Raw genomic sequence first — 144,179 nt, 5'->3', positions numbered from 1 at the left:
CTTTTTACTTACAAGATCTCCCAAGTGAAGATGGTTGTTCTTAAGTCCTTCTGCCTTCTCTTTCAATCAAAGTTCTTGGACTTAAAACTGATTTTTCCCCCAAGGGAAATGTATGTATGTATGGAGGATGTAAATGATTTTGGAGAAAAAGGTACAAGATAAAAGGCTACACAGGCTAAGAAGGTAATAATTAGGCATGCTATTGCCTGTAAAGGTCCTTAAGGAATCTTCTTTTGCAAGAGAGACTTATACTTACTAAATTTATCATGACAACTTAGTCCTTATTCATTTAGGCTTTGCCTCTATTGGATTTACTTTTTAATCTGGTTGGAATATTTCCTGATATTCTAAATATCAGTTATTATGGTGTATTTTGACAACTATTTCTAGATATTATGACAGCAAATATTTATAGAGCATAGTAAAAGGCAAAAAAATAAAAGCCCTTGATTCTGATTTTAGGCTCTTTACACATCTCAATTTTAAGTGTATACAGTGATAAGCCCAAGGACAAATGTAGAATTCATGTAATGCACAATCTAACCTTCAAGGGCCCAGGATTCAAAGCTCTTATTCATAGCTGAGAAAAAGAGGTCCTTGATTTTAAAGGAAGGTTAGTTGGGACAGTTGAGTGTTGGAAAAATCATCCAAGTGACAGTATTTGGAAAATATAGTTTCATGGGCGATCCGTTAAACACTGATTTGTCATTCAGAACTATAGCTGTAAGTATAAAAACAAGAAGTGTCTACCAGGATAAGGAAGGATGTTATAATTAAATTTTTAAATTTTATCCTATATGGATAACATATAGGATAGTTTTCTCACCTAGTGGGTTATCTGCACTATGGTGTTCTTTACAGGGACATTTCATAAGACCTAAATATGATGGTCAATTCGTTAGTTCTCTGACTGCTAAGAAGCTTCGAGGTGGAGTGTAGCAGCAGGAGCAGGGGTGGTAAATGAGTAGTTATAAACTGCACAGTGAAGGAACATCAGTCCTAAGTTACACTTTGAGACATAAACTCAGTGTAGTGTAGAGTTGCCACAGTGCTTCAGCTTACAGTTATGGAATCTTGAGGAAGGCATTTTAAACCATACATGTGACTTGAGTTTGCACTATTTTTTGTTGGTATCACAATGAGCTTAGTAAACATCCATCACTGCAAAGAAATAGAAAAACATGTTTTTCTTTGTGATGAGAACTCTTAGGATTTACTCAACAACTTGCGTATACTTCATGCAGCAGCGCCATATTTATCATGTTGTACATTACATCCCTAGTACTTACTTATAACCGGAAGTTTGTCTGTTTTGAATACCTTGAACCAATTCCCTGTCACCCCGCAAAATGCTCCCTCCACCCTCTGGTAACCCCAGATCTGACCTCTTTTTAAAATAATTTTGTTTGTTTTTGAAGTACAACTGGCCTATAATACAATGTTAGTTCGTTTTACATAACATAGTAATGAGGTATGACTGTGCATTTCAAAATGAATACCATAATAAGTCTGGTATGATCTGTTACCATTCAAAGACATTATATAATTATTGTCTATTTCTCCACACTGTACCTTTCATACCCATGACTCATTTATTTTTGCAGCTGGACATCTGTACCTCTTAATCTCCCTCACCTGTTTATTAAGTCATATGGGCTCATGGTTTCCTGTTTTATTCATTGTAATCTACTGCTATCACTTATGGTAATACTCAAATTGTCCCAGATTTCACCAGCGGAGGCCCATTCAAGTCAACTTTTGTGTCCATTTGATTTTATATGATTACTTGAATAGTCTATTCCGCTCTCACACAAGATCTTCCAGGCTCATCCTGTCCTTATTCCCCGCCCGAACCCTAGAGTCAGACACTTCTCCAAAGAGCTTTGGTTCTTTTCAGTGGAGAACCGTTATTTAGAAACCAATATCTGGATAATGGGTGTGCTCACTGCTTATGAAGAGTTGCTGTTTTCAGGTCCTCTTAGTGGACATTTCCATAGCTACACAGGTAAATAGAGAGAGAGACTGACAGATATACGTAATTCCATTCCAGTCCAACACCAGAGAACTGAATTTTCACTATTCATGTGCATCCACCATGAATGAATTGCTTTATGTATATGTATCAGCCAGCCTGGATTTTATGGTCAAACTTGGGCAGTCACTAAAGAATTGCTTGGGACTTCCCTGGTGACACAGTAGATAAGAATCTGCCTGGCAATGCAGGGGGCATGGCTTCAATCCCTGTCCGGGAAGATTTCACATGCTGCAGAGCAGCTAAGCAGGTGTGCTACAACTACCAAGCCCATGGGCTGCAAATACTGAAGCCCATTTACTGAGAATCTATGCTTCACAAGAGAAGTCACCACAATGAGAACCCCATATACCATAACAAAGAGTAAGCCCCAGTCACCACGACGACAGGCAGCAATGAAGACCCAGCACAAAGAAAAAGAAAATAAATAAACAGATAGTTGTTTTTTTTTTTTTTTAAGAATTGCTTGACATTGGAGAGAATTCTGAGATCCAAGGGGAAAGAGTTTAGTTTGATCTTAAAACTAAACTTTAAGATTGCTTAATTGGGAAATAGGAAATTCTTATATATGAAGGAGACTCCTTGTTCATGATTCTGATAGAACAGAGGAACAGGATACAATCAAACTATTGATTTATAATTGTTTATTCCCTTAAAGTATTGATGAATCTCTGCATTCAAAAATATTATTGTGCACCCACTATGTTCTATATGTCAAGAGGCAACTTGTTGGAAAATACTCTGTTGCTAGGAGAAAGTGAAGGCAGGAGGAGAAGGGGATGACAGAGGATGAGATGGTTAGATGGTATTACTGACTCAATGGACATGAGCTTGAGCAAACTCCAGGAGATGGTGAAGGACATGGAAGCCTGGCATGCTGCAGTCCATGGGGTTGCAAAGAGTCGGACACAACTGAGCAACTAAAAAACAACAAATGTTATAGAACAGTGATCAGTATAAGGCCACGATCACATTGTTCCAGAGGCTTATAATTTAGTGAAAAATTATAATTAATAACACAAAACAGCATTTATTAATTTTCAAATGAGTGTCAGTTGACAGGAAATTCTCTGAGTTCATCAGAATAAATAATCTCTGAATAGAGAGACTCATAAATTCTCTCTGCTTCCTGGTGGTATTTTGTCCAGCTTCATGGGAAAATCAATGTTCAACTTAATGTAATTCTTCCCCAAGCAGAAGCAGCAGCTGTTTATATAGAATTTCTTTTGGCTTTACTATTACCATTAGCAACTGGTTATTTTTGATCTGTAACACGGCTGGGAGCAGCAACAAACAAATGAAGACATTAGTAATATTCTCTGAGCATATTTCATTTACATCTTTAAAAAACATAGCTTTTAAGCCACAATGCAAAATTACTAGAAGTTTCTATTGTTGCTGCTCAGTCACAAAGTCATGTCCCACTCTTTGTGACCCCATGGACTGTGGCATGCCAGGCTCTTCTGTCCTTTCCTATCCCCCTGAGTTTGCTCAAATTCATGTCCGTTGAGTCAAAGATGCTATTTAACTATCTCATTCTCTGCTGCCCCCTTCTCCTTTTGCTTTCAATCTTTCCCAGCATCAGGGTCTTTAGCAATGAATCAGCTCTTTGCATCAGATGGCCAAAGTATTGCAGCTTGAGCATCAGTCCTTCAATGAACATTCAGAGTTGATTTCCTTTAGGGTTGACTGGATTGATCTCTTTGAAGTCCAAGGGACTCTCAAGAGTCTTCTCCAGCACCACAATATGAAAGCATTGGCTTTCAGCCTTCTTTGGCTGCTTATTTTATGGTCCAACTCTCACATCCACACATGACTACTGGAAAAAACATAGCTTTGACTATATGGACCTTTGTCAGCAAAGTGATGTCACTGCTTTTTAATACACTGTCTAGTTTTGTCATAGCTTTCCTTCCAAGGAGCAAGTATCTTTTAATTTTATGGCTGAAGTCACCATCTATAAATGTTTTTGGAGACCAAGAAAATAAAATCTGTCACTACTTGAAATTTTTCTCCAGTTTCCCTGAAGTGATGGGACTGGATGCTGTGATCCTAGTTTTTTGAATGTTGAGTTTTAAGCCAGCCTAAAACGCTCCTCTTTCACCCTCATCAAGAGGCTTTTCAGTTCCTCTTCACTTTCTGTCATTAGAGTGGTATCATCTGCATAACTGAGGTTGTTGATATTTCTCCTAGGAGTCTTGATTTGAGCTTGTGATTCATCTAGCCGGGCATTTTGCATGATGTACTCTGCACAGAAGTTAAATAAGCAAGGTGACAATATATAGCCTTGTTGTACTCCTTTCCCAATTTTTAATCAGTCTGGTTCCATGTCTGGCTCTAAGTGTTGCTTCTTGACCCACATACAGGTTTTTCAGGAGGCAGGTAAGGTGGTCTGGTATTCCCCTATCTAAGATTTTTCCACAGTTTGTTGTGATCCACACAATTAAAGGCTTTAGTGTAGTCAAAGAAACAGAAATAGATGTTTTTCTTGAACTCCTTACTTTCAGCATGATCCAACAAATGTCAATTTGATCTCTGATTCCTCTGCCTTTTTTCTAAATCCAGCTTGTACATCTGGAAGTTCCCGGTTCATGTACTGCTGAAACCATACTTGAAGAATTTTAAGCATAACCTTGGTAGAATGTGAAATGAGCACATTTTTTCATACCAAATGTACAAAGTCTGAGCATTCTTTGGCATTGCTCTTCTCTGGGACTGGAATGAAAACTGACCTTTTCCAGTGCTGTGGCCACTGCTGAGTTTTCCAAGTTTGTAGCATGTGCAGTGCAGCAATGTAACAGCTTCATCTTTTAGGATTTTAAATAGCTCAGCTGGAATTCTGTCACTTCCACTAGCTCTGTTTGTAGTAATGGTTCTAAGTCCCACTTGACTTCATGTTCCAGGATGTCTAGCTCTAGGTAAGTGATGACACCATCATGGTTATCTAGGTCATGAAGACCTTTATTATACCGTTCTTCTGTGTATTTTTTGCCATCTCTTCTTAATCTCTTCTGCTTCTGTTAGGTCCTTACTGTTTCTGTTCTTTATCATTCCTATCCATGCATGATGTGTCTCTTTGATATCTCCAAGTTACTTGAAGAGATCTCTAGTCTTACCCATTCTACTGTTTTCCTCTATTTCTTTGCATTGTTCATTTAAGAAGTTCTTTTTATCTCCTTGCTCTACTCTGGATCTCTACATTCAGTTGGGTGTATCTTTCCCTTTCTCCTTTGCCTTTCACTTCTCTTCTTTCCTCAGCTCTTTGTCTGAGAGCCTCCTCAGATAAATACTTTACCTTCTTGCATTTCTTTTTCTTTGGGATGGTTTTGGTTACTGACTCCTGCACAGTGTTACAAACCTCCATCCATAGTTCTTCAGGCACTCTGTCTATCAGATCTGATCCCTTGAATCTGTTTGTCACTTCTACTACATAATCATAAAGGATTTGATTTAGGTCATACTTTAATGGCCTAGAGGTTTTCCTTTCTTTATTCAATTTAAGTCTGATTTTTGTAATAAAGAGGTCATGATCTGAGCCAGAGTCAGCTCCAGGTCTTGTTTTTACTGACTATGTAGAACTTCTCTCTTTAGCTACAAAGAACTTAGTCAGTCTGATTTCAGTATTGAGCATTTGGTGCTGTCCATGTATAGAACTGTCTCTTGGGTTGTGGGAAGAGGATGTTTGCTATGACCAGCATGTTCTTTTCACAAAACTGTTAGCCTCTGCCCTGCTTCATTTGTACTCCAAGGCCAAACTTGCCTGTTACTCCAGGTATCTCTGGACTTCCTACTACTTCATTTTAATCCCCAGTGATGAAAAGGACAACTTTTTTGGTGTTAGTTCTAGAAGGTGTTGTAGGTCTTCATAGAACCAGTTTACTTCAGTTTCTTTGGCATCAGTCGTTTGGGCGTAGACTTGGATTACTGTGATGTTGAATGGTTTGCCTTGGAAACAAACTTAGATCATTCAGTCATTTTTGAGGTTGCACTCAAGCACTGCATTTCGGACTCTTGTTGACTGTGAGAGGTATTCCAATTCTTCTAAGTGATTTTTTGCCTCCACAGTAGCGACATAATGGTCATCTGAATTAAATTCACCTATTCTCATTCACTTTAGTTCTTTGATTTCCTAAGATGTTGATATACACTCTTGCCATCTCCAGCTTAATCATGTCCACTTTATCTTGATTCATGGACTTTATATTTCAGGTTCCTTGGCAATATTGTTCTTATAGTATCAGACTTACCTTTCACTACCAGCCATATCCACAACGGAGTGGGGATTACACTGTGGCCCAGCCACTTCATTCTTTACTGGAGCTACTAGTAATTGCCCTCTGTTCTTCCACAGTAGTATACTGGACACCTTCTAACCTGGGGTACTCATCTTGCAGCCTCATATTTCTCTGCCTTTTCATACTGTCTATGAGCTTCTCCAGGCGATACAGGAATGGGTTGCCATTCCCTCCTCCAGTGGGCCACATTTTGTCAGAACTCTTCACTATGACCTGTCTGTCTTGGGTGGGCCTGCGCAGCATGGCTCATAGCTTCACTGACTTAGACAAGCCCCTTCAGCACAACAAGGCTGCAATCCATGAAGGTGGAAGTTTCTATTACTCCTCTGTGTAAATGTGAAAATTTTTCTTAAAAAGGAAACTCTGACATCTCCTAAGAGATATAGAACAACATCAATCCTATTGATAAACTAAAACAAGTGAAGGTTTATCTAGGACGTAGGTTTTTGGTGATAGAAAAAAGTAATTGCTTTGATAATATATCTTGATCATTCTCTTACATTGCAGTTGTATAAACACCTTTAAAAGTTTTATTAAGCCAGCAAAACATTCCACCTAACTGTCCTTCCTAAGGGAAACTATAATAGAAAAGCACATGTGTCGTGCTGTTTGTAAAGCAGCTATGAAAGAACTGCAAAAGAAAGTTTGTGAATTCATAGAATGATCAATGGGAAGTTAGATGATCATGACAATTTTCATTACCCCATGAAATTATTCAAAGGCATACACTGAGCTACCTCACATAATGTAGAGTTGTAAATATCTTTTCTAATTTTTATGTACCCTATCTAAATAATGCTGCTTAGCAATTCTAAAGAATATCTAAGTATTGTTTAGTAATTCAAGAAAAATGACACTAGTGTTGAGACTTTCCTCAGGATATTTTCAAGCTCCTTGCAGATTAGGCTTCTGAACAAGTTACTTATTTTCTCTAGCTTTTTCCTATGAATTTAGGAATGAAATACTCAGCATGGTAAAAGGAGGAAGGGGATCTGGAAATCTGATTTAGTTGTACGGTCTAGAAAGATTTTCAAAGATGGGGAAGGGAAACAACTGAGTGACTGAACTGAACTGAACTGAAAAGAAGATGGAGAGTCACTGGTTACATACACTTTTTGTTCTTAAGGTTTGTTTGGTGCTCGTTGGTGTTTGGGAGGATTTCTAATGCCATCTGGTAAGCTCAGCTAGTTCACTCACAGAGCCATGGCTCAAAAATGTTATTGGGTGACTTGACCTCGGAGTATGCCCAGCCCTCCCTTTAATGGCTCTTGTCACCTTGATAGCACACTAATCTCTCAATGGCCTATTTTGGTACCCAGGAACATGTTTTCTTACATGGCTCATTGAATTAATTTGTCCAGTAAATTTTCATAGAAAGCTTTCAAGAGTGAACGTCTCTGTGCTAAATGAGGGTAAACTCATTAATGCTGGCAGAAAAACTGAGCCAAACCTCCTTCCCTATAAATAGGGAATTTATATTAGATTGTGACAAACCTCTATTTGATATCAAGGTTATATTATCTCTTTGATCCTGCAGATTTATTAACACTGTAACTACTATACTGTCATGAAATAAGTCTGATCAATTTCTTCTGACTCGTAGACTGGCGTGAATACAAAACCAACATACAGTTCATAACTGTTTTTTCCTGATGACTCCAGACCTGATCTTTGTGACTTTAATCTAATCTCTGACCTAGCTTCCAGTTCCCAATATTTACGTATCTGTTTATTTTGTATGTTTCCTCCTCGTTTCCCTTTCTTTTCATGAAGGCCTTTTGGACTGAAGATCTAAAAGTCATTGCTGTTCAAGTAGCAAAATCTGATAAACACTGAAGCTGGGGGATGGTCATACAGGGTCATTATACCTTTATTTCCACCTCTGAAAAGTTCAAGAGAAGGTCAAAAGACAAAGCCACTTTCCTATATTGTGCATGGGAATCAGATGGGTATGAGATTGTTTAATTTTACAGGAAGAGAGAAGTTTAGAGAAAGACTTACAGGCCTAACTGTCCATCAGAAGGAAAAAAACAAAACAAGGGTTCTCTGCTTTAAGAAGTTTGTGTGCAATTAAGTTTTTATATGGAAGACTATCCATCTCTAGTGATTTCTAAGTTTCCTTGAGGGGGTGATATCATGGAAGTCTTGATCAACAGTCCTTGAAATCTTACTGCTAAATTCACCAATTCCTAGGCTGTGATCATTACTGTTAACTTAAATTTAAAATCCCACAGGTCTGGGTATCTTTTTTTAACATATCTCTAACATTAGGTGCCAGGTGTTTCCTCTAGATCTGGGTAGGGCTTATCTGCTTCCCTTGTTTCTGTTATTTGGTATTAGTTATTTTTGTTGGTGATGGACAGGGATGCCTGGCATGCTGCAGTCCATGGGGTCACAAAGAGTCCGACATGACTGAGTGACTGAACTGAACTGTTTCTGTTATAATATACATCTTCCATGAGGTTGTTTTAGAGACATTGCAGTATAGAGTCCTTGAGCTGGAAGCTCGAAATAGTGTCTCAGGGACAAGGAAGGAAGCTCTAAGAGAAAAGTGTAGTAGGAAAGGAAAGGAAAAGAAAAAAAGAAACAAGCAGAGTGTATGGCTATAACGGATGAGGCTAAGAAAAAAATAGACAATAGTCTTACAACTTGTTTAATTGTAATCTTAATGTAGAAGGAAAAAAAAATAGGGAAATATTCCAGTTTGTATTTTTAGGTGAATACAACTTTTAATAACTTTTGATACTTTTTTTTAGGATGACTATCTCCACAGCTTAATATTTAATGAATATATTAAATATATCCTTTATATTTAAATGATATATACTAAATATATCATTTATGGGAAAAAAACTATGGACAGTGTCATTCACTATCCTTCTTTGCTGTAAATTTTGATAGATGTGATCAAATATATGCACCATCAAAATGCAGTCAGGATTATATTAGCTGCTATAAAAGCCAAATTCCTAAGGTCCTATAAGTTACCATCTTTCTGCTGTTTTACAATTGATGAAATTAACGATTAGAGAGGGTAAGTGGCCTATGCTCAGACATCTTCAAGTGGGACAGTCACATTCCCATTATAAACATGCTCAAACCTCCTGATTCGGAACTGTTTCATTGTCAAGGGCTCCCATTACATGGAAAGCACTTTTGGTTCTTTTGACAATCAAATAACATTTAAGAGTATATATTCTATTCCCACCTGCAGCCTCTCCCGCAGCTTTGAAAAGTCTCCTGCAGAAGATGTCAATAAATCTCAATAGAGTTGGCATTTAATTTTCAAATGTGTTGAATGCTTGAGTCTTATATTTTATCTAAATCTCATTGCAAGTGGTTACACAATGTTTTTGTCTAAAAAACTACATTATTTCTTAAGAACTCTCTAGACTTAGAACCAGGACATTTCCAAAAGAAAAAAAGATTTTTTATTTTTTTTTAAGTAAATGCTGTATTTTAGGGATGAAGGCTAACTTCTTTGAAGTCTAACTGAAACTATGTTAAGGAATCATGTCACTAGGAAACAGTCATTAAATGTTGTTTGTTACGCATAAATGCCATTCACAACTCAGAGGAAACTGATTTATTTGCCATCAAGTAACTTTATAGACATACGCACAAGTTGTATGTCTATGCCTAAACCAGTAATGCTGCAGAACCTGAAGTTGAATGGTTCTGTGAAGACCTACAAGACCTTTTAGAACTAACACCCAAAAAAGATGTCCTTTTCATTAAAGGGGACTGGAATGCAGAAGTAGGAAGTCAAGAAACACCTGGAGTATCAGGCAAATTTGGCCTTGGAATGCGGAATGAAGCAGGGCAAAGACTAATAGAGTTTTGCCAAGAAAATGCACTGGTCATAGCAAACACCCTCTTCCAACAACACAAGAGAAGACTCTACACATGGACATCACCAGATGGTCAACACCAAAATCAGATTGATTATATTCTTTGCAGCCAAAGATGGAGAAGGTCTATATAGTCAACAAAAACAAGACCAGGAGCTGACTGTGGCTCAGATCATGAACTCCTTATTACCAAATTCAGACTCAAATTGAAGAATGTAGGGAAAACCGCTAGACCGTTCAGGTACGACCTAAATCAAATCCCTGATGATTATACAGTGGAAGTGAGAAATAGATTTAAGGGACTAGATCTGATAGTTAGAGTGCCCGATGAACTATGGAATGAGGCTCGTGACATTATATAGGAGACAGGGATCAAGACCATCCCCATGGAAAAGAAATGCAAAAAAGCAAAATGGCTGTCTGGGAAGGCCTTACAAATAGCTGTGAAAAGAAGAGAGGCAAAAAGCAAAGAAGGAAAAGAAAGATATAAGCATCTGAATGCAGAGTTCCAGAGAATAGCAAGAGGAGATAAGAAAGCCTTCCTCAGCAATCAATGCAAAGAAATAGAGGAAAAGAACAGAATGGGAAAGACTAGAGATCTCTTCAAGAAAATTAGAGATACCAAGGGAACATTTCATGCAAAGATGGGCTCAATAAAGGACAGAACTTGTCTGGACCTAACAGAAGCAGAAGGTATTAAGAAGAGGTGGCAAGAATACATAGAAGAACTGTACAAAAAAGATCTTCACGACCCAGATAATCATGATGGTGTGATCACTAATCTAGAGCCAGACATCCTGGAATGTGAAGTCAAGTGGGCCTTAGAAAGCCTCACTATGAACAAAGCTAGTGGAGGTGATGGAATTTCAGTTGAGCTGTTTCAAATCCTAAAAGATGATGCTGTGAAAGTGCTGCACTCAATACACCAGCAAATGTGGAAAACTCAGCAAGTGGCCACAGGACTGGAAAAGGTCAGTTTTCATTCCAATCCCAAAGAAAGGCAATGCCAAAGAATGCTCAAACTACCACACAATTGCACTCATCTCACAGGCTAGTAAAGTAATGCTCAAAATTCTCCAAGCCAGGCTTCAGCAATACGTGAACTGTGAACTCCCTGATGTTGAAGCTGGTTTTAGAAAAGGCAGAGGAACCAGAGATCAAATTGCCAACATCCACTGGATCATGGAAAAAGCCAGAGAGTTCCAGAAAAACATCTATTTCTGCTTTATTGACTACGCCAAAGCCTTTGACTGTATGGATCACAATAAACTGTGGAAAGTTCTGAAAGAGAAGGGAATAGCAGACCACCTGACCTGCCTCTTGAGAAACCTGAATGCAGGTCAGGAAGCAGCAGTTAGAACTGGACATGGAACAACAGACTGGTTCCAAATAGGAAAAGGAGTATGTCAAGGCGCTATATTGTCACCCTGCTTATTTAACTTCTATGCAGAGTACATCATAAGAAATGCTGGACTGGAAGAAGCACAAGCTGGAATCAAGATTGCCGGGAGAAATATCAATCACCTCAGATATGCAGATGACACCACCCTTATGGCAGAAAGTGAAGAGGAATTCAAAAGCCTCTTGATGAAAGTGAAAGAGGAGAGTGAAAAGTTGGCTTAAAGCTTAACATTCGGAAAATGAAGATCATGGCATCTGGTCCCATCACTTCATGGGAAATAAATGGGGAAACAGTGGAAACAGTGTCAGACTTTATTTTTTGGGCTCCAAAATCACTGCAGATGGTGACTGCAGCCATGAAATTAAAAGACGCTTACTCCTTGGAAGAAAAGTTATGACCAGCCTAGATAGCATATTCAAAAGCAGAGACATTACTCTGCTGACTAAGGTCTGTCTAGTCAAGGCTATAGTTTTTCCTGTGGTCATGTATGGATGTCAGAGTTGGACTGTGAAGAAAGCTGAGCACCAAAGAACTGATGCTTTTGAAATGTGATGTTGGAGAAGACTCTTGAGAGTCCCTTGGACTGCAAGGAGATCCAAGCAGTCCATTCTGAAGGAGATCAGCCCTGGGATTTCTTTGGAAGGAATGATGCTAAAGCTGAAACTCCAGTACTGTGGCCACCTCATGCAAAGAGTTGACTCATTGGAAAAGACTCTGATGCTGGGAAGGATTGGGGGCAGGAGGAGAAGGGGATGACCGAGGATGAGATGGCTGGATGGCATCACTGACTCAATGGATGTGAGTCTGAGTGAACTCCGGGAGTTGGTGATGGACAGGGAGGCCTGGCATGCTGTGATTCATGGGGTTGCAGAGTCAGACACGACTGAGCAACTGAACTGAACACAAGTTGTAAACAAATTCTTAAAATATTTTTAAATACTTACATCTCTTTTGAAATGCATTTTAATAGGTGATAAATGAATTCAGGGATCTATCTAGACTTTATTTTTAAAACCAAACTGTGCACAGGCTGATCATTTGAAGCAGCATCTGACTGTTAAGGGAGAAGACCGAGAGAAGGGAAAGGCTCCCCACTCTAGAATTCTGGCATAGAGAATTCCTTGGGCTGTATAGTCCATGGGGTCATAAAGAATTGTACACGACTGAGCGACTTTCACTTAAAGAGCTCACTGAAAATTTCCCACTCAAAAATCTAGAAAGCCCTATTTGCTGATGGCATGAGCCTAAGCCAAAATCCTACGAAAAAGATGAGCTCAATATTCCAGGCAAAACACCTAAATGTATACTGCATCAGGTGATGAAGCTTAAGGCTAAAATCAAAGAAGTTTTCAGAGTGGGATGAGACAATGTCATGAACACAGATTGGAAATGAGCAAATAGGACTGAGTTTCACAGACTGTCTTAGCTGAGCAGCAGAGTTCAGGTGCCAGCAAAGTAGACTAATTTCTCACATATTCTAAATTTAAATCTATGCTAGTAATTAGATACAGTGACTTAGCAAAATTCTTTTTGCTTTCTACTGGACTTTTTTTTTTAATTCCATTGGGAATAATAACCTATGTCTTCAGTGAAGGCCTCAGACCCTCTAGCAACCCTCAACCTCCACCCAAACACAAATCAGATTACTTTAAACTGTCAGTTCAGGAGATGCAAAAGACATGGATTTGATCCCTGGGTCGGGAAGATCCCCTGCAGTAGGAAATGACAACCCACTCCAGTATTCTCGCCTGGGAAATCCCGTGGACAGAGGAGCCTGGCCGACTACAGTCCACAGGTCATAAAGAGTCAGACATGACTGAGCAAGGTACTTAAAAGGAAAGAAACTACATTATTGCATGTTCAGCATTTTCTCAGCAGCTGCTTGCTGGCAGGTTTGTGACACTTACACCTGGCAGACCACATGAAGTTTTTAATTTCTGGTGTCTTCAGTCACTGAGAAATTCAAGATAGGTCCCCACTGGGTGTGTTGCCACTCTGCGCTAGCTGTTGAACTACTGAGGAGAACATTAAAGAAAAACTATTCTCAAGTTCCAGAGTCATGATGAGTCTCAGAACAAAGAGCCACCCAAGGATAGGTTGCAGGGGATCTGGGGTTAAAAAACGTACTATTGGTTTACATCAGATGCACAGCTGAATGAGCTATTCTGGAAAGGATACATTAACAAAACGGGTAGGATCACAAAACAAAAGCTTCCCCAGTCCCATGGCACCTGTGGGTGGCTCCTTTTAGTTTCCATTACTCAAACAACAACCCAGTTAGTCTTCTATGCTTTGGCTTTTATATTTTATCTCTTTGAACTAACAGCCATGTAGTAAATCTACAGCTGTTCCTTAAAATTTCCCATTTGATTCTGTGTACTTTCAAATATAATTTGACCTGGCCTCCATTCAGGCAGAATGATTAGTGATAAGTGTGGAGAGCGGTCTGCTTTGAGTACTGTGTGTAATTTAGTCAATCTACCCATTGTGCTTGAAAAAGCAATAATAAAGCACATAACTCCTAGGTAAAAAGTAAAATAAAAACATCATCAGAAATACATGAAATAAAGAACAGAAAGCTGTTACTGGTGTCATCTAGGTAACACATACAAATGAAAAGGCAAAAGTTAAAACTGAAGTTAGCTCACATCTTTCAGGAATTTATTACTAAAGCACCAAAATTTGATATTAATTATGATCAGAAAACATACTTTTATAATATATGAGATGATAAATGAAAGCAAACAGGTTTTCATTATTGTTTTAATGAAAGAGACTATTGTGATATGTTATGCAATTACTAAACAGTTAATTTGAAAAAGAGTCAAACACGACTGAGCGACTGAACTGAATTGAACTGATTTTGAACCTTACCTCACACAAAAATATAAAAACATCCTTTTATATAATATTGTTATTAAATCTTTAGGCTTTATGACAAAACTGTTTCTCCTTCTTATACACTTACAATTATGACTGATTTCTGGCTACATGCTGAGTCACCAGCTGAATCATGGACAGAATCAGTGATATAATCTGAACTCAGTAATAAGATGCATGGACTTGATATGGCTATCTCTTATCTTCCTCTAGTAGTAAACTGTTATAAGCTATTTACTAAAATAAAAACGCTGTTTACATGTACCTAGGTGATACCAGGAAATGAGGTGGCAAAGAATAATCAGGTGATATGCTTAGAGTTTGTTGGCTAAAAATATACACATCATGAAAGTTGCAAGTTAAGTTTTATTTGGGGCAAAATGAGGACTGCAGCCCAGAAGACAGCACCTCAGATAGCTCTGATACACTCCTGCAAAGAAGAAGTGGGGAAAGGTCAATATATAAGATTTTGGTGAAGGGGGAGTTCAATGCAATCAAGCACTCATCTTACAAAAGGTCTTCTGCTAGTTACAAGCTCATGTCACCAGGAAGGGATTTAGTTCTTTTCTAGATAAAAGGAGATGCAAGGATTAGGATCATGAAATCAGTTCCTGAAAAGATAAAACTATCTAGAGATCTTTTTTTCCACCAGTTTCCCTGGAGCACAGAGTGTCTCACTCCTTCTGGGAGTGTCAAAGCAGCTGCAGCAGCACACGGAGATAGCAAATGTCTTGTTGTTCAGCTGCTGGCAAATGCTATTGGCAAGTGTCCATTTGTAGTTGATGGGCAAGTGCCAGTTTGTAGTTGACAAGTTCTAAGGTAAAAAAAAAATACAAACAAACAGAAAATTGGCAATTGAAAGCCAATATATGAATAAGAAAATAAAAGATCATGGAGAGTTCGTTCAGTTCAGTCGCTCAGTCGTCTCCGACTCTTTGCAACCCCATGAATCGCAGCACACCAGGCCTCCCTGTCCATCACCATCTCCCGGAGTTCACTCAGACTCATGTCCATCGAGTCAGTGATGCCATCCAGCCATCTCATCCTCGGTCATCCCCTTCTCCTCCTGCCCCCAATCCCTCCCAGCATCAGAGTCTTTTCCAATGAGTCAACACTTCCCATGAGGTGTCCAAAATACTGGAGTTTCAGCTTTAGCATCATTCCTTCCAAAGAAATCCCAGGGCTGATCTCCTTCAGAATGGACTGCTTGGATCTCCTTGCAGTCCAAGGGACTCTCAAGAGTCTTCTCCAAAACCACAGTTCAAAAGCATCAATTCTTTGGCACTCAGCTTTCTTCACAGTCCAACTCTGACATCCATACATGACCACAGGAAAAACCATAGCCTTGACTAGACAGACCTTAGTCAGCAAAATAATGTCTCTGCTTTTGAATATGCTATCTAGGTTGGTCATAACTTTTCTTCCAAGGAGTAAGCGTCTTTTAATTTCATGGCTGCAGTCACCATCTGCAGTGATTTTGGAGCCCCCCAAAAATAAAGTCTGACACTGTTTTCACTGTTTCTTCATCTATTTCCCATGAAGTGATGGGACCAGATGCCATGATCTTTGTTTTCTGAATGTTGAGCTTTAAGCCAACTTTTTCACTCTCCTCTTTCACTTTCATCAAGAGGCTTTTGAGTTCCTCTTCACTTTCTGCCATAAGCGTGGTGTCATCTGCATGTCTGAGGTTATTGATATTTCTCCCGGCAATCTTGATTCCAGCTTGTGCTTCTTCCAGTCCAGCTTTTCTCATGATGTACTCTGCATAGAAGTTAAATAAGCAGGGTGACAATATACAGCCTTGATGTACTCCTTTTCCTATTTGGAACCAGTCTGTTGTTCCATGTCCAGTTCTAACTGCTGCTTCCAGACCTGCATTCAGGTTTCTCAAGAGGCAGGTCAGGTGGTCTGGTATTCTCTTCTCTTTCAGAATTTTCCACAGTTTATTGTGATCCATACAGTCAAAGGCTTTTGCATAGTCAATAAAGCAGAAATAGATGTTTTTCTGGAACTCTCTGGCTTTTTCCATGATCCAGTGGATGTTGGCAATTTGATCTCTGGTTCCTCTGCCTTTTCTAAAACCAGCTTCAACATCAGGGAGTTCACGGTTCACGTATTGCTGAAGTCTGGCTTGGAGAATTTTGAGCATTACTTTACTAGCCTGTGAGATGAGTGCAATTGTGTGGTAGTTTGAGCATTCTTTGGCATTGCCTTTCTTTGGCATTGGAATGAAAACTGACCTTTTCCAGTCCTGTGGCCACTGCTGAGTTTTCCACATTTGCTGGCATATTGAGTGCAGCACTTTCACAGCATCATCTTTCAGGATTTGAAACAGCTCAACTGAAATTCCATCACCTCCACTAGCTTTGTTCATAGTGAGGCTTTCTAAGGCCCACTTGACTTCACATTCCAGGATGTCTGGCTCTAGATTAGTGATCACACCATCATGATTATCTGGGTCGTGAAGATCTTTTTTGTACAGTTCTTCTGTGTATTCTTGCCACCTCTTCTTAATACCTTCTGCTTCTGTTAGGTCCAGACAAGTTCTGTCCTTTATTGAGCCCATCTTTGCGTGAAATGTTCCCTTGGTATCTCTAATTTTCTTGAAGAGATCTCTAGTCTTTCCCATTCTGTTCTTTCCCTCTATTTCTTTGCATTGATTGCTGAGGAAGGCTTTCTTATCTCCTCTTGCTATTCTCTGGAACTCTGCATTCAGATGCTTATATCTTTCTTTTCCTTCTTTGCTTTTTGCCTCTCTTCTTTTCACAGCTATTTGTAAGGCCTTCCCAGACAGCCATTTTGCTTTTTTTGCATTTCTTTTCCATGGGGATGGTCTTGATCCCTGTCTCCTATATAATGTCACGAGCCTCATTCCATAGTTCATCGGGCACTCTAACTATCAGATCTAGTCCCTTAAATCTATTTCTCACTTCCACTGTATAATCATCAGGGATTTGATTTAGGTCATACCTGAACGGTCTAGCGGTTTTCTCTACTTTCTTCAATTTGAGTCTGAATTTGGTAATAAGGAGTTCATGATCTGAGCCACAGTCAGCTCCTGGTCTTGTTTTTGTTGACTGTATAGAGCTTCTCCATCGTTGGCTGCAAAGAATATAATCAATCTGATTTTGGTGTTGACCATCTGGTGATGTCCATGTGTAGAGTCTTCTCTTGTGTTGTTGGAAGAGGGTGTTTGCTATGACCAGTGTGTTTTCTTGGCAAAACTCTATTAGTTGTTGCCCTGCTTCATTCTGCATTCCAAGGCCAATTGCCTGTTACTCCAGGTGTTTCTTGACTTCCTACTTTTGCATTCCAGTCCCCTTTAATGAAAAGGACATCTTTTTTGGGTGTTAGTTCTAAAAGGTCTTGTAGGTCTTCATAGAACCGTTCAACTTCAGCTTCTTCAGCGTCACTGTTTGGGGCATAGACTTGGATAACTGTGATATTGAATGGTTTGCCTTGGAGATGAACAGAGATCATTTTGTCATTTTTGAGATTGCATCCAAGTACTGCATTTTGGACTCTTTTGTTGACCATGATGGCTACTCCATTTCTTCTGAGGGATTCCTGTCTGCAGTAGTAGATATAATGGTCATCTGAGTTAAATTCACCCATTCCCGTCCATTTTAGTTTGCTGATTCCTAGAATGTCAACGTTCACTCTTGCCATCTCTTGTTTGACCACTTCCAATTTGCCATGATTCATGGACCTGACATTGCAGGTTCCTATGCAATATTGCTCTTTACAGCATCGGACCTTGCTTCTATCACCAGTCACATCCACAGCTGAGTATTGTTTTTGCTTTGGCTCCATCCCTTCATTCTTTCTGGAGTTATTTCTCCACTGATCTCCAGTAGCATATTGGGCACCTACTGACCTGGGGAGTTCCTCTTTCAGTACCCTATCATTTTGCCTTTTCATACTGTTCATGGGGTTCTCAAGGCAAGAATACTGAAGTGGTTTGCCATTTCCTTCTCCAGTGGACCACATTCTGTCATGGAGAGTAATGGAATGCAAAATTTAGGATAATAATAATAGTAATATCAGGGCATGTAGTACAGATGTCTTGAATATCATTCTTGGTTATTACTATCCTGAGATACTTAAAATTTTCAAAGCAAGTAAGGGGTGTTAAAAATAGCAAAGCAAAACAAACAAACAAAAAATGGCAAAGCAAAGGGAAATTATGAGACAAGATAAGGCAGAGATTAAATTCTGCTGGCCTATTTCATAAATCTTCCATATCAGCACAGTCCCTACTGAATGTATATTTTAATCAAGCATTCAACTATTGATATTTCTGTGATCAGCAAATATACAGGCTTTCTTTTCTTTCTTCCCCATTTAAAAATTATTTCCTATTCTCTGAGTTGGCAGAACTTCAGACACATTGATTGCCTTTCTATTTCTGTACATATTCCACACCTTTAAGGGCCTCAGAATTTTTATTAACATTGTGTGCTCTACCTAGAAGCCCTTTGTTCTCTTTTTCCACTTTTTCAAATCCTACTCATTTTTCAAAGCTTAATACCTGCTACTTCTGCATTTCCTCATCTCTCTCTGAGATCTCAAAGCAAATTGTTTATGAATATTTTATTATTTTATAACTAGCCATTATTTCTATAAAGCAGTTTTTCCAACCACTGATTTAAAATATTCAAGGATTAACAACAATAAAAATAGTAAATATGTGTTTCAATTTCAACTTTAAAAATCAGTTTGAAATAAAACTGCTTAAAAGAGGAAAAAAAAATTGAAGTTTTAAAGGCTGTCAAATGATATGCATTCAATTTATCAAAGATGAACACTGCCAGTTATAGGAAAAGCTTTACTCTATTCAATTGTATACTACCATTATTCTTATTTTTAAAGCTATTTTATAAAGCATTGACTAAAGATATTGAGAAAATTAACGGTATTAAAAACCATAGGTGAAAGTAGAAGTAAAGATACTTGTATATGTATAAATTTGTACCAACACCATCTTTATCAGATTTGAAAACTGCATTTAGGTATTTCACATTTCAATAAAGAAGAGTTGTGTCTAGAAATTCAAGGTCAGTATCCAAAAAGAATATATAGTGTCACATACATTAAATTTAATCTTTTGTTTGTTAGGTACAAAAGGAAGTCACATGCAAATAGTGTTATCAGTGGAGAAGTGTTTTTAAAAAGTGGCCTCTAACCTTCTTTCTTCTCTCATCATTAAGAAAGTAAACATTATAAATATTTTAAAAATGCATAGTTTAAAACTGTGAAATGCAAAATTCAAGTAACAGTGCAGGAAAGGATTTTTTGTCCATGTTTGCTGATAGAAAAATAGTTAAATTTCAAAACACTATTCACCATGTATTTGGTAATGAAACACAACACATTAAAATTTTAATTTATTCATTAACAAATTAAGCTTCTTATTAATTATCTGGAAGTAAAATTTCCTTGTTAGTAGAAAAAAATCAAATCTATTTTTCTATATGGCTATATTAAAGAATACACAATCCTTAATAATTTCCTAATATAGTAAGAAATCTGACTCTACCTCATATTATTAAAAATGAATACAATTTTAACATGACAGGCTGTAGGTATATAGTTATTAAAATGGGTCACAGGTTTCAAAAGGTTTGGAAATGTTAGTTGATGAAAAACAATTTTACACTGAATATAATAAATTAATATTTACATTCACTCAGAAATTTGTTGTATACATAAATCAGTAGATGAATAAATACATGAATTGAAAGAAGGAGGAGAGAGCAAAATTTGTTAGAAAAAAACTTATTGTAAAACCAGACAGACCTGGTTTGAATTTTTAAAACTGCCACTTATTAGGTATAGGCCCTGAGGAAAGACATTCCACCAAAAGTCTTTGAGCACACGTTAATTATAAAAATAATAGGTATGAGAGTGTCACTAACATACCTACCTACGCAGTAGTCCTTATGCAAAGTTTTCATACCATTGTCTCTGTGAATTAAGTTACTTAATTTTACTAAACAATTCACATTGTTTCCTATATCAAAGCAAATAACCAGAAAGCTATTTCTTAAAGACTTTTCATTCTCCACAGAAATCCTTTCATGGAACTAAGGGTTGAATGCTAAATCTTAAAACATTTTGTTGTTTCAGTTGCTAAGTCGTGTCCAACTCTTGCAACTCCCATCTATGGACTGTAGCCATACGGACTCCTCTGTTCATAGCATTTCCCAGGCAAGAATACTGGAACAGGTTGCCATTTCTTTCTCCAGGGGCTCTTCCTCACCATGGATCAAACCTGCGTCTCCTGCTTGGCAGGTGGATTCTCTACCACTGAGCCACCAGGGAAGCTCCCTTAAACATTTTAGTTGCGGGTTAATGCCATAAATAAATATATAAAAATAGTGTATTCAGCTAGCCTACAAATATTTCCGGCATGCTTTCTGCGTGTTGGGTACTCTTCTAAGCAATGTAGAATACAGAAGTCAACAGGACAGTGAAAATTCCCTGGCCCCAAGGATTTTACGTCTTCATATGGTGTATGTTAAAGATTTTAAAAATACCAAACAAATATATGATAAAATAAGGTAGCATAATAAATGCAGTAGTGTGGAATTACAAGATAGAATACGAAGAGAGATTGTTTCTTAAATACATTGGGCCCTAGAGAGAATATTTGAGCAGAGAAGCTGAATAAAAAGGGGAGCAGAGCCTGCACAAAAATACCTGGGAGAAGAGGGTTTTAGGTCAAGGAAAGGTCCAGAGGTAGGATGTAGTTTGGTGTGTTCTAGGAGGGCCAGTATGGTATGAACAGAGTGAATGAACTACAACATAGTGAGAGTTAAAGATAGAGGAGAGATTAACTGCTAGCAAGATGAGGTTTTTTAGATTCCCAATATTTGAAGACTATTTTCTACTTCTGAACCAGTTGTTAGAACTCTTTGAAGACACTGTCCATTTTAATGTCTCTCTTAAAGATCCAGTAATAAAGTTATCTTAAGATTTGATTCATGAAGAAATCTGATGCCTGCTGAAGGACTGCTAAGTTTTCATTTATGAGAGTATTTTAAAACACATCACAGTTCCCTTGTGGCTGCCAGGAGACACCAAGCTTGGGCTTGGCTTGAGTGAACCAATGTTCCTCAGCTAAGGTTTTAGGCCAAATTCATCTCCCCTCCTTTATTTTTTCTCTTTGTTTGTTTCACATCTTCACTCATTTTCTGTTGTGTATTGTTGCTTCTAGAAATAGATATAATGAAATAAATCAATAAAACTACCAAATCTGTACATCAGAGATCTTTCTAAAACTTTGATTCATATGAAATCCATTTATTAAATGATTGGTTAGTATATAGAAACAGTGGACTAGATTAAATGAATAAGCCCTGAATTCAGAGATTAAATACATATACTAAGTTTGATAAAACAATATTTAAGTTTACAGGGAAGTAAATCATATATAATAATATGGGAGGTCAGTTCAGGAAGAGGTTTTGTTGGCTAAAGGAGAATTGAATAAACCACAGAGAGAAGAGAGAAGATTTGTTCATTGAATCTTAAAGGAAGACCACTGCTGAATATGGTAATACTTGTCCACTAAACAATATGGTAATACTTGTACAATAAACAATGACAATAAATGCTATCATTCACATTGTATATGTGATAATATTATATATAATGTAACATAAAATATATGTAGATATATAATGACAATTTTCTGATAATGTACATCAAAGTATTTTGAACAAGTGGTTCCTTTCATTTGTACAAATTAACCACATAGACCAATACTAGCACTAACAGTAATTTTTAAACATGAAAGTATTCATTAATTTCAATTAAATAGTCTAGGATGAAGCACGAATATGTTATATTTTTTAGAGTTTTTAATGTACACACTATGCTAAGGATCATTTGGAGGGTGGCATTTATATAGACAATTGAAAATTCTAGATAGAGGAAATATTTCAAGCAGTGTAAAATGCAAGATAAAAATGCAGAGACCATTTCATTGAAGAATAGACTTCATGCAGGAACAGAAATAATAGTTAAAAATCTTCAGTGCTGGTCTAAGAAGTTTAAAGTCCATTCTGTACTGTTAATCGGAGAAGGCGATGGCACCCCACTCCAGTACTCTTGCCTGGAAAATCCTATGGACAGAGGAGCCTGGTAGGCTGTGGTCCATGGGGTCACGAAGAGTCAGACACGACTGAGCGACTTCCCTTTCACTTTTCACTTTCATGCATGGGAGAAGGAAATGGCAACCCACTCCAGTGTTCTTGCCTGGAGAATCCCAGGGACGGGGGAGCCTGGTGGGCTGCCGTCTCTGGGGTCACACAGAGTTGGACACGACTGAAGTGACTTAGCAGCAGCAGTACTGTTAATGGAAATGGGTACTATTAATGTTTTATTTTAAATAAATAAACCATAAAATCAAATTTGTGTTTTAGAAAGATTACCCTAAAATTAGTGGGAAGCATAAATGAGAGGGGAGTAATTCTGCATGCAGGAAAACCAATTAGGGGACCATAGCAATGGTTAAAGGTAGGTGGTATTGGAAATCTGACTTAAGTAGAGGCAGTGAAAAGAAAACATGGGAAACAAATGGAAAATCCATGACGAAGTTAGAGCTGTTAGGAATTGGAAGATGATTCAGTGTAAGGGGACCAGTTTCAGGCGGGTGGCAGGAGGTAGAGATGTAGAGATAGGGAAGGGGGGCTGTGTTAAGGCAGCAGGGTAGAGATGTCCACAGAAGGTTGATGAACAGTTATATCACAGTGAGTCAGTCACAGAACAGTGTTTAAGGGCTTAAGGCCTGGAGTCATCTGAGCCCAAATCTGGCTACTTAGAGCATTGTTTCTGTGAATTAAGTTACTTAATTTTACTAACCATTCATTTAAACTTGTAAAATGGTAAATGTTAGTTTTATATCCAGAGTTTTTTAAAAAATAAATGAGTTAATATATGTTACTAGTATATAGAGAATTCTCAAAAATGCCAAGTAAATTTATCATTAGGGTAGAATTTAGGGTAAAAAATAGATTTGGGGATTAACTGTGCAGAAGTGATAAATTGAGCCCAGACAGTAGCATATATTGCCAAGAAAGAGAAGACATAGGAAGAAAAAAGAATGGATAGGACAGGAATATAGAAGACTCCTATATTTAGAATGCAGATAGAGCAAGGGAAACACAAACATGGACAGGGAAAAGATAATCAAGAACATGGATATTTGATCTTTACATGAAAAATGTATACACAGAGGAATCCTATTTGAAGTATGATCTAAAGTCTGGACATTCTGGTTCTAGAGCTTTGTTAGAACATTTTGATTAGCCTCAGTATTATCCTGCTTAATCTTCCCCTATCCTAAAGAAAACAGAGCTACAAGACACTAAATACTGTTTTGTACAATCGCTCATCAAGAAAGTACATACAAATTGTCTGATTATTAGCTAATTATCATGTGATAACATCAAAACAAAATTTCATAAACAGATAATGCTACAACATGTTAGGTAATAATTATAACAAAGCTGTGTCTGATTTAAAAACCAGTGAGACATCTGCTTGGCTGCTACCATAATTGGCTACTAGCCTGTTGTTTTGTTGTGCTAGAAGGACTTTATGTCCTGTGGATATTATTTGCTCTTGGTCCAGGGGGACTCAAGTTTCCATTAGATTACAAGCTTCTATACACAGAGCCAGATGTGTGCAAGATACTTGAACAATTTCTAAGCCACTGAAAAATTTTTCCTTTTAATACTTTCCTTTTAAGGTTCATTCATTTTCCTTTGGACCTGTCTCCATGAGAATTTGTCATTTCCCTGAACTTCTAGTCTCTTAAGGTATCATCACTTGGTGTGTTGTGACTCTCCTTGCCACCGCCTTGTGGAAACTTTGTATGATGACCTAAACAAAAGAAGATACATTGCAATAAGCATTCACTGCTATTAACATTCTACCCAATTGCACAGTCACTTATCCATTTATATAATCTTTTATTCAAGAAAATTTCCAGAACCAGCTGAAATATGTCAATCATTGAGCTAGATGTTTTCTCATATGTTATCTGAAGAATAAATGTTCATGTTAGGGGGTAGAATAATTCCTAGATAGCTTCAGTTTAAATAGTTTCTCAATTATTCTTCTTCCCTTTTCCTCATATACCACCACCACCAAAATCTGTTGATTTTACCTACGCATTTTACAAATCCATGTTTTTTCCTCCATTTATCATCCATTTTAGGATCTTATCATTAAAGTCAGTAATAATTGCTTTGCTGGTTTCCCCACATCTATCCTTACCTCTCTTTAATCCATTAATAATGAAACTATCAGAGAGCTTGTTCTTAAAGGTAATTCAGATTCACCCATGTGTCTCTCTTGATTAAAATTTTTCAAAGGCTTCCCATTGTTCTTAGAATACATCACTACAAATCCTTGTAACAGTCCACTCTCCCCCAACCCTACTGTCTTGTTTCATATGACTCTTCCTTAACCTCTCTCAGCCAGTCACAGTGGCCTTCCACTGTGCTCCTTCCTGTCTGTGCCACTTCCTTACAGTGGTGGATCCTTACCTTTGAATGCTTTCCTAATTTTTTGCCACTTAAAAGCAATTCATTTTTAGATATTTGTGTGTGTGCTCTATATTATATGTATATATATATACACATATATGTACATATATATCATATATTTAGGTGTAGTAGAACTAAATGGTAAATAAAGCACTTTCAGGAATCTTATTGTTTAGTGAAGGCAGACAGGTATTATTTAACACATCTTGATAATATACATATTATATAGGGAAGAGTACATACAAAAATTTTAGGGAAAACTCTCTGACCTCTCTCTCACCTTCAGTTCAGTTCAGTTGCTCAGTTGTGTCTGACTCTTTGCGGCCCCATGAACTGCAGCATGCCAGGCCTCCCTGTCCATCACCAACTCCTGGAGTCCACCCAAACCCATGTCCATTGAGTCCGTGATGCCATCTAGCCATCTCATCCTCTGTCATCTGCTTCTCCTTTTGCCCCCAATCCCTCCCAGCATCAGAGTCTTTTCCAATGAGTCAACTCTTTGCATGAGGTGGCCAAAATACTGGAGTTTCAGCCTCAGCATCAGTCCTTCCAAAGAACACCCAGGACTGATCTCGTTTAGAATGGACCGGTTGGATCTCCTTGCAGTCCAAGGGACTCTCAAGAGTCTTCTCCAATACCACAGTTCTTCAGCACTCAGCTCTCTTCCCAGTCCAACTCTCACATCCATACATGACCACTGGAAAAACCATAGCCTTGACTAGACAGACCTTTGTTGGCAAAGTAATGTCTCTGCTTTTGAATATACTATCTAGGTTGGTCATAACTTTCCTTCCAAGGAGTAAGCGTCTTCTAATTTCATGGCTGCAATCACCATCTGCAGTGATTTTGGAGCCCAGAAAGATAAAAGTCTGACACTGTTTCCACAGTTTCCCCATCTATTTCCCATGAAGTGATGGGACCTCTTACCTTATCACAGTGTAAATTCCTTCAAAATTTATCCTCATTGATCACAGTTTATGACAGTACATAAATGGGGCTTTCGTGTTGCCTCAGATGGTAAAGAATCTGCCTGCAGTGCAGGAGACCCAGGTTCAGTCCCTGGGTTGGGAAGATCCCTAGGAAAAGGCAATGGCTACCCACCCCAGTATTCTTGCCTGGAGAATTTAAAGGACAGACAGGCCTTGCATGGACTGAATTCCATGGACAGAGGGCTCAGTCTTTGGGGTTGCTAAGAGTCAGATATGACTGAGCGACCAACACTTACATACATAAACAACATCTGCATATATCCATTTATACCTAGATACACATATAAAGAAATGCATACAATATATAGATGTATACCTATATGCATTTATATATATACATAAATATGTTAATATAAATAAATACATACAATGTATGTATGTGTGTGTACATATATATATGCACACTGTCTATACATTTAAATGTATATGTATATTAGGGAAACGTCTCTGACCTTTCAGCCTAGCTTATCACAATAAAACTTTCCTTCATTATTTATCCTACTTCATTATAATATGATTTATTAAATAGTGCTTATCTCCCTTCACAAAATAAGACATTAAGAGCACAGCTTTGGCCTTTTATTCACCATTTTTCCCACAGGAGTAGGAGAATACCATACACAATACCAAAACACATTTCAGTGTGTTTTGCTATTGGATGGGTAAGTGATTAAACAAAAACCCATCAACCTTAAAAGGAAAGAATATTGCTTTGGAGCTATAATATTTGGTTGCAAGTTATCGATAAGGCTTTTACAACTAATGAGGATGACTCTGGAAGGCAGAAAGCAAAATAAATACACCGTCGAGCAATAATTTTAGGCTTCCAAGACTTAAGAGCACTGCTCCATTAGATCATTTTTAGTAGTAGAGATTTCCATCAATCCTCATTACTTTTGAATAACAAACACATAGCCAGCACTCACTTCTGAAGTCAACTTTGTGAGGAAATGGTGGTAAAATCTTTACCTCAAGCTGATGTTTGGAATAAAGACATTTCACACATGTATAGATTTGAGGAGAGCAAGTTAAGCAGAGAAGATTAATATTAACTTGTCCCCAGCTTTCCTGTAGGAAAATGCTCCTTATGAAGAATGTCTGAGTGAAATTATTTATTCCACGTTAACATGGGAAAACAGACAAAAAGTCCAGGAAAGAAGGGTGTGTTACTGGAATCAATGACAACTTAGTCCCCAAAATGTCTTTCAAATACTAAATATACACGTTAAGCAAGCTGATAATAATTCAAGGATGTTTTTCAAATGTGCTTTCCCTAAAAATTTAGTAAGGTTCACATGTTTAAGTATCTTGGTGAATATTCTCATTGTTTTTAAGTGTGTACAGGGGTTTAAGCCAACATTTCCTGATAAGGCCACAAACTATTCCTTCCCTGTTATGTTACAGAGTCAAGGATTCAAGAACAGATTACTGTTAACACTTATACAGTGAATAGGAATATAAACAAAGGGGCGAATCTTTGATTTAAAATTAGAATTTTTCTGAAGGGGATTTTTGAAAATGCATGATATTATTAATTGAAAAGGCCTAAACCTATTCAGCAGGACACAGTACTTAAGGGTGAAGTACTAAGAAGGGTGATTTCTTAGTCAGTGCTGCTAATAATACTCGATGAAGCACCTTGGATGGTGCTGGTCAGATAGAGAAGAGGGATCTGAAAAGATGACCCTCTGAGGGCATCAGGAAACCAGAATTAGAGGGGTGGATAGAAATTGGGAAGGACAGAAATATGAGTGTGACTACCGCTGCCACTGTATCCATGACGCTAATGCATATGGACAGATTAATTTGACTGCTGTTCTGAGAAAAACATTTTCACCTAGAAATTGGACATTTCACAATAATGTCTTGTGAAGAACATGCTATTAACAGCTGGCAACAGCTGCTGTTAGTGGCTGGGTTGTTGGTTCAACTTTAATTCCTTACAGTTTATGGCACTTGTGTGACAAAATCCAGGAGAGGTTTTGATTTTGCCTAGTTTAATACTCAAAAGGAAACAGTTTGGGGTGAAAAAGACCTAGGTTTAAGTAATATCCTGCGATGAAATATTTAATTCTAAAGATAACTGCTTAAGAATGAAAATTCTCTGGTTGAAGAGGGTCAGAGGTCTTATCTGAGTTACCCCAGAGCCTAATCATTTTGTACCCCAGTCCATCACTAGTTTCCCTCTCCCTCAACATTCACCCTTGAAGTCAGTGTCACCAGGGAGTGAAAAATTCAATGATAATGAATATATAATTCATAGAAAGGATATTCCACGTTCTCTGTTCTTATTTATAAGGCCTAATCCATATTCAAAGATAATGGGTGCTTAGGGTGTGGGCATTCTCTGATACTTATTGTGATTCATAGAAGACATATGTGATCCTGAGTTCACTGAATTTGTAGTTTGTCTTCTGACTTCTTTGATAAAACATTTTGTTTAACAGATTCCTAGTTCAAGTAAAAGAAGAACGTTTTATACACATAGAACCTTTTTTTCTATAAAGAAATGTGTCACCTTCTATGACAGATGAGAGTCTGACCTCCTCATGCCAGAATCTCTCTGGTATGGACCGCCTGACCTTGCCAGATGACTCTGCGTCACCTGGATGTCACGTCTTTGTGGTAGGTATCCATCTCAGACTGCCAAACATGATATTAATGGTTGAGAGGTGGCCATCGGACTGGCCCTCCAGGCTCTGGTAGGTCAAATTTTGCTTACACAAACTGACAAGGACAATTCAAAGAGAAGTTAATGCAAGAGATGAGAGATATCTCTGGCTAGGGTGGTGCTGTACTTACAGACCGTCTATCTTTTCCTTGTGTTAAGGACAATGCTTCTGGGGAGACTTTCTGGTGTCATAGCAATACTCCACAGGGACCACTTCTGTACTTTCCCTAACTTTGTTTGCAATAAATTAAAACAGTTTTGGAATTACTTATAGGTTGATTACTTTGACACAGATAATGTGTGGATGAAACATTTTTAACCTGTAACTATATTTTAGGGTGGGAAAGAAACATGCTTTCAGTCAAAATTGGGTGTTAGACTCTCATATGAACCACTTATTAGCCACATGTCCATTGTCAGTATTTATCCTTTTGAGTCTGCTTTCTTTCCTGTAAATATTTGGACCTAAAAATATTAACTTGATTTGAAAGGATGTTTCAGGGTTAACAAAAGAGAATGATATTATACAATATGTACTTAGCAAAGTGCCAAGCGTGTAGACAGTGCTCAGTGCACAGCATCTATTAAATAAAATACTAGATATTAAAATACTAGTTTTTACCATTTGAAAAAAGTCTTTCTCCTACCTGGAATGACAGGTAATACTGGTTATAGTTCAGCTTCATTTAGAAAGTGGTAACTCCAAAAGCCATCATTTTTCTCTAGTGCCATTCTGTAAAGACTGTATTAACTGAAAACAATTAATACCTCAAAATCTCAGGAAAGCAGCATGACTTTTCTGGTTTCTTTATCCACTTTGTTTTGATATAGTATTATAGATTCTTAATAAATAATATGAATCCCAGGAAGGGACTTATTGTTAGAAATCTTGCAATTATAGCTTCAGAGTCATATCTTTAATCAGATTGAGGGTAGATCCTTATTCTTATGCTTGACAACAGTACTAAGTACAATTCGATTTAAATCTATCACGTGATACAACTATACCAAAAGATTAACTTAAGCCAAAGTACCTTGGCAGTATGACACTTTCCACATCACTAAATGAGGCAAACCAAAAAGGACCAAATTACTACTTAAACCATGTAGGAGAAAAACATACGAGAAAGTTTACCAAATACATATTTACATTTCAATGACTCACTTGGAAAACTTCCTGACAAAAGTTTGTAAATAAATATTTAATATTCATTACTGTTTTCTTTCAACTTAAGCAAGAGAAATTCAAACCTGTATCTATACTATGACAACAAATGCTAAACATAGACAGAAGCAAATTGATTGTGTATGATTGATCTGAATTCCTGTGCTTCATAAGCAAAGGAATTATCTGTTAAGGCGTAACAGGTTTTAACAGGAAAAGGATTAAGGGTTTCATTTTCCTCAATGGAGGGGCGAAATGAGCAAGATTTTTCAAGTTAACGTTCACTTCATCTGGCTCAGGTGTCAGGGATCTATATTTATCTCGGTTTAGGCATCTGAAGTGCTGGAAGTCTCAGGATGTCAGTGGCTTCACATGTCAGGATAACCTTAACGACAGACGAATGGTCAAGACCCTGAGCCTCATTTCTGAGTTCTCAGCTGTGGAAATCATGTGTTTATTTTCTGCATCTCCTCCTACAACAGTCACTCTGAAGCCAGTTTTAAGATCCTACATCTGGGCAAGCAAGCTTCTCTAAAAGTTGGTGAGCACAGTTATTTTTGTTTAGGGGTGTGGCTATAAATGTCTTTGTAGTTGGTGGACTATCATCAAGTACACACTAATACTTGTTATTTCAAACTCCTTAAGAGGCTAAATACTAACTGGTGTAATAATTTAGTTTATGATATTGTTTAAACAGAGTTATAAGCTTTTAACTAAATGGGCAGACTTTTAAGACAAAGTTTTCATTTCCACTAGTCTCTCAAGTGATCCTATGAAATTTCCATTTATACATTCTCATATCTTTTATTTTCAAAGTATCAGAAAACTTAAACTAAGTATTTTTTAAAGTACAATTTTGGTGGAACTTTTTCTTCCTTAAGTTTCTTAAGTTGATCTGTCATGTCCTGTTCTTAAACTGATTTCTTATTTTATTAACTTTCGTATGCTTTGTTTAAAAAATGTTACTCTTTTGAAAAGGATGCTTTCAAATTCCGACCAGTTCAATTTTCTGCTTACAAGTTGAAAAAACATGTTTTTAATGAGATTAGAAGTTGAATGACCTTTGTTCATGGGACCTAAAAATGTTTTTTGGTGTTTTGTCAAGACTGACAAGTATATTTAAGAAATAATCTAAAAGACTCAATCCTCTTAACAAACCCTTAGAAGAAAAAAATATTTCCATAAATAAAATTACTGATCACTAGTGATCATAGAAATTATACTAACTGTTGGCACCAGATATTTGATGGAAGGAAATTTTGTTTCATGGCAGAATTTTTGTTATATGCTGTGTTTCATACTATGGCTATATAAGACCAGGAAACAACAAAGAATGATAGAGTATGACTTATTCAGACAGGAAACTTAAGGGTATGCTTAGAGACAAATAAGTATATAATGATATACTTCTTTAGAGACAACTGCTGATACCAAAAAAGCAGTTCCATCTGACTCTATGCTATGTTACAAAGTCTGAGAATGAAATGAACAGGCTTCTTTACCTTTAAAAAAAGTCACCTTCCATAATTCTTTGGAGAATGGTCTCTTGGAGCCATGCTGAATTCAAAGGAAAGCACTCTGGACTAATACTTTTAAAAGTATTCTGTTCACTTCCTATGCAAGAACTCAGGTAGGATCTGGATCAGATGAAGAGAAACAAGCAATCTGTCCTGTTCTCAGGTATACCTGACTAAAATAAAAGAAGGAGGGTTTGTGGGACAATATATGAGACTCCTGCAATCCTGGCAAGGGGAAAGGAGAAATATTTTCAGAGGATGTACAATACAAACTGTAATTATTTGGAATTTGATCCTTTTGTAAAGGACAATGACGACTTTGCAATGAATTATTCTGTTACAGAAAGAAAGCAAACACCTGAGAATAATAAAAAGATTTTCACCTGGGGAAAAATGGTAAGCTCCCAAACTCAGAAGAATCATTGTTAGGCAAAAGAGGAAAAACAAACAAGGAAAAAAGGCTTTAAAATGCTAACAAATCGGTGGCAAAGACCATATAAGACGGCAGAGTGGACCAATCAGATGAAAGAATATGTTTTTCTTGGAATGAAGAAATACATAATAATGTACTGCCCTTGAAGTGATTAGGACTAATTTTGCTTTTAGCATAGATTGTTGGTTGAGATCACTAGCTAAGGAATTTAATATTCTTAGTATTTACAAACTAAACTTCACAGTAGAATTTTTTAAGGAAAAATTCACAAAATTTTAAAATGAAAAAGAAATGCTTTTAGATGAGAAGTGTTTTTAATTGGTCAGTTGTTTATACATTGTTGATTGCTCTTTGGATGAAAATTGAAAAGCGTGCCATCACTCTAGTACAACCTAAAAGCAGAGATCTGGAGTGGTGAGCAGGGAGGTGCTGGTGGAGGAGTGATGCTGTTTCCACACCAGGTTCCCGGAATCTGAAATCATGCCTAATCCAAAATGATTCTCTCAATCACAAACAATGAATTGTTTGTCAGGAAAAGGAAACAGTCTAAACTAGGGTAAGTGTGCCGGGGATATAAAAAGAAATACAGTTTAGTAAATAGTTTTACTGTTTTGTGTGTTGCATGTTGAAGTATACATATTGACTAAGCCACTGGAAACTTTCTCTCCATTACATCTGGCAGGTAATAAGTATGCCATTGGTTCCACGATGCACTTTCTAGTCATTTCTTTGTGGATCAGGGCAAGGTGAATTGAGCTTTGTGTCTTCTGACAAATTTAGTCTTCTGGAGAATGAATAACACTATTAAATTGGGGCTTGATATTACATTGTTAAATAGTTTAAGATGTTTTGAAATATATCCAGAGACCTTTGTCACACACTGTCATCTCAAGGAGGAAATGAGAGAAAATTGGCAGACGTTCTGGAGGTGACATAGCAGACAGCTTGGCTGCCTTCATCAACGACTCCACAGTGAACACAAATAGAAGAGCATTGTGCATCCGTCAGTGCTTGTGAACGTTAACAGTGGAGTGAGGATGGTTTTAAAAGTGATGAGTTTGATCTCAGTGTTGTTTTCTCTTATTAAATCTTCCAAACTTCAATCTTACATTCCTCCCATCTTAATTTTCCCAAATTTCTCCCATTTCATTTCACCTAAATCAAAAGGGAGGGATATTAGTACTCATGAGAACACAGTCTAATTGAAATTCATTTGGAGGTTCACTTCGTTCTATGTAGAACTTCATTATTACTCTATTTGAAATGTAACAGGTGCTGTTATAAGGGTTCTTTCTTATATCTCACTCTAGGAAGCTTTGGAAATAAAGAAATAATAGGTTATTCAGTACAGTGGTCCCATCTCATGGACCCTAAATACAGTATCTTCTCAGAGTAGGCATACACTTTAGTAAGTGGCATCTTTCCTACAAGTATTCTTACTTTGCTGCTAAGTCATTTCAATCGTGTCCAACTCTGTGTGACCCCCATAGACGGCAGCCCACCAGGCTCCCCCGTCCCTGAGATTCTCCAGGCAAGAACACTGGAGTGGGTTGCCATTTCCTTCTCCAATGCATGATAGTGAAAAGTGAAAGTGAAGTCACTCAGTCATGTCTGATTCTTCGTGACACCATGGACTGCACCCTACCAGGCTCCTCCATCCATGTGATTTTCCAGGCAAGAGTACTGGAGTAGGGTGCCATTGCCTTCTCTGATTTTTACTTTGATGGGACCCTAAAACAACAAACCTATTTTGGTTGAATACATAATAGAGTCATCCTCTTTCAGATAAACTTATTTCTCGATGCATTTGTTGAAAAATATTTGAGTACTTACTCTATGTCAGACATTGTTGTAAGCTACAGAAAACATTATTAGATACCTTATTGTGCTGAACACTGACAAGGATCCAGGATCTTTTTATTTTCAGGTGGTGGTTCTAAATTTTGTTTCTATGGAATGAAACCTTTTGATGAAATTGAAAAAAGAAAACCTTAAGTTAGTAAATGATGAAGACACAAGTTGAATTCTGTGGATACTTTGCCACCACTGCACACAAACAGACCCCGTAAGGGCCTATCAATCTCCTGAAGAAAACAGGCCAAACAAGTGACTTAAAAATAATACGATATTTACAGGAGGAATAGAAGGAAGATACCAGAGTGAGCATCTTGCTGTTGCCGTTATAAATGTATAATTGACTCTTAAAATTCTAGTAACTAACATATATAACACATGGAAATACCTCCAAAACATAATAACTGTACTGTGTGCTCTAAGGCTTGTTGTTGTTATTGCTCAGTTGTTCAGTTGTGTCTGACTCTTTGCGACCCCACGAACTGCAGCATGCCAGGCTTCCCTGTCCTTCACTATCTCCTGAATTTGCTCAAACTCATATCCATGAGTTTGAGACGATGATACCATTCAACCATGTCATCCTTTGTCGCCTCCTTATCCTCCTGTCCTCAATCTTTCCAAGCATCAGGGTTTTTTGCAATGAGTTGGCTCTTTGTATCAGGTGGCCCAAGTATTGGAGCTTCAGCATCAGCATCAGTCCTTCCAGTGAGTATTCTGGGTTGATAACCTTTAGGATTGACTGGTTTGATCTCCTTGCTATCCAAGAAACTCTCAAGAATCTTCTTCAGCACCGCAGTTGAAAAGCATCAATTCTTTGGTGCTCAGCCTTCTTTATGGTCCAACTCTCACATCCATACATGACTACTGGAAAAACCATAGTTTTGACTAGATGGACCTTTGTCAGAAAAGTGATGTCTCTGCTTCTTAGTACACTGGCTAGATTTGTCATAGCTTTTCTTCCAAGAAGCAAGCACCTTTTAATTTCATGGTTGCAGTCCACAGTGTTTTTGGAGCCCAAGAAAATAAAGTCTGTCAATGTTTCCATTTTTCCCCATCTATTTGCCATGAAGTGATGGGACTGGATGCTATGATCTTAGCTTTTTGAATGTTGAGTTTTAAGCCAGTTTTTTCTCTCTCCTATTTTGCCTTCATCAAGAGGCACTTTAATTTCTCCTCAGTTCCTGCCATTAGGGTGGTGTCCTCTGCATATCTGAGGTTATTGATATTTCTCCTGACAATCTTGATTCCAGCTTGTGCTTCATCCAGCCCAACATTTCTCATGATGTACTCTGAATATAAGTTAAATAAGTAGGGTGATGATATACAGTCTTGATGTACTCATTTCCCAATTTGGGACCAGTCCATTGTTCCATGTCTGGTTCTAACTGTTGCTTCTTGACTGACCTACAGGTTTCTCAGGAGGCAAGTAAGATGGTCTAGTATTCCCATCTCTTTCAGAATTTTCCAGTTTGTTGTGACCCACATAGTTAGGGATTTAAGGTAATCAGTGAAGCAAAAGTAAATGATTTTCTGGAATTGCTTTGCTTTTTCTATGATTCAACAGATGTTGGCAATTTGATCTCTGGTTCCTCTGCATTGTCTGAATACAACTTGCACATTTGGAAGTTCTCGGTTCACATACTGTTGAAGTCTAGCTTGAAGGATTTTGAGCATTACCTCACTAGCATGTGAAATGAGTACAACTGTGTGGTAGTTTGAACATTCTTTGGCATTGCCTTTCTTTGGGGTTGGAATGAAAACTGACCTTTTCCAGTTCTGTGGCCACTGCTGAATTTTCCAAATTTGCTGGCATATTGAGTGCAGCACTTTAACAGTATCATCTTTTAGGATTTTAAATAGTTCAACTAGAATTGCATCACCTCCACTAGTTTTGTTCATAGTGATGCTTCCTAAGGCCCACTTGACTTCACACTGCAGGATGTCTGGCTCTAGGTGAGTGACCACACCATCATGGTTTTCTGGGTCATTAAGACCTTTTTTGTATAGTTCTTCTGTGTATTCTTACAACTTCTTCTTAATCTCTTTTGCTTCTGTTAGGCCTTTCTTGTTTCTTTCCTTTATTATGCCCATCTTTGCATGAAATGTTCCCTTGACATCTCTAATTTTCTGGAAGAGATCCCTAGTCTTTCCTAGTCTATTGTTTTTCTCTATTTATTTTCATTGTTCACTGAAGAAGGCTTTCTTATATCTCCTTTGGAGAGATAATCTTTGAAACATTTGGAGTTCCAAAGCTATTCTTTGGAATTCTCCATCAACTGTGTATATTTTTCCCTTTCTCCTTTACCTCTCACTCCTCTTCTCGTCTCAGATATTTATCTCAGCTATCTTATTTCAGACAACCTTTTGCCTTCTTGCATTTCTTTTTCTGGGGGGATAGTTTTGGTCACTGCCTCTGTATGGTGTTATGAATCTCTGTCCATAGTTCTTTAGGCACTCCATCTATCAGATCTAATTCCTTGAATCTATTCATCATCTCCACTGTAAAATCATAAGGGATTTGATTTAGGTCATACCCAAATGGCCTAGTGTTTTTTGTTACTTTATTCTATTTAAGCCTCGATTTTGTGATGAGAAACTGATGTTCTGAGTCACAGTCAGCTCCAGGTCTTGTTTTCACTAACTATATAGAACTTTTCCATCTTCAGCTACAAATGATATAATCAATCTGATTTTGGTATTGACCATCTGGTGATGTCCGCATGTAGATTGATCTCTTGTGTTGCTGGAAGAGGTGTTTGCTATGATCAGTGCATTGTCTTGGCAAAACTCTGTTAGCCTTTGTCCTGCTTCTTTTTTGTACTCCAAGGCCAGACTTGCCTGTTACTCCAGGTATCTCTTGACTTTCTACTTTTGCATTCTAGTCCCCCGTGATGAAAAGGACATCTTTTGTTCGTGTTAGTTCTAGAAGGCCTTGTAGGTCTTTGTATAAATTTTCAACTTCAGCTTCTCTGGCATCAGTGGTTGGGGCATAGACTTGGATTACTGTGATGTTGAATGGTTTGCCTTGGAAACAAACTAAGATCATTCTGTCACTTTTGAGTCTGCATCTAATTACTGCATTTCAGACTCTTTTGTTGACTCTGATGTCTACTCCATTTCTTCTAAGGAATTCTTGCCCACAGTAGTAGATATAATGGTCACCTGAATTAATTTTTCCCATTCCCATCCATTTTAGCTTAGCTTCCTAAATTTACTTCTGATTGAAGTGTTTTTGTCTGCAGTGGGGGACAAATGTAATCTAAATTGTAGTTGAGTCTCTTGGCAGAAAGACTCTAGTTTGCATGGAAACATATAGTTTTTATGAGCCCAGTCTTTAAGAGCTGCTTGGTCAAAAGTTACATCCAAGCAGACACGTAGACAGGGAATTCCAGTGCATTACCTTGAGCTGTGATAAGCCCAGTGCTCAGAGATACCAGCTCTGTTCTTTGATAAAAGGCGTCTGTTTACAGACCTTTGCTGTTATGTGGAGTCTGCGCTTCTTGCTGGGCTGTAAACTCCATGAAGGCTGGGTTTCATTTGCAACTTAGTATCAGCAATATCCAGTGCTGGATACACAGTAAGCACTTAATAAGCAGATAGTACCTATTTATTCAAAAATAGGTGTAAATATTTTATAACCCAAAAGGTTCACCTTCCAATGAGGTCTAAATTAGGATCTTAAGAATTTTTAGTCATGTAAAACAATTTAAAATCTTTTATCTCCATTTCTTATGCTGAGCACTTTAAAAAAAAAATCCATCTTGACATAAATCTCTACCATAAAGTAATACATAGATGTGTGCAGTTTTGTGAGTGAGAAATCCTCAGGAAAGCAGTTTCATGGAATATTACCATCACCAGTACCACCCTCACCTTTCTCAGCATGTCTGTCTTATTTTATTTTATTTTTTTTAAACTCTCTTTCACTCTCTCTGTGTAGGGTGGATCATCTATTAAAATTATAAAATTTAACAGAAATATTCTGTTTCATGCTACGCTACGTATGCAAATTCACAGACACTGATAATTTCTCAATGAACCAAATCCGTGAAGCTCATTCATCTCACCTAATGCCATGAAAACCTTATCGTTTTTCCCGTTCTACGTGCAGAGCTTAGATACGTTTGCTTCTGTGTCCCGTCTCCTAGGTGTCTACAGTACATCTACCAAGTGTTTAGATAGAGCCAGAGAAAAATTCAGTCCTTCCACTCTGGGTCCAATGGGCATTTTTAAGATTTGCTAACAGGGAAAGTACAGGTTTTGATTTCTCCACTTCTCACTTCATGGGAAACCACAGCATAGTAGATGTTCTTTGTTAGCCTAATCACACATACCTCCAAAACCCTCCCTTGAGGTGGATGTAATGGCCACAGCAAGTGGAGAGATACAGACATCATTCTCTATCTTCTTTCTCAATTCATTGGTCAGAGTTGCGTCCTGACCTCATTGAGAGTTTGTCTCCTGTTATCCAAACTTCTTTGTTTCGCATACTACAGTTCAGTTATAGCAGTTGCGCAAAACTCTATGTTTTACCGGATGAAGTCAGGAAAACCAGGATTAGGCAAGGAAAAAAAGCAAATTCTAATATTAGGGGGCAAACAGAAAGGAAGCTTACCATAATGATCCCTTCCCTCTTCTCTACCTCATTAAAATTCCCCCTGTGTATGAAAGGTGCCATTTTGTTTTCTTCCTCACATCTCCCATGCAGAACTCTGTACATAGTAACAGCAGGAGCATTTGTGAAGCTGAAATCCTGTAGAATAAATAAAAGCAATTGAAACCATTTGAATGGGCTTTTGTGAGAAGAAAACTTGTTTAATAATAATTTACCATGGCAGAGCAGCAGCTATGAAGTTGAGCTTTTTCCCTCCGGTTTAAGGCTAAAAGTCACCTTTCAGCAGGTCTTCCAATGTTCACATTTGTTCACAACAAAAGCTGCAAACATTGGAAGTTAGAATAGTTCTTGGCACATTCTTAAACCATGATTCACTAATTTTTTTTTTTTTTTTTTTTTTAACAAGTGAGGACTCTGAGGCCCAAAGAAGTGAAGTGAGCTTTCACGTCTGGGCCAAGCCTTTGGATTGCCCTTTCTGCAGTTTTTCTAGGCTCCCCCTTCCATTCAACACCAACATCTATTTTCTTATGGTTTCAAACTATAACCTAGCTGTTGAAGAGACCCAAATCTTTTCACCACCCCCATCTCTTCCCTGATTATTAGACTCATCCATTTATGTGCCTACTGCTCAAGTTCTAGACATGGATGCATTACTCGTGAGTTGAAAGTGTCTAACCTCTTTCAACACATTATCTTGTCACTGTGCTTTGATTCATGAGGTGCAGTTTATGCTCAAAATTGTAAACAAATCCGATTGAGTTTTGTTTCCTACTCTGCTTGAGTATCTTCTAAAGTTCAGTAAAACATGCATATATATGTACTCTGCAAACACTTTTAAACTAACAGGCTGGATTAAATTATAATAGCTAATTGTAACCTACTGGTATGTTCAGGGCACTCACACTAATTATGAAAAATGCCTAGTATTTAATGAAAGGTACTGGGAATCACTGGTTGAGATACTCTCCATAGCTGGATTGAAAAGATTTGAAACCTGGAATCTGCCACTTTCCAGATCTGTGACCTTGGGGAATATATTAAACCTCTTTGTATCTCTGCTTTGTCTGTTAAATAAGATTAATATAAGTACTGCCTTTATGGACCAGTTGCTCAAAATAAGCAAGTGACTATGTAAAATATGCAAGTGCCTTGCACATAAGTTCTGAAGAAGGGTTAATTACCATTATTTAATTCTCACAATAGTTTTAAATAGGCAGTGTTTCCCTCGTATAGGTATGAGTAAACATGCTCATAGAGATTAAGATATTTCCCTGGGTCCTGCAGTTAGTGAGAATGCTAGATAGAGCTATCCAGCCCCACCCCAGTCAGTTCAGTCACTCAGTCGTGTCCGACTCATTGAGACACCATGAATTGCAGCATGCCAGGCCTCCCTGTCCATCACCAACTCCCGGAGTTCACTCAAACTCACGTCCATCGAGTCCGTCATGCCATCCAGCCATCTCATCCTCTGTCGTCCCCTTCTCCTCCTGCCCCTAATCCCTCCCTGCATCAGAGTCTTTTCCAATGAGTCAACTCTTTGCATGAGGTGGCCACAATACTGGAGTTTCAGCTTTAGCATCAGTCCTTCCAAAGAAATCCCAGGACTGATCTTCTTTAAAATGGACTGGTTGGATCTCCTTATAGTCCAAGGGACTCGCAAGAGTCTTCTCCAACACCACAGTTCAAAAGCATCAATTCTTTGACATTCAGCTTTCTTCACAGTCCAATTCTCACATCCATACATGACTACTGGAAAAACCATAGCCTTGACTAGATGGACCTTTGTTGGCAAAGTAATGTCTCTGCTTTTGAATACGCTATCTAGGCTGGTCATAACTTTCCTTCCAAGGAGTAAGCGTCTTTTAATTTCATGGCTGCAATCACCATCTGCAGTGAGTTTGGAGCCCCAAAAATAAAGTCTGACACTGTTTCCCCATCTATTTCCCATGAAGTGATGGGACCAGATGCCATGATCTTTGTTTTCTGAATGTTGAGCTTTAAGCCAACATTTTCACTCTCCTCTTTCACTTTCATCAAGAGACTCTTTAGTTCCTCTTCACTTTCTGCCATAAGGGTGGTGTCATCTGCATATCTGAGGTTATTGATATTTCTACCAGCAATCTTGATTCCAGCTTGTGCTTCTTCCAGCCCAGCGTTTCTCATGAAGTACTCTGCATAGGAGTTAAATAAGCAGGGTGACAATATACAACCTTGATGTACTCCTTTTCCTATTTGGAACCAGTCTGTTGTTCCATGTCCAGTTCTAACTGTTGCTTCCTGACCTGCATATAGGTTTCTCAAGAGGCAGGTCAGGTGGTCTGGTATACCCATCTCTTTCAGAATTTTCTACAGTTTATTGTGATCCACACAGTCAAAGGCTTTGGCATAGTCAATAAAGCAGAAAGAGATGTTTTTCTGGAACTCTCTTGCTTTTTCCATGATCCAGTGGATGTTGGCAATTTGATCTCTGGTTCCTCTGCCTTTTCTAAAACCAGCTTGAACATCGGGAAGTTCACGGTTCATGTACTGCTGAAACCTGGCTTGGAGAATTTTAAGCATTACTTTACTGGTGTGTGAGGTGAGTGCAATTGTGTGGTAGTTTAAGCATTTTTTGGCATTGCCTTTCTTTGGAATTGGAATGAAAACTGACTTTTCCAGTCCTGTGGCCACTGCCGAGTTTTCCAAATTTGCTGGCATATTGAGTGCAGCACTTTCATAGCATCATCTTTCAGGATTTGAAATAGATCAACTGGAATTCCATCACCTCCACTAGCTTTGTTTGTAGTGAGGCTTTCTAAGGCCCACTTGACTTCACATACCAGGATGTCTGGCTCTAGGTGAGTGATCACACCATTGTGATTATCTGGGTCATGAAGATTTTTTTTGTACAGTTCTTTTGTGTATTCTTGCCACCTCTTCTTAATATCTTCTGCTTCTGTTAGGTCCATACCATTTCTGTCCTTTATCGAGCCCGTCTTTGCATGAAATGTTCCCTTGGTATGTCTAATTTTCTTGAAGAGATCTCTAGTCTTTCCCATTCTATTGTTTTCCACTGTTTCTTTGCATTGATCGCTGAGGAAGGCTTTCTTATCTCTCCTTGCTATTCTTTGGAACTCTGCATTCAGATATTTATATCTTTCCTTTTCTCCTTTACTTTTTGCTTCTCCATTCTTTCTTTTTATATTGTTGCTCTGAGCCTAAAACCTAGAATTCATTTTGTTTTTTAACCCCTCTACCTAGCTCATTACTAACCAAGTCTTGGCTGTTTACACTACCTTCTAAAATCCCCGAATGACTCTGTATTGCATTCAAGAGAAGTTTCTGAGAGAATGAATTCCTAGGTATTCAGGCAAAACCCTCAGCCTGGTATATTATGCATTACATTAGGGCTTCATGATGTCATTTGTGCCCACCTCTCCAGTGTCCTTTCTTTTCCAAAACTCGTACATTGTACCAAAGCCTTACCAAACTGTATTTCTCCTGTGGTACAATTTCTTAGGCATCTGTAGTTTAGGGGCATGCCTCCAATCCCTTTGCTGTCTCCCCCTTCCTTTCCTGGACCCTGTGTACTACATGCAGTAAGCTATCGCTTCTTCCACCAGCAGTCCTTTCAATTTCTTACATGACCCACCATTTTTCTTCCCACCTGGGTGTAGGAGTCACAGTAAATCAATATTATAATAGTCTGTTTACAAAGCTGTCTTCCTAGGGATGCTGTGGGCTACTTGCATGAAAATACCAGGTTTTTGTTCTGTTGATTCCCTCATTTCATCCCAATTATTAGTCCAGGCTAAGAATGCTTAAGGAATTTATTTTATTTTCCTGTTTCAGTGGCTACAGGTTAATGAAACATTTACCAGTGTAAATGGAAGAATAAAAGCATAAACAAATGAGAAGCAAAGTGAATGATTCAAACTATTATAGAAAAGTAGCTTCAACAGTAATCTAATATTTTTTAAAAATGCAAAAAGCTTGATAGGGGAAATGATCCAATATGAGAACGAGTAAAAATCATTGCAAAAAGCATGGAGCCAGAATTTGTGTATCTTCTGGGTTGCGATCCAGTGGTGAAGGAGCCAGATCAGAAGAAGTTGGTTCAGGTTGCAGGCGTAACTGCTTGGCAAGTGCTTGCCATGTAGGCAAGAGGTTGAGGACAAGATAAGATTAGAGGACATATACTATCATGGGTAAGCCCAGTTGAGAGTCTTACGTAGTTTTAAATTCTTCCTTCTTTTGGAAAATAAGGACTACTAAGTGAGTGCTGGAAACTACAGAGTATGAAGTATTCTCACAGCACTAGGCTCAATTTTAGTAGTTGTTTAAATCAAACAAGATTTAACACACTAGATCTCAAAATATTGGCATGCATGAGAGTAACTAAGAATGCTTGATGCTTAGGCCATGCTTAGGCTATCCCCTTGCTCTCTGAACATCCCTTGCTCAACCACTCCCTGCCCACCTACACCCTACTCACATCCTACCTACCTTCCTTGTTAATCACTGAATCTAATCAATAAATGCCTACAAACTTGTCCCTGGCCCCAACTAGTGATTCTTCCAATCTTTCTCTTCCTTTCCTTTGCTTCTTTTTTTATTTTTTTTGGCTTTACCACATTGTGTTAGTTTCTGCTGTACAAGGAACTGAATCAGTTATATGTATACATATATCCCCTCCCTTTTGGACTGTCCTCTGCCCCACCCCATCCCACCCATCTAAGTCATCACAGTCCAGGAGCTGAATAAAATAGAAAGCTAGTGGGCACTGCGGTCCTAATCTTCTGATCAGAACATCTCCACCAAGATAGCTCATCAAAGGGGAATCAGGGATGCATTCCTCTATTGGTTTCTCTGATAACTGATGACTCAACCTGATGTCAACTGCTGACTTCCCTCTCCACATCCTCTGGCCCCCTGCCAGCAGACTGCTGCCATGTCTTGCCCATTGTCTGTCCCACATGGTGGAGTGTCAATTCAAGAACTTGCTTCTGACATGTAAGATCCCCCATTCATTACACCACTGATGTGTCTGCCCCTGACTTTGAGCTCTTTAATCAGGCTTATGGCTGAGCAAGCACAGAGCATGCAGCCCAAGTGTAGCTGTAATGCCTGCTTCTAAGCAATTCGTTGTTATATGTCATATTGTTATAATTTTATAACTGTCTTCATTATCATTGTCATTGTTACTCTTATTTTTTACATTTGTACCCTGATCTTCCCATCTTGCTGATTATCTGACATTTTAATCCCTTCTAAATACACACTTTGTCTTAATCTCTTCTAAATTATGAAAATTCACCTACAACTATCTTGGTAACCCTTTACTGGGAGGGTTATTAGTTTCCTAGTGATATTTAGCTTTTCTTTTGTGCTCCTCTTTCCATGGGATTTCCCAGGCAAGAATATTGGAGTAGGGTCACCATTTCCTTCTCCAGGGGGTCTTCCCAGCCCAGGGATCAAACTCATATCTCCTGCTTGGCAGGCAGATTCTTTACAGCTGAGCTACCAGGGAAGCCATGCTTTTTATAGATATAATGTAATACATATATAAGAAGAGTATAATATTTTCAACATAGTGGCTAAGACTTGGTATTCAGACTTAAAATTTTCTATTATAACCCTTTCTTCTTTCTAGTTGTAAAACAGGGTTATAAGACAACTCTTCAGTGTTTCATGGTTCTTCAGCTCATGATCTGCCTCTCCTTGTGCCCTGATTCGTGTTCTTCATCTCAGTGGGATATTTCACTCCATACTTGAAACAGTAGCTTTAGCCTCAGAATCTTTGTCTAGTGTCATTTTGCATACCCCATAATAATCTCTCCTGTTCCTCATCACTGTGTCATCTACTAATGTTCCTTCTGTGAAGTTCTATTTGTTGTTGTTGTTTTAGTTGCTAAGTTGTGTCCAGCTCTTTGCGACCCCATGGACTGTATGCCTGCCAGGATCCTCTGTCCATTGTATTTCCCAGGCAAGCGTATTGGAGTGGGTTGCCATTTCCTTTTCCACGGGATCTTCCCTGCTCAGGGACTGAAGCCACATCTTCTGCATTGGCAGGTGGATTCTTTACTGTTGAGCCACCAGGGAAGCCTGATGTTCTATTTACTCTTCTTCTAAATTCCGGGAAATTATATAACCAAATGCATCAGAACCACCTGATAACACAGGCGTGAGCAGTCAGACTTTTTAGCTGCCTTATTACTGTCCTTGCCCTTAAGCCAGAGGCTACCAAGAAGACACCTGTAGTTGAAAAAGTTGAGTTCATTACCTATTACAAAGAGGAAAAAGTGTGCTATGGGGTCAGAAGGCATTAAAAAGAACCTCTTATAAAAGCTGAACTTCAGTTGAGTGATCTGGGGAGAGAGTTTAAGGAAGTAGAGCATTACTCTGAATTGAATGTTGTCAGGAAGCAGGGTAATTTTACGATCTGGTGCCTTAATAAGTCTTATTTAGGAAGAGGGAAGATAAGCCTGTCTTGGTAGTGCAGCAGCAGTGACTCAGATTAGCTGGGAAAGGGGGACATGCAATGCCTGTGGCTTAGACAGTGTTCGTAAGAGGTCTGTATTCGGACAGAATTACAGAGTATTTTGTTTTTGTCTTGATTCTTCATGATCATAGAGTGTCCTTGCCTAAAGCTGATGCTCTGTGAAATTGCTTCTGTTCAACATGAGGATACCACAGCCAGGTGTGAGAGCCAGGGCAGTGTCCAGAAAGAACAAGGCCTAAGGGACAGCACCGGGGCCAGGTCCTGGATGTCAGGGGTTGTTTTCTCTCTCATGAAAAAATTCTTTGCTGCTTCAGTAATTAAACTTACTTCCATGAAATCCACTTTCCTATACTTTAGTGATAAGATTCCAACAGTTCTTTGTAATTTCCTCCCTAAGCCCTATGGTATGCTCAACCCATTGTGTATTTTAATACAAAATTTCATTCCTCTTAAGCTAGCAATATGATGATGATCAATAAGGACCACAAAAGTAGCTTGATCTATGTATAATAATACAAAGGGCACAATTGTTTAGGGAACTGATTATTTTTTGTACTTATACCATAAACACTAATTTTTTGTGTAAATATAAACCACTGGCATATAGGAAATAAATGGAATAAAATTTTAATTTTATTTAGTGGAAGTCACTTGTGAGGACTTTAAAGGGTCTTTCCACTTACTATATAGAAAAGAGTTTAATAATCAGAGACTGGAATTTTGGAGTTGGGAATTATGATGAATCAAAATATCTCTGGAAATATATACTAGGCTAAACATATAAATGTGGTTAAAAACCTTACTACTTAGACATTCTAGATGCCTACTAAAAAAAGTGAGAAAATCTTTTTCTTTTACATAATGGACTGTCATTATCATAAGTTTTACTTAAAGAAAAGAACACCTAATTAAGAGATTTAAGTTCATGATTGAATAATCTTTAAGTAATGTATGGATTTTAAATGAGTAGAAACTGACAAATGTCCCATGCTAATAATTTGCTTTGTAACTTGTTACAGATATGTAAAGAAAGTGTTGTGGGTGGAAGGCTCTGAAGAAAGGAGGAGATAAGGTTATATAAATCAGGCCTATTCTATTCTAAGTCACACATGAAAAAATATCTTCCACAATGTAATATTTAATGTATTTGTAATATTGCTAAATATAATAATTTTTTTGACTTATATGATCTTTAAACATGAGTTATTTGATAGGCTTCAGATTACCAATTTCATATGTAAGATTAAGTTTCTTCATCTTTGAGTTTTTTGATTGGTTTTAGAATAGAATAAAAGCAATAAAGAAGAAATAGTTACTTATTTTCCAACTCTGCTTTATTTATCATACGGTCTTATTAGTAACAATAAGATGTTTTGATTGAACTTCATGAAATTTGGCCTTTATTTACCCTTGAAGATATGATCTAAACCAAGAAAGATGCTCATTTTTCATTGTCTCTTACGGTTTACTCTTTTGTATGATTCTATTTCATCTTTCCTGTTTTCAAGGAAAATGTGTAGTTATGTTTTATGTGAACCAGAAATAATAATTTATAACAGGAAATGGAAATTAAAAAGTTAAAATTCAAGTTAAATATTTAACTTTTAATTAGACAATAAGGCTTAAATCATTTTAAAGACTATAGATACTTGTCATGGGCATAGAGGTGGGTCTATTCTCTCTTAGTACAATCGAAGGCAGCACTTTGGATCCTTAAATCTGAATGGTTCAATAATTAAATTACAGAAGATTCCTGATAACTGATTTAATTCTTTGTTAACAGTAATAAATGAGAATACAATAAATATCCTTGGCTACTTGGGAACTTAGTCTATTCTTGGAGTCTATTTCATGCGGGGCCAAATTAGTATAATGTGCTTTTGGATGTGTGTGTTCTTTAATATTACTTCCAGAAGTTTACTACAGATGAACTTATATAACTGCTTTTTGTCAAAAGAAGTATTTTGAGTACCCATTTAAGCAGTAGGTACCTATCAGAAGTGAAAAGGATTCAAGCCAATCAACTTTCTTACCTGAAATATTCCTGCACAAGGTGTGCTTCTGCAAACTCTTTAACACACCACAGATGGTCTCAAAACTGTTGTTGTGACTGATGCCAGAATAAAAAGGTAGCTTTCTTATTCTTTTTTACATATATTCCTTTCTTCTTGGAGCATATCAGGCTTGGAGGCAAACAGTGGCAATGGTTTTCAACTGCAAAAACTATCCAGATGATTTCTTCCAGAGTCTCCTTTTTCCCCATTGTCATTAGGCTTAGATTCTCCTCTCTTCCATCCTATCCTTTTTGAACTGTCATAATGCATTTACATTTTATACATCTACTGGCCAAACAAGAAAGATTACATGTTCAACAAAAAGCAGGCTCATATAATCATTTTTTTCCATTGTTTCTTCCAACAAGGTCCAGTTATTGACTCTAGACTAAGTAAACCAAAGGATCAATGTTTCCTGCTTACTCTTCCATGGCTGTTTGCAGTGGACCTCTCCATCTCTTGATCTTTGTTCCTCACCCTCATCCCCACATCTCTTCCCCAACTCCCATGAGGCTGAGCATGGCCCTAAGTCCAGCAACCTCAGCCTGGAATGTGAAGTGGGGAAAGTGAGAAATTAGGAGATTAAATACTTCCTAATAAAGCTCAACATTCAGAAAACGAAGATCATGGCATCTGGTCCCATCACTGCATGGGAAATAGATGGGGAAACAGTGTCAGACTTTATTTTGGGGGCTCCAAAATCACTGCAGATGGTAACTGCAGCCATGAAATTAAAAGACATTTACTCCTTGGAAGGAAAAATTATGACCAACCTAGATAGCATATTCAGAAGCAGAGACATTACTTTGCCGACTAAGGTCCGTCTAGTCAAGGTTATGGCTTTTCCTGTGGTCATGTATGGATGTAGAGTTGGACTGTGAAGAAGGCTGAGCGCCGAAGAATTGATGGTTTTGAACTGTGGTGTTGGAGAAGACTCTTGAGAGTCCCTTGGACTGCAGGAAGATCCAACCAGTCTATTCTGAAGGAGATCAACCCTGGGATTTCTTTGGAAGGACTAATGCTAAAGCTGAAGCTCCAGTACTTTGGCCACCTCATGCGAAGAGTTGACTCATTGGAAAAGACTCTGATGCTGGGAGGGATTGGGGGCAGGAGGAGAAGGGGACGACAAAGGATGAGATGGCTGGATGGCATCACTGACTCGATGGATGTGAGTCTGAGTGAACTCCGGGAGTTGGTGATGGACAGGGAGGCCTGGCGTGCTGCGATTCATGGGGTTACAAAGAGTTGGACACGACTGAGCAACTGAACAGAGCTGAATATTAATATCAACTGAAGTCTGTGCAGGCTCTAGTTATCTGCTCTGCTATTTGTAGAGCAAATCCTATGTCACTTCAGCCTGAGCCAATATAAAAGTGTCAAGTCCCTCAGTTCCTCTGACCTTTAGTGTATTGTCTCTGCTTTTACCAGGACTGTTACTTCAGTTCTTACCCAGTCTTCATTACTTCTCTTTCTACCTTTGCTGTTATGCTCCAGGGCACCATCAGAAAAACAAAAAGCTTAACTAGAATCTCTCACCCACTCATGATGATGGCTGTAAGGACATGCTTTCGTTTTATGACCCTCTTTGCCACAGCTGCTGCCATGAACTGCACCATTTTCCCACTAATCCAAACTCTGTCGGGAAAAAGTCCACCTTCTCTTCATTAGACTGAACACAAGTCTTAGTGCAGAGCTATCTATCTTCCCAGTACTTGCTTAGTTTTCTATGTAGATGCTCATCCCAACTTACTGCTTTTAACTTGGCCCTTTAAAAGTGAAAACACTTATCCCTGCCCCTATTTACAATTACTTAACAGTTCTATTTTGCTTCCAGAATAACATTCAATCTCCTTGAAATATTATACAAGGAGCTACAACATCTGGCCTTCACCCCTTCTTCTCACTTTTTCTCTTCCCTTAAAAATCAATTTTTGTTATTTTACAAATATATCACTCACTCCTATCTTGAATTTGTGCTATACAGCTTCCCACCAGTCATCCACTTTACACATGGTCGTATTACATGTCAATACTACTCTCTCAATTCTTCCCACTCTCCTCTTTCTCTCCTGTGTCCACATGCCCATTCTCTATGTCTATTCTTGCCCTGAAGAGAGGTTTATCTGTATCATTTTTCTAGATTCCACATCAGTTCAGTTCAGTTCAGTTGCTCAGTCATGTCCGCCTCTTGTGACCCCATGAGTCACAGCACGCCAGGCCTCGTTGTCCATCACCATCTCCCGGAGTTCACTCATGTTCATGTCCATCGAGTCGGTGATGCCATCCAGCCATCTCATCCTCTGTCATCCCCTTCTCCTCCTGCCCCCAATCCCTCCCTGCATCAGGGTCTTTTCCAATGAGTCAGCTCTTCGCATAAGGTGGCCAAGGTATTGGAGTTTTAGCTTCAGCATCAGTCCTTCTAATGAACACCCAGGACTGATCTCCTTTAGAATGGACTGGTTGGATCTCCTTGCAGTCCAACTGACTCTCAAGAGTCTTCTCCAAGTTCAAAAGCATCAATTCTTTGGCACTCAGCTTTCTTCACAGTCCAGCTCTCACAACCACACACACATGACCACTGGAAAAACCATAGCCTTGACTAGACGGACCTTTGTTGGCAAACTAATGTCTCTGCTTTTGAATATGCTATCTAGGTTGGTCATAACTTTCCTTTCAAGGAGTAAGCATCTTTTAATTTCATGGCTGCAGTCACCATCTGCAGTGATTTTGGAGCCCCCCAAAATAAAGTCTGACACTGTTTCAACTGTTTCCCCATCTATTGCTCATGAAGTGATGGGACCGGATGCCATGATCTTCGTTTTATGGATGTTGAGCTTTAAGCTAACTTTGTCACCCTCCTCTTTCACTTTCATCAAGAGGCTTTTTAGTTCTTCTTCACTTTCTGCCATAAAGGTGGTGTCATCTGCATATCTGAGGTTACTGATATTTCTCCTGGCAATCTTGATTCTAGCTTGTGCTTCTTCCAGCCCAGCGTTTCTCATGATGTACTCTGGATAGAAGTTAAATAAGCAGTGTGATAATATACAGCCTTGACGCACTCCTTTTCCTATTTGAAACCAGTCTGTTGTTCCATGTCCAGTTCTAACTGTTGCTTCCTGACCTGCACGCAGGGTTTCTCAAGAGGCAGGTCAGGTGGTCTGGTATTCCTGTCTCTTTCAGAATTTTCCGCAGTTTATTGTGATCCACACAGTCGAAGGCTTTGCCATAGTCGGTAAAGCAGAAAGAGATGTTTTTCTGGAACTCTCTTGCTTTTTTCCATGATCCAGTGGATGTTGGCAATTTGATCTCTGGTTCCTCTGCCTTTTCCAAAACAAGCTTGAACATCTGGAAATTCACGGTTCACATGTTGCTGAAGTCTGGCTTGGAGAATTTTGAGGATTACTTTACTAGTGTGTGAGATGAGTGCAATTGTGTGGTTGTTTGTGCATTCTTTGGCATTGCCTTTCTTTGGGATTGGAATGAAAACTGACCATATATATGCATTAATTCCACATATATGCATAAATATACGATATTTGTTTTTCCCTTTCTGACTTACTTCACTCTGAATTACAGTCTCTAGGTCCATCCACATCTCTACAAATGACACAATTCCTTTCCTTTTTTATGGCTGAGTAATATTCCATTGTATATCTGTACCACATCTTCTTTATCCATTTCTCTGTTGATGGGCATTTAGGTTGCTTCCATGCCCTGGCTGTTGTAAGTAGTGTTGCAATGAATATTGTGGTATATGTGTCTTTTGGAATTATGGTTTTGTTTGGGTATATGCCTAGAAGTGGGATTGCTGGGTCATATGGTAGATTTATTCCTAGTATTTTGAGAAATTTCTCTACTGTTCTCCGTAGTGGCTCTATCAATCTACAATCTCATCAACAATGCAAGAGGGCTCCCTTTTCTCCACACCCTCTATGACATTTATCATTTACAAATTTTGTGATGATGGCCAATCTGATTGGTATGAGGTAATACCTCATTGTAGTTTTGATTTGTATTTCTCTAATATTTAGTGATGTTGAGTATCTTTTCATGTGCCTCTTGAGCATCTGTATATCTTCTTCGGATAAATATCTGTCTGCTTAGGACTTCTCGCCCCAGCTTTTTTTTTTTTTTTTTTAGATTGTTTGTATTTTATATGTTGAGCTGTATGAGCTGCTTTAATGGGAACACGTGTACACTCATGGTGGATTCATGTTGATGTATGGCAAAACCAATACAGTATTGTAAAGTAAAATAAAGTAAAAAAAAAAAAAAAGGTCACATCTGCTTATTTTTGTTTTTATTTTCATTTCTCTAGGAGATGGATCAAAAAGGATCTTGCTGCAATTTGTGGCAAAGAGTATTCTGCCTATGGTTTCCTCTAAGAATTGTATAGTCTGGCCTTACCTTCAGGTTTTTAATCTATCTTGAGTTTATTTTTATGTATGGTGTTAGGAAGTGTTCTAATTTCATTATTTTTTTATGTAGCTGTCCAGTTTTCTCAGCATGACATATTGAAGAGGCTGTCTATTCTCCATTCCACCTTCTTACCTCCTTTGTCAAAGATAAGGCAACCACAAGTGTGTGGGTTTATATCTTGGCTTTATATCCAGTTCTGTTGACCTAAAAAGTAATTTCTAACATCACATTTCTGCTTCTTAGCTAAAATAAGGAAGTTGTTCCAGATGATCTATAAGGGATGTTCCAACACTTGGTTTATTTGATCATCTATTGTGTGAATCTATGCTTCTGTTACCTTCTTTTTTAGTATATACTATTGCACTGAAGTTTCCCAAATATTTTTTTAAGTATTGACAAATGACCATAATTGCAACAGGAGAAATTATTCTAGATTTACAGAGTAGGTGACTGCAAGCTAGTAAGCAACTGGCTATAATATCTTGGTCAAATTCTAAACAAAGAATTACAATTTTTGTGTTGATTTTCTGGTTGTAGAATTATATAGCAAATGTTTGTAAAGATTTCAATAAAATTTTCAGGCTAGACAGAAATGATGCAAGTAGAATGGTTACTGAAGTTTCTACACAAATCTCCTACCAGAAAAATGAACTTAACAACTATCCATGCCCAAAAATACCTTCACAGAAGCTCAGGATTCCAAGTAAGGGATGATAGTACCTGGGTCAAGGAGGTACTGTATTTTGAAGAGATTTTAAAAGATACACAATGGATGGCCTCAAACGTTTTAAAGCAGGAAATAAAACTTTATCCTAAGATAGGTTTCCAGGGAAATACTTAGGAAAATGAAGATGCCACAGCAAAAAACCAAGAGAGCGAAGGCAAGAGTCACAAGATAGGAAAAAAGTAAAGGACTGCTTAGCACAGCTCAATTCAATTACAGTCTTGTTTTTAAAATGTATATAAATATCAAATGAATGTTTGTTAGTTTTTTAAAGGACCAAATGGTGTTTTAAAACTTAAAGAAAATAGACAATTGCCTTATTTTCTCCACCCTGTCCTATTCCCCATGTTAAATTTTATAATACTGAACTATTTTTAGATGACATACTTAAAGTGTTCTTGATTTTTTTTTAATCTGTTTTTTTAATACAATTTATTCCTGTAGAAAAGAAGGATCTAACTTTTATGTATTAAATACAATACCGCTCCATCCATCACATCTATATACATACTTCTCATCTTCCACCTAATAATGTAGTTATTTTTCTAATATTATTGACTGTGTAAATCATTATTATAAATTTTCTGAGCAGCAGAGCCAAGATATAAACAATGAGTGCTTTCTTTCTGGTGCAATTTATGTTTTCCTGGTGATAATTGCTTCCTTAAATCCTCTGTCCTCCTGTTCCAATATTAACTGGATTTTGTTTTTTTCCCCTTGACTTGTGACATAATTCTTACTGTGAAACTTCCCTTCTGCTGTTCCTGGAAATTCCCTATGCCTCTCATTTGTTGTATTAGCTATTTCCTTAATTCCCTGTCTTCTTTTACTTCCTTGTTTCAGTAAAATTTATATTCTGAGATTTCTTGGGCTCCTTAAAAAACAGTAAAAGAGAAGTAAAATTTAGGACTGTGTGTATATTAAAATGTCTATATCCTCTTTCTAATTTTTGGACATTTTTGAAGAGATTGTTATTTGACTTGTAAATCCCCAGTGCTGCCATCTGTTGTCTCTTTGATTTGTATATGACATTACTCTCAAGCCCGCCAGAGGTTTTTAAGAATTTCTCTTTATTCTTGGTACCTGTGATGGGAAAACAGGCAGCTAGGTCATAGCCTGTGGCCCTTTATATCCACTCTGCTGTAGATGGGTGACTTTCTGCACTCTGGGGATTTAACGTCCTTTGATTCTGGAAAATATTCATGCATTCTAGCCTATTTCCACTTTGTCTGGTTTTGTTTTCTCTGGAAACCCCATTGTGTGGTTGTTGGGTCTATTCTATAAGCTAGCTGCTCTAATGCTGCTCCCGTAGCTCCTCTGTACTCAGATACTCCAAATGCTTGCTCCACTGTGTTACTTCTACTATCATGGTTTTCTTTTTTCAGATTGCTGCCTTTTGTTTATGTGGATTTTAGGATTTCATGGTTTTCTTTTTAAAGTGATTCTTTCCTATTTATTTGTTAAAATTATGATTAGAATTTTTAAATGTAAGTTTTATGTTAATTTTTATATTTTTGGCTGTGCTGGGTCTTCATTTCTGTGCAGGCTTTTCTCTATTGTGGTGAGTGGGGACTACTCTCTCTTTGTAGCGGGTTCTTTTGTTGCGGTGCATAGGCTGTAGGTGCATGGGGTTCGGTAGTTAGGGCTCCCAGGCTCTAGAGCACAGGCTCGGTAGTTGTGATGCACAGGCGTAGTTGCTCCACAGCATGTGGCTATCTTCCTGGACCAGGGATTGAACCACGTCTTCTGCGTTGGCTGGTGGATTCTTTACCACTGAGCCACCAGGAAAGACCCATGGTTTTTTGTTTTACTAGTTTCATGATACAAAATTACCTCTTAGTTGCCTGATGATAGTAATCACAAAAATATTTTGTGTTTTTTATTCCCTTTTCTTATATTCAACCTTATTGTTTACTTGTATTTAACTTTTTTCATGCAAGTCAGAAGTATTCCTCAAATGTTTAGTGATTATCCATTTATATTTAAGATTGAGGCAAAATGAATACAGATTTCATTCTAGAGTTGCACTGTCCAATATGGTAGCCACTAGCCCCAAGTGACTACTGAGAACTTGAAACATAGTTAATCCAGATGTGTTCTAAGAATAAAGTAAAAACCAGACTTTTAACACTGTGTGCCCCTGCAAAAAAATCTCATTAATAATTTATGTTTATTTAAATGATAGTATTTATGATATTGTAGTAAGTAATATATAATATTAAAAGTAATATTACCTATTTACTTACATTTTCAGTGTGGCTACTGGATATTTTAAAGGGCTATTTAGCATGAGGCTTCTATCATACTTGCACCAGACAGTACTACTCTGGATTGAGCAGAAGGTCCTGACCATTTCACTGTGCTCCCTGACCTCCTCCCCACTTCAGCTAATAAATAGTCTCAAATGTTTTCTCTTGTGCCAGTTTCCTTAGAAAGGAATCCTGTGATGTTTTGCTTGGTAGAGTTCTGGAATTGGTAGTGGAAGAGAAATCAGTGTGGTCTTAAACTTATTTTGACATGGATCTCCCTCGTACCCCTAGCTGGGCTTCCTTGTCTTAGGTCCAGAAGTCTCTTACCCCAAGTCTCAAAAGAGGAAACACCCCATCTTCTGACAGATGAGGAGGAAGGAGAGTGAGCAGGCTGTGTAAAGTATATGGAGAGAAGATTTAGGGTTAGGACTTCCTGAGATATTCAATCAAGTTAAGACTCTGCTTTCCATGCACCCCATGGTCCTATGTGGACTTATACAGTAGATTCTTTTTGCTTCTAGGTGTACATGTTTAGAATCTGACATGCAGGATGTTTGAGCAATTACCATTAGTCCATTATGCTTTCTATATGTTGACAGGTTTCTTGTCTTCACTCATCTAAATCTTTGAGCTGAACATGTGTGTTCCTATTTTTATAAATTCTACCTACAACTTTCATTTTAATGAGATTTCAGATGCAAGTGAAAATGTATTCCACCTGCCACATTTAACCAGAGGCCATAATTTTAAATCTTCAGTTCAGTTCAGTTCAGTCGCTCAGTTGTGTCTGACTCTTTGCGACCCCATGAACCGCAGCACACCAGGCCTCCCTGTCCATCACCAACTCATGGAGTTCACTCAGATTCACGTCCATTGAGTCGGTGATGCCATTCAGCCATCTCATCCTCTGTCGTCCCCGTCTCCTCTTGCACCCAATCCCTCCCAGCATCAAAGTCTTTTCCAGTGAGTCAACTCTTCGCATGACTTCCAAAGAAATCCCAGGGCTGATCTCCTTCAGAATGGACTGGTTGGATCTCCTTGCAGTCCAAGGGACTCTCAAAAGTCTTCTCCAACACCACAGTTCAAAAGCATCAGTTCTTTGGCGCTCAGCCTTCTTCACAGTCCAACTCTCACAGCCATACATGACCACTGGAAAAACCATAGCCTTGACTAGATGGACCTTAGTTGGCAAAGTAATGTCTCTGCTTTTGAATATGCTATCTAGGTTGGTCATAACTTTTCTTCCAATAATATCTTGTTATTCCCTTCTGTCTTTTTTGTCAGATTATAGTCAGGTACTTAACTCTCCTATAACCTGCTCTAACATGTCCGTCTCTGTAGATAGGAAACTTTATGGCAAGCCAGGTTTAGCTTGTGCCCATGCCTTTTTCCAACCATACCAATTACATTTCTAAATGATTTACATGCTTTATCTAATTTTATTTTCTATGAATCCCACTTCCTTCTACTTTTTTACATTTAACTCATCTTCTAGGGAAGATTAAGGATGTCAGAGTTCTATGAACATATTCTTAGGAATTCAATCCCCACTGATCTCTTTCTTAGCTAAACTTCTATCATGTGTGTGTTTCCCACAATTTATAGTTTTTTATACTATGATAAATTATACTGTGAAGTATTAATCCACATGGTTTTATTCTGCCCACTTCATTCTCTTTTCTAACTGCAAGATATGAAGCTGCAAATTGAGGGAGAATTTTTAGTGGACACAAGGAACTGATATTTGCTTACTATTCAGTCTTACTAAAGACTAGGAAAATAGTTGTGCCCTAAGCATGGATAATGGAGAAGGCAATGGCACCCCACTCCAGTACTCTTGCCTGGAAAATCCCATGGACGGAGAAGCCTGGAAGGCTGCAGTCCATGGGGTCACTGAGGTTCGGACACGACTGAGCAACTTCACTTTCACTTTTCACTTTCATGCATTGGAGAAGGAAATGGCAACCCACTCCAGTGTTCTTGCCTGGAGAATCCCAGGGACGGTGGAGCCTGGTGGGCTGCCATCTCTGGGGTCGCACAGAGTCGGACACGACTGAAGCGACTTAGCAGCAGCAAGCATGGATAAAGGGGAAACACAGACTTTAGACATGACTGAGTCCCAGAGAGCTGCTGTGATCCGTTCTGCAGCAGACTCAATCCTAAAGGCAAGTTTTCCTCTCCCTTTCAACTCAAGTGGGAGGACCTCAGAACCCAAGTGTTATCAGAGAGAACAAGCCTCAGAAAACACTGCCTCAGAGACTATGGCAGTGGAGTATCCGGGGCTGCGTGTAGTATGTAGGCTGCTGTTTAGAAGCGGATTCATGGAGCCCCTTGGACCCTAACACTGAGCTCAAGGCCCCTGAAGGTTATGCAAGTTAGCTGAGAAAAAGAAAGGCACCACTTACAAAGTGCTCAAGGCCAGAACAAGGGAAAGTCATAGCCACAAATTTAGAGGGCATGCTTTGTGTTCTCATCTCCTTCTCTGAAAACAGCTTGTACTGAGAAAAATGTAACAAGAGTTTTAAACTTGAAATGACTGAGGGACAGCAAAAATTAAATTTCTTAAAAGTGACTAAATATGCTGTATCAGACAGAATGGAGGTTTCAGATAAAATGAAATTTAGTGCAACAAAATTTCGTTTTTGCACACCTGAGTCTGTGATTGTAAAACTCATTTCCATTTCAGTAATATACAGTATACAGCCATTCTCAAAGTTTCTTTCTCACAAAAAAACAAACGAAAAAGAAAACCTTTTTCCAGGTAACCATGATTATTTTTCTTTGTTTTAGATTAATTTTATATTTCACATTCCCTTTGTCAGGTTAAACAGTTTTGTTTCCCAGAGTGATAGAAACTTGGACTTAATTTTTATTTTGAACTTTGATGTTGAAAACTTAATATGTAATATTTTCTCCCTTTAAAGAATTATACCTATCTAGGGGACAGGAGATGGTCTTGATTTTGAGTTGATTGTATATACATACACATGTATATGCAATTTAAGCAAATAATTGTATTATCAAGATGGTATGACAGCCCAATATTTAAAAATGGCTGCTTTAGAGAAGAGCTAGAATTTTGGAAGCTGATGGTTATTTCCTAATATTTATTATTTGACAAGTAAAGTTCCCCCCATATTCTGATCTACTTTTATTGGAGCATTCTCTTACTTGCAGACAAAAGTGTCCTAAGTGATACAACCATAGCTTGGCATTCTTTGACCTTGAGCAGTTTACTTGACCTCTCAGTCCTTTTGCCTCTCAGTACTTTGGTACTTTTCAGTTCAGTTCATTTCAGTCACTCAGTCGTGTCCGACTCTTTGAGACCCCATGGACTGCATGGTACTTTTACTATTTGTAATGTCAAGAAACCAACAATTCTTACTTCAAATTATGGTTATGAAAATTAATTTAGATAATACATATAGAGTCCTTAGAAAGGTGTTTGCCTATAGTAAGTGCCCTCGATGTTAGGCATTTGTATTACATGATACACTTTGGGCTTTTCAAAAAAATGTGCTTCTGATAAATTTTATCATTTCACATGTTAAACACCAAGTGGTTTTCTAAGGAATAAAACATGGTGATGTGATTATTTTAAAAGTTAGTCAACACACGACAAGAATTTGTCCACTGCCCTCCATAAGATTCTAGAGATAAGTTCAATGACTTTTAAAAGCACTCACCATATGTATACATATATCCCCTCTTTTTTTTTTTGATATCCTTCCCATTTAGGTCACCACAGAAAACTGAGAATAGAGTTCCCTGTGCTGTACAGTAGGGTCTCATTACTTATCTATTTTATACATAATATTTGGAGCTCCTTTCTATCTGCTAGATTGGATGCTACCAGATTCAAAATGATTTTTGCTCAAATAAGCTCAATATTTAAAAAATACAAAAGTACTCATCAGAAATAGCTTTGGTTACATATAGTCTAAAGGAGGACAGGATATTAGACACCATTTAGGTGGTATTTTCAATTAGACCTAAATAATTATTTGGCCTGTAATCTCATTTTACAAGGTTTCCCATACACCTGAATGTTTATTCGTGGTTTTAAACATGGAAGCTCTGTGAATTTCAGGGCAAGAAGAGTCCAATCCCTGTCTGCAAGGACTTTGGGAGTTACCTATTGGATAGAGGAGAGCAAGACTCAGCTTTTTTTTTTTTTTTTCAACACCAAAAACATTTTGTAATGGGGTATAGCCAATTAACAACGCTGTGAAGTTTCAGGTGAGCAGTGAAGGGACTCGGCCATATATACACATGTATCCATTCTCCCTGGAGAAGGAAATGGCAACCCACTCCAGTGTTTTCGCCTGGAGAATCCCATGGATAGAGGAGCCTGACAGTCCGTGGGGTCACAAAGAGTCAGACATGACTGAGTGACTGAGCACATCCATTCTCCTCAAAACCCCACTCCCATCCAGGCTAGCACATAACATTGAACACAAGTTTCATGCGCTATGCAATAGGTTTTTGTTGGTTATCCATTTTAAACAGAGCAGTGTGTACAGGACCTTCCCAAAGTCCTTAACTATCCCTTCCTCCCAGCAACCACAAATTCATTTTCTAAGTCTGTGAAGAATCTGCTTCTTATTACCTAAATTCAGTTGAGCAACAGAGAAGAGGGAAGGAGTCCAGGACACACTGCTGGACAGAGGCCAGAGGGAGGGTTACACAGAGAAAGAACGTGCTGCCCTTATACTGCCTCTGGGTCTGGTAAGGTTAATACAGCTTAGAATTGAATATGATCAGAAAGCATTATAACTGGCTGGCACCAGTAGAGTAGATTTTAAAATGAATGACCTGAGATTGGGAAGAATAAAAACTTTTCACGGAGATAGCATCTTTATTACCATTATCAATGATACCAGTAATTACAACTAGTTGTTTTAATGAGTGCATATATTTCATCTTATTTGATCCCCATGGCATTACAAGATAAATATTGTTATCATCCTCATCTTTTAGACGAGGAAACTGAAAAACAGAGAAGTCAAGCAACAGGTCCAAGACTATTCGGGATACTCACTATCAACCCAACAACTTGTCTCCACAATCTGCAATCTTACCCACTCACTCTCTGTCCCAAAGTTCCTCTGCAGAACCCAGACTATCAATGTGTGTCCTAGAGCACATGAAAAAAGAAAAGACCCAACCAACCCTCAAGGATCCTGTCCTGTCTGGCCAGAGCCAATTGATCAACAGACATCAAGCCAAGCAAGCTTTTACAAGATAAACCGCCTTTGTGGACAATTGCTATATTTGGGCTTCACAAGAAGTCAATAGTTATCAACTTATTTGCTTGCCAGACCCAGAGCAGTCTGAATTCCCTTTTTTCCTGCAGCCCAATGGACTACCCCTTTCCCCAACTCCAGTCTCTCTCTCTCTTTCCTGTACTCTCTCCTTCATTCTTCCTGTTTACAAAGATAAAAAATACAGGTCACAAAAGGTTATGTGTGTGCTAAGTCGCTTCACTAGTGTCTGACTCTGTGTGGCTCCAGGAACTGTAGCCTGCTAGGCTCCTCTGTCTGTGGGATTCTCTGGGCAAGAGTACTGGAGTGGGTTGCCATTTCCTACTCCAGGGGATCTTTCCGACCCAGGAATTGAACCCCTGTCTCTTATGTCTCCTGCATTGGCAGGCAAGTTCTTTACCACCAGTGCCACTTGGGAAGCCCTACCAAATACTGTAAGATAATTTAAGTTGTAAGCTTAACCTTTCAAGTCAGATATACCACCTATATACTCCCTTTTGCCTTTTCTTAGAAATTTTTACTTGTCCTTCTAATTTAATTCAGCACTTCCCCAACTGTCTTTATGAAACACTGTTCCAGTAGATGTTAATAAAGATATCCTAGGGTGACACACGGTCAAATAAGTTTGGGAAATAAGGCATACCAGGACCTTTTGTTGGAGCTGTGTTATGAGAATAGTAAGATTGAGAAATCACGAAGTAAAGAAACTGTTGAATATGACTTTTAATTTAAATATTCTGGGTCCTCTTATATACTAGGCTGTTTTTTGTGTTTTTTTTTTTTTTGTATTGGAGTATGAAAAATCTTTTAAAGTGAGAGGAACAAAACAGATGAGAGGAAAATCCATATTTCTAAAAAATCAACTTCTATGACATAGTGCCACAATATAGACTATTCATATTTTAAGAATGCTTTATGGTAAAAATAATTGAACCAAGAAAGTTTTATTTCAAAATATTTTTCCTCTGGGCTTTTAAATGGAAATAAATTCTCCCCATGTTTATTACCTTAAAAAATACAATTGCATTATTGTTTCTGTCTTATTATGAGTTAGCATTTATACAACCTCAGGTTTCTATTTCCTTAGCCTTGAATATAAGTGTTTGCTTTCTCTAACCTCTAACATTCCCGGTAAGATGATATGCTTTACCTGTAGTAAGAGACATTTGTTGTTGTTCAGTTGCTAAGTAATGTCTGACTCTGCAACCCCATGAACTGCAGCATGCCAGGCCTTCCTGTCCTTCACTATCTACCTGAGTTTGCCCAAACTCATCCATTGAATCAGTGATGCCATCCAACCATCTTATCCTCTGTCATCCCCTTCTCCTCCTGCCCTCAATCTTTCCCAGAATCAGGGGTTTTTCTAGTGAATTGGCTCTTCGTATCAGGTGGCCAAAGTACTGGAGCTTCAGCTTTAGCATCAGTCCTTCCAATTAATATTCAGGGTTGACACCCTTTAGGATTGACTAGGTTGATCTCTTTGCTGTCCAAGGGACTCTCAAGAGTCTTCTCTAACACCACAGTTTGAAAGCATCAATTTGTTGGCACTCAGCCTTCTTTATGGTCCAACTCTCACATCCATACCTGACTATTGAAAAAACCATAGCTTTGACTACACGGACCTATGTTGGTAAAGCGATATTCCTGCATTTTAATACACTGTCTAGGTTTGTCACAGGTTTTTAATCCAAGGAGCAAGCATCTTTTAATGTCATGGCTGCAGTCACTGTCTGGAGTGATTTTGGAGTCCAAGAAAATAAAATCTATCACTGTTTCCACTTTTTCCTCATCGATTTGACGTGATGTGACCAAACGTCATGATCTTAGTTTTTAAAAAGTTGAGTTTTAAGCCAGCTTTTTCACTCGCCTTTTCCACATTCATCAAGAGGCTCTTTAGTTCCTCTTCACTTTCTGCCATTAGAATGGTATCATCTGCATATCTGAGGTTGTTGATATTCTCCTGGCAGTCTTGATTCGAGCTTGTGATTTATCCAGCCCAGCATTTCGCATGATGTACTGTGCATATATGTTAAATAAGCAGGGTGACAATATACAGCCTTGACGTACTCCTTTCCCAATTTTGAACCAGTTCATTGTTCCATGTCCAGTACTAACTGTTGTTTCTTGTCCTGCATACAGGTTTCTCAGGAGGCAGGTAAGATGGTCAGGTATTCCCATCCCTTTAAGAATTTTCCACACTTTGTTGTCATCCACACAGTCAAAGACTTTAGTCACAATGAAAGTGAAAGAAAGTGAAGTCACTCAGTCGTGTCCGGCTCTTTGCGACCCATGGACTGTAGCCCACCAAGCTCCTCCGTCCATGGGATTCTCCAGGAAAGAATACTCGAGTGGGTTGCCATAGTCACAATGAAGCAGATGTTTTTTTGGAATTCCCTTACTTTTTCTGTGATTCAGCAGATGTTTGCAATTTGATCTCTGGTTCCTCTGCCTCTTCTAAACCCAGCTTATACATCTGGAAGTTCTTTTTTCGTACTGCTGAAGCCTAGCTTGAAGGATTTTGAGCATAATCTTGCTAGCATGTGAAAAGATGCAATTATACAGTAATTTGAACATTCTTTGGCATTGCCTTTCTTTGGAACTGGAATAAAAACTGAACTTTTCCAGTCCTGTGGCCACTGCTGAGTTCTGCAGATTTGCTGGCATATTGAGTGCAGCACTTTAATAGCATCATCCTTTAGGATTTGAAATAGTTCAGCTGGAATGCTATCACCTTCTCTAGCTTTGTTTGTAGTGATTCTTCTTAAGGCCTGCTCAACTTCACACTCTAGGATGTCTGGCTCTAGGTGAGTGACCACACCATTGTGATTATCTGGGTCATTAGAAACGATTTTGTACAGTTCTTCTGTGTATTCTTACCACCTCTTCTTAATCTCTTCTGCTTCTGTTAGGTCCTTGCTGTTTCTATCTTTTATTGTGCCCATCTGTTCATGAAATGTTCCCTTGGATCTGGTAAGAGACATAGAAATATACTAATATATTTTTTAAATTTGTATTCCTTATGCAGCAAGAAATCTGTATCTTAAACACTTGCCCTTTGATACTTAGTCTAATATTCATTTTAAAAATCATTGAAATCCTTCCAAAGATATATATATATACACATATATATCTTATAAACTTAAATAAATTTAAATGAGCTTTCTAAAATCTATACAGGCACTAAATAGTAACATAACAAAATACTTGTAAAAGGCATCCAGTATGGTTTTCTTTTCTCAATATTAAGTAAAAATTTTTGTGCTTTGAAGCAGAATTTTTAGTTCTTGTGCAATAGAAGTTGTAACTTTTGGCAGTTTAAATAAAAATTTATTTTAAATTGTAAGGTGAAACTACATATTGTTCCCTAACAGTGCCTAGAAAAAGTGGACACTCAATTAATTTGAAATTAACTTCTTTAATCTTATATGTTTTTTGCCACAGCAGCTTTTCATATTTTCTTCCTTGAAGTCACTATCTTCTGGCAGAAACTGCCATATCTTATGAAAGATGGAGAAATATTCTCTGCCTTTATGTTAGACAACGTGTTCTTTGTGTTAGTCAGTACTTGGTAACTGGTCTCTGACTCATGCTTGAGGAAGAAGCTACAATGTTAGGTTCTCTGTGAAGCTTCCCCTTCCAAAAGCTACTCTCTCTGTAGGTTTCCTACCGTACCATAAACCTTCCATTAGACCATCTATTGTACAATTTCATAATAATTTTTCTATGTGTCTGTCATTCCATGAAGCTAGAGTTTTATTTTCATAATTTCTGGACCCAGGAATATCTGGTGCCAAGGAGGAATAGTTTCTTAAATTAAGTAATTCTGTGAACCAATGAGTTTTTAACTATAATTTGTATATGAAAATAAATAATTATGAAACATCAAAGTAGCATAGCACAATGCATCTGCTGAGAGATTTATACTGATACAAGGTAAGGATTTAGATAAGGGCAAAAAATGCCTTTCATGATCATGTATCCTTATGTCTTCTGACTAATCTTTGATATTATTTGTCACCTGGATGCATAAACCTAAGGTGATACATTTCATACAAATGCTGGAAATCTTAGGATTTATCTAATTTTTCTAATTTTCTCTGTCAGTTGTCTCCTCTGTAGGAATGTAGGCTAACTATACCTAATTACAGAATTTTCTATAGATTTAAATAATGACATGCAAGTATTTAGCCTGACAACTGATCCATAATAATATGTCAACAAATACTTGTCCTCCCCCTTATCCTTTCCTAGAACTTTTCAAGTTGTCCTTATAAGGAGGAATAAATAGTATTCTGTTTTTATATTTAATAATTTAATTTAGATAATTTTAAAAGCATGTTTAAAATAAAATTTAAAAAGGCAAGAGCACTGGAACCAGAATAATTTAGAAAAAACTAACCTCACTCTAGTAACAGGGTAGAGCATATGGGAATCAAAGAGGTATAAACTATTCCAATTACCCAGGAAATTAACATTAAATTGACTAGCACTTCTGAAAATATAATGACATAGAAAAAATATTAAAGTAATACACTAGCAAATATCAGGCCAGATCCTGGGAGAAGATATGTGAAAAGAGGTGAAGTACACAAAATAAAAACAAACAAAAAGAAACATCAGGAGAAAAAGAGAGCGATATTTTAGCTGAGGGGCTTTGTTTTTTTAACTACTCTTAGGGCAATGTAAGACGAGCATTTCCTCAGATCCTTGAAACTTTATCTGTTAAATGATCAAGATTGGACAATTCTTAAAATTTCTTCACATTTTGTAATATAAGGTCACGAGCAAGAGAGAAAAAATGTGTCATACATGGAAGTGGGTGAAAGGTCTTTGAACTAAGAGTCACAGCTATTTATAACTGAGTAAATGTGATGTCCCATGAGCCCAGAGCCTTGTGGTTGTCTACTCTAGAATCTTTATGTGTAACTGTCCTGTGTCTAAGCTACATCTCTAGAAGATGAGCTCCTTAAGGTAAGTGTTGCTAAACTATCCAAGCCAATTTGGGCACACACTGTTACTGGGTTATCTTGGTAAATGTTGGTAGCTTTCAGTAAATAACAGTGGGGAGAGCTACAGATCTTTCTCAAAACAGGTACAAAGAAAGCCCTCTCAGTACTGGCTTCTAACAGAAGCAGTAAAATAGCAGTTAAGTAGCAAGGTTCCCCAACCTGCTCCATGGGATTTGTGAAGTACCCACTCTCTGTCCTTTTAAGTGTCCCAGTAGTTCTTGCCTGGAAGTTTCATCAGGGGCACACACAACATGCTAACTATAGAATTCAGCTACCTATCCAATCCCAGTCAGGCAGCCAGAAATGCCCTGAAGTCAAGAGCTAGACAATGAACTTGGTGGGTTTTTATAGCCTGTGATATAAGGATAGTTAGCCAGTAATTTTTCTGGTCAGTTCATAAATCTTTGAAACCGTTAATTTCAGCAGTGAAAACCTCTCTGTTATATTTATTGTGAAAATTTCCAGAGTTTAGGAGAAAAGACAACTAAAATACATATTTTGATTATATGCTAAGTAAACAGTTCTAGAATGAACATTCTCAACTAGGTTAGCTGTCCACTTAAAAGTATTCAATACTTCATCACTGTATTTTATTTGCAAGGTTTTAAAGTACATTACAAAAAATCTCACTGGAAGGATCAGGTTTTCATCTTCTTGATAACAGGATTCTAAGAACACAGTAGACACATAACAGATTTTCATTAAGTATGTGTGTGGGTGTGTGAATGAGGATACATGTCATCACCTTTAATCCTTAGAGAATTAATGCCTTAAGTACTATCAAGAAAATCATATATTTTTATCTAATTTAGCATATACTGTAATGGCTTGATTTGCTTTTAGAATATATTTATCTTAGTTTCTTCATTCTTATGAATTGCATATATAATAGCACAGTCACCAAATATTGCTAATCTTACATGGCAAAAGAATGTCATAACTAGCATAAACTTGAGCTTGTCCATTTTGCAAACCCCTGCCCAACGCTGCTATCATCTCCAGCTTTCCACAAACTAGAATATTCACTGATGCCTTGTTTCTTATCCTGAAGGCCAGTGTGCAATGTTTTTATGTGGTTCCTAGGAAGACTATAAAGTCCTACACAAAGACAAAGGATGAAAACAGTCAAGGGAATTGCTCTAAGAAAATAAGTAGGGATATCTCTGGAGAGGGAGTTGCTTCTGTGTTCCTTTAAGCATCACAGAGTAATTGTTTCTTTTTTAAGGAAAGAACCAGGAGAAGAGAAGCTCATTTTCAAGCCAGAGAGCTTGGCAAACACAAGCTGCAGGGTTTACTTTGGTTTAGGAATCCCACTGCCTCACTGGAGTGTCAATCAAAATTCCACAGCCATTCTTGGATACTTGGAGGTGGGGCTGACTGATGCACAGCAGTGATTTGACCCAGCACTTGAGGCAGACACAACAAGAGTCATCAGTGTTAATCTCGTGGTCCTCCAACCAGCATTCTGAAAGTGCGTTGACACTGGTGGCCTTGCACTTTTTCATCGGACTTCCAACTGGTAATTACACCTATATTATCACTGTGAAGTTATCTAACCTAACAAAGTAGGACTCAAAACCAGTGCCTGTAATACTAAAGTCTCTTACTTTGATCTGATTTTTGCATTGTTCTTGTCCAGTTTAAGTTGTACGTGCATTTTTCTTCTTGTCCTAATGAATAGAGTATACGAGATAGTATAGATATTAAGGAAGCCTGTCCCAAGCTATTAGATAAGAAATTGTGTCTAAAAGAAAACAGAAGGAGTTGGTCAGGTTTTGTAATTTTGCTATGATGTTATCAGTAATAACTAAATATTAGATGATAAGAGGACATTCAAAAATATTTGAAATTGTCTAAACCTTCCAACACACCTATGCTTGTATACATGCTACAATGGAGGAATATCTTAGTAGAGCAATATATTAAAAGATCAAAAGCTATCTTTTATTCTAAAGAAAACACATGCCCAGGAAGACTTAAATTATAACGGCCACTTTTACCTGAAGAGGCAATTATAATGAGTATTATTGTATAGGTTTGGGACTCTCATATTGATTGTAAGGCAGAGCAGTTGTTCTTTTCAGTCTTGGAGAAAGAAGAATCTATCCTCCCCCGTGGACATGGAAGCCTGGTGTGCTGCAGTCCATGGGGTAGCAAAGAGTCAGACATGACTTGGACACTGAACACCACCAACCAGCAGAGGTCACAGGCACTTTGTACTGGGACATTCCTGGAATGGATCTAGTCCACTAGGGGTTACTGTGACTTGCTAGACAGGTGACTTTGGAATTTTATTTTATACTCAAGTTAGGGAAACTCAGTCATCCTACCGTACACCTGACTTGGGCTACTGAATCTTTAATGTAATAGCTAACAGGATATAAGCAGTAACATTATAAAATTTGCCATTAAATTGAAGCCAGTTTTCTCTTTGCAAATCATTGTCACGAGGTTTTTCATGGCAAGAACAAGCTACATAAAATGACAATGGGAGGCAGAGAAAACCAGGTATAAGAATTAGGTAAAATTTTATAGATTCCAGACTTAACATTTTATTGCTCACATATAATCATTTCTATTAATGACATTTTATTTCAGCCTATATTATGATACAGTGTTTTGTAAGGACAGACAGCATTGGCCTACCTTAATTTTATTTCATTGTGATTATCTTAAATAGCTGGAAACTGTAAATTAAAATTGGATGCAATGGTTTGCCTCAGTGAGTACTGTGTCAAGACAGCAGACTCAAGGAAGTGTTTAGCATAGAAAAGGACAGGAAATGTTAATAAAAGATTATTCAAGGGACAATTCACAACTTGGTTTGCATCTTAGATGGATACAATTCTAAGTGACATTTTGGTAGTTAATATTGTTACATAAGTATTCCAGACAATCAATAATTAAATATTTTGAATTAAACTCACAAATAATTGCAGACTTACAGTTATGTATGTTACCTAAATGTAAATGATTACAAAATTTAAAAACTGAGATGCATGCTTTATAGTAATGCTACTAAACAGATATATTTAATATATATATAAAGTTAAGGACTTTATGAATGCCAGCATTATGTAAATCACTTTGGAGGGTTGGATTATGTGTTGAATCTTGTTTATTCACTCAACACACATTTGTTTGCCCACACAAACTAGGTATTGATCATTTCCCGTTCCTAATTTCATCTACTTAACACTTTGGGTAATCAATTAATTCTCTAGTATGAACATCATTATTTAATAAATTAAATCTATCAATACAGGGGATGTTGTATAAAGGTCACTGCTCTACTGGATAATTGGGGAAACTTCCACTGAGATTGGTACCACAGTTTCACAGATTTTTCCTTTAAGGATGATGAAAGATCAGTGGACTCCTAAGTATCTCAAGTCTGTGGAGTCTTAGGTTGCTTAGAAACCCAGTGACTATGGGCTTGCTATAGCAACCCAACTTATCAGTGAACGCAAAACTAACTTACCTGGCATTTTGCCAAATCTCCATATTTTTCTAGTATTAATATTCTGATCACATGACTGTTTATTATTCACACAATCAAGCTAAATAATACTACAGTTTACCAAATTTTGAAAAGAATAACTTACAATAGCTAGCAAATATAAGAAAATTAAGCTTAAGCTCACTATGTAATTTTAGTTACTTGAAATTTGTTATGTCACCTAGTTATTATCCCATTGCCTACATTTGATTATATATATGTAATATTTGCACTAAATTAGAAGCATGGGAAAGTTAGGCTAGTACAGTGTATAATCTATGTGATAATAAGGCTCTATAAATGACTTCTTTAATATTTATAAATCCATAAATTTATCCATACATTTATATTAAGTGCATTTTAATGATATTCTTATTTTACATTATAAACCCCCTTTTCACATATAAATATATTTCTTTAAAATTATTTACCACATTCTCTTTAAAATCTTAAGCCTTAAGTAATATGCTGTGTAATTTGTATACACAAATGTATTAGAAAATTAATTTATTTGAAAAGCACATTTTTCCAATAATGGAAAAGACAGGAATGTAATCTCATCGTCAGTCTAAGTATTTGCTCTTTGTAGTACATTATTTGCCCCCTTTGATTTAAGGCATGTTTTGAGATTTTAATAGTATCTTCAGTTTATCAGTTTTTTACATTGTTGTTCAACAACAGCAATCTTTTCTGTTCCTCTTCATATGTAGGAATTGTATTTTTCTTATCTCCTATTGATTTCAACTCTCATGTTTATCACAGCCAATAGCACAGGTAGACCCAGCAGGCCTCTCCTCAGACTAGAGTCCTATAAGGTTTTAGTTACTGTCCTTTTCTCCTGGGTTTTGCCATTTATGCATTTTGTTGATAATTAATAAGAGTTTGTCATATTAAAAATTCTCTTGAGAATAAAAGAGTCAGTGTGACTTAGGTTTTTATGGGATAAGGATGCATTTGCTGCTGTTTTCAATTTTTCTTTACACTTCATTTCTACAGAATTGTGCAATTGATAAAATTTTTGACCCCTTTAGTATATCAGTTTAACTGGGTAGTGCCCATGTTAATGATGATATATCTCATCTCACAGATGGAAACAAGTAGGAAGACAAAAATTGGGCTATTTTAGTTAAATTAATTGTCATCAGAGCAGAAAAGCCAGTTCTCAGGGGTCCTTGTTTAAGGGTCCAGTGACTGGGCTACCCTGGCACCCTCACCAGAGGTCCATTTGTGCAATCGGATATTTGTTAACAAAATAAGTGAGCAGTCCAGTACAAATGGACTAAATAACCCAAAGGGATCAAACTATTAGCAAGGGATCACACGTTAGCTTATAAATAGATAGTAGATTGGCATGTAAAGTTAGATGGTAGAGTATAATACTTAGGAGACTTAGAAATTTTGATTGGCAAAAAACCCAATACAAGGAATGATCTATATTTAATCATTATTTTTGGCCTATGATTGAATTATTTTCATAAATTTTTGAAATCTTCACTTTAATCAATATGTCTATTCCTGGCAATGAAGATATAAACATAATTGGCACATTTGACTATTTAAAATATTTGAGAAAAGCTTATCGTGTAGTGGTATGTTGTTTGTCCTTGTACTGCAGTTACTCAATACATATCTGTGGAACAACAGAAGTAAGCCCTCCTTGAGAATAAATATTTTTCAGTGTGGAAGAACCTGACTGTTTAATAATTCAGATAACCAGTCCTTTTAAATTCTATGCTGGATATCTTGGAAAAGTAAATATATTCTTCTGCCAAAGTATTTAACATACCCATATCTCTTTAATGTATGTTGTGATATTTGTAGTATAGGTTTTTCAGTATTTATTTGATGAGTATCTGAATACCTATTATGTGTAAGGAACTATTTTAAAATCTGGCATATAAAAGTAAATGTTCCCAACACAGTTCTCAGTGAATATATTATAGAGAGTTCCACTGTGACCTCTCCCTTGGAAGTCATAAATGAGTGTATAATGAACTGAGCTTTTTGTTATACTTTGTATGAGTAGTAGACACTAAAGCATTCTGGAGATATAAAGATGAATAAATATAGTCACGTGGCTTTTTGTATGTGCTTAATATTAAGATCTCTGCTTGTTGCACATGATAAACAAAACCATGTTGTAGGGACTGTTTATTTCCTTTTTTTTAGGGACCTATTGATTAAATCACATTTCTTGATGATAGTTGAAATTTGGTTAGATGTTTAGTTATTTAAAATGTCTGTGATCTACAGTTCACATTTTACATAGAATCTCAGGATATGGGTTTGAGTGTTTTCAACTCAAACCATTGTATCAATTCAGGGATTTAGGGTACAGCTTAATTAAAAAACTTCAGAGTTAGCACTCTGTAGGCACAGTTAGATCAAACTGTTGGTTCTTCTGAACTTATTTGCTCTTGCCTGTTATTTGGGTGTTGTCTTTCACGCTAGATTCCTTGAAGTTCTAAGATGGTTCCTGGCAGCATTCGTACATGTTTCCTTATTACAAATAAATATGAAGATGGGGAGAGATAATAGTGAAAAGATCATTCCCAGGCATACTGAACAAAAGAGTAAAGCTTTTGTGAGTTCTGAGATGTATGTTTTTATAACACTGAAGTGCTTATAACGCTTTCAGTTCAGTTCAGTCGCTCAGTCGTGTCTGACTCTGCAACCCCATGAATCGCAGCACGCCAGGCCTCCCTGTCCATCACCAACTCCCGGAGTTCACTCACACTCACGTCCATTGAGTCAGTGATGCCATCCAGCCATCTCATCCTCTGTCGTCCCCGTCTCCTCCTGTCCTCAATCCCTCCCAGCATCAGAGTATAATGCTTTAACTTACAATTAAATAGGGATTTAATAAAAAACATTAAATAGAACATTGACATTTTTAGAGGCAATATCATGTTCAGTTCAGTCACTCAGTCATGTCCAACTCTTTGCGACCCCATAGAAATATCATGTTAGTACCATGATAATACATGTTTTATAAAACAAAATAAGGAGGAAACTTTTGAATCTTTTCTTCTGTACTCAGTGTTGTGAGTCATCTCTGAAAACAAAGTCAGTTGCTCATGGTTTCTGCAACACCAGTTACTTCTAACTACATAGGATATACTAATGATATACAAAGTACATCATGAGAAACGCTGGACTGGAAGAAACACAAGCTGGAATCAAGATTGCCGGGGGAAATATCAATAACCTCAGATATGCAGATGACACCACCCTTATGGCAGAAAGTGAAGAGAAGCTAAAAAGCCTCTTGATGAAAGTGAAAGTGGAGAGTGAAAAAGTTGGCTTAAAGCTCAACATTCAGAAAATGAAGATCATGGCATCCGGTCCCATCACTCCATGGGAAATAGATGGAGAAACAGTAGAAACAGTGTCAGACTATTTTTGAGGGCTCCAAAATCACTGCAAATGGTGACTGCAGCCATGAAATTAAAAGACGCTTACTCCTTGGAAGAAAAGTTATGACCAACCTAGATAGCATATTCAAAAGCAGAGACATTACTTTGCTGACTAAGGTCCATCTAGTCAAGGCTATGGTTTTTCCAGTAGTCATGTATGGATGTGAGAGTTGGACTGTGAAGAAGGCTGAGCACTGAATTGATACTTTTGAACTGTGGTGTTGGAGGAGACTCTTGAGAGTCCCTTGGACTGCAAGGAGATCCAACCAGTCCATTCTGAAGGAAACCAACCCTGGGATTTCTTTGGAAGGAATGATGCTAAAGCTGAAACTCCAGTACTTTGGCCACCTCGTGGGAAGAATTGACTCATTGGAAAAGACTCTGATGCTGGGAGGGATTGGGGGCAGGAGGAGAAAGGGACGACAGAGGATGAGATGGCTGGATGGCATCACTGACTCAAAGGACGTGAGTGTGAGTGAACTCTGGGAGATGGTGATGGACAGGGAGGCCTGGCGTGCTGCGATTCATGGGGTCACAAAGAGTTGGACACGACTGAGTGACTGAACTGAACTGAATGATCTGTTAGGCTAGGATAAATTCTTGAAGAAACATTATGATCTTCCTTTCCTCTGGGAAATTCTTAAACATGTGGGAATATCCCTTAAATGTTATGATTTAATCAAAAGGCTGAATTTAGTTATATTTATTCATTATGTTTCATCTTTAAAACTGAAGCCAGTTCCCTAAAACATATCTCAACACATATGCATTGGAATTTTTAAAAAACTATGTTGTCTATTTTCAATTTTAATTTTAATCACTTGATATTGGATGAAGATTGTCTGAAAGGATGATATTTTCAATGGTGGAATAGTTTATCACAAAAAAGAAAAGGTTTCCCTGTAATTAGTTTGCACCAAAACACTTACAAAGAAAATCACTACAGTATTTTTTTCCCTAACCTACGTGACATGGCAAATGAGCAGAGAAATTTCAGTAAATAGCACAAATTTAGTTTAATCTTTTATTTTGTTTTAATCTTTGTTTCAGAGCTTAAAGAATTTAAATGTTTTCTACTATACAGGATGGTAAGGTGTGTGTGCACAATCGTGTCTGACTCTTTGCGACCCCATGGACTGTAGCCTGCCAGGCTCCTCTGTCCATGGAATTTCCCAGGCAGGAAAACTGGAGTGGGTTGCCATTTCCTACTCCAACAGGATGGTAATATGAGATTAAAAGAGTAAATGGCAGAATATGGTTCAGTTCAGAATATGGTTCAGTCATAACCAAAATATTTTTGGTAATATATGGAAATCTGTGATTGTGTACTGAACTACCACTGGAGGGTGGATGTTTTTCACAGCAAAACTACCAGTTAAGTGGGTAATGTGAACATATCAATAAAAGGTGTGAAGGGCCAAATGAATTTGTGGTTTCTGGTAATTTAGGAATAGCTGTGATTTTATAATTGTAGTAAGTTAATTTGCATGCAATTCCAAATTTACATACGTAAAACCACACTGAATTTTGAAAAACTATTAGATAAAAAATGAGATGTCAAATAAAAATCAACTAGGATAGATAAACGCAAGGTAACCAAGGAAGAAAAAAAGGAAAACAATGAAAACTGGGAAGCTTGTGGAGGAGAGACATCTATCCTGAAACATAAAAATAGTACTGGGGGACAGGCTTCTTTATAACATGGGAAATATTTAGTGGCTTTTAATTTTGAGTTGCATGAAATGGTATGGTTTCCATGGGCTTATTTCACCTCCAAATATTACTTTTAATGTAGTCCTCTTTTCTATAACCTACTGTGATTATCCAGTTTTCCCTGAGGGGTTGCAGAAAATGAGAGGAAAAACAGGCCCGCAGCAGTCTTGGAACCTGTCCAGAACATGTTTTTAGTCCTTGGACTACTTGAAGGACGGTGCTCCTAACCTTGTATACACAGACTGGAAAACAATGATAATCCCAGTGTATTCACTCTGAATAGGAATTTTCTGTGTGTCATTAAGAAAAGGAATATTACAGAATACACTGAAACACACTGGGATACCGTAGGATCTTGATTAACATTTTTACCTTTATCCAAGAACAGGAGGCATTGTGGAATAGCCCAGTTTGCTTACTAAATACCACGACTGGATGTCCTGAAAGCCAGGAAAATAGTTGTTAGAACAATCTCTGAGGCTACATGTACCAAGCAGTGGAGAACTAGCAGGGCCAGTAGAGTCACTTGAGGGTGACATTCCACAGCAATTCAGATTCCGTAACTTGCTGTTTACTTAAATCACAACCTCCTAACAAAGTGAAGTTCGGGAATCTGTTAAGAGGATGCATGATTTGAGTCCTTGGTTGCCTTTTGGAGAACACTGAGGATGACAGACACTTTCATAAAGACAAGGCTGATGTTACCTACGTAAACCTACGTAAGAATTGGAAGATTTCTTTCTACTTAACCTAAGGTAAATTCCTTTATCCAAGCCATTGTCAACGCCCCCTAATGTGAAGCAAAATTTAATGTGGTTACTAACACGTGAGTGCTAAATGAAGTTTAATAGGTAAGTTGAACTTCTCTTTTCCTTAAAATTTACTAAATTTTGTGCAGATACTAAAGAGAAAGTGTTACTGTACTCCTGAGTAGTTGTCATTTGCTTCATTTAAGCAGCTAATCAAATGTGTCACAGAGAAACATGCAGGACAGTTGCATGGTTCTGCTAATTTAAAATTCTGAATTTTTATGAAATCTACCTTATGCATTAAACAGTACTAGTCTTCCATTTTTATTCTGTTTAGGTTTTCATGTTTATGATTTATAGAATACAGTCATGAAAATAAGATATATAGAAAGAATTTTAAAGATTTATAACATTTCCAGGAAAATATTTGCTTCCAGAAGTTTTATTACATATATTAGATAGATATACACTCTATATTTGGGTGTGCATGTATGTTACAAGAATTGGTTTGTTTTTACAAACTATTATATGAGGCTTTGTTCAAAATGAAAAATACAATTAGAGTAAGATGTTCCAACTTTGAATACTTATGGATTCTTCGAAATCTTAATACATTTCAAGTTCTCCGAAGAAGTTTATTTGAGAAGTAGCACTCTAATCCAAACTCTTTGGCCTCTTGAAAGACAGAAAACTCAGCTTTACCACAAGCAGATCTGCTCCTTAAGTCTCTGAGAACAAATCTGGGGAAATGATGATGTGATTTGACTATGATGGGCTTCCCTGGTGGCTCAGACGGTAAAGAATCTGCCTGCAATTCTGGAGACCTGGGTTGGGGAGATCCCCTGGAGAAGGGAATGGCCACCCACTTCAGTATTCTTGCCTGGAGAATCCCATGGTGGAGGAGTCTGCCAGGCTACAGTCTCAGGGTCACAAAGAGTTAGACATGACTGAGCGACTAACATTTTCACTTTAGGGTTTGATAGACTGTTTCATACTGCTATACCACTCGAATGCAAGGTTTGTACCAAATGTTTTTTAGAAGTGTCAGGGGAGAAGGATCAAACTTTTCCATTTCAAGCAAACAGAAAAGGAAAGGCATTAGGAATGTACTATTTTCTATGTGGTGATTTCTAAAATTATTATTATATGACATGCTTCTTAGAAAGTATTTTCTCAGCTTTAAAAAGGAATTTGATTATGCTTCCCTGTCCCTGGAAAATGTGTGGGTGCGTGTGAGTGCACGTGTGTATGCATGTATGTGAGTTTAACTCTTTCAGGAATCTGACCCAAGTGTTGTATATCTCCAAATTTAACAGATTATCAGTTGGCACAGACAACAAAATTGTTAAAAAGACGGACTAGAGTATGGTTGTCTCGTTTTTAGTAAATGGAACAGAATTACTGTGTTCGTTATCCATCTGATTTCTTTCCTGGTTTTAAACATTCATCATGCTCTTTAAGTTTTTTTTTTCTGCTGGTAGTTAAAAAGAGTGAAAAAAAACCCTTTAGCATTTTAAAGCATATTATTTTGATCAAGCCATCAACCAATGTGAATATGTAAATTGATTCTCTAACTCTTAAAATTATTTTATTTCCTTTTTAAGACCCTACAGGGACTATTTATAACATAGATGACATTTCTCAAAAGAAAACTTTGTTGTACCCTCAATTCAAAGAATTTAGTATTTCTGCCCCTTGAAATTACAAATTAATTGCTCACATAATTTTTTCAATCTTTTTTGACACTGTTTAACTAAATCCTATATTTTGTTATTGATCATTGATTTTCCCCCCTACTATTTCATAACACCAAGCTTTGAGGCCAAGCTATCTTCTTACTTGAAGATTTCTGTTGTTCCCTCCTAATTATTTCCCTTCCACTGTATGAACACAAATTGTACTGACAACTATACAAATCTTAACACTTTCTTAAGTTTCTTAGTATTGTTTAAATGTTGACATTTCTCCACCTCCTCAGAGAGTTAAGTCAGCTTTGCAAACAGTTCAAATAAAGATTAGATCTGCCAACATTTTTAGGCCTGTGGAAGTTACATATTTATACGGCCCTGCCCATATAAGAACTATCCAGATATAGAGAGGTGTTCTCTCTTTATACACGGCTCCTACCATGGCTTCTAGGAAACAAAGGGGAAAGTTTACATCATGAATGCAGTAGGTTTGTCAATAGTTTGATCATGTGCTTTGATTCATTAGATGATGTAGCTTAAGTCTAAACTTTAATGACCCAGATATTCTGCATTATCCTTAATGTTGTCCTTTGAAATTTTCCTTTAAAAGTGGTATTAAAAACTTCCATTTTAATCTCTTAAGCTTTCACTGGCATTATCATGTCTACGTCTTATGCATGTAATAGTCTCTTTAAATTATGTACATATATATTTCATTCCAGTATGTGAAGCCCCACCTCATCATATAAAACAGATAGAACCTGTCATTGGTTTAATACTTCCATAATGACCAGGGCTGCAATTGGAAAAATAGATATCTATTTATGTAGCACACCTAATCATGTGTTTATGTAGCACACCTAATCATGTGTGCTATACATGGACATAAATATGTGTGTGTGTAAATCTCCATGGTTAGTTATCCCAAGGATTAAAGTGATAAGTCAAATTTTGCCTTATGGTTTTACACTGGTAACTAAAGTTTTAAGATACTTTAAAGTGTATCTGTGCAGTATTATGTATCATAGGTTTTCAGAATGAATTTTATTTTTTGAGTTAATTTCAAAATAATTCTGTTAACTGTTAATTACAGAATACCTTCACTGTTCATTCCTTGTTTATTGTACTTAGATATCATTTTCTTATATTAGGCTATTTAAAATTGTTATTCAGCTTGAACAAACGTGCTGAAAAGAATATGCAAATTAGGTGTTGATCAAGCACTTATATATATATATATATACACAAACACATTTTTCTTTCAGAAAAGACTATAGGCTCTTTAGTCAGTCTATATGGGTTTTAATTATTATGGCACATAGTAGCTGTGTGACCTCAACTAGTTGTCTAAAAACATAGCAAGGTTGTATGATAAGTCAATAAGATAACTTATATGAGATAAGCCCTCAATACATGTTAACTCTGTTATTGCATCATCATCATCATTTATAGGTCTTTGCTTAACCATACAATCTAGAATTTTAATGCACATGATACTAAAATTCTTTTCATTTGCTGAAGTGTTAAAAAAAAAAGAGGGTCAATTAAAAGTTTTTATCTACTACATAGTATCTCTATAAAGCTTTACAAATCTGTCGTGTGACTTGTCAGCTTGAGGCTGTAGGTAGGTTCTGTGGTTATTCTCTTTGACAAGACAGGAAATGAGAAATATGACTGTGGGCTGCTCATTCACAAAACCTATGATTGTTATTATTATTAATAGGGCTGTGGTCAGAACTTGGGCCATGCCATGCAATTCCTCTTCTACTATGCTTCCATTGTATGCTTCTCAGATATGTTGCAATATTTATAATTACTCAATGTACTTCACTCTTCCTCTTTTACTTCACAAGTGTTATATGCCATGAATTAGCTAATCTAGAAATATATTCTAAAGGATTTTTGAAACCATAGAAATGTTAGAATAAAGTTTATTATTTTTCCTATTTTGGGAGAAAGCATTTCAAAGCATGACATAATACTTAAAAGGGAATTACTGTGAAAGTTAATGGTATAAAAATCAAAATTTTCAGTAATTTAAAAATTCAATAAAGTTTAGTCAAAAAACTTTTTTTAAAAATTGTCAAATGTCAGAAGACTGGTTATTTCCTTACTAGCTAATAAGGAAAAGATATCACAAATGTTTAAAAATATAAATGCTAATATGCTTTAGACAACTGGTGAAACTTCACTCAAATATTTAACAATAAAATAAGTACTTATTATAAACAAAGTTTAGTATGAGCCAGTGTGACCAATGTATGAAGATGGGCCTTTTCACATATTATTGTATACATGTATGAACAGAAATTTGGTAAAACTCCCCTTGCCAGAACAAGTACATACTTTTGACCCAGAAATTTCACTTTCTGCCATTTACTAGTGTCCTAGCACAGTAAACAAAATTATATATGTACATAAATTTTTAGCATTGCTTTTGTAAGATCAAAGAACAATTTGGTTAGCCGACAAGTTTATTCAGGTTTTTCCATTATGTGTGTATGTTCAGTCATGTCCAGCTCTTTGTGACCCCGTGGACTGTAGCCTGCCAGGCGCCTCTGTCCACGGGATTCCCCATGCAAGAACACTGGATTGGGTTGCTATTTCCTCCTCCAGGGGACCTTCCTGACACAGGGATTGAATCCGTGTCTCCGATGTCTCCTACACTGGCAGGCAGACTCTTTACTCTGAGTCACCAGGGAAGAAAGGTGTAACAGAATGGAAAAAGAAAAATCAAAAGTTCTATTACATATGATATTGGTCATTTAAAAGAAAATGGTACATTTTTAGGACTATTTTTTCCAATAACTGAGAAAGAAAAAAGAGAGTTAACACTATCAATGATATGAAAATATCTCAAAGTCCCTTGATATTAAAGAGATAAGTTGTAGAAGGTGTGATTCAGCGTATGGTTTAGTGTGTGTGTGTGTGTGTGTCTGTGTGTGTGTGTGTGTGTCTGTGTGTGTTATAAACTTTTAAGTTTATACTTAGGAAATCAGTAAAATGATGACTGTATGCTGTGTGTTTATACTTATAAGTTTATAACATACAGAAGTATATACATATAAGTTTATATATACATATATATATATGTAAGTTTAAAATTTATAAAATTCCTAGTTGGTAGTGACATACCCAACATTGGTCACTTCTGAGGAATAAAATTGATGCTTGAATGAGACTTTTCATTTTACACCTTTTTATAATATTCAATATTTTTTACTTGTCCATATTACCTTAATGAATTCCCTAAAATAAAAATTTGCTTAATAGAAAATGATCACCATACCAATTATTTATTAAACAAATACTATATATGTCAAGAACTGCACTGAGTTCGTCACATTACTACTCTCACCTTTGCAACAATTCTGAGAGGGAGCTATTTCCGCTATGACTTAGACAGGTAAGGTAGTAGCAACAAGTCACACACTGTAGGAAGGGATGAACTCCAAATTCTGAGTTAGGTCCATTTACTTCCATAGCATCTGTCCTTCATCTCAAAGCATTGTATATCTGTGGTATGAACAAACAGTATAATAACCTCTTATTTCTGGCCATCCTCATTTCTTTCAAAAATATTATTGTGGTTATGACAATCATGTGCATCCAGTCATTCAACTGATTACCAGCTATGAGCCTGCTCTGTGCTCCTGGGGCTTCAGCAGTGCAATAAACAGACAAGGGTCTCTCATTCCATGGAGTCAACATTCTAGCAAATGCAGAGAAAGGACCAAAAAAAAAAAAAGCCACATGTTTGTCTGATGGTGCTGTGTGACCTCCAGTAATCAGAGCAGAAGGGAGAAAGGGACAATGACTTGAAGGGAAGGGAAGCACTTCGTTGCCTCACAGCCGCTGTCAAGGGCTGCACGCAATCCACCTGTTAGTCCTTATTATGATCTCCTAGTTTTCTCCATGTTTTGATTAAGAAAGTAAGAATAAATTGTTAGTTAACTCCTAATCCCCAGTCAATATAGCTAGCGGTAGTACATTGCAAGTCACTGTAGTCTGTCTGATTCCAAATTCTAAGTGATCTTACAGGTAAAAAGTTTGCAAAGCACTGTGCCTAAGCTTACTTAGCATACTGACAGTTTGAGCTTTCATTCTGCTACATCTGTTCTAGTGGACTTACAGAAGGTAAGGTATATGCTCATATAAAAATATCCCTTAAAAGTACTGCATATACATAACGCATTACTGAGAAATGGGTGCAGCAGTTTTCTGCCTTGTTGTTCAAGGTGAACATTTTGCTCAAAATACAGACATATGATTGCAGATTTTACCTGGCTCTGGGTTTCCTGTGTTTTCCTGTATCAGGAACTGTTGTGCACAATATTAAAACAGTTAACAGCTGCCTCTAGGAATGCAAATTTGATTCTTTGGGCTGCTCGTGGGAAAGTGTGACATTTTCCTCTCCAAAGACAAAGAATTTAGATGTCATTAGACTACTGATTAAATAGTAATCCAAGTAAATTCAGTGTCAGCTTAAGTATCAATTTTACAGGTATTTTTTCTGAAATATCTTACTCTAACAATGTTCATTTTTTATATAATTTAATTATCCTTTCAGTGTATTTAAGATAGGCTGTTTAAAATAGCATCTGAACTTCTGTGTTGGTGGGCTATTTCTGAATTGTCACACTGGAGGGTATTTGTGTACATGTGTACTTGTGTATATTTGTGAGAATTAAGGCTGAGAAGGAAATGTTATCAAAGCAGCTTAAATACAATCAAATAGATATTCAATATCAAAATAATTATTAAACTAGCCTTTATATTACCTTTTTTATTAGTATAACAAAGATAAAATGTCACAGTGATAAGGGAATCATCTTTTTAAATTATCTAAAGTCTTTAAATTATTCTTTCTAAAAAGCATAAATCATAATGAGATTACACAAGGCCATTTCTACTTTATCCTAATTAAGTGATATTTGGAAAAACAATCCCAATATAACTAAAGACTTCTATAACATTAATTTTTAAATAAATTTGTCTATAAAAATATCCTGGAAAAAGAAAGCAATGCTCAAGGTAAAATATTGCTTTGGGTTCCTTTCCAGTTGTATTGCACGGCTAGCAAATGAGAGGATACAACACATGCCTAGAAGCAATAGCACAAACAGCCCAGTGAGGACTGGTTTAAATATGATCTAACGAAGTAAATGTATTTCTGCCTGTTATTGTTATGCTGTTGTCTTTCAAGGCTGAGTTAGAGGCATTTATTCATCTGGTCTGACAGATAACAGTTTAACCTGAAGATTTTTATTTTCCCTGTAGGATTCTGAGAATTTCTTTCTAAGAATGGGATTTTAACATGCGGGTCTTTTCTCCCCAAAAGCTTAAGGCCTTCTTTTTTGATGAAATTTTAAAATAATGCCTTTCTTTTAAAAGTAACTTCATTATATACTTTTAGTATTTAGGATGGCTTTTAATATGAAATTTTATTTAAATATTATTTAAAATTGTCTTTTTATCTAAAGAGATCTAAGAGAAATACAACTTCTTAGTTTTCATAGAAGGATTTTGCTCTGCTCATGAAATTTCTGTAAGACTAACAGAAAATAATAAATAGTGAAGAGCTTCCAGTTAGAACAGTAGGCTATTTCCTTTTTTAAAGTCTTTTTGTCATCCCTGTTGATTGATGAAGTCCAACTGTTTTTAAAATCATTAGACTTGACACACTTTGAATAAATGATGCATAGAAAGTACATTTTATTTAAACTTCATGAAGTAGGTTTTTCAAGCAGGAAAGTGAAAGAAGCAGGTAATTCTTCCCAATTTACATTTTCCACCCCCAGGCCCGGTTTATCATCTGGAATAATGACTGTATATGAAAGGCCGCTCAGCAAGCTAGCTCCTTTTGTCTCTCTGGCCTCTGACTTACTTGGATGGGAAAATGGCCAAAAGAAGGGGGAAAAAAAAGAGAGCAGAGGATCTCAGATATAAGTAATAGGTCCGCAGCACTACAATATAAAAACAGACCCTTAAGACCTATCACACCCCTCCCACACACTCTAAGTGGGAAGTGTGGGGTTTCCTTTTTTTTTTTTTCAAACTCCTTTTGGAATAAACACTCATTGGGATCTGACTGACGTTGCCTTTCTCTCTCTTTTTTTTTTTTAAAGTATATTTAAACTCACAGACTTTTTATAATGAGGATTTCAGTGTAGGGTTTTCTGCAGGATACCATCTGGTCCTACTAAGAACTGACTGTTCAAATGCTGGAACATTTGATCGGAAAATACTTCTTAGTCTTTTTAAAGGTAAGTCATACTGATTTTTTTTTTTAATTTCTGTCTGGTAAATGACAGGAGATGACACTATTATATACACACCCTTAAAGTTATACAACAGCAGCAGTAAGCAGGAACTGTTTTTTGAAATCATTAGGCTTTTCCTAAAAGCTAGGTTTGTGCCGTTTCCAAAGTTATCAACTTTACCTATTGTGTTTAAGAAATATTAAAACTTTGTCTAATAATCAGTGCCATGTTGCTTCTTGGTGTTTAAAACCTTATGTTTATGCATAAACAGTTTTTGTTAAAATGATGTACTATCCAATTTTGTTACTTCAGAACTGTTATTGTCTACTCAGGGTATTTGTGCATGGTTTTAAATTATGAATGAAAATCAACATAAATAAAAATCAGTTTAGTAGGATTAGTTCTTAAAAGTCACTTGACACTCTTATGCCAACATGCTTTCTAATATGCAATTCTTCAGTACTTATTATTTTAGAGAGTCTTTGGTTTATTTAATCTTCTATTTTTTAATGTCACAATTTTTTGGTGAACCTGACTTTGTCTACATGAACAGCAGTGTATATTTTGGATATATTCCTCTTCAGCATTTTAAAAAAATTCATTCTGACTGAATTTTACTTGCTGCTGGGAATGGTAAATTATATTAATTCCAAATCATTTTGATTTATATAACTGTATAAATTATATAAAACTTGGTAATAGAATTTTTAAAAAATGTGAAGTTTTTGTGATTTTAGGAAACTTATTACAAACACCAGCAAATTATTTTCTTGAATGATAATACTAATAAATGACAAATCATTCTGGAGAAATTAAAAGTTATAAATTAATTATAGTAAGTGAACTCATACATAACTGTAAATGGCATAAATTCACTACAGTAAATTTCAAACAGTTTCTAGAATTGTCAAGTAACATTGAAAAATGTTTTTAAAATCTTTGCATCTACTTCAGTTCTTTAGTGTGTAGTTTTAAATTAGTTTTTAAAAAAGTGCTCTTAATATTCAGTCAAAAAATAACCAAAATAATATTTTTCTAAAATTTTGTTATATAGAGTCCAGTGGTCCACTGGATTTCATGAGAGAAAAAAAATACACAGAAATTTGTTTCATTTACCAGAATCACTACAAGAACAGAACAATAAATTTAATACACAAACATCAGATAGAAGTTAAACTGGGAGGAATAAAACTATAATTAGAGAGGTACTAGACAGAATGCACTGAAAATTTTGGAATTTATCTTGGGAGTTATAGTTGCTACACTATAGGCAAAAAATCTTGTGGATTCTTTCTTCCTGAAAGAACTGATTCTGTAACTATTTTCTGATTTAATTACAAGGCATTTTTTTAATTTAGTGGTCCAAGTCATGGTTGAAAGTTTTGAGAAATTATTCTAACCTAGGAGTTGATTTTTCATTTGCATAATATTCTAAACCCCTGTATACCTAAGAATAAGCCATCTCATCAGATTTTATTGTAATCTAAGAGTTTTGGAAATGATCATTTATTATTTATGTAAAAGACACATTTACTAGAATTTTAAAAAATACTTGGACAATTCACAATAATATTTTACTGTTGTTACAGTTCAATATATTTCATAATATTGCAAATAAAATAACAGGTGCTATGATAGAAAATTTTATTCATTCTCACTGAATTTTACTTGACATTTATAACCATATATAAGACTCTGATGCTGGGAGGGATTGGGGGCAGGAGGAGAAGGGGACAACAGAGGATGAGATGGCTGGATGGCATCACGGACTCGATGGATGTGAGTCTGAGTGTACTCTGGGAGTTGGTGATGGACAGGGAGGCCTGGCGTGCTGTGATTCATGGGGTCGCAAAGAGTTAGACATGACTGAGCGACTGAACTGAACTGAATGATGTATATATACCCATTTGAGAGAAAACTGAGCCACAGAGAAACTATGTTAGCCTGCAAAGCAAACCTAAATTACTTGAATTCAAAGCCCAGAATAATAACTATTGAAAATCTTATAGTATCTTCCCATTCATAGGAAGAGTTGGGTTGGGGAAAAAGAAACAATAGTGTTTCTATCAGGATTCAAAAATCAAGAATAGTTCTAGATAATTCTATTTAAATTGATAAGACTCTGAGAGAATCATTTCAAATCTATAGTAATCTCTATAATCAAGTACTCTAAAACCTACTCCAAAAGATTGGTGTGTTTCTAGAAGAACATTTAATGTGATAATGAAGTCAGTGTAATTATTGTTTTAATTATTTTAAGATTACCACAAAAAAAGAGATTACCACAAAAATAAAAGTTGTTATATTTGAAAGGCATAATTTAGTGAAGTGTGTTATATTATGATATCTATACATTTTCTATTATATATATTTACCTCCATATATTTTGATAGGATGGAAATGCCCATATACATTAAAAAGATCATGGTAACTTCAATAAGAGAAGATGAGGATTTCTGAATCTAATTTAAACATTTACCACAGAGCCCTAGGGTTCTCTGGGGATGACTCAGAGCCCAAATGACATGTGACTAGTAGGGGAAAGGGCCACAGTTGCTGCCCACTCTGATCAGAATAGATATTCTTTTAACTACCTTCAAATGTTGGGATTGCATGTAAAATAAGTACTAATCTAGTGACCTTATGTATTCAGTTGATGAAACACAACCAGATTTAAATAACTGATTTAACCAGCTTGATATGAATCTGCCTCTTACTCATGTCTAGGGAATCATGGCTTTGAAAACACACCTAGATATCATGCAAGGTAAGAGTGTGAAAAGGAAGTTAATTTGGAAAGCTAATTTTCATATTCAACCTGTCGTTGAATTAATCACCCCCAAACTCCAAACCTGGGTTTTGTGGGCAAATACTGTATTTGGTGAGGAAAAGGCCGTGTATTAAAAGAATTACTTGTGTGTCCAGTAGAAAACAGAGATGTGATCTGGTTTCCTATTCTGAAGAAAAGCAGAAGGAAGGCTTATGGATAGAATAGGAAATTTGGGATATTCACTCATGAGTCAGAAAATGTCATCCAGGTCCTGCATTCATTCATAGCCCAAGTATGTAATATGAAACTGTTTTAAAGTTTCATAGTTCACATCCCAGGAAACCATACCTCTTGGCCATGCCTTTTTCTGGGTGGAGTTTCCAAGGAAACACAGCCCTATACACACATGAAAATAATCACAAATTACCTGGGAAGTTTCTCTATTATTCTGACCTACTTATGGGGACACTTCTTAAAGCTCAGTCTCAGTTCCGACCACCAGGTTTCCAACATAATGGAAAGGCATAACACTCGTAAGTTCATTATGTTGGAAACCTGGTTGACTTGACAGCAAGAAAATAAACAGCCCACATGTAGTTACATTCACAAACTCCACAAAAAGAGTAGGATTTACGGTCTGTGAACTGACAGGACACAGTCAAGAAAGGTATGGATTAGTGGGATCTTACAATGTCTTTGTTTTCTCGTCTTTCTTCTTGTAAGTCTCAAAAATAAGTTTTCTCTCCTGTATATGTGAATTTTTTGTTTTCTAAATTGAAGTACTTTAAGCAAGCAGCTTACTCCTTGGAAGGAAAGTTATGACCAACCTAGATAGCATATTCAAAAGCAGAGACGTTACTTTGCCAACAAAGGTCCGTCTAGTCAAGGCTATGGTTTTTCCTGTGGTCATGTATGGATGTGAGAGTTGGACTGTGAAGGCTGAGCCCCGAAGAATTGATGCTTTTGAACTGTGGTGTTGGAGAAGACTCTTGAGAGTCCCTTGGACTGCAAGGAGATCCAACCAGTCCATTCTGAAGGAGATCAGTCCTGGGTGTTCATTGGAAGGACTGATGCTAAAGCTGAAACTCTAATACTTTGGCCATCTCATGCGAAGAGTTGACTCATTGGAAAAGACTCTGATGCTGGGAGGGATTGGGGGCAGGAGGAGAAGGGGACGACAGAGGATGAGATGGCTGGATGGCATCACTGACTCAATGGATGTGAGTCTGAGTGTACTCTGGGAGATGGTGATGGACAGGGAGGCCTGGCGTGCTGCGGTTCATGGGGTCACAAAGAATTGGACATGACTGAGTAACTGAACTGAACTGGACTGAAGCAAGCAGTAAATTATTATTTCTAATGAAGAAATAAGGATAAAGAATAAAATTTAACCTAAAATTAGCAAAAATAAATAAATTTTATTATGAAAGAATCTGTATGACTAAGAAAACCAAGTGTGCAAAATGCAAATCTTACCTGCTCTAAATAGCTACATTTGAGAGAATAGTGGAGACAAACTACACTTTATACAGCTGTTGTTGAGTACAGCATGCTGAGTAACCTGAACTTTTCTCACGTGTTCAGTGCATGTCCTATTTAATTTGTTGGTTCCTCCTTTGCCTCAGGTGAATAAAACTACAGCGGCATGTATGCTCGGTCGCTAAGTCCTGTCTGACTCTTTGCAACAACCCCATGTACTTACTGTAGCCCGCTAGGCTCCTCTGTCCAATGGGATTCTTCAGGCAAGAATATTGGAGTAGGTTGCCATTTCATTCTCCATGGAATCTTCATGACCCTGGGATTAAATCCACATCTCCTGCACTGGCAGGCAGATTCTTTACTACTGAGCCTCCTGGGGAAGCACAAATTACAGCTGACCCTTGGACACAACAGGTTTGAACTTTGTCAGTCCACTTTTATGGAGTATCTTTTCAATAAATACTACAGTACAACCTGATCCCATCTATGCAGTTGGTTGGATACCACAGGTAAGCTGATGGTGTAGTTATATGTGGATTTTCCACTGCCTGCATTGTCCATAACCCCTCTGTGTTGTTCAAGGGTCAGCCTGTATTTGTAACTTTGTAGTATGAAGCATAAGCTTGAAGTATGATTATAATAACAATACTTATGGTAACTTAAGGCACAGAAGCATGATAAACTCAAGACCCTCAGTGGGTGCCTGAACCTAGAGATAGCACCAAACCCCAAGTAGTCCCCCTTCATCCAAAATTTTACTTTCTACAGATACAGACTGTGGATAAGTGAAACCATGGAAAGCAAAGCCATTGATAAAGAAGGATTACATTTATGTAAAATATCTTGCCTATTTTTAGAGAAAAAAAAAACTTGCATCAAGATAACGAAATAAGCTGGGCAAAAAGTTCATAAAGTCAATATCTTTCTGTCAAAAATATCAGTATATGTATGCAGGAATGTGAGTCACACTACTATCTTTGCTTAGACATCATCCAGACCAGTGTGATACTAGTTACTGTCTAAGCATGCAATTTAGCAGAATAAAGCATTGACACTTCTGTTTTCTGATGAACTTGACTCAACAGCACTGGGCTGTGTGCACTATCTCACTTCAGTTTTAAGTTCAAAACAGACAGAGTCTAGGCAGTACCCAGGTCTGCCAATAACTTGACATCTCTGGGCGCAGGGTCCTTGGATGGCATAATAATGCGCTTTCATGTTTAGAGAGGAAGGCACTAAAGAACACATTGGGTCATCCAGCAGATTTTTGGGGACTTTTGCCCCTTGGGACTCTTCGCTATAGTCCATGGGACTGCTTAAATAAAGGATAATGATTCTGGGAAAGGTCAGACAGATTCTCAACTAGGTGAAGGCACAGAATCTGGGAACAGACAAATAATACACACCTATATCCATTTCAGAAATAAAAGATTTGTAATTTAAAAATCATTTTATATTCCATCTGACAGAACTGCAAAGGACATTAATATTGAATAATTTTGTGGCATTTATGTAGACAATATCTTTCCAAAAGAGATGATTTGAGTTGTATTCCTGATGTTATATAAACGAAACTAGAATTTGACCCTCGGGGTTTCCTGTCCAATTTTTTAATAAATTGCAATCCACAGGTTCTACAGAGATGCTCCTCAAGCATCCTAAACATGGGACAAGATAGTGCTAGGTGGGACACAGGAGACCTAGTTAGGAATCAGGGTCTCGGTGGTCCCACAAATGCTGTAATCTAAGTCACTTGGCTTGGTCTTCCATGTAAGGATCTGAGTGAAGAATCAGTCCAGCTGCTTAAATGAAAAAATGGGGGTCTCATCTTATAATCTTACTTTACACATGAAGAAATTGAGGAACAGAGCAATTAAATAGCTTGACCATGGTCATCTGGCAAGAAAGTGGCCAGTCGCACTTTGGTTTCATCTTGAGTCTCCCACTCTTAATTACAGCAGTTTGGAACCCTGTATTTTGATGTCTACCTCAAATATAACTTACAGATGAGAACTGGGGAATGGTCTATAAGATGGGCATTCAGTAAAATAGTACTTGATAAGCTCCCCTGAATATGGTCACTTACATATAGTACAGCACACTTGAATGCTATTCACAAGTAGAAGAGAGATTCTACTTGAGAATATCTAGTCATTATTATCAAGTTTAAATAATTTATTCCACTGTATTATGACAATCCTAGCCAAAGCCATAGGAGGGAGCATGTTATTCTTCATCCTCTGTGTTAAATCATTTCAATCATGACCAACGTGACCCTATGGACTGTAGCCCGCCAGGCTCCTCTGTCCATGGAATTCTCCAGTCTAGAATACTGGAGTGGGTGGCCATTCCCTTTTCTAGAGGATCTTCCTGACCCAGGAAACTAACCTGTGTCTCTTACATCTCCTGCCCTGGCAGGCGAGTTCTACCCCCAAGCAATTAATAAAGGAAGGAAAACTATGCCAAACTTAGTGTACTGAAAAGCAAAGACATCACTTTTCCTACAAAGGTCTGTATAGCCAAAGCTATGGTTTTTACAGTAGTCATGTACAGATGTGACAGTTGAACCATAAAGAAGGCCGAATGCCAACAAATTGATGCTTTCAAACTAGGGGGCTGGAGAAGACTCTTGAGAGTCTCTTGGACTACAAGGAGATCAAACCAGTCAATCCCAAAGGAAATCAACCCTGAATATTCATTGGAAGGACCGGTTGAAGCTCTAATACTTTGGCCACCTGATGTGAAGAGCTGACTAGAAAAGACCCTGATGCTGGGAAAGACTGAAGGCGACAGGAGAAAGGGGTAGCAGAGGATAAGATAGTTCGATAGCATCATGGACTCAATGGATATGAATTTGAGCAAACTCCAGGAGATAGTGGAGGACACTGGGGCCTGGCGTGCTGCAGCCCATGGATTGCCAAGAATTGCTAATGACTTAGCAACTAAACAACAACTCAACTTGCTCAGAGACATAAAATTCCACGGGAAGAGTAAACCACTTGTTTAGGCTTGTGTGTTTTGTTTACATTGGGGAAAAACATGTGACATTAATGACTATTCAAACTTCTTAGCCACCAGGACCTCAGTGTGAATCAGTTTGTTCATCTTGATTTACAGTGGATCATCCTAGGTATTTGGTATAAGAGAATAGAAATCCTGAAGAATGAAAAAAGTTTGTAAGATTTGCCTTTTTCCATTTTGAGGGAAAGTCTTATTCCTTTATTTTCTTAACATTATTCTTAACATTTTCTTAGCTATGCAATTAATAATTTTAAAAAATTAAATGCTTACTCAAGTGGAAAGAAATACTAATAAAACCATCAGAATGGTACTGTAACCACAACCAAGCTATGGAGGGAAAAGTCTGAATCCATAACAAAGTATCATTTTTACTATTATCCTTACAAGACTGACAAAAATATTGTGTGTCCCTCCAATCTGTTGCAATTTTTGTCTTCCTTGGGCAAGGGCATTCTGAATTAGGGAGTATTTGTTTACAAGCTACAAAGCACATTCTGTTTATCAATGTCAGGTCAACTCTAGTACAGATTTCTACTGCAATAAAAACTGCTTAAATAGTATGTTTTAGGTATTTGAATAATAAAGTCTTGTTACCATAGGATCTGCTTATTACGTTAGGAATTTTTTTCCAAAGATAAGACTAAGTGAAATACATATTGACACAATCTAGTTGATTTTAACAGAATTGTTATGAATCAGTTTATTGTTGTTGTTTAGTCTCTAAGCGTGTCTGATTCTTTTGCAACCTCATGAACTGTAGCCCACCAGGCTCCTCTGTCCATGGGATTTCCCAGACAAAAATACTGGAGTGGATTGCCACTTGCTTCTCCAGGGGATCATCCCAACCCAGGGATTCAACCACCATCTCCTGTATTGCAGCCAGATTCTTTACCACTGAGTCACCAGGGAAGACCTATGAATCAACTCCCTACAACAAAAAGAACACTATTGCTCTTGAATATGTTAAAATATATGTATTCGAGGCTAGTAAGAAAGCAATACCTATTACAGAATCTAGATATACTCTATGTTACATATTTTCTTCAAGTTCTGTTCACCTTTAGATGATATAAAAATCAGTTATTAAAAAGAAGTGAAAATATTATGTAAAATATTTCAACGTTTTCAACACAGTTGATAAGAAAGAATTCAAGCATGAACTCAATATCCATGAGAATGGAAATTTCTTTTAACAGTGATTATAATTTTGGTGATATTAGAGAGTAGTGTAGTGTTAATTTTCTGACAATGTATTTCCCTAATTTACTCATGTTTTTTGTTTTAACAGATAGGCTACCAGTGATTAGAAGAACTGACTCCTTCTGAGACTCATCAGATCATTTCCTGTAAAAACTGTATCTTTCTAATTGTGAAAAAGGTAAAGAAGACATTTGTTACCGTTCTTGTTTAGAATTTAGATGGAATAGACTCCAGTCAACCCACATTCAATTTGCAGGAGAACACCAGGTTCAAGTTCAGTTCAGTCACGTCCAACTCTGTAACTCCATGAACCACAGCACGCCAGGCCTTCCTGTCCATCACCAACTCCCGGAGTCTACCCAAACTCACCTCCGTTGAATCGGTGATGCCATCCAACCATCTCATCCTCTGTCGTCCCCTTCTCCTCCTGCCCTCAATCTTTCCCAGCATCAGGGTCTTTTCAAATGAGTCGGCTCTTCCACATCAGGTGGCCACAGTATTGGAGTTTCAGCTTCAGAATCAGTCCTTCCAATGAACACCCAGGACTGATCTCCTTTAGAATGGACTGGTTGGATCTCCTTGCAGTCCAAGGGACTCTCAAGAGTCTTCTCCAACACCACAGTTCAAAAGCATCAATTCTTCAGCTTTCTTTATAGTCCAACTCTCACATCCATACATGACCACTGGAAAAACCATAGCCTTGACTAGATGGATCTTTGTTAACAAAGTAATGTCTCTGCTTTTTAATATGCTGTCTAGGTTGGTCATAACTTTCCTTCCCAGGAGTAATTGTCTTTTAATTTCATGGCTGCAATCACCATCTGCAGTGATTTTGGAGCCCAAAAAATAAAGTCAGTCACTGTTTCCACTGTTTCTCCATCTATTTGCCATGAAGTGATGGGACCAGATGCCATGATCTTAGTTTTCCGAATGTTGAGCTTTAAGCCAACTTTTTCACTCTCCTCTTTCACTTTCATCAAGAGGCTTTTTAGTTCCTCTTCACTTTCTGCCATAAGGGTGGTGTCATCTGCATATCTGAGGTGATTGATATTTCTCCCGGCAATCTTGATTCTAGCTTGTGCTTCTTCCAGCCCAGTGTTTCTCATGATGTACTCTGCATGGAAGTTAAATAAGCAGGGTGACAATATACAGCCTTGATGTACTCCTTTTCCTATTTAGAAACAGTCTGTTGTTCCCCAGGTAATACTGTGTAAATGGCTATGTTTAGGTGGAAAAGCCAGATAGAGGGCAAAAATGTCCCTAAGTGTCCCAGGCTGAAAGAAGGTAGGCAGAGGGCAAGAGTACATATGCATATTCTCCACAGATAAGATTTCAGTATGTTAATCACCCACAGAAAAAAAAGAGGAGAATTTTGAGGAATTGCTCTATGTGATGATATTTATTGTTTCTACCACTGGTAGGTAGTCAAATTAAAAAAAAAATATACGACCTAGAAAGTTTTCTTAAAAAAAGTCTGTTTATACCTGGCAAAATGATTTGTTTCAGTTGCGTGTTTTCCTTGTACTTTGATCTTTTTGTACTGATATTTATGCTTCTGCTTTATGATATCCTTCTAACGATAGAACCAGGCCTCTTGGCAACCACCTTCATCAGAACTGGGAGTTTGAAAGAAGCAGGTGCTGAACCTCAGTGTTTCCTTGAACAAGAAAAATGGGGTGCAATAGAAACTGTGGGCTTATTGCTGGTGCTGTCATTGGTGCAGTCCTGGCTGTGTTTGGAGGGATTCTAATGCCAGTTGGAGACATGCTTATTGAGAAGACAATTAAAAAGGTACAAGTGGTATTGAGAATATTTCTTTTCATCCTGATTCAGTCTACCTTGATTTGTGTTTGGCTTAGAGTTTCTGTTTTATATTTCATTATAACCAGCAATTTAACACAAAGGTGATTTTGAACAACTGAAACTCTACATGATAGAGAAATAATCAAAGTATGATGTATTGAATGCACTGTCATCTTAAGTCTAAATATTTTAATTTCTGATAAAAACTATTATAGGTATGCAGATAAGTGGAAATAATTCCATTTAATTATGTCCAAAGAGTATGCTGATATGCTTTTCATATGCTTTTGAATGAGAAATGAGTGTTATTTTGTGAGGGTACATTTATAAAAGTAGTTGCACTTTGGTTACAGTTGATTAAAGTAAAATTATATATAACTTAATACTGTGTTTAATATTGATTTAGGAATATTTGGTAAAACTGGTAAAACTTATTTTTGTTTGGTAAACTGTTCTATATGTGTGTAATATTAATAATATATGATCCTTATAAACATTTCCTACTGATAAAGGTTGATAAGGGATTTTTAGAAAATACTTTCAGAAATGTTATGCAGAACACATCCCAGTATATATATGTATGTATATGTGTGTATATATATGTGTATGTGCAGATATATATATGTATATATGTATACAAACAAGTTCACTGTAGATTTAACTAAAAATAAAGTGGCTTAATAGATAGGCTTTGTACAACAAACTAGAATCTGTCTCTCATCCTAGTTCCTTCTAATTCAGCTTTATACTCACCAACTTTAACCGATAAAGAAAAGGAAGGCTAGGATAAGGAGATGTAGATCTGCTGGAGTCCTAAACCAGGGATAGCAAATTCCAATAACTTCAGGGTTTGGAGACAAGCCCTAAAAAGAGCTACCAAGAACAATAGAGAAACAAGACAATGACTGCTGTGAAGTTAAAAGTGTGTGCCCTGCTGAGAGGCATGTATGTTTATTTTTAAAATATAATGCTGGCCAAATGAACTTATCCGAGTGCTAGCCTCAGCTGTCATCCTGGTTCAGATGCCAGTGGTCTAGATGTCAGTAAGCACAATGTACAGAGGAGAGCAACAAGAACTGAATCATCCAATGGGCTAGACTACCAACTCAGACCGGAGTTTCTGTTCCTGTCAAGACCTTTATCTGTCTCATCCGTTTGCCCATGTTTGACATCCTGCTCTTACTAGGAGTTTAAATAATTACAATTATTTTTCACTAAAGCACTGCCTGACTTAATATGAAGATTTAATTTCAAATCTAGTTACCCACAAGAAGTTACTATTTTCCAAAGCTTTTTTGGTTTGTTTTTGTTCAGCTAAATGCTTAGTCTGTAAATTTAAAAAATTTTCTGACTGTACTATTATAGCTATTGTCTTAGCACAACAGATTAAGAAATAGGACATTTTTGGCACAGTTTCTATACTTGTATGCTATATTTGCTTAATAACCACACAGGCATTTCTATCTTTTCTCTTGCTAACTGACAGCAAAAATGTTAACTTCATGGGTTTAACTGGAAATATTATACATTAAATACCATCTCCTTCCTTGGAATTCCCAGCTTTCTTGATATTATTTTAATATAGCTCAATAGAGACAGACAGGAGATGGTGAGATGTGGAGTGTCTAACGTGTTAGAGAGAACTGCTATTGTCCTATATCCTTTCTGCTCTATAAACTCACTTCCCTTCTGTATCTGTGGAGTGAGAACAGGATAAATTTTGACACACAGACTATAACTATTTTTTTAATCTTCAGAAGAGAAAAACCACAATAATCTTCCAGTGTACGGCATCTTAGACTAAGATTTTTTTTATTCATACTTGATAATCAGTAGCAAACAGTGATCATCTATTGTTTCTTATTATTCAACAATATTATACATACAGAGTCTCTGTATCATGAGAGGCACTAACATCTATTTTAATTTTTCATATTTATCTCTAAGTTCTATGGCTACTCGAGGAAATAAGAGTTTTGGGACATCAAAAATTTGTATAGAGGCTAAGAGAGAATAAATATTTATCTCAAGAAATATAAATTTTAACTGGGAAAAAGCACATTGTAAAAAAACCTAGAGACTTTTTTTTATAGAGTGAAACTCTGTAATTGAATTCTAAAGCATGCACTATTTAGAAAGAGAACTTTCGTATTCAATAACTTCAAGAAGAAGGTGAGACTTGAGTTGGATTTTGAAGTATAAAATTTTGAAAGTCCAAAGAGAGTTCCAATAAAAGTGTCAAGGGACTGCTTAATGCCATGGAAAAAAGTTGTGGAAATGCAACTAAATATTGTGACGACAGAAGGAAAAATAACAGCAAAGATGATTGGAAAGATAATAACATGGGGTAAAATTTAGGAAACTTTGGAGCATCAGGCAGAAGACTATTTAATTAATGACATGACAGGCAATAGTAGTGTATATTTACCTGTAGTTGTTAGACATAACAAAATCTGCATTTAGTGACTGGTATCAAATATACTGAAGAAGGAAACAGCAATACTATATACTAGTAAGTTATATGCCACTCATACTAATATATTATACTATATACTAAATAAATAAAGCATTTTTTAGTCCTAAGAGCTTCATATATACTAATTCATTTAATCTTCACAAATATCAATGAGAAGGTACTACCATCACAAGACCTTAAATCAACCTGACAACTTACCCAGCTAAAAGGAATATGAGTTAGTTTCTAAACCTAGGCAATCTGAAGGCAGAGATGAGATGATTTATACATTTTGCACTCTCTAATTCTACAACAGAAAGTGTTGGACAGTGAGGAGACCAAAAACAGGAAATGTTATATAGGACATGACCACTTTCAAGGAGAATTTAACACTTACTTTTAAACAGATCTTTGCACAGTTTGCGCATAACAAAAGGCTCTCTGGTCTAGTGTGATGGAGTATGTAGGACTGATGGGTGATGGAATGCAATGGATAGAGGAACTAAATAAATAGGGGGAGAGAGGAGTAAAAGTTTCACACTACAAGATGTCCAGTTGTGTTCTTGATAGAAATATGTATACCTTAGAAGAATAAAGCACAGAGGTTTTATAAGTGATTTGGAAAGAACATCAGTGTATATTTCAAAGGGAAGGTTCAGAGATTTGTTCATTATTATAGAGAATAGATAAAACTAAACAATAGATATGTTTAAGGAGTGTTTGAATATAGAGACAAAAGAGCAGAGAAATTACTACGGGATTTGTGCATTCAGAGGTAAGTAGGAAGACAACAGAAAACAGAAAAATTATTTTATATGAAGCAATGAAAACAATAGACTGTAATTTTTTAAGAAGTTATTATGAAGCCAATTTTTAAGGAAAAAGTAAAATTATCTCAGGCAGATGAAAATTAAGGAAATAGTAGTTAGAACACAGTCACTAATAACTTTAAAATTATATATTCAATAGTGCCAAGTAATAAAGTGGGATAAAATAAAGAAACAGTGTTTTCCCTTCTTATTTTTGAAATGAGGGTTACCTGCAATCTTTGGGTCACACTGTAACCCAGCTCAATATTCACAGACTAAGACATCATCCCTTTTGGCTAAGATTAAGTGGCTTTGATGGTAAAGCATCTGCCTGCAATGCAGGAGACCTGGGTTCAATCCCTGGGTCAGGAAGATCCCCTGGAGAAGGAAATGGCAACCCACTCCAGTACTCTTGCCTGGAAAATGCCATGGTCAGAGGAACTTGATAGGTTACAGTCCATGGGTCACAAAGAGTTGGACACGACTAAACGACTTCACTTTCACTTTTCAAGACATCATCAGAAGCCCTTCAATAGTCAGGAGCTGTGTAGTATAGTTAAGAGAGCCTGCTTTTGCGCTCAGATTTTCATATAGCAGTATTACCCTTGCTTATTTTAATTATGTAGAGCTGTTGTGACTTTTTCTTCATTTAAATAAAACTGTTTCTTTTAAATTTAGTTTACCAAATTATTTTAAATATGAGATTAGCATATGTATCTGTTTGGCATATGTGTAGAGGTCAAATCTTTGAACTATGTGTAAGCACAGAGAGCTAAGTATCTCGCCCCTGCCTCAAGAGCACTTAGATTAATACTGCTATTTTACAAATATATATATATATGTTGTACTACCAGTCAGTTTTTCTCTACAATTAAAACTCATTGCATGTAACTTGCATTATTTAATGGACTAACAGCAAATTGGCAGAGTTATTACCTATATATAAGCACCATTAAAAAAAGAAAGTGCTTAATTTAAAAAGATAAGAAAACCATGTCATCGTGTTCTCTAGAGTTGGGACTCTGATACTTTCTGGTTCTCAAAGATGACACCTGATACCAATATCTGAAATGGTGTAAAATAGTCAATATATTTTACCATTATATTTCTTTATTCACTATTTCCAAAGGAAATTTTGTAGGGTTTTTATGCATTATAGATAATTATGCATTATGTAGGGTTTTATGCATTATAGCTGAATGCTTTTATACCAGTGTTTCAGATCATGATTCCTAGTAGAATTGAGTGGGACCTGCAGATTTATGCAATCTTGCTAGATAGACTAAAAGTCAATGGCATGAGCTGCCATGAATGTGGAAAGCAGAAATTATCAAAGGACTTCAGAAAAAGGTCAAAGTTCTGGCACCACTCACAAAGGATAATTTATCACCTGACACTACAAAATATCACTTAATATTGCTGAATATTATATAATAGGCAATTTTAAATAGTTTGAATTCACCTATGATATTAACCATGGAACATCAAGACAGAAAATCAAGATATCTTTTTCAATCATACCATCATTCAATTACACCATTTCTTTTCCCTATTCTTGAAAAGAATGATCTTCTCATAGCCAAAAAATGCTTCCAGATAAAATAAACATAAATGATTATTATTTTGACTTATTAAAATGACTATAATTTCAAAGCAACAGTCAATATTTGATAGTAAATTTTATACACATATATATTAATTTCATGGTATATGCTTAGACTATTTCTAGATATGATAAAATAATTTTTACCTTATTATAGTATCTAAAAGCTCAAAAAAGTGCCAGATGTATATAGGTTGTTAAAGATAGAACTTGCTTTAATAATAATTATGATAACATGAAATAATCTAAAATAAACTCTAAATTTAAATAGTAGTAAAACATGGATTAAACATTTATTTGCATATTAACTCCAATAATAAAATCACTTTAAAATGTTTTAAGAAACAGCAGGTCAGTGTAATTTTCTTCTTCCAGCCCAATTTAATATCAACATAGTATACTTTTCATGCCAAAGAAAAACTCTCCCATTTTAGGTTCTTACATAAACACTTGGAGGCTGATTTCCTGAGTTTCAGAAACATATTATATCTAATCAATTTCACCAATTGTTATTCTGAGGTTTAAGTGATGACTTGATAATAACCTGAGACCAAAACCACTTTTTGACTGTTAGCACAACTGGCACTAATATTCTAATCCTCTCTTTCTCTTTCTCTCAGCATGTATACACATAGGAGAAAATGGTTTGATCATAGGAAGACTGCTTGTAACTGGTTCTAAACAGAACAAACTGTGGTAGTGAGTGAAGAAGATAAAGACTCTTTTCAGTATGTTTCTGCTTTTTAGGAAAGTTTGGATTTCACTGGATGGAGAATAAATATAGAAATGATCAAGTAGCAGAAGTGCCACAGGGTTTTACATGAGCTATTGCCACATGACTGGTTCAGACAGGAATGCTATGAATGAAATAATTAATATAATTATACCATACTCCACCTATATTGACTTTCAGAAATATTAATTTCATATCATTCAACCTCATATTATTTCCAATATTATTATTACCCCTATTTTACAAATAAGGAAGCTGAGGCACAAGAAATCAAATAGCCTGCGCAAGTTTAAATGGTTAGCATACGATCAAACTGGGAATCAAACTCATAGCATCTATTTCATTGTTAACCACTTCACTCTAGGCTTCCCAGGAGGCTCAAACAGTAAAGAATCTTCCTGTAATGCATGAGACCCAGGATCAGGAAGACCCCCTGATCAGACCCTGATCAGGATCCTGACCCCTTGATCAGGAAGATCCCCTGGAGAAGGGAACGTCAACCCACTCTTGCATTCGTCTCTGGAGAATTCCATAGACAAAAGATCCTGATGGGCTACAATCCATCCAGTCACAAAGAGTCAGACATGACTGAGTGATTAACACTTTCACTTTTCACTCTAGGCTTTGAGTAAAGAAGCCAATATACTTAGGTTGGTAGTAGGGTAAGGAAATCTACTCATAGACTAAAATCTGCTTTATATGATTCCATCTTTCAGTACTCTGTAAGAACCTTGAGAAATGGGACAATATTATTTTTTGCAAAGGTATTCTATATAGTTCATTCACAGGAACATAGACTAAAGTTGCCCATCATGTGGATGAGTATTGCTTTCCCATAACAGCAATAATCAAGTGGCCACAGGACTAGATAGAGGGTATTATAGTCCCAGATATCTGCCTTCAAATTAATGTAGCAAAACAGAACTTTCAAAGTAAATGGCTTTCGACTCAGCTGAAGACCATGCCACACTAGAGTCATCAAGCTGAAATCCAGGGCTAAATAGTCTGAATGCTTAAAGTCAGGGATAGATACTGATGTATGTATCAGCCAAGGGAGAGGATCTTCAATTATATTACTTTTTTTTGTACATATAATTTCATCTTTGTATTTCAAATTTACTGAAAGGTCCACAAAATAGGCCAGACAGTGCAAAGTCAATTTAAAATCAAGACCTTTTAAAGTCGCAAAGAACTTAAGCTCCTTTTTAAGAGGACCTTATGATATATTTAGTCTTGATAGTCAGAGGTCTATACAAATTTCTAGTACCTAGGTAGTCTTAGGATCAGAAGAAATTCATTTCTATTCTGACTGATTCAATATTTTTCTCTCTCTCTGTACAAATTGTTGTTTTATAAAAACCAAATGAGATTGGCGTGAAATGCCAGATTCACCATTATCTACTACCAAATTATTACGCCACATTGAATGAGACATCTGTTTTTCAAGGACCCACTTCCACTACTAAAAAAAAATGGATGGTGTTAGATGACACTAACTCTAAAGCTAGAAGTTCAATGCACTCATTTCAATTCTTTGTGTTTCAACTTCCCAATTTTAAAAAAGTTGTCTCCAGATTGACAAATAAGACAAAGTAACTCATGGCCCTTAGAAGAAAGACACGATACAGTTACAATTTTTTTTATATAAAATGCACAAGTGTTAGAGTCGGGGAGATTTCTGTCCCACCAAGTACATTATTGAAATATGTGTCTTGAGAGGTAATGATAAACAATTGATATTATACTAGTCCTTAAGATTCTACAGTGTAAAAGTAATAATGTTCATGTGTGTTCTCCTCTCATAATGTCTCTTGAAAATAGTTTGCAGCTTCCACGTAGACTTCAGCTTCAAAACCCTCATCATTTACAGTAAACACCTTTACATTTAGAATAGCCATAATACTTATCTATACATAATTTTGTCTTGATTTGGGTTTGCTATGGAATTAAGACTTTTTAGGAGTAAAAAACTATCTTCAAGGACAATTGCTTGTTAAAAGTACTAAGGTCTCACACTGCTTTAACAGTTGCGATGTACCCAGTATAAAAGGATTGTGACAGCACAGGATTTTGTAATGACATTTTAGTTGATGCCCTGTTCTTCTCTAAGGAATTCTCTTTTTCTTTCCATTAAGCAATAAGTCAAGTATCCTGAAGATTGCTAATTCACTTTGACTTCTACCAACTAAGTGCAGAGGTGACAGGAACAAAAAATAGTAACACGGTGTGAAAGAGGACTAGCCTAAGGGTCAGAGATTAGGATCTTCTGCCACTAGGCATATGGCTCAGTGACCCTTGGGCCAGATACCCGGTTTCTCAGAGTGTCAGCATGCTCTCCTAGAAAATGTGCTAATGTTCATTGTCCTTTTCTGATCCACCATTCTATGAATTGATGCTTCCTGTTGAACTAAACAAACAGGTGAGATTGTTCTTGTGGGTTTTTTAAGGCTTATTTTCTGTGAAATGCTTTCCTTCCTCTTCCTCTAGCAGTAAAAGGGTAAACTGGAGCTTTCCACCTGAGTATGTATTCCTTGCAAGGTAGTTAATTGGAAACATTGCTTGCCACAAAGTCACCTTTGTCTCCACTGGCTCCTAGAGCCCCATAGGCTTCTTGCTGAGAGTAAAAGCCTTGGAAGGAACCCGGGAGAGCATCTATGATAACTCCCTCACTTTACAGATAATAAAATTGACCTTAAAGGGTTTGGTGACTCTATTCTGTCTCAGCTCCTAAACTATTAATAGATACTTATGTCTCCATATAATAATACCTAAACTAGTAGATACTTCTAATGTTGGATTTTCTGATTTCACAAAAAAAAGAAAAGAAAACTTCTGTATTTCTTTTATTTTTAAAGTATTAACCTAAGAATATGAATTAGACTACTGTAATCTTGGAAACATGTACTAATAAGTTTCTGCAAATGTACTGAGAAGAAAGCCTCATTGATCAGGGTTTTGAATGGGAGAAATCAAAGCTGTGTTTTTCTTAACAAATGTTATCCGATTTTCACCTGAAGTATCCAAATTCTGAAGAAAATGAGAAAACTTTTAATTCCACTAGATTTTTCTGTTTTTCCGTTTTGCCTCTTCTGTCTGACTCATTAAGGGTACATTAGAAATTAATATTCAACCTGATAAGAACTTTTTTGAAATGCTTTAATTAATCTTGCTTAATAAATTGTTACAAATTGTTGCAATATTGAAATAGGGTCACTCTAAAGCTTGCCAATGGTTGGCCTTACAATCATCAGACATGTTTGCAATATTACACACTGATTTTCCTTGTAAAAGGCTGACTGAAAGAGATTGCTACCATAATGTGTTGAAAACATTTCTGTTGCAAGCATGTGGCAGGTTGCAAAGGTTTTCATGTGCAGGATACTTGAACTTGATCTTTCACTGACTAACGAAAAAGTTTAAACTCCCAACAGGTGCCCATATTGGCTACAAAAAGATAACCCAAACATTTTCTTTTTCATAGGAAGTTGTCCTTGAAGATGGCACAATTGCTTTTAAAAATTGGGTTAAAACAGGCACAGATGTTTACAGACAGTTTTGGATATTTGATGTGCAGAATCCAGACGAAGTGGCAGTTAATAGCAGCAAAATTAAAGTTAAGCAAAGAGGTCCTTACACGTACAGGTGAGTCCCCAAAATATGTGGCACTCTTTCCTTGAACACAGGTATTTCTGAAAAAGCTTCTTACCATTAATATATATGGAAACATTTTGTTTCTGCCTACATAAAACCCTAATCTAAGGATTTAATGATTATTAAAGAACAGGTTTATTATGAATTTACCAGCGTCAGTTAACTACCCTACATTGAACAAGTCACATGTGTTTTACACTTGTGCCATCTATGTTTCAAAAACTCTGAAATATGCATCTAAATAGAAAAAAATCGATCAACATTTTAAAAAATGAGTATTTTAAAATCTTAAAATTGGAAAGTGTAGTTCTCAAAGTATGAGAAGTTCTCAAAGTATGGCTCCTGAAGCAGCAACATCAGCATCACCTGGGAACTAGGCAGATATGCAAATTCTCAGGCCCCGCCCTGGACCAAGTGAGTCAGAGACCCTCGGTTTGAGCCTGGTAATGAGTTTTACAAATACTCTGGGTGATGGCAGTACATGGTCAGTTTTGCTAACCACAGCATTAAACTTCTATGTAAGTAAAATACCTGCTTAGGATTTCTATTCAAACTATTTTCCAGGTCTTAAGAGTGTATTTATGCAGTGGCTTCATTCTTATATTTTCTCCAGTACAAAGACTGAGTAAAAAATACCTTTATCTACATGCCTGAACAGTTTAACACATTTTGAATAGAATCTAAGATCCATCAGATGTAGGGGGAAATAATTAGCCAGAACTTTTCCTTCTGTAAATTTAAAAATCAGACTGACACCAGGTAAGTGAAATAGTTTGTCCACAATGACAAAATCCTGGAAACTGATAACTCCTAGTTATTGGCGTACATTTTCCCCCTATCAAAATTATAGATTGAAGTGCTAAAACACTAATCTTAGCTAGGTATTAGGACATTTATAGACCCCATATGGGAACAGAATTAAGTCCTGTTGTATCCTTTGTTATATAAATGTGATTTTTCAAGGATAATTACAGCTAGTTATAGACAATAATCAAGTATTATCACAAAACTTCATGTTTGTAAAGATTTCTAATTCATAGTTTTACTTTCTTACTTGTTTTAGGTAGTCTATAATCATGTAATTTCTTTCCTCTCCATGCATTAATTTATTTCTATATCAGCAACTCATGCTCAAAGATAATGAAGTAACAGTAGTTGGGAGGGTGATGCCTGCTGCTGTAATATAATATATAAGTTGTAGAGCGCCATGGTACTATTCCATCCTAGTAATTATCGCCATCTCCTGTCTCAGACATATGTCTATGACTATTCACAACTCGGTCAAAGAAGTCTTGGTTTTCATTGTTATATAAAATAATCTTACTTTCAGAAATATTTAAAATTTTTTTCAGAGTCTTATACTTCTTATATCACTATCAAAAGCCAGATATAATAAGATATCTGAATATCTTATTCCAAAAAATGTGTACTCTGAAAATCTAGAACTTACGTATGACCTAGTACAATCTAAGTATAACTGACTAAACTTCCATCATAGCTCAGTTGTTAAAGAGTCTGCCTGCAATGCCAGAGTCCGCCTGCAGTGCAGGAGACCTAGGTTCGATTCCTGAGTTGGGAAGATCCCCTGGAGAAGGAAATGGCAACCCACTCTAGTATTCTTGCCTGGGAAACCCCATGGACAGAGGAGCCTGGTGGGCTACAATCCATGAGGTCTCAAGAGCCAGACATGACTTAGCGACTAAGCCACCAAACCATAACTGATTAAAAATCATACCCTGAGAGAACTGAATGCATGTGATAAGAGAAAATAGGTGGTATTTAAGATCTGTCTCATCACAGGTTTTGCTTAATTTTTTTGCTTGCTTGGGGGGGGGAGGGTATGTTTTTACTTTTAAGGGTATTCATTGTGGAATGTCCTGTCCCAGTCCTTCTCTGAAAGGTGATAAGATATATATCTTATTCTTGGAGGCTAAAACCTTCATTCTCTAAGGGATAAAAATGGAGTGGATTAGATATAATTCATTTACTTGGAGAAACAGGTGAGGGTTGGAGAAGTTGGATTTTCAGCTAAAGTATGTAAACAAACTCGAATTTATATAACAGTTCTAAAGGAATCTCATGATGTTTTATGATGTTAACAAAGGAATCCTTACTGTCTACCTAGATGCCTTAAATAATGGGAAAAACAATGGTTACCTTTCAGAAAAAGTTAATAGTTTGAGAGTCTTCCATGTGTTGAGGTGAATTTACTTCCTATCAATTACACCCTGAATTCACTTGAAATTGGAAGTGGAAGAGGATGTCCCTCCTCAACAGAACCAAACAAGTTTATTTGCCTTTTTGCTGCTGAAGTGAGCTTGATGAAACTTTGACAGGGTGTGACATGAGTCAAAGCATGAAACTTCCTGGATTGAGATGTTAATTATATATACCATCTCTATGAAGACCTGGTAACTCCTTCAGAATATTCTCAGATGGAACATAAATTTTTTTAATTACTTTGCTTTGGCAGGAGTACATAGAAAACAAAATATGAAGCAATTACCTCCCTTTGACCTTATTAACCAACACTCTGTAAAACATGTATACATTCTAATTTTTAAACAAAAACTTGAGTACTTATACTCTCTTTTTAAAAGTACATTCTAAGCACAGACCTCAGTTTGAAGGATTTTTTTCTGTTAGTGAGTGCCACCTGCTGGTATAATGTAAGTACAACCAAGTAAACTACAATTTGGGTCACAATTATGGCTCAGCTGGTAAAGAAGCCACCTGCAATGCGTGAGACCTGGGTTCGATCCCTGGGTTGGGAAGATACCCTGGAGAAGGGAAAGGGTACCCACTCCAGTATTCTGGCCTAGAGAATTCCATGGACGGTATAGTCCATGGGGTCGCAAAGAGTCAGACACCAATGAGTGACTTTCAGTTACTTTCACCTATTTATATTGCTGTTATTTCAAGTATATAAATATAAATGTAATATAATTTTAACATATAATTATCTGATATAAGAGAGTAACTGACTAGTAATAGATTCTCCAGGATGATGTCTCAGATATTTATATTCTTTGTATGTCTACAGTACTCCAAGGAGAATAAGCAATAAAAAGCTTAATGAAATTGTATTAGAAATAATATATATTTCCATATTTTTGTGAATTCTCTTTTTAAAGAATGTAAAAAATAACTTCTTCATTCAAAACTATTTACCAAGAACTTACCAATGTACCAGACACTGCTTGGGGATACAAAATACTCATAATACCTATGGCATAGGAACCTACATTTTTATTATACTTGCTTGAAATCAGGTCAGGTTATTCTGGTTGGTTTTGTTTTTTTCCATTTCAGTCCCATGATGTTTCAATCTTTATCTTAGATAACAGATAACTATTAGAAGCTCACATGATAGAGACATTCGGATATATGATAGAGCAGTGAATAATGTACACCTTATTCCATCTCAGTAAATATCTTGTATGTATAAAATATTTTTGTCCCATGATATTACCCTTCACTACATTCCTAAAAAGTAGTTGGTACTCTGCCTAGAGATTAAAGCCAGGAGCTCAGAACTAGTAACTATTCCATACATGGGGTAGGGTTGGAGAGGAATTGATCTGTTATGTGGAAATATATTGTTAGTTATCTTTAACTTTCATTAAAATAATGAAAATTATAGCCAAGCCAGTGATGGAAAGGCTATCTACTTTGAACAGTCCTTCTAATATAAAAAAATGGGCTCATAATATTCCCCTGCTTCATCTTCTGTATTTCCCCCTCATCCTCAAGATACAAGGTGAACATCTGAATGTAGAATGCAACCCTTTAGTCTTTGAAATCTTGCTGATTTCAGTGGCTTTGTTTTCTAGCACTCCCCTTACTCAGACACTGTAAACCAACCACATTGAAACGTGTTATTTCTAAAAGTATACCATGTTCTTACTTATCCTATATGTTCTACCATATTTTACCAAATTAAATTTTTATCTGTCACTCAAACCACTTCTATGAAATTGTATCCTGTCCATTATTCCCACCATAACCATTCTAAGCCTGGGTTTGTACCTATTCTGTCTTCTCACAGAATCTGTATAACCTCCTATAATAACATGTATTCCTTCTCCCCTGGTATGTACATCTAAGACCTTCCTTCTCTAATTTGCTACAGACTCAGCATCAGCTTGCTTATCCTTTTGGTCTACTTGTTTAATTTCTGACACAGTCTATGTACTTAAAATTATTTGTTGCATGAATGAATGACATTCATTTGAAACAACTGTTTTGAGTTTTAGTTCCTCCTGTTTTTCAGAGTTCGTTATCTAGCCAAGGAAAATATAACCCAGGACCCTGAGACCCACACGGTCTCTTTCCTGCAGCCCAATGGCGCCATCTTTGAACCCTCGCTATCAGTTGGAACTGAGGATGACACATTCACCATTCTCAACCTGGCTGTAGCAGTGAGTAGACAAACCGCAAAATTACTGGTTTTGAAATCCTCTAGAATCCAACTGTAAATAATCTCACAATTAAAACTACAATTAGATATCTTTTTTTCATTTTTATAAAAATGCTTTCTTATGCTATTATTTTGAATTATGATCATTTGGAAAGATGACAAGATCATAGAATAATCAACTGAAGACTGATTAGAAGACCATTTAGAGTGTATCATTTTAAAATGGATTTATGGGGCTTCCCTCGTGGCTCAGTGATAAAGAATCCGCCTGATAATGCAGGACACATGAGTTCAATCCCTGGTCCAGGAAGATCCCACATGCCTCAGAGCAGCTAAGCCTGTGCACCGCGACTATTGAGCATGTGTTCTAGAGCTGGGGAGCGCAACTACTGAGCCCACATGCCTCAGCTACTGAAGTCTGCACACCCCAGAGCCCATGCTCTGCACCAAGAGAAGCCACCACAACGAGAAGCCCACGCACCACAATCAGAGACTAGCCCTGCTCAAGGCAACTAGAGAGAAGCGTGCCCAGCAGTGAAGACTCAGCACAGCCAAAATAATCACTCATGAAAAAAATAAGTACAATTTGTCAAAAACTAGGACTTACCTTGAAACTCTTCTTCCTGTGGCCCACACAACCACAGGGAAATGTAATCATTAAGAGATGAAGAAATAATATACTTTTAGTCCTGGCTAGATTCGGCAGTCATTTTAAAGATAGCTGGAAATTGTTTTATTCAGTTTAATTCTTGTATTTACATTTATTTGTTAAGAAAGTGATATTGCACTTGGTGTCTTAAACCATGATTTTTTTTTTTTTTTTTTTGCAGGCTGCACCACATCTCTATCCAAATTCATTTATTCAAGGAATACTCAATTCACTTATCAAAAAGTCCAAATCTTCCATGTTTCAAAACAGAACTTTGAAAGAACTATTGTGGGGCTATACGGATCCATTCTTGAATTTGGTTCCATATCCTGTTACTACTACAGTTGGTGTGTTTTATCCTGTGAGTAACAATTATAAATCTTGATACTGTTAGACTTTAATTGGATATATATAATCAATCACATTGGCAATTCATAAGTTTATCATTCAGTGTGTTAAACCCTATTTTAGATCTCGGAATACATACCCTAAGTTTTTAAAAATCTCTGCCTCACGTGGATTTAGCTTTCCTAGTTGGGAAAATTTACTTATCTGAATTTAACAATTAAGTTTAAGATTAAGAAGTGGCCATTTAATCAAGTTTCCACTCCTAGATAAATATGCAATTGTCTAATATTAGGTTATAAGGTGCTAAGAGTTTGAATACTGTTTTTGGTTTTGGTTTCCTGTCTGAAAAAACAAGTTTAAGCTGTATTTTATTTTTGTTAATTGTATTCATCATATCATTCTTAAAAAATTGTTTCAGTGTAAATTTAAAAGTCACCTGACATTGTACACAAGATTGATACATCAGCATGTTGTATTCTCTCAGATTTAGTTGGTAAGAACTTCTGTGAGTGAGTGCAGTGCTCAGAGCTGATAAGAACTTCTATCTACAAACTCATGAAATGGCAGTTTGGAGATAAAAAGTGAATTTGGTGATGTACTTAGTTATGGCAGAATGTTCTGAATTACAAATAGGACAAGGTGACTATTGCATGGAAAATTTTACTGTGATTCCATTTGGCACTATATGAGATATTAATTATATTTTCCAGTTCATTGTTATTTTACTTTAGGTGGTTTTTAGGGTTGCAAGTTCATATATCAATCAAATATAAATACAAAAAGCCTTAAGGGAGATAAATTCAGTTACTATTATTTCATTCACATATTCTTATTTCTTTCCTTGGTTAATTCTGTTTTTAATTTTGTGCACTTCATCTTAGTAACTACTTAGAGATCATAACATTGAGACAATGTCTAGAAATTGGTCATTTTTCTCATAGGTTTTGTTTACTCTCTCCTCACCTCAATATATCAGGAGTAGTGATCAAAATGGCCTTTCTGGATTAAATAAAACAAAGAGTGCTAGAATTTGATCACGACAGCTTTGGCATTTGTTACCTTCCTTTGTCTTGGCATCTAGCACTTATTTTTAGTAACCTTTTGTATTCTGTCTTTTTAAAACATTAAAGACCAATAATTTTGAAATGATTGCATGTATATTTAAAATCGTATAAAATACTTATGAACAACCACTGAAAATGTGAGATAATTACACATTTAATAACTTGGAAAGTATGGTTTGTTGTAAAAGTAATTTTTTCTTGTATTTCTTCAGTACAATAATACTGCGGATGGAGTTTACAAAGTTTTCAATGGAAAGGACGACATAAGCAAAGTCGCCATAATTGACACATACAAAGGCAAAAAGTAAGTATCCAGGCAAAGTGTGTGTCACTAGGACACTCTAAGGCAGGCAAGAAACTTACTTACTGGCTGGCAAGGCACAGGCACAACCTGTGGGACAGAGCTGTTTACATCTCAGCCCTAGAAACTCCCTGGGTCTACCAGGCATTAATCCTTTAGTTGTGATAACTGGCCACACTAGTGCATTTTTGCTGAGTATCAGCCCTACTGGAGGGTTCACCTTTATGAACAAGTTCTCTTACATAAAGAAATCTAAAGGGACGACTTCTATCTCTGCTGTATAACTGGTATTATCATACACACAACAATGACATAAATGCAAATGAAAATGAGGAAAATCAATATATCAACTCATCATCTAGCAAGTAGAAATACGGACATCTTACTGTCTCTTTTTTAACTGAGCATGTCAAAAAACATCATTAATTCCAGGGAGATGATTAAACGCCGGGGTTCAGCCCCGCAGGATCCAGGGGAACCTGAAGGAAAAACAGCATCGGCGATTGATTTAGAGAGAGATAAGAAAAGAATGTTGAAGATGAGAAAATAGAGGAGAGAAAGAGGCTGATATTCCTTGGTTTACATATAAAGCCAATAAAACTCCCAGACAAGAATTTTGTCCTGTTCACTGAGGCCACAGGTGCCCTCCTGGTCTCCCGAGGGAGTGAAGACGCAAAACGTCTTCCCGTTCAGGTCTTAGAAACCCAGGCAGATAAATGAATGCAGGGAGCCTCTATGCTTCAAGGGATCAGGCTGAAAAAGGGAGGGAGGGAGAAGGAGAGAATGATTGACGCGGGGAGACCAAGCTGCTTTGGTGAGCAAGGCCCAATAGCTTTATTTTTTAAAGGTACTTTTATACCTTGTCTTATACATAGAGGGAAATGAAAGATGCAAAGTCATACAGAGTCAACCCAAACATTACATCTATTTTGTCTTTATCGAAACCAGGATTTTTTCTGCAAACCTTTCCCATAAACAATATTGTGTACATCATCTTCTGGCCTTGGAGGCCTGTGGACATTTTATGACCCTCTTTTGATAAAGGCTGCTCAACCAGAAAACTTATTTTCCCTTGAAATGTTTTTTCTTTATATTTCTAATCTATGTCAGCCTCAGAAAGTATTAAACAAGTTACATTTCTCACAGAGCAATGGTGCAGTGAGTTACAAGAAAGAACCAATTAGCTCAAAAGTCTGATGTGGTTAATTTCAAGGCTACACTTGTTTTTCTTACTTTCCAACTATGTTAACTAATGCACTCCTAGGTGCAGAGTGGATAAGAGATATGGGAACTTAGCAACAAGTATTGGCCCAATAATGAAATCCTACACCAGCACTACTCTAATAACTTTTAATAACTCTTTAAAAGGCTCTGTTTTAGGCTTTCTGTGCCTCTCACAGTTGGCAGGCTGTAAATAATCATATGTGTAGCTGCAAGAGTCTGGATATACCTGCCAAGCAAGTTAGAATGCTAACAGAAGGGGTTTGATTTGAAATATTCCTCTCATGTCCAAGAGGCTTATTAGCTATAGCCCTAAGTTGATTTTCTCTAGAGAAAGGTGGTCAGGGATAGCCCCCTGTTAATGTCAGAGGAGTTGGTGAAAGTCATGAAATAGTAAGACAGACAGATTCTAGTTTTGGGGTAGATGCTCAAGAAAGCCTAGGGAGCCCGCTGAGTCCTGAAGCCTTGCTTAACAATTCTCTTCCACATGACCTTGTCATGGGTGGGATCTCCCGTGGTGGCTCCCGACAATTAAATGAATCTATAAAGATGAACGTTCAATGAATCCATGTGAACATTTTCATGTCTTGTCCCTTAAAAATTTTCCTGAAATAATTTTCTATATTAATAATTCAGCTTTTTAAACCATTATCAGTGCAAAAAAATGGAATTATTATTTCCTGTTCCAAAACTGACATATTAAACCTGAAAATAAACTGTATACCTTCTATGAAGTAGCAGAAGAGTGAGATATGTTCACATACCCATGATTTCCTACTTCTCCCAAGTTCCTGCCTGTTTATGTGCAGTACACCTAATCTGTCATATATCTAAAATACAAAGAAGCCCAATAAATATCAGGGGGGGAGAAACTTTTCTCCTTAAAGTTGAAATTAGAGTTTTAAGATCAGTAGTTCCTGACCAAGAATAAACTGATCAAAATCAAAAGAGATGAAATATTTTTATGATTAAGTAACCATTACTTCACACTGAGTTTGTCCCTAAAAATTGCCTGGAACAAAATACTCACTCACATAGACTTTTCATCTACAGAGTTCATGGTCCTTTATCATTTTGAAAATTCTAATGGAGGAAAACAAACACTTCTAAATGTTCATTTTAGGGAAATCACATCTCTGTATATTGAGGAAAGTGAGAATTTCTTCCATTTCAATATTACCAGAGTTTTTGAGGAGTTACTAAATGTTCCAAATTGGAGTAAGAATTTCATTTAAGATTATGATAAGGTTAACTTAACTGTCTGAGCACAACTGACAGCTTATTCTGTTTAAAAAAGAAGCAATAGCTTGCCTTGACATCTTACTGGATGGTATGTTAGAGTGACAAACCCATTTTTCCATCACCAAAAAGTGGTTGAGTATACAGAGAAACTATCACTACTGTTGTTTTCATTATTTCCATATATAAATATACACACACATATATATTTTATGTAGATACCAGAATATAAATAAAGTTCATCCTACTTTAATGCCAGCTCATGCAAGAGTTGAGAGGAAAAGATTTTCTACATGTTTCTAAATCTCTATTAATCAAACATCTCTTTCCTCTTCCACATTCTACTCTTTTCTCTGATAATGAGTTTTTATCAGTTAACCATTTAGTATCTTCCTCCTACTCAGCTGGACACTTCAACATAATATGAAATATTCCACTTCTCCCATTGGAACAAGAAAAAAACTTTCTTGAAGTAGACATCTAAATGTCTATGTGTTTTTCAATGTTCTTTTTGCAGAATTTTATCTTTTCCAAGTTGTTCCTAACTACCAAATTTTGGCAGCTTTTATTTTATAATCCAGCTACTTAGTATTACCAAGCACTTCCTTTATCTCAACAAGATGCCAGCTTCAAACAATACATAAACCAAATGACTTAGAACATTTCTTAAACTTAGCACCTGTCACATCTAGTCTAATCAATTGTTATTATTTCTGCAGAAATACTGACTCATAATAGACAATGTAATGTGAGAAGGTGCTCCTGAAATGAGACTGATCATTTTCTTTTTCTTTTTTTAATTCCTAAGGAATCTCTCCTATTGGTCAAGTTATTGTGACCTGATTAATGGTACAGGTAAGGACATCTGTTTAGTGGTAATATCACAGTGAAACCACCTTCTTTCTCCCACAAAACCTCCATCATATCTACAATGTTCTGGGGGTTGAGGATATGCATTTACTTATCTTTGTATCCCTACAACATAATTCAGAGTCTCTATACTTATGCTGCTGCTGCTGCTGCTAAGTCGCTTCAATCGTGTCCGACTCTGTGCGACCCCATTGATGGCAGCCCACCAGGCTCCCCCGTCCCTGGGATTCTCCAGGCAAGAACACTGGAGTGGGTTGCCATTTCCTTCTCCAATGCATGAAAGTGAAAAGTGAAAGTGAAGTCGCTCAGTCATGTCTGACTCTTAGAGACCCCAGGGACTGCAGCCCACCAGGCTCCTCAGTCCATGGGTTTCTCCAGGCAAGAGCACCGGAGTGGGGTGCCACCACCCTCTCCACTATACTTATATATAGGCTTATTAAATAGGTCTAATGTGATTGAAGATAAGCCTTTACTACATCCCTTGGGAAATGTTTGCTTCGTAAAAGCTTTACTCAAGTGAACTCCCTTCCTGGCCACAGAAGTAAGGGGGTAGAATATTTTAGAGCAGTAGTTACTGTTTGCATGTTTTAGAAATACTATATAAGCTATGAAAAACCTAGACAGCATATTAAAAAGCAGAGACATTACTTTGCTGACAAAGATCCGTCTAGTCAAACCTATGGTTTTTCCATTAGTCATGTATGAGTGTGAGAGTTGGACCATAAAGAAAGCTGAGCGCAGAATTGATACTTTTGAACTGTGGTGTCGGAGTAGACTCTTTTTGAGAGTCCCATGGACTGCAAGGAGATCAAACCAGTCAATCCTAAAGGAAATCAGTCCTGAATATTCATTGGAAGGACTGATGCTGAAGATGAAACTCCAATACTTTGACCACCTGATGCAAAGAATTGACTCCTTAGAAAAATCCTGATGCTGGGAAAGTTTGAAGGGAGGAGGAGAAGCGGACAGCTGAGGATGAGATGGTTGGATGGCATCACCAACTCGATGGACACAAGTTTGAGCAAGCTCTGGGAGTTGGTGATGGACAGGGAAGTCTGGCATGCTGCAGTCCATGGGATCACAAAGAGTCAGACAAAACTGAACTGAATGGTTTAAAACTTAAAAGAATTAAAAAATCAAGATAAATACAAAAGTAAACCTTGTATCCAAGTGGAGGTTTCAATATGAGGCAGAATCAGAGAAGTTCAAGGCTGAACACAGATTTTGAATGAGATGATTAAAATGAGAAAGAAAACAACAACAATAAAACACAGTTGCATCTGTACTAACCATGAGAAGTATATGCAAAAATAACATTGTGAATTAGAGCTGGGAAGAAAGAAGGTACTAGGACTTTAGATTCAGAGAGTGATAGACCCAGTTTATTATTCTCCTTAAAGAAAAGCAAAGTACACATATGCCTATTAGTTTAAGTATTAAAACTTTAAAATGTAATAGGAATAAAATATTTAAAATCAAAGGTGATCTTTCAGCTACTAAGAAGCAGAAGCAGAATATTGTGTATAAAGTTGATAAGGCAACACTTTAGAAGAATGTAACACAATGAAGAAAAAAATGTTATACATAAAGTGCGTAAAAGAAAATAAGAAGGAAACAGAGAACCTTCATTTTCACAAAGGTATTGCTGAGTTTCACAGGTTTATTTAATTTTGTTTACACTCTGTTAAAAAAAAAACCAACAGTAAAACCACCACTGAATTTGCTTTGCAACACTTTGAGTCATGGTGATGGTTGAAGAAATCCTTTCCAAGTAGTTCATTTCTGCAAATAGTCAACTGTCCCAATACCACTAACTTTAATTTCATAGGCATACACTTCAGTCCTTAAGAGAGAAATACACTGTGCTTCTCCTAAATAGTAAACTACTGTTTATGGGCTTAAAATATATTTAAATCTTGGTCTAAAACAAAAAACAGAGCAGTTTTAAAACAGTAATAAGAGGATCCATTAATGACAGTAACATATACATAGAATCAGGCATGAAATTCAAAGTAAGAAGAAAATGACAGTAAAACAAACTAGGAGCAAAGGTTGATTGGATAGACTAGGGACTCTGATGGGAGATTCTTGGTCACAGTACTAGAAAAAGAGACTGCTGCTGCTGCTGCTGCTAAGTCGCGTCAGTCGTGTCCGACTCTGTGCCACCCCATAAATGGCAGCCCACCAGGCTCCCCTGTCCCTGGGATTCTCCAGGCAAGAACACTGGAGTGGGTTGCCATTTCCTTCTCCAATGCATGAAAGTGAAAAGTGAAAGTGAAGTCACTCAGTTGTGTCCGACTCTTAGAGACCCCATGGACTGCAGCCCACCAGGCTCCTCAGTCCATGGGATTTTCCAGGCAAGAGTACTGGGGTGGGGTGCCTTTGCCTTCTCCGAGAAAAAGAGACTAATGAAATGTAAATGGATCCAAGGTGATTTTTAAATCATGATTTAGAAGTACTTCCTCTACCATCTTCATTTAGTTTAAAGACATAAAATGAAAATATTTATTTATATTTGAATTTATTTTTAAAAAAGAGAGCCCTGCTAGTATCAGCTATGTTATGGTCATGGCCCTTAGTAGTTACTGGTGTCATTACAACATAATCTTCAATGATATTTCCAATGGTTTTTAAAGATTTTCAGTGTACTCTTTTCCTTTAATGGCTAAGGTGTTGGGACAGCAGTTGTCGGCAAGGCCCATTCGGGGACCTATTTGGGGAATTTAATCTTCAGTATCCCATTCTCTCAGTGTCTCTATCAGGTTCACTGAGATCCTCTGTTATATTTCACCTATCACAAGAATGTATGTGAAATGTAATAAAATCACAAGGTCAGAGCAGTTACCAGAAAGAGAGTGTGGTATTCAGAACCGAAGGATAGGTCTTACTGTTTTGAACAAACACGTTCAGTGGTGGCTCATGTTTGGTGATATTCATTTGTGGAGCAAATGGAGGAATTATCTAGCTATTTTTTCTTACATCCAGTGTGTACTATGGAGCACAACTGTAGTAAAGATTTACTAAGCTCAAAAAATGCCTTTTTTAGTTTGATGTGTACACTTTCCAACCATTTGTGTGAAATTGTTTAGCGATTTGAAAAATATTGATCAGCCATAAGGGTAGGTGAATGAATCACTATTAAAAGTACGAATAACATTTACAAAAATGAGTTTTAAAGGAATCTCAAGATTAAAAAATTGCTACTTTACTGATAGATGGAAGATTTAAAAACATAAAATCGCAGTTTTAACAACGTGATTTTGACATTTTAAAAAACTTTCATCTATTTTTATGGAGTGGGAAAATTTAATATGAAACGGAATGCCAATGACTACTAATAGTATATGAACTTATTAGATATGGTAGCTGCTAGCCACATGTCACAATTCAGCAGCACTTGAAACGCAGCTAGTACAAACTAAAATACTGTAATTATAAACACTGGATTTTCAGATTTTTGTTAATTTTTATATGTTAAAATGATGGTATTTTTGATATATGGGGTTAAACAACATATATTTGATACTTTTTTTTCATCTTTAAAATGCAGTTACTGGAGAATTTTAATTTTATATATACAGTTTGCATTACATTTCTCTTAACTATGCTGGAATCAAGATTTCTAGATTTGTCTAAGACGCACTCTTTCCATCTAATCCCTTGCCACTGATTTGGTTTTTAAACAGATGCAGCCTCATTTCCACCTTTTGTTGAGAAGACAAGGACATTGCGATTTTTCTCCTCTGATATTTGCAGGTAAGAGAAAGACAATGATGTATTTCTCCAAGTCAGAATTCTTTCTGTAAGTGATAAAACACAGACCAAGAAACTCATGCTTATTAATCATGTCATTTGAGAAAAATAAAATACTTTTAGGGACTTTTTCCTGATTAAGAATAAATACAATGTGAAATTCATGATGTATTTATGCCCTGGAGAAGGTAGTGGCAAACCACTCTAGTATTCTTGCCTAGAGAATCCCATGGACAGAGGACCATGGTGGGCTATAGTCCATGGGGTTGCAAAGAGTTGGACACAGCTGAGCCACCAATACACACACACACACACACAATGTATTTATGAGTCTTTAAAATTTGATGTAGAAGGATGTTGTGTATAATGCAAATCAGTTTCTTTTTGTTATTTTTAAGTAAGAACTACTTTTTTCATTCTTTTACTAAATTAGCAGTAAGAGTGATAACAGTCAAGTCTAGAAAGGCATCCCCAGTCTTTGTAAAGAAGAGGATACCACAATCACAAAACTATATTCATGTGCCCCTCTGACAATACAGCATCTTTTCAAATTGACGGGGGCCCAATAGGTATCACACAAGCATTGGCACCTACACCTGTATCCTTGAATGCTCACCTGGTTTCTTAACACTGGGAAAGCAAGCATAATATCTCTGAATCTTTTTCCTTATCTGTATAATTGAAGAGAACAGCATTTCTTCAAATAGTCATCTGGGGACTAGAAAATATTTAATCTATAAAGGAAACTGAGGAATGCCTTAATTAAATACTCCACAGTAATTCACAAGCAAAAATTATTCTCAGAAGCATTTGAAAACAAAGATAAGAATAACTCATACTCAAGTATTAAGTTCTAGTGTGTCTTAAAATTTTGCAAGTTTTTTTTTCCCTAAAAGGTAAGGATTCTAATAAGATTATATCTAATTTTTCTAATTTAAGGCAGCAATAATATAAATTTAAATATAAGAAAAAACGAATCTCCACGACGAAGTTTAGGTCCCAGAATGAAGCTCCTTCTTATCTGTGTTCAGGTCTATCTATGCTGTGTTTGGAGCTGAAATGAATCTGAAAGGAATCCCTGTGTATAGATTTATTCTTCCATCCTTGGCTTTTGCATCTCCACTTCAAAATCCAGACAACCACTGTTTCTGCACAGAAAAAATCATCTCAAAAAATTGTACCTTATATGGTGTGTTAGACATTAGCAAATGCAAAGAAGGTGAGTACAAGTTCTCAGTGTCACAATCCATGGCATAATTTGCATTATCCTTTAAAATGTAAACTTCACCCAGGATTCCTTTCCACCAGAAATATAAAGTGAGAAAGCAATAGGGCAGAAAGTAAGAGTGATGGTAGGATATTTTTGTTTTGATGTTTGTCTTGCTTTCAAGGTCTCAGTTGTTTTCGTGTTGCAAAACCTAGTTTTTATTAAGTATAATCATGCTTATTGATACTTCCCGTGCTACTTGGAAAATTTCTCTCTAGGTCTTTTGCTCATTTTTAAATTGTTTTTTTTTTTTTGAGTTGTGTAAATTCTTGTATATTTTGGATGTTAATCACTTTTGGGATATGTGTTTTGGAAGTATTTTCTCCCACCCACAGGTAACGTTTTCATTTCTGACCATTTCTTTTGCTGTGTAGAATGGCTGTGCTCCTTTTAGATGTAGGGTAAAATGAAAATAGTTTGCAGAATATTTTGAGCATCCCAACTTGTCCATCTGACATTTTTCTTCTTCTACCCTAGAATCTGTAAATAAAATAAGTATACTTTAGGATGTCTCTGAAACAAAAATTGATTCAAACATGGCATCTGGAGTCTATCTTATTTTGCTTACCTTCTTCATGTTAGAGTGGGTGAGAATAAAGAAAGAAAAGCCTCTTTAAATAAATTCTCAGTCCAAAGACATTTTACAGCCTGAAACATGAAGGCATATGGTTGTAACTTTGTGTCCAGTAGCTAAGCTTTACATACTGAAAACACCTAAGGTGAAAATAAACACCTAAGGGATGAACAACAGACGTTAACTAAATAGTCAGTAGGATGACATAGAAGTTTACATTTTATTTTTGTTCAAAAGTGATCAGATACAATAATTTTCCCTCACTCTCATCCCCTGATAAGATTTCAAAGCCAAATTTGTGTTTCTTTTTTTAAATTAAAAAGCTTTGTTTTCAAGGAAATCTTTCCTAAGTGGTATATGAAATGAGGAAAATGATTTACCCCAACTGTCTCTTAAAACTTGCTTTCAGGAAAACCTGTGTACATTTCACTTCCTCATTTTCTACATGGAAGTCCTGAACTTGCAGAACCTATTGAAGGCTTAAGTCCAAATGAAGAAGAACATAGCACGTACTTAGATGTTGAACCTGTAAGCAAATACTTTATTGATCAGATTTGTTTTTTAAAAATGAAGAAAAAATTATTTCCTTTCTATCAATCACATTTAGTCACATTTATTGTACTACATTCTTAATAAGTTACTTATTTTTACTTCAAGGAAAATTACAGTGATTTCTTCCTGTTGTTGCTTATGAAATGTCAAGATAATTTTAGTTTTTCAGCAAAGGTCAGGAATAATGAAAATCATTCTATTTGGATTAAAATGATTTTACATGTTACTCTTTCAAATGTACTTTATACTTAACTGCAAATATTGCTTATATGAAGGGACCCTGTGGATTATGAGGGATTAAAATTTTTTATGGGTATAAATACATTTGAGGTAAGATCAAATATATTTCTTAGTGTCAAGAAAGATCTATTAAGTCCCTATAGTTTAACAGTTTCAATTTTTCATTTATATTAATATTCCCCTTTTCAACAGATAAATAAAATATCAGGACTTTAGTAGTCATATTTTAGTTTAAATGATGACAGAAATAACATTATAATTATACTGATGATGCATGGATTCTGACTGAGTACATATTTAAATTCCAGGATATATTTTGTCAAATGAGTTTTAGATTTCACTACTATTGATGTCGTTACTAATGCCCCAAAATCAATTCAAGTAAATGTCACAAATCTATCTAAACCTTGACATTAGGTTGGGCAAGGATATATCTGTATACACACATGCATATACTCATAAAATGTAATTATGAAAAGATACATGTGTAATATTTAATATGTCTGATTAAGTCCAAATAATAAACAACAAATTTCACAGGTTCAAGTAGTACACTTTCACCTTTTAGGCTCTACATAACAAACATAAGGTCTGGATATTATAAAAGAATGTTTTTCAAATAAGTTGGTTATTAATTTGTTCTCTTTTTAGATAACTGGATTTACTTTACGGTTTGCAAAACGGCTGCAGATCAACATACTGGTCAAGCCAGCAAGAAAAATTGAGTGAGTTTCTTAAACAAGTTTCATTTCGATTTTTCAAATTTTCTTGTAAGATGCGGGGTATATCTATCAAAGGAGATAGAAATAAAATTTCAACTTCTGTTTGGCTTAATGTCACTAAATAATTATTAAATGCTTACAACTGTCATTTGTAATTTAGAATTACATCTAATGTGTAGTGAAATGGTACTTACCCATATTTTGGAATGAGTATTTCTGGTATTTCTCTCTTTGCTAACTGTCCAAATATTTTTATGACAATAGTTTCAGCATTCATATTTTAGTTTCCTGGGTATAATTTGTTGAAAGGGAAAATACATACATAGGAAAATTCTAATGAAAAAACCTGTATCAGATGGTTTTCCTATGGTTCCATGCTTGAGAGTCCACCTTGCACTGCAAGGGACACTGGTTTGATACCTGGTACGGGAAGATCCCACATGCCTCTGGGAAACTAACCCCGTGCACCACAACTGAGCCTGTGCTCTGGAGCTCTCAAGTCGCAACTACTGAGCCCAAATGCAGCAGCTACTGAAGCCTGCGCTCCTGGAGCCTCTGCTCCACAACAAGAGAAGCCTCTCCAATGAGAAGCCCATGCATAGCAACTACAGAGCAGCCCCTGCTTGCCGCAACTAGAAAAGGCCCATGTACAGCAACAAAGACCCAGTGCAGCCAAAAATAAATAAATATTTTTAAAAATCTGTATGAAACAGATGTGTATGTAGAAAAGATATCTGAGAAACAGCAATATTAAAATTTAAATGCTTCATTACAGGGAAAACAAAGCAAGTGACTTAACCAGGTTGTAAAAGCAACTAATTTCTGAACATTTATTTTCACTAGTAATTACTAATATCTGTCATATGTGTATAGCATATTAGTATATATTTTCATACTTATTTTCAATGTTTATTACAGTGCACTAAAGAATCTGAAGCACAACTATATTGTCCCTATTCTTTGGCTTAATGAGGTTAGTATTTTTATCTATTAGTCACTAAAAACAGTAAGCTTCTTAATATACAGAAAAAGTTTTTGATGTTTGAAAATTAAAAATATATATATATACACACACAGTATTTAAACTTGTCTTTCCATTGTATCTATGGGTGAATTTATACAATATTAATTATATAATTAATTATTTTTTAAAGCAAGTCATACAGAAGTATCAGGATTACGTTAGACTTAAGTTTAACTTTTATGAAAATAAAAATACTTCATAATGCATTTATTAGATAATTTTTCTTATCATAGTTCATGTGTTAGGAAAGAGTCATGAAAATATTAAATTCCAAATAACTCAATATGAGCCTTGTAGTGCTAATGAAACCACCCAAGCTTATAATGGGCAAATTAGAGTAGATGTAGGCAGTCTATCTAGTGCCTGACAAGATATTTTTAATATAAATCATGGAACCGACAAACCACAGAATTGGGAAATGCCATGCATAAGCCTTTAGAGGATAGAAACAGTTGAGCTTCGCCATTTCCCTCTGTCACTAAGAAGTAACCTTTGGGAAACTGGAGTCTTACTGAAAGACTCCAGTAAGACTGCTATACTCATCAATGAAATCAGTATATACAATAGCACTAGATAACATGTTTAAAGGGAGGAATATTATCTCTTTCTCTCTAAATATTCTACCTGGGCATTTACTGTCTTCTTTGACATGCAAAGAGAATTCCAACAGGCTTGTCTTGCAGACAAAGATCCGTGCGCTGTTTTGATAAAAGTGATACACATAAGTGGAGAGTTTTGAGTATTCTGCTCTCAAATCTATTCAAATAACACTATTTATTAACTTGATTACAGACTGGTACCATTGGTGATGAGAAGGCAGAAATGTTCAGAAATCGAGTGACTGGGAAAATAAACCTCCTTGGCCTGGTGGAGATCGTCTTGCTCAGTGTTGGTGTGGTGATGTTTATTGCTTTTATGATTTCATATTGTGCATGCAGATCAAAGAGAGTAAATTAAGTAAGTATATAATAGAAACCATATATGACTTCAGTAACATTAAATATTACTTGTTTTCATTTTATCAAAACAGTTATAAACTAGGCTTCAAATATTAATGAACATGTCTAGTCAGCTATCATTTTTAATACATCCTTGAAACTTTGAGACACTTAACATAAGTTAAAATGAAGACTGAATGAGTACTTAGGCTTATCAGTATTAAACAGATCACTATATTTCATCTTTATTTTGGGAGGAAATGGGCTAAACTGTGAAGGTGTCACCTTTGAAAAGTTAGAATGCTGCACAAAAGCTATACATGTACTCAATTTTTATTTCTTATTTCTAGATAGTTATTTTTAAAATCACAAATAATTTAATATATCTGACTAGGAAACATTATGTGAAACTGAAAATGGCAGCTATTTGGGGAGACTGAAATTTATAAAGGAAAAGAAAATAAAAAGTAAAATTAGATAAGCTATAAAATAATGAGAATTAAAAAGTCAGTAAATGGTAGAGATAAAATCAGATAAAAATATGCTATTTTTAAATGCAAATAGTGTATTATATGGGCTTCCTTCGTGGCTCAGAGGTTAAAGCATCTGCCTGGAATGTGGGAGACCGAGGTTCGATCCCTGGGTCGGGAAGATCCCCTGGAGAAGGAAATGGCAACCCATTCTAGTATTCTTGCCTGGAGAATCCCATGGAAAGAGGAGCCTGGTAGGTTACAGTCCATGGGATCGCAAAGAGTCGGACACGACTGAGCGACTTCACTCGCTTAAGTGTATTAATATAAAAACAGAGCTGCTGCATATAGACGTGCTGTCCAAAATCATGACATGTACCCTAGATGTTCCATGTGGAAGCCCTGATGAATGATTATAATTCAGGAGCTAGAATTAAATGAGTACAAGAAAAATAGAATAAAGATAATGTTGAACTCACTAAAACCAAATAATTAGAGTGTAAAGGAAAAATCAGATAAATATGGACGGATGAGTTTTAGCAAAATTGAAGAGGTGGTTCAGGCCTCTGTGTTTTAAATATTAGTACCCGTGTCCCCTTGTACATAAAAGAGTGTATGCCAGACCCTATTTTCTCTAAATGGAAGCCTTTCTTTAATAATCATAGGTGGCATTGGTATGGCCTGAGGGGAGTGAATTCTCCACTAACCCATAGGTTCTATCCGCCGTTCCTTCCCTGGGATATGAAAGATAAAAAATGAAGTGAAGTGAAAGTCACTTGGTAGCTTCCTACTATTTTCTACCTCATGAACTGTAGCTCACCAGGCTCCTCTGTCTACTCCTCATTCCTATGGAATTCTCCAGGCAAGAATACTGGAATGGGCTGCCATTCCCTACTCCAAAGGACCTTCCTGGCCCAGGGATTGAACCCGGGTCTCCTGCATTGCAGGCAGATTCTTTACCATCTAAGCCACCAGGGAAGCCCAGAAGAAGAAGAAGAAGAAAATATATATATATATATATGAAATCTAAATTAAAGCAAGGACTGATGCTGAAGCTCCAATACTTTGGGCCACCTGATGTGAAGAGCCGACTCACTGGAAAAGATTGAGAGAATGAAGAAAAGAGGGTGACAGAGGATGAGATGGCTAGATGGCATCACTGATTCAATGGACATGAGTTTGAGCAAACTCAGGGAGATAGTGAAACACTGGGTAGCCTGGCATGCTCCAGTTCATAGGATTGCAAAGAGCTGGACATAATTTCTCAAGTGAACAACAGCAGCAGCAAATTGCTCTGAAGAAAACAATTCACAATTTTAAAACAAGTCTTCTTATTCCACTTTCAATCAGACTGCTGACAGTAAAATGCCCTGCATAGAAATTCTGGAGCTGCCACTGACAATTATTGACCTTAATGTGCTCAAATCATGCTATTTTACATGAATTTCACAGCTAATCCCTAATAAAAATTTATGATTTTCCTGTAGCCATGGATCTATCAGCATCCATTCTGTTTTTTGAAGACATTACAGAAAACTAAATTGTAACAGTATAAAACTGTCTATTTTCAAAGTGTGAATCAGTTAAATTGAAGATTTAAAAAACAAACTGGCCTTTTTGGACCAATTTTTTTGTGTATGTTCGTGAGATTGAAAGCTTAGACTGAGGAAGGCAACTCGATCTTTTGTATTGATGCTTTCTGCCTATATATATTTCCTTAAAAGGAGACTGAACAATTCTGCCTGCAGTCTACTTGGACACAATATATTCAAAATGCTAATACATTCATGTTATAATAAAGGAAATATGGCATCACCTTTAAAACCTGTCATCAATCCAGTAACCAGTTATATTTAAACACAGTAATTCATATGACCATTTATATAACCAAAATATCACCTATTGAAAAGCCACGTTAAAACAAAAACTTGTTCTAGTGGGAAAATAAGCTTTTCAAAATGAACTATAGTAATTGTAAATTTTTGGGTATTATTCTCTATTAAAATTACACAACCTATTTCATCAATGCTTAATGAGCCCTGAATATACAACATCTTGGGTCTCTATGTAGCTTGGGCTTCCCTGGTAGCTCAGCAGGTAAAGAATCCGCCTGCAATGCAGGAGACCCTGGTTTGATTCCTGGGTCGGGAAGGTCTTGCCTGGAGAATCCCCATGGATAGAGGAGCCTGGAGGGCTAGAGTCTATGTGGTCACAATGAGTGGGACACAACTGAGCGATTCAGCAGAGCTATGCAGCTGTAAGTGAAAGACTGAAAACTTTCCAGAGTGTCTTTATCAACAAGTACATTGGTTTGGCTTAAACTTCTGACTGTTACAAGGAAAGTAGCTGCTCTTTATACAACAATGTGTCTTTTTTCTTTACAAATAGAGAAGAAAAATTTTCTAGGTTGATTACTTGATTTACTAGATTTAGAAGAATCACAGATGTAGATTTCCTTAAACAGGCCTCATGTTGAATATTGTAATTAATTATGCCTTTGGGAAGATTTATAAACAACTCAAAAATAAGGAGACGCTGTGCAGAGGGAATAAAGTAAAGACGGGAGAGTGAAGGTGTGGATTTATTCAATAGATCACAAAGAGAATGAGCCAACAGTCTTTTCAAAAGTAGCAGGACATACACCACTAAACAGAGGATGGTCTGAAGGGACAGCAAGGAGTGGAAATGGTCATGCAGAGCAGATTTAATGAATGACCCTCCTTATTTGACTGCGTGCAGCTCTTGAGAGCTGGGGAGGAGCCTTCCATGAACCCTGGAATGGGAAAATAACTGCCTTATCCGTGAAGTACATCAGAGAAATTTTCTCTACAGCTGGAGAAATTGGGCTGATTTCTAGAAAATATAACATCTTTAATATATAAAATTTGAGTCTTAACTATTTTTCCATGAATTTCTGATATGTACCTTATCTTTCTTCTTTCCAGGCAGCAAAAGAGTCTCTACATTTATGCACCAGCTATGTCAGGATCTTTCTTATTATCACCTTACAGAAGTCAAGATTTTCATGCTTTATTTTTGCAAAACACCTTATCTTACAGTTCAAGAACTGGTGACACTCCCTCCCACCCGCCACCCATAAGCAGCAGCACATTTCAAAAGGATTATTAAGACATCATTAAAATCCACACTTTGAACAAAAAACCAGCACTTTAAAAAATTCAACATGTTCACAATGGAATGGACTTCAGTTTCTACAGATGTGGCTTGAGCGTGACCCACTTATTTTCACATGGTACTGATTCACTGATTTATTCCCAGTGCTAAATTCAGCAGAGAGATGGTCATTCTACACAAATCCTGGACCCTGAATTAGCTTTCCTCATCAAAAGGAAAACATCACTATCCTCATCAGTGTCCCTGCAAAACAGACCCAGTACTATCAGTACATTGCCTCTGAAGAGCAAATATTTTGAAAGATATTTGAAAACATAAACTAAATGACTGGCCTATGAACCATTTATTATACATTTCTCAAGTTTTTTTCTCTATGGAATTCTTTGTACAGCATCCGCAAGGCATTATAACCATGGTATTTATAACAATATGGGCTTATATTTTTGTCAATGGTTATGCATTTGGACATGTTTGAGAACTTTGCTATCTTCCATGTTCTACAGCTCTTCTGGAAATCTGAGCAAATTTTCATCTTTCTACTCAGTTGCATACAACTTATGCTTGGCACCTTCAGAATTCTGTGCTAGTACTGAGAGATGTAAATGATAATACAGAAATTATTGTGTGGAAGATTACTAGCTGTAGAACATGCATTCATAGTTATTTGTTGTAAAATTTTTTGCTTTCATTGTCACCTCAGAAAGACTGGTTTTGAACATTAAAAGACGTTCCAAAGTAAATCTTGTACTTTGTCTAGTTCCTGATATGTCACAAAACATTTACTCTAATTTTCTAATTGTTCTATCTGAATTTTTGTTTCTGTATGAATCTAATATGTCCTTTTGAAATACTATTTCTAAATTCAATCTTTAGAACTTTTTCCTTAACCAATTTTTGAGCCAGTTGGGGGATAAGGAAATAAAAAGATAGTTTCATGCTTTAAAGGTGCAGAACTTAAATTCTAGATTATGAAAGACCTTTCCTTTTTACCAGAAGACGTATCGCTAGGTAGTCCTGCTTTCTTAAGCCGAAGTTCACTTATGGTAGAGACCACAAGTCCTCCTAAAAAGGCTCCCCATAGAAGGGGATGATGGACCACATTCTGCCTTGTGTTTTATAGGATAAATTATTAGTAACTGGTTTGTTTAGATACTAAAATCAGGAATAATCTTGTCATGTCAGTTGCCAGGGTAAATAAATACCCAAAACTGCAAACTGAGATAACACCAGTTTGGAAGGATCTTTGGAAAAATCTTGAAGATATTCAAAACATACTGATGCAATATCCTTTCATTTCCTGGGACTAGAAAAAGTATCCTCCTAAAATATGGGGATGTGTTAGAGAAATTAAAATTGTGAACAAAGTGTAGTTCATGCTTCAGGAGCAGGAGAACAGGTTTCTGACCTGCCTGGACACTGAATGGACAATGAATTCCGTGCCTGCCTGTAAGCCCTGCCAGTCAGACAGTATTTTATATGAGAAAGAGAGTGGATCTTGGAATCTACTAAACCCCTGAAGGCCTTACGAGCCCCCTAGGGGTTCTAAGAAATATTGATGAGTCACGAGGTGAAACAAACAGCATTGTAAAAGTTAAAAGCCAAAACTGCAATTTTGCAAGCAAACTGATGATGCTATCTGTTTGTGTGCAGCAGCCTGGGATTATAAATGGGAGACCCCAAAACTTCAATCTGAAGTCTTGCCCATGGGGTGGATGTACTTTTCAGGACCCTTTCCCTGTTGGGGCTCCAGATTGAGGAGGGACTTCTCAGTGCTGCTCAAGTCTGGATATAGATAGGCCCAATCTGGTGATGTATAAGCTGTGACTACTTCATTGCTTGTGTTTCTTTTTTTTAAATGACTGTATATTGAAATTAACTCAAATAATTATCCATAAAAATTGAAACTGTTTGTGAGCAAGGAGTGGTTTCTTTTGTTAACAAATTCATCAAATCTAAAGGAAAGTAAAACTTTTGGCAAAACAACATGTGAGATCCCAGCCATCTGTCTTCTGATACTGAGTCTACTCTCACGACCTTAGGATACCTGTGGGCACGTTGATTTAGGAAGAATATAAAGGGTACTTCTTTAAGTTTTAAACGAAATAGGGTTGAATGATGTAAATAAAGCAGAAACAGTTCAGAAGAACTGAATAAAAAATTACATACCCACCTAAGGGTAGATAGAACTGTATAACCAATCAATGCTTCAGATTTTAAATCTTCAAACAGAAATGCACCTCATATTATTTGTGTGCTAAGTCGCTTCAGTCATTTCTGACTCTGCAACCCTATGGACTGTAGCTCGCCAGGCTCCTCTGTCCATGGGATTCTCCAGGCAAGAATACTGCAGTGGGTTGCCATGCCCTTCTCCAGAGGGTCTTCCTGACCCAGGGATGGAACTTGCCCCTCTTATGTCTTCTGAATTGGTAGGCGGGAAACGGTTTTGACTTATGAGCCCATAGTCCTCTCTATATTCTAATTTTTACCATTACTTACCATATTTTCTTTAAATTCTTTAAATTTACAAAAGGAAAAACAATCCATACATAAAGATAAATGAAATACATTAAAAATATCTAGTAGAAAGTATAATCCTTTGTTTTAAAAACGGGAGACAGTGATTTTTATATGACAAGTGAGTTGGGATGCGTGTACGTGTGCTTCCACATGCACACGCTGAGGCGGGAGTTCGGCACTTTAGGGAGTATGTTTCATGTTGACTTAATTGCCCCAGAGCAAGTATAATTGTACACATGGATGGATTAGTCTGTTTTTCTTCATTGAAAAATTGCCCTATATTTTAGAGAGGCACGTTTTTATTCAACATTGTTAAATCACCCCAAAAACCAGGTGTTTAAAACTTAAAGTTTGAAAATATGTATCATCTGCAAAGGGGTTAACATAAACTGGAGAACCTGTAGCATCTTAAAATGGGTTGAGGCTCACTGTTGCTGATGAGCACATGAAGACGATGTGTAGAGCTTTCAGTACTCAGAAAAAGAGGTTAAAGCGGGTGTCCTCTTAGGGGAAACATAGCTGTATGTTAGCTTTTTACATGTGTGATAATCTGTTGATATTAACCCAGTATCAATGTCTGGTCTGAATTACAGAGTATCTTTCTAGCTGGAGTTTGTTGCAGGTGTGTCCCCTCAGTTCAGTGTTTCTGGTTGAAGTTCAATGTATTAGAGACACTGTGGCTGCTTTCTGTCTGCCTCTTCATGGTCACCAACAACTATAAATAACCACTCCACTTAATTAATCACTATTCATTATGATTTTCTGCATATAGTAACAGAATTACCTATATTTGTTTTCCTATTTACAGCTAGTTGAGTTAAGGAATTAAAGATGAATTAGTGCCAAACACTGGTATCAAAAAAATACATCCATAGTCTGCTTTTTCCTTTCTTGGCTCAAACGTAGCTGTATTATTAAATATTTGTGAAAATAAAAACTTCCTTTAGTAGAAAAATGATTTGCTTTTCATTTATTTAGTTTTGAATATGTATGATTTGAACAATATTTGATATTACTACTATAACTATATATTAGCTATTATTGACCCTATTTGAGTTTTTTTACATATTAACTCCTATTCTCTTTTCCCAACTGTTCTCAGATGCTAGTAAGCTTATGTGCACATATTTCCGAAATGCTCCATTCTATACACTCATGAAGGAACTAGCGCTTCATGAGTGACATAGCTAAGGACAAACGTTTTAAACTTTTGTTTATTTCACTGTGTGAAATCTGAGTCAGGTGCCTCAGCATCACCTGTGAACTTAAAAATGCAGAATCTCAGGTTCTAGCCTAGACCTACTGAATCAGAATCTGTAGCTTGATAGGATACCAAAGTGTTTTCTAGTCACAAGGAAGTAAACATGCCCACATTTAAATCACAGTGAAATTAGACTACCTGTGTAACAGTTTTATTTGTCTTGTTCTTGGTATTAGGTAGATTTATTACAGAATGACTTAAGAGAGTGAAGCTATACAAGCATACTGCTATGAGAGGAAAGTTAATCATGCTTGACAATTTGCTACTATAAATATTTCACTTAGAAGAAGGAAATGGCAACCCACTCCAGTATTCTTGCCTAGAGAATCCTGTGAACAGAGAAGCCTGGTGGGCTGCTGTCCATAGGGTCACACAGAGTGGGACACGACTAAAGCAACTTGGTATGCATGCATGCGTTGGAGAAGGACACGGCAACCCACTCCAGTATTCTTGCCTGGAGAATCCCAGGGATGGAGGAGCCTGGTGGGCTGCCATCTATGGGTTCACACAGAGTCAGACACGACTGAAACAACTTAGCAGTGGCAGCAGCATTTCACTTAGCTTTGTCGTTTGCTCTGTGAAATCTGAAAATGCTATTTTCAGATGGTCATAGAGCTTAATCAGGTTGGCAGGGTAGAGGGTGAAGCAATAGTAACTTGACTCTCTAAATCTTATGGAAGGAGTTCTTTGATCTGTTTGACAATATTCATGACAAATATTCATATTTACTGCATGTAAAGATTTCTTTCCTGGAGGATGTCTTGAGAGGGATAAGCAGGAGCAAGGGAGGAGAATACAAAGACAAGGGCTTATTTCTGGAAAAGAATGAGTGTCTAAACAGTAATAGAAGCATAAATGAGGCCAGTGTGGAGGAGAGAACTGAAGTTGGACTGACCTAGAGTCCAGAAGTAAGGCTACAGCTACTGTTCTGCCCTGACACTACATTCAGTCTACACAGGTGAGGACTATGGTCATTATGTAAAGATGACAGGATAGGTAATTAGTGGAAGATAGTTTTACAAACCCCACTTTATAAGCATTAAAGAAGATAATTTAGTTATTGGGGACATCTAAGGAAACATCTTTAGATGGTTTTGCCAAGAATACACACTAGTCATAGCAAACACACTCTTCCAACAACACAAGACATGACTCCACACATGGACATCACCAGATGGTCAATACTATAATCAGATTGATTATATTCTTTGCAGCCAAAGATGGAGAAGCTCTATATTGTCAGAGCTTATTGTCTTACAGCTTATTGTCTTATAGCTTATCTATAAGACAAGACTGGGAGCTGACTGTGGCTCTGATAATAAACTCTTTATTACAAAATTCAGACTTAAATTGAAGAAACTAGGGGAAACCACTAGAACATTCATGTATGGCCTAAATCAAATTCCTTACAATTATACAGCAGAAGTGACAAACAGATTCAAAGGATTAGACCTGATAGACAGAGTGCCTGAAGAACTATGGATGGAGGTTCATGACATTGTACAGGAGGTGGTAATCAAAATCATTCACCAAAACAGGAATGCAAAAAGCCAAAATGGTTGTCTGAGGAAGCCTTACAGATAGCTGAGAAAAGAAGAGAAGTGAAAGGCAAAGAAGAAAAGGAATGATACATCCATCTGAATGCAGAGCTCCAAAGAATAGCAACGAGAGATAAGAAAGCCTTCCTCAGTGAGCAATGCAAAGAAATAGAGGCAAACAACATAGTATGGAAGACTAGAGATCTCTTCAAGAAAATTAGAGAAACCAAGGGAACATTTCATGCAAAGATGGGCACAACAAAGGACAGAAACTGTATGGACCTAACAGAAGCAGAAGATATTAAGAAGAGGTGGAAAGAACACACAGAAGAACTATACAAAAAAGATTTTCAGGACCCAGATAACCATGATGCTGTGATAACTCATCTAGAGTCAGATATCATGGAATGTGAAGTCAAGTGGGCCTTAGGAAGCATCACTATGAACAAAGCTAGTTGAAGAGATGGATTTCCAGCTGAGGTATATCAGATCCTAACAGGTGATGCTGTGAAAGTGCTGCACTCAATATGCCCACAAATTTGGAAAACTCAGCAGTGGCCACAGGCCTGGAAAAGGTCAGTTTTCATTCCAATCCTGAAGACGGACAATGTGAAAAAATGTTCAAATCATCGCACACTTGCACTCATCTCACACTCTAGTATGGTAATGCTCAAATTCTTTAAATTAGACATCAACACCACGTGAACTAAGAACTTCCAGATGTTCAAGCTAGATTTATAAAAGGCAGAGGCACCAGAGATCAAATTGCCACCATCCTTTGGATCACAGAGAAAGCGAGCCAATTCCAGAAAAACAGCTACTTCTGCTTTATTGACTACACCAAAGCCTTTGACTCTATGGATCACAACAAGCTGTGAATAATAAACAGATGGGAATACCAGACCATCTTACCAGCCTCCTGAGAAATGTGTATGCAGGTCAAAAAGGAACAGTTAGAACTGGACAGGAATAATCAACTGATTCCAAATTCAGAAAGAAGTATGTCAAGGCTATATATTGTCACCCTGCTTATTTAACTTATATGCAGAGTACATCATTTGAATTGCTGGACTGGATGAAGCACAAGCTGGAGTCTAGATTGCAGGGAGAAATATCAATAATCTCAGATATGCAGATGACAACTGCCTTATGGAAGAAACTGAAGACAAATTAAAGAGCCTTTTGATGAAAGTGAAAGAGGAGAGTGCAAATGTAGGCTTAAAATTCAACATCCATGAAACTAAGATCATGGCATCCAGTCCCATCACTTCATTGCAAATAGATAGGGACAGTGACAGACTTTATTTCCTTGGGTTTCAAAATCACTGCAGATGGTGACTGCAGCCATGAAATTAAAAGACACTTGCTCCTTTGAAAAAAAGTTATGACCAACCTAGATAGCATATTAAAAAGCAGAGTCATTACTTTGCCCACAAAGTTCCATCTAGTCAAAGCTATGGTTTTTTCAGTAGTCATGTATGGGTGTGAGAGTTGGATCATAAAGAAAGCTGAGAGATGAAGAATTAATGCTTTTGAACTGTGGTGTTGGAGAAGACCCTTGAGAGTCTCTTAGATTGCATGGAGATCAGATCAGTCAATCCTAAAGGAAATCAGTCCTGAATATTCACTGGAAAGACGAATGCTGAAGCTCCCATAGATTGGCCACCTGATGTGAAGAACTGACTCCTTGGAAAAGACCCTGACACTGGGAAAGATTGAAGGCAGGAGGAGAAGGGGACGACAGAGGAGTTGGTTGGATGGCATCACCAATTCAATGGATATGACTTTGTTCAAGCTCTGGGTGTTGGTGATTGACAGGGAAACCCGGCGTGCTGCATTCCATGGGGTTGTAAAGAGTTGGACATCACCGTATGACTAAATGAACTGTAGGAAGCATCTTAAAATAAGTATGGTTAATGAGAAAGTGTTAAGTATCTGCAGCTTTTGATATAGACTACAGAGCAAGATTCTAAAAAATTTCCTGTTTCTGGAACTTGTTTGAAATATCAACATATATTAATGTTGCATATTTCCACTAAGATATCTGAATAATCATTTAAAATTAAAGGTCTGATAAGAATGTGAGAGGTACATGTACTGACTATTAAGTAGCAACCTTTCGTTTCAGTTCAGTTCAGCTCAGTCGCTCAGTCGTGTCCGACTCTTTGCAACCCCATGAACTGCAGCACACCAGGCCTCCCTGCCCATCATCAACTCCCAGAGTTCACTCAAACTCATGTGCATCGAGTCAGTGATGCCATCCATCCATCTCATCCTCTGTCGTCCCCTTCTCCTCCTGCTCCCAATCCTTCCCAGCATCAGAGTCTTTTCCAATGAGTCAACTTTTTGCATGAGGTGGCCAAAGTATTGGAGTTTCAGCTTTAGCATCAGTACTTCCAAAGAACATCCAGGACTGATCTCCCTTATAATGGACTGGTTGGATCTCCTTGCAGTCCAAGGGACTCTCAAGAGTCTTCTCCAACACCACAGTTCAAAAGCATCAATTCTTTGGTGCTCAGCCTCCTTCACAGTCCAAGTCTCACATCAATACATGACCACTGGAAAAACCATAGCCTTGACTAGATGGACCTTTGTTGGCAAAGTAATGTCTCTGCTTTTGAATATGCTATCTAGGTTGGTCATAACTTTCCTTCCAAGGAGTAAGTGTCTTTTAATTTCATGGCTGCAATCACCATCTGCAGTGATTTGGGAGCCCCAGAAAATAAAGTCTGACACTGTTTCCACTGTTTCCCCATCTATTTCCCATGAAGTGATGGGACCAGATGCCATGATCTTTGTTTTCTGAATGTTGAGCATTAAGCCAAATTTTTCACTCTCCTCTTTTACTTTCATCAAGAGGCTTTTGAGTTCCTCTTCACTTCTGCCATAAGGGTGGTGTCATCTGCATATCTGAGGTTATTGATATTTCTCCTGGCAATCTTGATTCCAGCTTGTGCTTCTTCTAGCCCAGCGTTTCTCATGATGTACTCTGCATATAAGTTAAATAAGCCGGGTGACAATATACAGCCTTGATATACTCCTTTTCCTATTTGGAAGCAGTCTGTTGTTTCATACCCAGTTCTAATGTTGCTTCCTGACCTGCATATAGGTTTCTCAAGAGGCAGGTCATGTGGTCTGGTATTCCCATCTCTTTAAGATTTTCTACAGTCTATTGTGATCCACACAGTCAAAGGTTTGGCATAGTCCCTCCTTCATTGTCTTCCCATTGCAGTCTTGAAACCATCATACAGGTAGTATGCTTATATAAGTATAAGTAGGGGGTATGAGTGGAGTAACCAACTGAAGGACAGCTGAGTCACTATGATTAAGAAATTTCTCCTACAAATAATTTCTTGCTGAAATGTGTTATTTTGCTATATTATTTATATTTGCTGTTTTAATAATATTTATCTCTGGTTCCAGGTGAAGAGGGCAACATAGGAAGATTCTGAAATCACTTTCTCCCCAACATGCCATATCTATAGCTACATATGGAGCAATTTCCTCTTAAAACAAAACACCTAAAAACTAGCTATGGAGTTCTTGTACATAGAGCAATGCAGACAGTGACTGACTTTTTCACAGGAAACTAATCAAACTGATCACATGGACCACAGCCTTGTCTAACTCAATGAAAATATGAGCCATGACATGCAGAGCCACCCAAGACAGACGGGTCACAGTGGGGAGTTCTGACAATATGTGGTCCTTTGGAGAAGGGGATGGCAAACCACTTTAGTATTCATGCCTTGAGAATTCCATGAACAGTATGAAAAGGCAAAAAGATAGGACACTGAAAGATGAACTTTCCAGGTTGGTCGGTGCCCAATATCCTACTGGAGAAGAGTGGAGAAATAACTTCAGAAAGAATGAAGAGATGGAACAAAACAAAAACAAGTCCCAGTTGTGGATGTGACTGGTGACGGAGGTAAAGTCTGATGCTGTAAAAAGCAATATTGCATAGGAACCTGGAATGTTAGGTTCATGAATCAAGGCAAACTGGAAGAGGTCAAACAAGAGATGACAAGAGTAAAAATCAAAATTTTAGGAATCAGTAAATTAAAATGGACTGGAAAGGGCAAATTTAATTCAGATAACCATTATATACTGTGGGCAAGAATCCCTTAAAGAAATGGAGTAATTGGGTGCAGTCTCAAAAACAACAGAATGATCTCTGTTCATTACCAAGGCAAGCTATTCAATATCTCAGTAATCCAAGTATATATCTCAACTATAATGCTGAAGAAATTGAAGTTCAATGGTTCTGTGAAGACCTACAAGACCTCCTAGAACTAACACCCAAAAAAGATGTCCTTTTCATCATAGGGGACTGGAAAGCAAATGGAGGAAGTCAAGAGATACCTGGAGTAACAGACAAGTTAGGCCTTGGAGTACAAAATGAAGCAGGGCAAAGGCTAACAGTTATGCCAAGAGAATGCACTGGTCATAACAAACACACTCTTCTAACAACACAAGAGAAGACTCTACACATGGACATCACCAGATGGTCAGTACTTAAATCAGATTGATTATATTCTTTGCAGTCAAAGATGGAGAAGCTCTATACCGTCAGTAAAAACAAGACAGGCAGCTGACTGTGGATCACATATAAACTCCTTATTGCAAAATTCAGACTTATAGAAGAAAGAAGGGAAAACCACTAGACCATTCAGGTATGACCTAAATCAACTCCCTTATAATTATATAGTGGAAGTGACAAACAGATTCAAGGGATTGGATCTGATAGAGCTGCTGGGGAACTATGGATGGAGTTCATGACATTGTACAGGAGACAGGGATCAAGATCATACCCAAGAAAAAGAAATGCAAACAGGCAAAATGGTTGTCTAAGGAGGCCTTACAAATAGCTGAGAAAAGAAGGGAAGCTAAAGACAAAGAAGAAAAGGATAGATATACCCATTTGATTGCAGAATTCCAAAGAATAGCAAAAGAGATAAGGCAGCCTTCCTAAGGGATCAGTGCAAAGAAACAGAGGAAAATAATAGAATGGGAAAGATCAGAGATCTCTTAGAGAAAATTACCAAGGGAAATTTTCATGCAAAGATGGGCTCAAAAAAGAGCAGAAATGGTATGGACCTAATAGAAGTAGAACAGATAAAGAAGAGGTGGCAAAAATACACAGAAGAACTACACAAAAAATACCTTAATGACCCAGATAACCACGATGGTGTGATCATGCACTAGAGCCAGACCTCCTGGAATGTGAAGTCAAGTGGGCCTTAGGAAGTATCACTACAAACAAAGGTAGTGGAGGTGATGGAACTTCTAGTTGAGCTATTTCAAACCCTAAAGATTACACTGTGAAAGTGTTGCACTTAATATGCCCACAAATTTAGAAAACTCAACAGTGTCCACAGGCCTGGAAAAGGTTAGTTTTCATTCCAATCCCAAAGAAAGGCAATGCCAAAGAATGCTCAAACTACTGCACAGTTGCACTCATCTCACACGCTAGTAAAGTAATGCTCAAAATTCTCCAAGCCAGGCTTCAACAGTACATGAACCGTGAACTTCCAGGTGTTCAAGTTTGATTTAGAAAAGGCAAAGGAACCAGAGATCAAATTGCCAACATCCACTGGATCATCAAAAAGCAAGAGAATACCAGGAAAACATCTAACAGGCTGTGGAAAATTCTTCAATTGATGGGAATACCAGATCACCTAACTTGCCTCCTGTGAAATCTGTATGCAAGTCAAGAAGCAACAGTTAGAATCGGACATGGAACAACAAACTGGTTCCAAAATGGGAAAGGAGTACGTTAAGGGTGTATATTGTCACCCTGCTTATTTAACTTATATGCAGAATACATCATGTGAAATGCCAAGCTGGATGAAGCAAAAGCTGGAATCAAGTTTGCTGGGAAAAATACTAATAGTCTTAGATACGCAGATGACACCACCCTTATGACAGAAAACAAAGAGGAAATAAAGAGCCTCTTGATGAATGTGAAAGAAGAGAGTGAAAAAGCTGGCTTAAAACTCAGCATTCAAAACATGAAGATCATGGCCTCTGGTCCCATTACTTCATGGCAAATAGATGGGGGAACAATGGAAACAGAGATTTTATTTTTTGGGGGGGTGCTCCAAAGTCACTTCAGATGGTGACTGCAGCCATGAAATTTAAAAGATGTTTGCTCCTTGGAAGAAAAGCTATGATCAACCTAGAAAGCACATTAAAAGGCACAGAAAAGGTCTGTCTAGTCAAAGCTATGGTTTTTCCAGGAGTTATATATGAATGTGAGAGTTGGACCATAAAGCTGAGTGCCAAAGAATTGATGCTTTTGAACTGTGGTGTTGGAGAAGCCTCTTGAGAGTCCTTTGGACTGCAAGGATATCAAACCAGTCAATCCTAAAAATTCCACCCTGAATATTCATTGGAAAGATTGATGCTGAAGCTCCAGTAGTTTGGCCACCTAATATGAAGAACTGATTCCTTGGAAAAGACTGTGATGCTGGGAAAGATTGAAGGCAGGAGGAGAAGGGGACGACAGAGAATGAGATGGGTGGATGGTATCATCCACTCAATGGATGTGAGTTTGAGTAAGCTCTGGGAGTTGATGATGGGCATGGGAGCCTGGTGTGCTACAGTCCATGGGTTCACAAAGAGTCAGAAATGACTGAGTGACTGAACTGAACTGATACATAGAGCAAATGAGAAAAATCTAACAATAAGCAAGAAGCAGAGGCTGAGACATAATTTTGCCATAAACCCAACACCGATCACAGCTATCAACATTCAGGAAGAAATGTAAAACTCATAGCTGCTTCCTAAGGAGCAAAGAGTATGACTCTACAATTGGGCACTCTAAGTTTTAAGATCTACAGCTGAGCGATGAGCCCCCTTGAACATACAGCTTTCTAAGTCAATGGGTCTTGCATCCACAAGACCCACAAAGGTATAACAAACTGAGAAATGACTTAAAGAGCTCATATGTGCAGAGTCACCTGCCCCGGGGCCAGGTGCAAAAGCAGCAGAATAAAACATGCCCAGAATGCACGTGTAAGAGGCTCAATTGCTAACCTTAAAATGTCAGACTGTGTGGCAGGCATCTCATTTCACACACACAGACCTGCTGGGGAGAGAGGGCAACACAATCTTCACACTCTTGTTATGCCTTGTTCTAGCAGGCAGCAGCCATCTCCCCTGCCCCACCTTGGACACCATGCTATGCTCCCACTCTGCCTCACTCCAGCCAGCGGGTGCCAATTTCACATTCTCCCTCTGAAGTGCTAAGGAGAACCAGTATCTCTCAGTTCAGTTCAGTCACTCAGTCGTGTCCGACTCTTTGCAACCCCATGGACTGCAGCACACCAGGCTTCTCTGTCTATCACCAACTCCCGGAGCTTACTCAAACTCATGTCCATTGAGTTGGTGATGCCTTCCAACCTCTGTCATCCCCTTCTCCTCCCGCTTTCAATCTTTCACAGCATCAGGGTCTTTTCCAATAAGTCAGTTCTTTGCATCTGGTGGCCAAAGTATTGGAGTTTCAGCTTCAGCATCAGTCCTTCCAATGAGTATTCAGGACTGATTTTCTTTAGGATGGACTGGTTAGATCCCCTGCAGTCCAAGGGACTCTTAAGAGTCTTCTCCAACACCAGAGTTCAAAAGCATCAATTCTTCGGTGCTCAGCTTTCTTTATAGTCCAACTCTCACATCCATACATGACTACTGGAAAAACCATAGATTTGACTAGATGGACTTTTGCTGGCAAAGTCTCTCAGAGGGAGCTTTTACACAGATTTGGTGATTTGGTTTTTACATCTGTTGCTCTGGATTTGGACAGTGCTTCCCAGGGGATAGCTCTTGATTGCCTGGCTCTAGAGGCCAGTGGGGCTTCTGTTTCTCTCATGTGACTACATCTGAACTGACAGCTCCTGGCAGACTGCCATGCCAAGGACACTGAACATTCAACAGATTGAAACACTCCCATTCCTTCTATTGAAGTGACCTCCTTGCCTAATCTGGAGCTTTGATCTGAGGAGAAGACTTCAGGATTAGCATTTATCTAGAGGGATATTACTTTGCCAACAAAGGTCCATCTAGTCAAGGCTATGGTTTTTCCTGTGGTCATGTATGGATGTGAGAGTTGGACTGTGAAGAAAGCTGAGTGCCAAAGAATTGATGCTTTTGAACTGTAGTGTTGGAGAAGACTCTTGAGAGTCCCTTGGACTGCAAGGAGATCCAACCAGTCTATTCTAAAGGAGACCAGTCCTGGGTATTCATTGGAAGGACTGATGCTAAAGCTGAAACTCCAATACTTTGACCACCTCACGTGAAGAGTTGACTCATTGGAAAAGACCCTGATGCTGGGAGGGATTGGGGGCAGGAGGAGAAGGGGACGACAGAGGATGAGATAGCTGGATGGCATCACCAACTTGATGGACGTTAGTTTGAGTGAACTCCGGGAGTTGGTGATGGTAGGGAGGCCTGGTGTGCTGTGATTCATGGTGTTGCAAAGAGTCGGACATGACTGAGCAACTGAACTGAACTGAACTGAACTGAGAGGCCTATGGAACATAACCTGGCAAATACCATCTCTGTGCTCTCATTCTGCCTCACTATACCTCACCAGTATCCTTCAGAAAAGAACTATTTTCCTTTTCTGGAGCCCTGATTTTTGCAAGTGCCACCCAAGGCACACCTCTAGAACACTTGGCTTTGCCCCCAAAGGGCATAAAACAAGGGTATAAATGTGCACAATTTATACCAGAATATATAATCAGGCATACAAACAGAATGAAATAATTCCATTTGCAGCCACATGGGTGGACCTAGAGATTATCATACTAAGAGAAGTAAGTCAGAGAAAGAGAACTGTAATATAGACTCACAGAGAAAACAAACTCATGGTTACCAAAGGAGAAAGAGAGGAGGAATAAACTGGGAATCTGGGATTAACAGATACATGATGCTATACATAAAATTAACACAAAGGACCTACTGTATAGCACAGGAAACTATATTCAATATCTTATAATAACCTACAATGGCAATGAATCTGAAAAATAATATGTGTATGTGTTTAAATCTTTTGCTGTACAGCTGAAATAACTTCTGTTGAACCATAAAAATTCTGAATTTTGAGCAATTGTTTTTTTAATTTTTATTTTTACTTTATTTTGCTTTACAATACTGTATTGGTTTTGCCATACATTGACATGAATCAGCCACGGGTGTACATGAGTTACCAATCCTGAACCCCCCTCCCACCTCCCACCCCATATCATCTCTCTGGATCATCCCTGTGCACCAGCCCCAAGCATCCTGTATCCTGTATCAAATATAGACTGGCGATTCGTTTCTTACATGATAGTATACATGTTTCAATGCCATTCTCCCAAATCATCCCACCCTCTCCCTCTCCCACAGAGTCTAAAAGTCCGTTCTATACATCTGTGTCTCTTTTGCTGTCTCACATACAGGGTTATCATTACCATCTTTCTAAATTCCATATATATGTATTAGTATACTGTATTGGTATTTTTCTTTCTGGCTTACTTCACTCTGTATAATAGGCTCCAGTTTCATTCACCTGATTAGAACTGGCTCAAATGTATTCTTTTTAATGGCTGAGTAATACTCCATTGTGTATATGTACCACAGCTTTCTTATCCATTCATCTGCTGATGGACATCTAGGTTGTTTCCATGTCCTGGCTATTATAAACAGTGCTGCGATGAACATTGGGGTACACGTGTCTCTTTCAATTCTGGTTTCCTCAGTGTGTATGCCCAGCAGTGGGATTGCTGGGTCATAAGGCAGTTCTATTTCCAGTTTTTTAAGGAATCTCCACACTGTTCTCCCTAGTGGCTGTACTAGTTTGCATTCCCACCAATAGTGTAAGAGGGCTCCCTTTTTTCCACACCCTCTCCAGCATTTATTGCTTGTAGACTTTTGGATTGCTGCTATTCTGACTGGTGTGAAATGGTACCTCATTGTGGTTTTGATTTGCATTTCTCTGATAATGAGTGATGTTGAGCATCTTTTCATGTGTTTGTTAGCCATCCGTATGTCTTCTTTGCAGAAATGTCTATTTAGTTCTTTGACCCATTTTTTTGATTGGGTCATTTATTTTTCTGGACTTGAGCTGCATAAGTTGCTTGTAGATTTTTGAGATTAGTTGTTTGTCAGTTGCTTCATTTGCTATTATTTTCTCCCATTCAGAAGGCTGTCTTTTCACCTTGCTTATAGTTTCCTTTGTTGTGCAGAAGCTTTTAATTTTAATTAGATCCCATTTGTTTATTTTTGCTTTTATTTCCAGTATTTTGGGAGGTGGATCATAGAGGATCCTGCTGTGATTTATGTTGGAGAGTGTTTTGCCTATGTTCTCCTCTAGGAGTTTTATAGTTTCTGGTCTTACGTTTAGATCTTTAATCCATTTTGAGTTTATTTTTGTGTATGGTGTTAGAAAGTGATCTAGTTTCTTTCTTTTACAAGTGGTTGACCAGTTTTCCCAGCACCACTTGTTAAAGAGATTCTTTTATCCATCTTGCCTCCTTTGTCGAACATAAGTTGTCCATCAGTTCAGTTCAGTTCAGTCGCTCAGTCGTGGCCGATTCTCTGCGACCCCATGAATCGCAGCACGCCAGGTTTCCCTGTGTGGATTTATCTCTGGGCTTTCTATTTTGTTCCATTGATCTATGTTTCTGTCTTTGTGCCAGTACCATACTGTCTTGATGACTGTGGCTTTGTAGTAGAGCCTGAAGTCAGGCAGGTTGATTCCTCCAGTTCCATTCTTCTTTCTCAAGATTGCTTTGGCTATTCGAGGTTTTTTGTATTTCCATAGAAATTGTGAAATTATTTGTTCTAGCTCTGTGAAAAATACCGCTGGTAGCTTGATAGGGATTGCATTGAATCTGTAGATTGCTTTGGGTAGTATACTTATTTTCACTATATTGATTCTTCCGATCCATGAATGTGGTATATTTCTCCATCTATTAGTGTCCTCTTTGATTTCTTTCATCAGTGTTTTATAGTTTTCTATATATAGGTCTTTAGTTTCTTCAGGTAGGTATATTCCTAAGTATTTTATTCTTTTTGTTGCAATGGTGAATGGAATTGTTTCCTTAATTTCTTTTTCTACTCTCTCATAATTAGTGTGTAGGAATTCAAGGGATTTCTCTGTGTTGATTTTATATCCTGAAAATTTACTATATTCACTGATTAGCTCTAGTAATTTTCTGGTGGAGTCTTTAGGGTTTTCTATGTAGAGGATCATGTCATCTGCAAACAGTGAGAGTTTTACTTCTTCTTTTCCAATTTGGATTCCTTTTATTTCTTTTTCTGCTCTGATTGCTAGGGCCAAAACTTCCAGAACTTTGTTGAATAGTAGTGGTGAAAGTGGGCACCCTTGTCTTGTTCCTGGCTTTAGGGGAAATGCTTTCAATTTTTCACCATTGAGGATAATGTTTGCTGTGGGTTTGTCATATATAGCTTTTATTATGTTGAGGTATGTTCCTTCTATTTCTTCTTTCTAGAGAGTTTTTATCATAAATCGATGTTGAATTTTGTCAAAGGCCTTCTCTGCATCTATTGAGATAATCATATGGCTTTTATTTTTCAATTTGTTAGTGTGGTGAATTACATTGATTGATTTGCGGATATTGAAGAAATCTTGCATCCCTGGGATAAAGCCCACTTGGTCATGGTGTATGATCTTTTTAATGTGTTGTTGGATTCTGATTGCTAGAATGTTGTTAAGGATTTTTGCATCTATGTTCATCAGTGATATTGGCCTGTAGTTTTCTTTTTTTTGTGGCATCTTTGTCATGTTTTGGTATTAGGGTAATGGTGGCCTCCTAGAATGAGTTTGGAAGTTTACCTTCCTCTGCAATTTTCTGGAAGAGTTTGAGTAGATAGGTGTTAGAGCTTCTCGAAATTTTTGGTAGAATTCAGCTGTGAAGCCATCTGGACCTGGGCTTTTGTTTGCTGGAAGATTTCTGATTACAGTTTTGATTTCTGTGCTTGTGATGGGTCTGTTAAGATTTTCTATTTCTTCCTGGTTCAGTTTTGGAAAGTTGTACTTTTCTAAGAATTTGTCCATTTCTTCCATGTTGTCCATGTTATTGGCATATAATTGCTGATAGTAGTCTCTTATGATCCTTTGTATTTCTGTGTTGTCTGTTGTGATCTCTCCAGTTTCATTTCTAATTTTATTGATTTGATTTTTCTCCCTTTGTTTCTTGATGAGTCTGGCTAATGGCTTGTCAATTTTATTTATCCTTTCGAAGAACCAGCTTTTGGCTTTGTTGATTTTTGCTATGGTCTCTTTTGTTTCTTTTGCATTTATTTCTGCCCTAATTTTTAAGATTTCTTTCCTTCTACTAACTCTGAGGTTCTCCATTTCTTCCTTTTATAGCTGCTTTAGGTGTAAAGTTAGGTTATTTATTTGACTTTTTTCTTGTTTCTTAAGGTATGCCTGTATTGCTATGAACTTTCCACTTAGCACTGCTTTTATAGTGTCCCACAGGTTTGGGGTTGTTGTGTTTTCATTTTCATTTGTTTCTATGCATATTTTGATTTCTTTTTTTATTTCTTCTGTTATTTGTTGGTTATTCAGAAGCGTGTTGTTCAGCCTCCACATTTTGGAATTTTTAATAGTTTTTCTCCTGTAATTGAGATCTAATCTTACTGCATTGTGGTCAGAAAAGATGCTTGGAATGATTTCAATTTTTTTAAATTTATCAAGATTAGATTTATGGCCCAGGATGTGATCTATCCTGGAGAAGGTTCCGTGAGCACTTGAGAAAAAGGTGAAATTCATTGTTTTGGGGTGAAATGTCCTATAGATATCAATTAGGTCTAACTGGTCTATTGTATCATTTAAAGTTTGTGTTTGTTAATTTTCTGTTTAGTTGATCTGTCCATAGATGTGAGTGGGGTATTAAAGTCTCCCACTATTATTGTGTTATTGTTAATTTCCCCTTTCATACTTGTTAGCATTTGTCTTACATATTGTGGTGCTCCTATGTTGGGTACATATATAATTGTTATATCTTCTTCTTGGATTGATCCTTTAATCATTATGTAGTGGCCTTCTTTGTCTCTTTTCACAGCCTTTGTTTTAAAGTCTATTTTATCGGATATGAGTATTGGTACTCCTGCTTTCTTTTGGTCTCTATTTGCATGGAATATCTTTTTCCAGCCCTTCACTTTCAGTCTGTATGTGTCCCTTGTTTTGAGGTGGGTCTCTTGTAGGCAGCATATATAGGGGTCTTGTTTTTGTATTCATTCAGGCAGTCTTTGCCTTTTGGTTGGGGCATTCAACCCATTTACGTTTAAGGTAATTATTGATAAGTATGATCCCATTGCCATTTACTTTATTGTTTTGGGTTCGGGTTTATACGCCCTTTCTGTGTTTCTTGTCTAGAGAATATCCTTTAGCATTTGTTGGAGAGCTGGTTTGGTGGTGCTGAATTCTCTCAGCTTTTGCTTGTCTGGAGAGCTTTTGATTTCTCCTTCATATTTGAATGAGATCCTTGCTGGGTACAGTAATCTGGGCTGTAGGTTATTTTCTTTCATCACTTTAAGTATGTCTTGCCATTCCCTCCTGGCCTGAAGCGTTTCTATTGAAAGATCTGCAGTTATCCGTATGGGAATCCCCTTGTGTGTTACTTGTTGTTTTTCCCTTGCTGCTTTTAATATTTGTTCTTTGTGTTTGATCTTTGTTAATTTGATTAATATGTGTCTTGGGGTGTTTTGCCTTGGGTTTATCCTGTTTGCAACTCTCTGGGTTTCTTGGAATTGGGTGATTATTTCCTTCCCAATTTTAGGGAAGTTTTCAACTATTATCTCCTCAAGTATTTTCTCATGGTCTTTCTTTTTGTCTTCTTCTGCTAGGACTCATATAATTCGAATGTTGGAGCATTTCATATTGTCCTGGAGGTCTCTAAGATTGTCCTCATTTCTTTTAATTCATTTTTCTTTTTTCCTCTCTGATTCATTTATTTCTACCATTCTATCTTCTATTTCACTAATCCTATCTTCTGCCTCCGATATTCTACTATTTGTTGCCTCCAGAGTGTTTCTGATTTCATTTATTGCATTGTTCATTATATATTGATGCTTTTATTTCTTCTAGGTCCTTGTTAAACCTTTCTTTCATCTTCTCAATCCTTGTCTCCAGGCTATTTATCTGTGATTCCATTTTGATTTCAAGATTTTGGATCATTATTCAGAATTCTTTCTCAGGTAGATTCCCTATCTCTTCCTCTTTTGTTTGGTTTGGTAGGCATTTCTCCTGTTCTTTTACCTGCTGGGTATTCCTCTGTCTCTTCATCTTGGTTATATTGCTGCGTTTGGGGTGGCCTTTCTGTATTCTGGGATTTGTGGATTCTCTTTATTATGGAGTTTCCTTGCTGTGGGTGGGGCTGTATCAGTGGCTTGTCAAGGTTTCTTGGTTAGGGAAGCTTGTGTTGGAGTTCTGGTGGGTGGAGCTGGATTTCTTCTCTCTGGAGTGCAATGAAGTGTCCAGTAATGAGTTATGAGATGTCTATGGTTTTGGAGTAACTTGAGCTGCCTGTATATTGAAGCTCAGGGGTGTGTTCCTGTGTTGCTGGAGAATTTGTGTGGTATGTCTTGCTCTGGAACTTGTTGGCCCTTGGGTGGCGCTTGGTTTCAGTGTAGGTTGGGAGGCATTTGATGAGCTCCTATCGATTAATGTTCCGTGGATTCAGGAGTTCTCTGATCTCAGGATTTGGACTTAAGCCTCCTCCTTCTGCTTTTCAGTTTTATTTTTACAGTA

At 37.0% G+C, this 144,179-nt stretch overlaps 1 protein-coding gene across 6 annotated transcripts; it reads left to right on the top strand.

Annotated features, from left to right (window-relative positions):
• The first annotated feature begins 30,233 nt into the window (after nucleotides 1-30,233).
• On the top strand, nucleotides 30,234-124,846 carry LOC120878123 (platelet glycoprotein 4). Of its 6 annotated transcripts, XM_040260734.1 has the most exons (16): nucleotides 64,319-64,425; nucleotides 65,811-65,982; nucleotides 90,350-90,439; nucleotides 91,845-92,052; nucleotides 101,146-101,306; nucleotides 105,589-105,736; nucleotides 106,566-106,745; nucleotides 108,009-108,100; nucleotides 111,366-111,412; nucleotides 115,114-115,183; nucleotides 116,212-116,399; nucleotides 117,431-117,549; nucleotides 118,465-118,538; nucleotides 119,454-119,508; nucleotides 120,352-120,516; nucleotides 123,913-124,846. In XM_040260734.1, exons 4-15 carry the CDS (start codon nucleotides 91,933-91,935, stop codon nucleotides 120,514-120,516), a joined length of 1,419 nt encoding a protein of 472 aa, XP_040116668.1. In that variant the 5' UTR covers nucleotides 64,319-64,425; nucleotides 65,811-65,982; nucleotides 90,350-90,439; nucleotides 91,845-91,932; the 3' UTR covers nucleotides 123,913-124,846. The 6 variants fall into 6 exon arrangements, with proteins under 6 accessions (XP_040116671.1, XP_040116668.1, XP_040116670.1 ...); XM_040260737.1 differs by lacking the exons at nucleotides 64,319-64,425; nucleotides 65,811-65,982 and adding an exon at nucleotides 30,234-30,385; XM_040260736.1 differs by lacking the exon at nucleotides 65,811-65,982 and having other exon boundaries at nucleotides 64,320-64,425.
• The last annotated feature ends 19,333 nt before the right edge of the window (nucleotides 124,847-144,179 follow it).

The sequence above is a fragment of the Oryx dammah genome, unplaced genomic scaffold (genome assembly GCF_014754425.2).
Source record: "Oryx dammah isolate SB20612 unplaced genomic scaffold, SCBI_Odam_1.1 HiC_scaffold_18, whole genome shotgun sequence".
NCBI lineage: Eukaryota > Metazoa > Chordata > Mammalia > Artiodactyla > Bovidae > Oryx > Oryx dammah.
This window is presented reverse-complemented; position numbering and strand designations above follow the sequence as displayed.

Bases quoted from the DNA above. Each gene is read 5' to 3' on its own strand.
- LOC120878123 (XM_040260737.1), top strand. From the start codon at position 91,933: ATGGGGTGCAATAGAAACTGTGGGCTTATTGCTGGTGCTGTCATTGGT. The intron at 106,746-108,008 runs GTGAGTAACAAT...GTATTTCTTCAG, and splicing joins CAGTTGGTGTGTTTTATCCT to TACAATAATACTGCGGATGG. The intron at 108,101-111,365 runs GTAAGTATCCAG...TTAATTCCTAAG, and splicing joins GACACATACAAAGGCAAAAA to GAATCTCTCCTATTGGTCAA.